Source organism: Colletotrichum orchidophilum (assembly GCF_001831195.1).
Source record: "Colletotrichum orchidophilum strain IMI 309357 chromosome Unknown Scaffold_106.1, whole genome shotgun sequence".
NCBI classification, from domain to species: domain Eukaryota; kingdom Fungi; phylum Ascomycota; class Sordariomycetes; order Glomerellales; family Glomerellaceae; genus Colletotrichum; species Colletotrichum orchidophilum.
This window is the reverse complement of record NW_019173062.1, coordinates 1-133,744: the sequence shown is the minus strand read 5'-3', so window position 1 is coordinate 133,744 and position 133,744 is coordinate 1. Positions and strand designations below refer to the sequence as shown.

At 52.9% G+C, this 133,744-nt stretch overlaps 37 protein-coding genes across 37 annotated transcripts in view, besides 1 other annotated feature; 21 read left to right on the top strand and 16 right to left on the bottom strand.

The window, feature by feature from the left end:
• The window catches only part of CORC01_10588 (uncharacterized protein), a gene marked incomplete at both ends in the record, with an annotated part of 2,150 nt that extends 452 nt beyond the window's left edge, over window positions 1–1,698 (top strand). The window contains 4 exons of the mRNA XM_022622215.1: window positions 219–255; window positions 393–530; window positions 861–925; window positions 1,071–1,698. Of these exons, the coding sequence (XP_022471294.1) occupies window positions 219–255; window positions 393–530; window positions 861–925; window positions 1,071–1,698 (868 nt within the window). The remainder of the gene's footprint in view (window positions 1–218; window positions 256–392; window positions 531–860; window positions 926–1,070) is intronic.
• A 2,100-nt stretch (window positions 1,699–3,798) lies between these two features.
• On the top strand, window positions 3,799–7,349 carry CORC01_10587 (uncharacterized protein; the record flags this gene model as incomplete). Its single annotated transcript, XM_022622214.1, has 4 exons — window positions 3,799–4,209; window positions 4,307–4,473; window positions 4,624–5,037; window positions 5,537–7,349. 4 exons carry the CDS (start codon window positions 3,799–3,801, stop codon window positions 7,347–7,349), a joined length of 2,805 nt encoding a protein of 934 aa, XP_022471293.1.
• Window positions 7,350–9,373: 2,024 nt separating this feature from the next.
• CORC01_10586 (acetyltransferase) lies at window positions 9,374–10,117 on the bottom strand (the record flags this gene model as incomplete). Its single annotated transcript, XM_022622213.1, has 1 exon — window positions 9,374–10,117. One exon carries the CDS (start codon window positions 10,115–10,117, stop codon window positions 9,374–9,376), a length of 744 nt encoding a protein of 247 aa, XP_022471292.1.
• Window positions 10,118–10,619: 502 nt separating this feature from the next.
• On the top strand, window positions 10,620–11,015 carry CORC01_10585 (uncharacterized protein; the record flags this gene model as incomplete). Its single annotated transcript, XM_022622212.1, has 1 exon — window positions 10,620–11,015. One exon carries the CDS (start codon window positions 10,620–10,622, stop codon window positions 11,013–11,015), a length of 396 nt encoding a protein of 131 aa, XP_022471291.1.
• Window positions 11,016–13,152: 2,137 nt separating this feature from the next.
• On the top strand, window positions 13,153–15,080 carry CORC01_10584 (uncharacterized protein; the record flags this gene model as incomplete). The annotated part of the gene is made up of 5 exons (XM_022622211.1): window positions 13,153–13,370; window positions 13,486–14,151; window positions 14,201–14,569; window positions 14,623–14,954; window positions 15,010–15,080. The coding sequence occupies 5 exons, from the start codon at window positions 13,153–13,155 to the stop codon at window positions 15,078–15,080; spliced, it is 1,656 nt and encodes a 551-aa protein (XP_022471290.1).
• Window positions 15,081–17,271: 2,191 nt separating this feature from the next.
• CORC01_10583 (SPX domain-containing protein) lies at window positions 17,272–18,833 on the bottom strand (the record flags this gene model as incomplete). The annotated part of the gene is made up of 4 exons (XM_022622210.1): window positions 17,272–18,186; window positions 18,245–18,438; window positions 18,505–18,705; window positions 18,782–18,833. The coding sequence occupies 4 exons, from the start codon at window positions 18,831–18,833 to the stop codon at window positions 17,272–17,274; spliced, it is 1,362 nt and encodes a 453-aa protein (XP_022471289.1).
• An 8,838-nt stretch (window positions 18,834–27,671) lies between these two features.
• CORC01_10582 (uncharacterized protein) lies at window positions 27,672–29,403 on the top strand (the record flags this gene model as incomplete). Its single annotated transcript, XM_022622209.1, has 3 exons — window positions 27,672–28,166; window positions 28,257–28,997; window positions 29,086–29,403. 3 exons carry the CDS (start codon window positions 27,672–27,674, stop codon window positions 29,401–29,403), a joined length of 1,554 nt encoding a protein of 517 aa, XP_022471288.1.
• Window positions 29,404–31,161: 1,758 nt separating this feature from the next.
• Window positions 31,162–33,290, top strand: CORC01_10581 (pectinesterase; the record flags this gene model as incomplete). Its single annotated transcript, XM_022622208.1, has 3 exons — window positions 31,162–32,548; window positions 32,626–32,826; window positions 32,890–33,290. 3 exons carry the CDS (start codon window positions 31,162–31,164, stop codon window positions 33,288–33,290), a joined length of 1,989 nt encoding a protein of 662 aa, XP_022471287.1.
• Window positions 33,291–35,233: 1,943 nt separating this feature from the next.
• On the bottom strand, window positions 35,234–36,956 carry CORC01_10580 (GMC oxidoreductase; the record flags this gene model as incomplete). Its single annotated transcript, XM_022622207.1, has 2 exons — window positions 35,234–36,642; window positions 36,713–36,956. The coding sequence occupies 2 exons, from the start codon at window positions 36,954–36,956 to the stop codon at window positions 35,234–35,236; spliced, it is 1,653 nt and encodes a 550-aa protein (XP_022471286.1).
• A 3,191-nt stretch (window positions 36,957–40,147) lies between these two features.
• On the top strand, window positions 40,148–41,662 carry CORC01_10579 (aldehyde dehydrogenase; the record flags this gene model as incomplete). Its single annotated transcript, XM_022622206.1, has 1 exon — window positions 40,148–41,662. The coding sequence occupies one exon, from the start codon at window positions 40,148–40,150 to the stop codon at window positions 41,660–41,662; it is 1,515 nt and encodes a 504-aa protein (XP_022471285.1).
• A 3,560-nt stretch (window positions 41,663–45,222) lies between these two features.
• CORC01_10578 (uncharacterized protein) lies at window positions 45,223–45,693 on the top strand (the record flags this gene model as incomplete). The annotated part of the gene is made up of 2 exons (XM_022622205.1): window positions 45,223–45,362; window positions 45,441–45,693. 2 exons carry the CDS (start codon window positions 45,223–45,225, stop codon window positions 45,691–45,693), a joined length of 393 nt encoding a protein of 130 aa, XP_022471284.1.
• A 1,088-nt stretch (window positions 45,694–46,781) lies between these two features.
• CORC01_10577 (cytochrome b5-like Heme/Steroid binding domain-containing protein) lies at window positions 46,782–49,665 on the top strand (the record flags this gene model as incomplete). Its single annotated transcript, XM_022622204.1, has 9 exons — window positions 46,782–46,842; window positions 47,134–47,411; window positions 47,532–47,661; window positions 47,766–48,206; window positions 48,404–48,464; window positions 48,583–48,703; window positions 48,879–49,211; window positions 49,288–49,453; window positions 49,517–49,665. The coding sequence occupies 9 exons, from the start codon at window positions 46,782–46,784 to the stop codon at window positions 49,663–49,665; spliced, it is 1,740 nt and encodes a 579-aa protein (XP_022471283.1).
• Window positions 49,666–51,138: 1,473 nt separating this feature from the next.
• CORC01_10576 (ABC transporter) lies at window positions 51,139–56,003 on the bottom strand (the record flags this gene model as incomplete). The annotated part of the gene is made up of 16 exons (XM_022622203.1): window positions 51,139–51,165; window positions 51,238–52,079; window positions 52,136–52,201; window positions 52,251–52,300; window positions 52,352–52,881; window positions 52,934–53,106; window positions 53,167–53,878; window positions 53,935–54,189; window positions 54,252–54,612; window positions 54,668–54,745; window positions 54,800–54,818; window positions 54,871–55,375; window positions 55,424–55,478; window positions 55,531–55,618; window positions 55,669–55,774; window positions 55,851–56,003. The coding sequence occupies 16 exons, from the start codon at window positions 56,001–56,003 to the stop codon at window positions 51,139–51,141; spliced, it is 4,020 nt and encodes a 1,339-aa protein (XP_022471282.1).
• Window positions 56,004–58,245: 2,242 nt separating this feature from the next.
• CORC01_10575 (uncharacterized protein) lies at window positions 58,246–59,233 on the bottom strand (the record flags this gene model as incomplete). Its single annotated transcript, XM_022622202.1, has 4 exons — window positions 58,246–58,433; window positions 58,499–59,023; window positions 59,116–59,134; window positions 59,189–59,233. The coding sequence occupies 4 exons, from the start codon at window positions 59,231–59,233 to the stop codon at window positions 58,246–58,248; spliced, it is 777 nt and encodes a 258-aa protein (XP_022471281.1).
• Window positions 59,234–61,978: 2,745 nt separating this feature from the next.
• CORC01_10574 (uncharacterized protein) lies at window positions 61,979–62,134 on the bottom strand (the record flags this gene model as incomplete). Its single annotated transcript, XM_022622201.1, has 1 exon — window positions 61,979–62,134. One exon carries the CDS (start codon window positions 62,132–62,134, stop codon window positions 61,979–61,981), a length of 156 nt encoding a protein of 51 aa, XP_022471280.1.
• A 332-nt stretch (window positions 62,135–62,466) lies between these two features.
• CORC01_10573 (beta-ketoacyl synthase domain-containing protein) lies at window positions 62,467–71,009 on the top strand (the record flags this gene model as incomplete). Its single annotated transcript, XM_022622200.1, has 7 exons — window positions 62,467–62,790; window positions 63,155–63,377; window positions 63,859–64,605; window positions 64,661–64,871; window positions 64,941–65,146; window positions 65,202–70,117; window positions 70,170–71,009. The coding sequence occupies 7 exons, from the start codon at window positions 62,467–62,469 to the stop codon at window positions 71,007–71,009; spliced, it is 7,467 nt and encodes a 2,488-aa protein (XP_022471279.1).
• Window positions 71,010–71,639: 630 nt separating this feature from the next.
• On the bottom strand, window positions 71,640–75,075 carry CORC01_10572 (ankyrin repeat protein; the record flags this gene model as incomplete). Its single annotated transcript, XM_022622199.1, has 2 exons — window positions 71,640–73,683; window positions 73,796–75,075. The coding sequence occupies 2 exons, from the start codon at window positions 75,073–75,075 to the stop codon at window positions 71,640–71,642; spliced, it is 3,324 nt and encodes a 1,107-aa protein (XP_022471278.1).
• A 1,806-nt stretch (window positions 75,076–76,881) lies between these two features.
• CORC01_10571 (uncharacterized protein) lies at window positions 76,882–77,316 on the top strand (the record flags this gene model as incomplete). Its single annotated transcript, XM_022622198.1, has 1 exon — window positions 76,882–77,316. One exon carries the CDS (start codon window positions 76,882–76,884, stop codon window positions 77,314–77,316), a length of 435 nt encoding a protein of 144 aa, XP_022471277.1.
• An 836-nt stretch (window positions 77,317–78,152) lies between these two features.
• Window positions 78,153–79,400, bottom strand: CORC01_10570 (uncharacterized protein; the record flags this gene model as incomplete). Its single annotated transcript, XM_022622197.1, has 2 exons — window positions 78,153–78,553; window positions 78,620–79,400. 2 exons carry the CDS (start codon window positions 79,398–79,400, stop codon window positions 78,153–78,155), a joined length of 1,182 nt encoding a protein of 393 aa, XP_022471276.1.
• Window positions 79,401–83,550: 4,150 nt separating this feature from the next.
• On the bottom strand, window positions 83,551–84,504 carry CORC01_10569 (uncharacterized protein; the record flags this gene model as incomplete). Its single annotated transcript, XM_022622196.1, has 2 exons — window positions 83,551–84,158; window positions 84,234–84,504. The coding sequence occupies 2 exons, from the start codon at window positions 84,502–84,504 to the stop codon at window positions 83,551–83,553; spliced, it is 879 nt and encodes a 292-aa protein (XP_022471275.1).
• A 752-nt stretch (window positions 84,505–85,256) lies between these two features.
• CORC01_10568 (uncharacterized protein) lies at window positions 85,257–86,735 on the top strand (the record flags this gene model as incomplete). The annotated part of the gene is made up of 1 exon (XM_022622195.1): window positions 85,257–86,735. The coding sequence occupies one exon, from the start codon at window positions 85,257–85,259 to the stop codon at window positions 86,733–86,735; it is 1,479 nt and encodes a 492-aa protein (XP_022471274.1).
• A 3,465-nt stretch (window positions 86,736–90,200) lies between these two features.
• CORC01_10567 (uncharacterized protein) lies at window positions 90,201–90,595 on the top strand (the record flags this gene model as incomplete). Its single annotated transcript, XM_022622194.1, has 2 exons — window positions 90,201–90,460; window positions 90,517–90,595. 2 exons carry the CDS (start codon window positions 90,201–90,203, stop codon window positions 90,593–90,595), a joined length of 339 nt encoding a protein of 112 aa, XP_022471273.1.
• Window positions 90,596–92,757: 2,162 nt separating this feature from the next.
• CORC01_10566 (uncharacterized protein) lies at window positions 92,758–94,804 on the bottom strand (the record flags this gene model as incomplete). The annotated part of the gene is made up of 12 exons (XM_022622193.1): window positions 92,758–92,955; window positions 93,020–93,171; window positions 93,236–93,360; window positions 93,412–93,518; window positions 93,584–93,844; window positions 93,909–94,014; window positions 94,069–94,129; window positions 94,188–94,206; window positions 94,262–94,360; window positions 94,420–94,494; window positions 94,550–94,598; window positions 94,665–94,804. The coding sequence occupies 12 exons, from the start codon at window positions 94,802–94,804 to the stop codon at window positions 92,758–92,760; spliced, it is 1,392 nt and encodes a 463-aa protein (XP_022471272.1).
• Window positions 94,805–95,642: 838 nt separating this feature from the next.
• CORC01_10565 (uncharacterized protein) lies at window positions 95,643–95,858 on the top strand (the record flags this gene model as incomplete). Its single annotated transcript, XM_022622192.1, has 1 exon — window positions 95,643–95,858. One exon carries the CDS (start codon window positions 95,643–95,645, stop codon window positions 95,856–95,858), a length of 216 nt encoding a protein of 71 aa, XP_022471271.1.
• Window positions 95,859–97,315: 1,457 nt separating this feature from the next.
• On the top strand, window positions 97,316–97,792 carry CORC01_10564 (uncharacterized protein; the record flags this gene model as incomplete). Its single annotated transcript, XM_022622191.1, has 3 exons — window positions 97,316–97,371; window positions 97,432–97,582; window positions 97,643–97,792. The coding sequence occupies 3 exons, from the start codon at window positions 97,316–97,318 to the stop codon at window positions 97,790–97,792; spliced, it is 357 nt and encodes a 118-aa protein (XP_022471270.1).
• Window positions 97,793–100,220: 2,428 nt separating this feature from the next.
• On the top strand, window positions 100,221–101,389 carry CORC01_10563 (DnaJ domain-containing protein; the record flags this gene model as incomplete). Its single annotated transcript, XM_022622190.1, has 2 exons — window positions 100,221–100,265; window positions 100,346–101,389. The coding sequence occupies 2 exons, from the start codon at window positions 100,221–100,223 to the stop codon at window positions 101,387–101,389; spliced, it is 1,089 nt and encodes a 362-aa protein (XP_022471269.1).
• Window positions 101,390–101,904: 515 nt separating this feature from the next.
• Window positions 101,905–102,852, top strand: CORC01_10562 (uncharacterized protein; the record flags this gene model as incomplete). Its single annotated transcript, XM_022622189.1, has 1 exon — window positions 101,905–102,852. The coding sequence occupies one exon, from the start codon at window positions 101,905–101,907 to the stop codon at window positions 102,850–102,852; it is 948 nt and encodes a 315-aa protein (XP_022471268.1).
• Window positions 102,853–103,004: 152 nt separating this feature from the next.
• CORC01_10561 (uncharacterized protein) lies at window positions 103,005–104,379 on the bottom strand (the record flags this gene model as incomplete). The annotated part of the gene is made up of 4 exons (XM_022622188.1): window positions 103,005–103,311; window positions 103,519–103,856; window positions 103,915–104,015; window positions 104,067–104,379. The coding sequence occupies 4 exons, from the start codon at window positions 104,377–104,379 to the stop codon at window positions 103,005–103,007; spliced, it is 1,059 nt and encodes a 352-aa protein (XP_022471267.1).
• A 580-nt stretch (window positions 104,380–104,959) lies between these two features.
• CORC01_10560 (major facilitator superfamily transporter) lies at window positions 104,960–106,949 on the bottom strand (the record flags this gene model as incomplete). The annotated part of the gene is made up of 4 exons (XM_022622187.1): window positions 104,960–106,339; window positions 106,413–106,425; window positions 106,482–106,581; window positions 106,655–106,949. 4 exons carry the CDS (start codon window positions 106,947–106,949, stop codon window positions 104,960–104,962), a joined length of 1,788 nt encoding a protein of 595 aa, XP_022471266.1.
• Window positions 106,950–108,071: 1,122 nt separating this feature from the next.
• Window positions 108,072–110,347, bottom strand: CORC01_10559 (ubiquitin-like modifier-activating enzyme atg-7; the record flags this gene model as incomplete). The annotated part of the gene is made up of 4 exons (XM_022622186.1): window positions 108,072–108,530; window positions 108,581–109,912; window positions 109,974–110,082; window positions 110,151–110,347. The coding sequence occupies 4 exons, from the start codon at window positions 110,345–110,347 to the stop codon at window positions 108,072–108,074; spliced, it is 2,097 nt and encodes a 698-aa protein (XP_022471265.1).
• An 868-nt stretch (window positions 110,348–111,215) lies between these two features.
• CORC01_10558 (cytidine and deoxycytidylate deaminase zinc-binding region) lies at window positions 111,216–112,687 on the top strand (the record flags this gene model as incomplete). The annotated part of the gene is made up of 3 exons (XM_022622185.1): window positions 111,216–111,237; window positions 111,307–112,577; window positions 112,634–112,687. 3 exons carry the CDS (start codon window positions 111,216–111,218, stop codon window positions 112,685–112,687), a joined length of 1,347 nt encoding a protein of 448 aa, XP_022471264.1.
• Window positions 112,688–114,069: 1,382 nt separating this feature from the next.
• Window positions 114,070–114,496, top strand: CORC01_10557 (uncharacterized protein; the record flags this gene model as incomplete). Its single annotated transcript, XM_022622184.1, has 2 exons — window positions 114,070–114,162; window positions 114,263–114,496. 2 exons carry the CDS (start codon window positions 114,070–114,072, stop codon window positions 114,494–114,496), a joined length of 327 nt encoding a protein of 108 aa, XP_022471263.1.
• A 510-nt stretch (window positions 114,497–115,006) lies between these two features.
• Window positions 115,007–115,087: a sequence feature (Short protein (CORC01_10556, OHE94099.1) was converted to a misc_feature.).
• Window positions 115,088–117,271: 2,184 nt separating this feature from the next.
• On the top strand, window positions 117,272–118,172 carry CORC01_10555 (uncharacterized protein; the record flags this gene model as incomplete). The annotated part of the gene is made up of 3 exons (XM_022622183.1): window positions 117,272–117,403; window positions 117,639–117,809; window positions 117,903–118,172. 3 exons carry the CDS (start codon window positions 117,272–117,274, stop codon window positions 118,170–118,172), a joined length of 573 nt encoding a protein of 190 aa, XP_022471262.1.
• Window positions 118,173–120,110: 1,938 nt separating this feature from the next.
• On the bottom strand, window positions 120,111–121,943 carry CORC01_10554 (multicopper oxidase; the record flags this gene model as incomplete). Its single annotated transcript, XM_022622182.1, has 3 exons — window positions 120,111–121,335; window positions 121,398–121,690; window positions 121,743–121,943. 3 exons carry the CDS (start codon window positions 121,941–121,943, stop codon window positions 120,111–120,113), a joined length of 1,719 nt encoding a protein of 572 aa, XP_022471261.1.
• A 1,086-nt stretch (window positions 121,944–123,029) lies between these two features.
• CORC01_10553 (uncharacterized protein) lies at window positions 123,030–123,571 on the bottom strand (the record flags this gene model as incomplete). The annotated part of the gene is made up of 3 exons (XM_022622181.1): window positions 123,030–123,084; window positions 123,148–123,433; window positions 123,523–123,571. 3 exons carry the CDS (start codon window positions 123,569–123,571, stop codon window positions 123,030–123,032), a joined length of 390 nt encoding a protein of 129 aa, XP_022471260.1.
• Window positions 123,572–128,795: 5,224 nt separating this feature from the next.
• On the top strand, window positions 128,796–129,470 carry CORC01_10552 (uncharacterized protein; the record flags this gene model as incomplete). Its single annotated transcript, XM_022622180.1, has 2 exons — window positions 128,796–128,836; window positions 129,056–129,470. The coding sequence occupies 2 exons, from the start codon at window positions 128,796–128,798 to the stop codon at window positions 129,468–129,470; spliced, it is 456 nt and encodes a 151-aa protein (XP_022471259.1).
• A 654-nt stretch (window positions 129,471–130,124) lies between these two features.
• On the bottom strand, window positions 130,125–133,628 carry CORC01_10551 (uncharacterized protein; the record flags this gene model as incomplete). Its single annotated transcript, XM_022622179.1, has 3 exons — window positions 130,125–130,141; window positions 130,275–132,295; window positions 132,349–133,628. 3 exons carry the CDS (start codon window positions 133,626–133,628, stop codon window positions 130,125–130,127), a joined length of 3,318 nt encoding a protein of 1,105 aa, XP_022471258.1.
• Window positions 133,629–133,744: the final 116 nt, after the last annotated feature.

Genomic DNA, 133,744 nt, shown 5'->3' with positions numbered 1-133,744 from the left:
TGTCGTCCCAAGGGGCTTTGAGCTGCCAAAAGACGACGATATCACAGCCACTCAGGGCTATGTTCATAATGAAGACTCCCATGCGATGCTAAAAGAGGGCCTTTGGACAAATGCGCTCTCTCTCTTGGGTACTGATCCTGGACGTTAGCAAAACGAGGCATATGCACATGCGTCTCGATGTGCAACTGTGACGAGAACCAGACATCCATCACCTGCAGTCAACAAGCGGCCGTCCAGGGCAGCAACGTGCCTGTGGTTCGTGCTGGATTGGACGGTGAAGCAAATGGGAGTTGTCCGTCTCCCGCCAGTTCGTACACCTCATCCACCGATGCGATGCGCTAAGATGCATTATCTGTTGTCATGAGCCGGCTCCACGTTCTAAGCCTCAGCAGTGTCAGCAGCGCAGAGCGGACTGGCACTCGGAATGTCTTCAGAGGAAGGACGAGGAGCAAAAAAAAGAGCAAGTGAAGAATTTCCAGAGCTCGAGCATTCGACCAAAGCACACGGACCTCACCACCTCGTGTTCTGAAGTGAGATGGATGGAAGGTCACAGACAGCAGAGACGTTTTCTACGGCGGAAGCTCGGGCTGGTGTCACATCTACTAGCGGCCGTCGAGAAGTTGAGACAGGCCCAAGGGTTGCCATTTGCCAAACAGATTGCCGCAAAGTCGAGCTCAGCCCCGTGGCTCGTTCCCTCCCACTCCTCCACCTCCCAGCCCCCGAATCTCCGTCAGATTAGAGTCGGTCTCTTCTCTCTGTCCCAAGCAACCAAGGCACCGCGTGGCTGCAGCGCCGTTGGATATTGCAACCGCAACACATGCACAAAGCACACAACACAATGGCAACAAAGCAAGCACTAGGCCGTTGACGGGGTCTACCGTCTACCGCCTACCGTCTACCGCCTCTCGCCCCTCCCGGCCGCCCTGTGCGTGGCTCCTTTGAGGCGCCCAGCCATGTGGTTTCTGCTGGCCTCATCTGGTCGCTTGCATCTATCCAACCCGTCTTGACGGTATCACTCAATGGTCACCCTATCGATACATCTCTTTACCAATCAATGGTGTTGATGACAGCCAAAACACGCTTCATGCCGTGGCCACCGAGCGACTTGGGCAAAACAATTGCGCCCCGGCACTCGCTTCGGCTTCTTCCGAGCGACTGAACTTTCACCTGCACATGCCCGAGGTCTGGTGCGTGCTCAGGGAATTCGGCCACACCCCTCTAGCCCGCGGTCAGATACCAATCCGGTCAGAGATGGCATACCTACCTGAGCCCTTGTCCCTATCCACGGTCCACCCCATCACGGATCCCAGTCTCTTCAAACGAAGCACTTCCTTGACAAGTTTCACGCCCAATCCTGGGTCTCAGCTTGCAGATCGATGGGTAATCTGCGCCTCAGGGCCTCCCATTTGCATCAACCGAGCAGCCGCGGCACATCCACCAGAAAGCGACCTGGAGGAAGACAGGCAAGGAGACCATCACTCAACTGCGCTTGTTAACGGCGTCCCTGCCGACCTGGAAGTCTGCCAATGGAACGACGAACTTGAGATAGATCCCGTCCGCTCTGCCATGCCTATATCACATTCATTATACCAGTCGGGTCAACTATTTGGAAATCTAAGCCCTGCCCCAGCGTTTCCCTGCGGAGATCATGGTTCAGACGGAGCATCTGACGCCATGATCTACTACGGTCTAATCTGATGCACAAGCAACAAGCACAAGGCGGCCAAGGGGAGTCGCCCTAGTCACCGGCAACAACCAGCACGCCAAGCTCCTACGGCAACCATTTCCCCCCCTCAAAAAAAAAAAAAAAAAAAGCACGCAAACCACCGCTGAAGGCCGTTCTTACCTGTGCCCTTTGCGGTAGCAGGATGATAGTAGGATGATGGGGCCTGACAACGGACAAGCTGCAGGCAGTGCACCCGCACTAGCACAGCATAGCATAACAGAGCCCCGAGCAGCAAATGTGAAAAAGCTGCCGCTTCTCAAGCCAGTTACACAAATCACCTCAGCCCAAGACGATGGCCCCCCTGTCCCTGGAAGTGGACATGGACCCTCGTCGAGACCAGCGGCCAGTCGGGGGCTTTTCTTCCCACAGGCGCGCCCAAACCTACTGTGGGGAAGTCTAAACAACGACGACATCCCTTCCCTTCGACGCATAATGCCCAGCATCCTTGCATTGCCGCAAGTGGAAACTCTGATCAGATTCACTAGCTCTCCCACTCTTCTCTTGCACAGTGATCATGCTGGCTCCCGTTGCGAGCCTCCTCTCTGTCCCCGTCTTTTTCCTCTGATGCTTGCTCGCGGCTTTCGGGCCTTGCCCCTAGCCTAGTCGTCGGTCGTGGTTGTTGGACTTGGGGGCCCTGACCTGACAGACAGCACCTGGGGTTCGGGTCAGCCATCCGTCGTCGTCTTCGTCGTCGTCTTCTTCTTCCATGTCCCCATCTCAAGCGTATTGGTCCTAGTCATGACATTCGAAGCTGCTGCTACTGCTTCTGTTGTGACCGTCTCTACACCCTCCGCCCGGATTTCTAAACAGCTACCGTCTTCAACCCCTACCGTCCCTTCATGCGTTCTCAGCACAGCCCTACTTCACTTGTGTCCCTGACCCCCGGGCTCGTCCCCGTCTCTCGCTGACCAGTCGTCCTATCTTTTGTTTCTTCTTCTTGGTCTTTTCGAACGCTGGCCTTGAGCTTCCTCTTCTCATTTCATCATCACCCGCATCTGTCTAAAGCCTGCCAGAATCTGTCACAATTGGGTTTATGTTGAGGTTGCCTTGTGCCTCATCCATGGCATGATAGTACCTGCGCTCCCGAAACGAAACTTTGAAAAACTTCGCCGAGCCTCTCGCCGTTGTTGACAAGCAGTCCCCCCCCATCGAGGAAACGAAAGTCGGCTTCACCTTCGGCCTGGAATTTTCTTTTCGCACCTATCGAAGCAAGAAAGCACGACGTTAGGAAAGAGCCCAGCACGTAGAGTACCAGGAGTCAAGAAAACCACACCAGCGTTCGGCAAGCCACTCTCGCGCGCCTGCACGACGTCTCCCTCTTTCGACACTGCCACCCGTCAACCCCTTGATTGTACAGCCTTGGGAACTCAGCTACGGAGAAGGCACTGTTTCCACTGCTCTGTTTCTCTCGGTTCGACGTCGATCCGACATCTGCGAACTGCCAGGGCGTGTTCAAGCTAAGAGGTGTTAAAACCCTTTTGGACGACCCTTCAAGTACACCACTGGGTGACTTGAAGGTGTTTCGGCTGTTTCAATCCGCTTTTGGAACTGTCAGTGCGACTCTGAAACGGCGATCCCAACGATAGGTCTGATATTCTTATCGTTTGCTTCTTAACTTGTCATCGCCTCCTGTACTACCCCTTCCCCTTCCCTCGTTGCCTCCCCGCCTCCCGGGCGCCACACACAAAAGCTTTGGGATCTCCCATCAACCTTATCGCTTCTTTACGCTTCCTCCCATCACTGTCACCTTACCTACCTGTCCCCCTAGTTGTGCGACCTTCGCAACCTGGGTTTAACAGACGACGAGTATCCGATGTATCGGACTGGATCCTAGAGATCGGACATCATCTTCTTCAACAGCTATCATCAACAACAAGAGACAGGCTTCTCGATATCTGGACTGAGGATTACAAGGTCACTATTCATCGACGACGAATTAAATATCACGATACACGGCAGATGGGCAAGACGGCGTAGCCAGGGATATATATTTGACGATATCGCCCCGAGGGACCGTCAAACTGGATTCGTTTCGGCGACAAAACTTCTCCCACGTTGTCCGCGCTTGAGCGATGGACGTGACATCACTACTGAACGTAGCGGCGGGAAAAAAGCCCATTATTCGGGATAATTCACTTGAAACCATCTCCGTACCAATTTTTCAAAGACAAAACACCTCATCGTCCCCGGAGAAGATAGCTTCTTCCAGGCGGACAAGCGACCCCCGAGCACCGCGGAACCGCACGCCATGGGATGCGGGCGGTTATTCTCTTCCTCTAGCTCTTGACACCAAGTTTCCTGCCACACACACGAAGCCTACATACTACAGCGAATCTGACGTGGATCAGTCGGCCTCTGCGAGTTCTTACGACGTCCCTTCATCGAGCTGCCATTCTAGGGCCAGCTCACTCAGTTCCTTGGCGCACGAGATGGCGCACTCCGCCAATATCACTCCGATGACGAGCACACATCCCGGCCGGTATGTATTTTGGCGGTTCTCGTTTTTAGCACAACACCTATGCAATTGTGTATTTATACGATCCCGTAGACTGACTCCCTTGCGAAGCCTGGTCCACCTAGGCGAGCCAGAATCACAACTTCACGTTGAGACTAGCCAAAGGTCAGCCAGCTGAGGGAGTTGTCTACAATGCCATCATGTCGCGGCATATCATCAATCGTATTCGTACTTGGCTAACGTTCCCCAGGCCTAGCATTCCCGGTGATTCGGATGCTCAATTAACGGCACGGTAAGCAATAGAGCAAATACGCTGGCTTGGAGTATTCTTTCAGCATAGACACGACGCCTATCCCAAAGACCCTTCGATGGAGTAGCAAGAGCCTCAATCTAGGAAAATGATGCTCCTCCTTGGGATACGTAGATGCTAATCTTCTACCAGGCCCAATCTTTCCCGCGACGATGATGGTCATCATGCGACGGGAGGATTTCCCAAATCCCCGAAACACAAATTCTCCGACAGCCATAGCAGCTTATCGTCCTATACCTCCTCCAACCAGTCAGGAGGTCACTCAAGGATATCCTCATTATCTACTGTGAGCGGCATTCAGCCGTTCACGTCTCTGTTGAACGATGTACCAGCCTTCGACAGGAAACTCGATCACCAGCAAGCCATGGGCGGCCCAGGCATGATTGATATTCAGCCCCCGTCGCCAAGAACGATGGGTCAACATGATCCTGTGGTCATGGATCCTGCAATGAAGGGAACTGGAAGACCGGGAAGTCCGTCCGATGCGATTCTCATTACCCGAGGGATGGGTGGCAGCAACCGGTCAAGTCCAACCGACGGTTTGAGGTACGTGATATGTGCTTCGTGCTGTACTCCTTGCGAATAATGCCCTCGATTTGCCCAGAGAGGATGTTTGAGAGAGGAGTACTTTGGGACAATCCCGTCTCAAACGCGCTTTCCTCAGCATCTATCTGACCTCACTCGAACTTCCCCCTTCTCCTGGGTTCACATCACTTCTACCGAGCTCACTTCACCTTTCTTGGCTCCACTTCATGCACATGTTTTTCACCTCACGATCACCTCGAAAAATTATTTGAATAACGGCCTTCCACGTGACCCGCCGCCCCTTCCCTTTCATCTGACCGCGAAGCGACTCTGCGGTCTCAAAGAGGCCTCGTGATTCACCTTGAACTTCCTGTCACCCACCGCCTCGGAGAGTCACCATCCCTTTAAACCAACCCATTCAAGAATCGATCCTTCTTCCTATTCTCTCCCGTTCCTCCTCACAAATCACGATCCATCTCTCTCTGAGCAAATCAAACCGAAAACTTCAATTAATCTTGAGCTGGACTCTGCTGATCACATCGAACAATAGCCCTCATTCAAAACAACAGCAAGACAATCTTAATTACCTCTCTTTACCGCAAGATCAATCGTCAAGAACCCACAAACGAGCTGTTTCTGCTCCTGACTTTGCCGCTATCTCTGCGCCGACCTTTCAGCCTTTTCCTTCGGTATCGGAAACTGCGCCCTTTCCACCGCAACAGCAACAGACGTACGGCATGTCTCCTCCCGACTCTCCCCCGGCCGTGTCCGGTAACGATGAGATTAAGTGCATGTACATTGAGAACTGCGACACCGGATCTCAACCCCGCAAGGCCATTTCACACATTTTCGGTCGCAACAAATTGTGCACCCGCATGATTCCCGCTCACGTCTGGGTTCACTTCTGCCGCAAGCACTACCAGCGCAGCCGTTACCGCAATGCTCATGAGTACTCCAAGCTCCAGGTTGACCTCGTGCAGAAGCAGATCGCCAGAGTTCAGCAGTGGAGCGACGAAAATGAGAGAGCCGGCAAGGCAGGTGTGGTGAACAGCTGGTCTCTTGCCATCCGCAAGCGAGAGCAGAAGCGATTGGAAGATAAGAAGGAGTCGAAGAAGCGTGCCTATCAAGATGAGTCCGAGGACGAGCAGCTCGACGGTGCTATGCTCAACGGCACTGCCGTCCCCGAATGGCTCCTCAGCAAGTGCGGTGCTGGATACACCACTGTTGCGATTCAGGAGATTGTGGCTCAGTTGAAGACCGAGATCGATGGTGGCAGCCTGAGCCAGATTCCCGACATCGAGATCCTCCCTACCATCAGCAGCGATGGCCCTGACGAGAAGCCCAAGACCTACCTCAAGCGCAAGACGAGCGGCGGAGCTGCCCACAAGCGTTCGCAGTCAATGGGTGTTGCTCTTAGACCCGAGGCACTTCCTATGGCTAGACGCGTCAGCCAGCCCAATGCCTACTGGGGCCATGAAAGTAAATACTCCTCTTCATTCAAAGATTGGCACCACAATACTGACATTTCTCTAGCCGGCTTCTATGAGGATCGCAACGCAATTCCCGGCATGCCTCGAGTTCCATCAGGCATGCGTCGTATGAACATCCCGCATCGCCCCGCCTTTGGCAACATCCGTGAGAATCACCCCGAGGAGGATTACTACCGCCAGCCCCAGATGGGTTCTGGACCCTTCATCTTTGGTGCCGGTGGCCCTCAAGGTGGACCTCTCCCCGCACCGACTCCCCAGCGTCGCGGCAGCAAGTCCATGGCTTCTCACCTCGAGACGTCGACTCCGATGCCTGCCTACCCTGACCCTCGTCGGGCATACCATCAGCGATCTCAGAGCGAAATTGGTGGGGGCTTCCATCAGGGACAGAATCCCACGTACCGACCCAACTCGTCTTCGGGCTTCGGTCCTTACGGATACGCACCCAACCCGGTTGACCAGCAGCAGCAACAACAACAACAGCAGCAGCCAGATCAGTACGATGGCACCTACCCTCGTCCTCACGACAACCCGTTTGCCCAGGCCGCTCAGCCCAACTACTACGAGGACCCTCAGCGGCAGTACGCTTACGGCGGCTCTCCGTTCCAACCCAATCCTGCGTCTCGCCTTGGTCCTGTAGGCGCCAACAGACACACTCGTCACCAGAGCACTCCGAACGCACCCCGTGCCATGCACCGCGCTCCCTCGGCGCACGGTTTCGCGGTGGCCCCAAACCAGCAAGGCTATGATCGGACTCCCGAGCACTCGCGCCATTCCTCCTACGCCACGCCGCCCATGCAGCCCATGCAAACCATGCAGCCCATGAATGATGGCACTCGTCACTGATTGGGGCAATCCGAGATCGAGACAAGAAACAAGCACTCTTTTGAAACGGCCTTCCTTATACTTGCATTCATGTCACGTCGACACGGCATCAAAATCGGAGTCAACATTGGGGAACGGCAAGCGGTCATTTGGTTTTCCTATACCTCTCTCTTTCTTTAATTACCCCTCTCTTTTTTCTTCTCTCGTTGCACGGCCAATTTTGCATGAGGAATAGCGGAAAACAAAAATTACATTGTACACGGACTTTCTTTTATCTTTCACGGCAAGGGCTCGGCCACTTTCCACCTCCCCTGGCAACGATCGAACGATGGATGACTGGACATCGCACGGATCAACGGCACACGCTTGACATGAGCAACTCGGGGGTTGGTTTGGGATTCTCTTTAGAAAGTCCTAGATGGCAGGGCAACTTTCACTACTTTTTCTACGGGCCTATCTTGCAGTGGCAAGGTCGGGAGCGGGAATCTCAAGGGATGCGCAACGGCCGTCTCGATTGAGAAGGGGCAGCGGACACGGCATTTGTATGAATACGGACGGCGGCGGGCGGCGGTCTGGGGTTTTGGCGGATGGACGGGAGGGACTGGTCTGGGATTCACTATCGGATCTGAAAATGGCGTTGACTTTTCGGTTCTTTGCTTTTTTTCTCAAATTTTTCTTCCGCGATGCGTTTCTCTTCGCTTCTACCCGTCTCCTATCTTTTCCGCACCCTCTGACTTTTCATCCTTTGGTCATTTTTGCGGACAGGTTTCTTCCTCTTACTCCCTCCCCCTCCTTATCGATTGGACTTCATGGTTCTGGCAATCGTCCTTTTCCTCACGGATGGTGTTTGGGCCGAGATATCTAGAGTCGTCTCGAGGAGGGGTGAGACGGTGAATGGAAGCGGACACAGTGGGGGCTGGGAGAGTGGGAGTGGAATGGGCGACGCGACCAAAAAACTTTCCTTGAATCTGTTAATGCTTCTTCTTACAAGGGCTTTGAACGCTTAGATAGCTCGGCCAAATAAAAACGCAGTTAAGTAAAGAAGTATGGAATTCATTTGCCCGTGAATTTGTGATGTGAGGTGCGAAGGCTGATGGATGAATAGTGACTCTAAGCAACTTTTTGGTGTTGGGATTTGATAAAAGGACAATGAATGATGTGTCGAGGTTGTTTCCAAGGCCTGTGAAACTTGACAATCTGTCTATACGGCCTAGAGGAGGGATCTTGGGTAGTAATGTGGACTATTTGTCACTGAAGAAGAAGCACAATCTACATGGTTCTCGTAAGGGACTTTCTATTTTCGCCAATGGGTCTCTATCTCATTCCGACGAGAACCGAATCACTTGCCTTTTTGGAAATAACAGAGTAGCAGAGATGGAGGGAGAGAGCTCCGGGACTTTGCATATTCTTTGCCCATGAGAGAGAACTTGCGCCTTTGTGGGCCAATTCTACTGAGTGAGCGTCTGGATGAATGAGGACTGTAGGACTCTCGCGAAGGACTCAAAGGAGGGTCGGTGGCTTTGAAGGAAGAATAAATGTTGAGGAACGTAGAGTGGCCCCCCCGATTTCTAAGCGTAGCATCGCCGATACAAAGTTGGAAAGCTTCATAGAAAAGTGTATTTAGCTTTGGGGGGCTTGGGGGAGGGGGGAGCTCCTGATCTGATTGATACAGGCAGCTTGGGCTTTTGTCATGGCTCCGTGCAACGTGACAGGGGCAATAAATAGGGTGTTTCCCGCACAAAGTCGGCTTTCTAGTCTCGAGGTGTGCATATAATCTGTTCGTCTTGTTATATCTACTTTTCTTTCTGGCATCTCTTCAATTAGTCAATAAGTGGGAGTATTTCCCTGTCTTGTTCAACATGAGAACCATGACACTGTCCACCACTGTCTACGCAAACCTACCTCTCCGAGACACTCCACCACCTGACGGGAGCCTGGGGGAAGAGGGGGGGGGGGGAGCCAGGAGCGTAGTACTTCAACCGCACCCTCCAACCTCCCGCGTCCTCTCTTTCCTCCCCCATCTCCCAATATCCAGACAAAGTCTTCTACTCCCGAAACATGATCGACCCGCCATCCCACTCAGCAAGCCTCCCCACATTCGCCCGCCCCTTGACAACAAACCCAAGTCTCTCATAAAACGGCTCGACCCCCACAAGCCCAATGAGCCACGCCGGCACGCCCTCCTCGTCCACCTGCCGCAGACCCTCCCCGACAAGCAGGGACCCGAACCCCTTTCCCTGAAACTCGGGCGCCACCGCCAGCGTGGAGAGGTACCACGCCGTCTTGCGCCGCGGGTACGCCGGGTCCTGCGTGAGCACGTCCGAGGCCATGTGCGTGTCGTCAAAGAGGGTGAGCATGGCCGGGTCGAGGGACCTCGGTGGCCAGAGGTAGCCCGCCAGGGCGTTTATGCCGAGGAGGATCGGCTTCAGCCAGCCGCGGAGGGTGAGGGGGCCTTCGGCGGCGGATTTCTCGGCGGGGGTGGGGTACGGACGGCGCCACCAGCTGAATCCGGCGATGCGCTCGCCACCGCTGCCGCCGGAGGAGGGGGATGAGGCGTCCGGGTTGTCTTCCGGGACGGTGAGGACGTGGAAGAGCTGCTGCTCGGGACCCCAGTAGCGCGAGTAAAAGAAGCGGTGGGCGGCGGCGCGCCAGTCGTCGGGGAACTCGCGGCGGCGGGGGTGCATTTTTTCAACGGCCCAATCGTCGCCAAAGGCGGCCATGTAGATGTCGACGATGGCTGCCGTGTCGGCGGAGGTGCCTGGGCGGATGCGGAATTGTGGCTTGGACATTGTGTGTGCGGTGTGGTATTAAAAGTTTTTATTTGATCCAGACTGGATAATTGATTCGTCTGGGAGGTTCTTCACAAGCTTGTTGGAAAAGTGCCTGGTTTCGAGCGGAGGAGAGGGGCTTAAAGGTCCGGTGGTAGGCCGAAGCCGAAGCCGATTGCGAATCAGAGTGGGAACAGGACTTGCTGGTGGTCGCGGTGCTATCCTCGGTTTTTGGTTGCGATTGACCAATGGGGGGTGCTCTGGGTACGATGACGGAATTCGAGAGCCGGATGGGTTGATGAGGGCGAGGAGTAGGTATGGTCTGCAGACAGCTTCATGGGGAAAGTGTCGATTTGAAGGTCTTTGGTGGATCATCACCGCAATGGCGAGAGAGGTTGGTTCATTGACGTTTGTTGGTTGCAAAACCGAATGACTCAACCGGCGAGCACGCGACGCGGGGAAACCGGCTCCAAAAGTTCCCGCATCTGCATGGGGGATTAATCTCTAAGGTTTGATCCCGGCCATGGTCTTTCGGAGAGTTGGTCCGGCGTACCACGCCGGCTCGACTACCAACCAGCATTCGGATGCGGAAGCCGAATCGGTGGTGACATGCGGAGACCGATCGGCCGAGGACACGGCCGAAGCAGACTACATACGCCGCCGGGCGCAGTTCCACCTTGCGAGCTGTCGCCCCGGGCTGAGGACTGCGGAGGTCATCGGCGACAAGTGGGGCCTGTCCTTCGCAACACACCAACTTACTGTGTATCCATACCTTGCGCCATGTTTAGAATTTTTGGCCCCTGAAAAGCTGCACCTCGCCCAAGAGGTTGGGAGGCAGGATCCGAATACCTGGTTGAAGGCTTCCGTCCCGTCCACGTGGAAGCGGCGCGGGCTTGGAAATCTGCGGCCGCGAAGCTGACCGAACCCTAGCCTTGCAGAATCGACGCGGGCGAAGCGGCCCTGCTCCATACGATGGGGGAAATGAAGGAGAGAGAGAAAGTGGAGGAGGCAAGACGTGATGTTTTGAGAGACGTTGATCTGGATTTGAGCGTTTTGTTATCTCCAGCCCGTTCCTGTAAGGCGGGCTCGAGTTCGTCCGTTTGACCAATCGTTGACGTGATGGACTCTAAAAAGGCTGGTCGCACAAAGGGCGGTAACGGTGGAGTGGGTGGTTGACCATAGGGTTTGGCTTTTGAAAGTTCCGCAATACCGGAGGTGTTGTGTAACGTCGGATAGGAGCGATCACTGGTCACTCTGGTCAGGAGGGGGCGTCTAAATGAAGGCATGGCGCACCCCTTTCCTGGGCGCCGTGATTCTTCAGGTCAGCCCTACGTGAGGGGACTGCAGACACATGGGGGCTTGCTGACAACTCCAAGTGTTTTTGCGTCACGTCATTGCCTACCGGTTCCGGACCGGATTCGGGGGATCAAGATGGTCGCGGTCGTGGATGCGGTAGGTTCGATTGATTCCAGCATTTTGGAGTGGTTCTGGAAGGTCGCGAGGTGTTCGTGTGGCCAGACTGCATGGCACCACTTTGCTTATTTTCGTTGTTGGCCTGTCTTACACCGAGACACGGGGCACAAAAGGCATCGGTTCGATCTGGCTGCAATCGGTCGTTGCCCGTATGTTGGGTGTCAAGATGCCCTTGCTGGTTGACGGAGGTGATGTCCGTTGCGGCCCTGCAAGGATGAACGCTAGTACGAACGCAGACGTTTGCTGATTAGGTAAGTACATGTTGCCGAGGGCCCAAGCGCAACAAGTCACTCAAAGCACATTTGTGACCGGGGACGACTGGAGTCTGGAGGGGAGGAGCTGGAGACCAGACTCGGGAAGGAAGCACGACAGGTGCCGAGAAGGAATACGTACCTTGTCTTTCCCAGCTCGTCAAGTCGGTAGTAAGTCGTCAAGTAGAGAATGTTTTGTCCCTTGACCAGAACGTCCATGTCTTTCATTGCAAGTGCCAGTCAAAGTCAAATCTGGCATCTTGCAGCCCTCGCCAGGCCAAGATCGACCAGCGTCAGACATCAGTATCCGACGTAGCCGCCACAAGACAGAGGACTGCCGGCGTGGAAGAAAGAAAATGGAAGCAAGTCGGCACTTGGTCGATTGCAACCGTCCCTCATACGCGGTAAGACCAAGCCAAAAGGAAGCCCAAAAAACCGCTTTACTGCGTACATGGCAAAGAGCGAGGCTGCCAAGCCGCCGCCCCCCGTTCGCCGTTCTCGTGTTACACATGCTTTCATGGGCCGAACAAAGAGAGGACTGACATGGGCGGCAACATGGGCAAGGCGCAACATCAGTCACGATGTGGCCCCTCGAGTGGTAGCCGGGGCCGGGATTAAGACTGTATCGAGCAAGGATCCGCTTGGGTTGACTTGCTCCCCCCTCCATTCGAGTCCCTTCTTGGCCACAAGAGGCCACGCGCGGAGAGTCTGGACCTGTGGAGCATGCGGCACTAGTAGGGAACATCGCACTTGCCAGTAAGAGAGAACGGCTAGCAATTCAACACTACCTACCTTTAGTGTATTCCCCGTACGCGTACGTTAATTAGCTTGTCTGTTGCTCCTACCTCACCTTAATAATCCTCAGCCCAGCTCAATCCAGCAAAACCAAGATCCCCAAAGACCTCGTCTGTCTGGACTTGCCGCTGCCGCTGCCGTTGCCATTGCCGTTGCCGTTGCTGCTGTCGCTGTTGCTGCAGGCTGCTGCCGCTGCTGCTGTCCCTGTTGCCGCTATCGCTGTTGCCGCTGCCGCTGCCGGTCCTGCATGCATTGATCAGCCGTGCCTCCTTCACCCAAGGCGAGCCACCTTAACATCAGTCTACTATTGTGCCCTGCCGACAACCATCCGGAGACGAATTCGTGGTGGGACACATTTCTCGTTTTCTTTTGACCCTCTCGCGCTTGCACCATCGAAACTCTGCTTCCACCATCTCTTGCGTCAATTTATCGCCTCGTGCAGTTTGCCCTTTGGCGGCACCCGCGCTTCTCTGGCTGAGCTGCGTAACCGAATCCAGCACAGCGCAGCGACTGCGAGTCTAGACGCAAGTAAACAACATGGCGAGACAGGTCCAAAGACTTGCCGTGACGCCGCCGTCCGAGGATTCCGACAATGTCAACTCGAGCTCGCGTTACACAAATCGTTTATCGTCGTCGTCGTCAAGTCATCAGTCTGCCGCAGACGCCCCGCCCCGCGCCCACCGCGCCTGCGAAAAATGCACCAGAACCAAGAAGAAGTGCGACAAAGGCCTGCCCGCTTGCTCGAGATGTACCAGGTGAGCCTTGTCTTTTTTTCCCTCCCCGCCCTTTCTCTCTCTCCCCCTCTCTCCCTACCTCTCAATGGACGTTGCTCCCGCCAAAATGTCCACGCCTATTCTGACTAGCATGTAGACTCACCACCAATTGTTGCTACGACTTTGTCGTCAACCCGCCATCCCTCACCATTGTCGATGCGCAGGGCGCCACTGGCAATGCCAACTCTTCTGGCGGCGACGCCCGGCCTGCCTTCGACTGGCTCAATCAGGTCGACTTCACTGCTGATCAGATAATGCAGCTCCTGAACGGAAACGGCATCGACTGGAAAGCTTCCATCAACACCTACTTCAACACCGTCAACACATGGCTCCTCGTAATCCACCCCGAGGTCTGGCAGGCACGATGTGCTGCGGCCCAGCTCGACACCAACCCCAGCGACTCCGACCTGGCCTTGCTTGTCTTGTGCATCCACCTACTGACCATCTGGAATTGTGACGAGTTCTCGTCTACCGCTATGCTTCATCATCCGCTCTATCAGTCAGCCAAGCGGATATGGACTCTGAGGAAAGCGTTCTCAAAGCCCAAGATTGAGCATGTCCAGTGCGGTGTTCTGATATCACTGTACGAGCTGGGCCATGGCGACATCACTCGCTGCTACCGCACTTTCGGCGAGACGGCTTCTATCGGCAAGGTGTTGAATCTCAGACCAGGTAAATACATTGAGGGCGAAGAGGACCTGCCTGCTGAGCCCGAAGAAGAGCAAATACGAGCTCTTTGGTGGGTCCTTGTGATCATGGATAAGTACGAGCTGCTGGATGTCATTTGTGAGCGGCTTTGCTGACTCGCATAGGATCTCCCACGAGCAATCCGCAACACTTTGGACACCGCTCCAGATGGACATGCCTTCTGACGACGACCTTCTCCCGACGGAGCATCTTCTTTGGGATAACGACAGAAACGGCCCAATCAAGATGATCAAGCGGTACCCTAGTAACATCCCGGCGTCGGTGCGCGTTGGCGCCTTTCAAAGGTCCTGCCAAGCCGCCATACTTCTTGGCTACGCCGTCAATTGGGAGGCGGCAAACGCCGAAATCGAAGAACCCCCGACTGTCTACTCGTTTGTTCAGCTAGAATCGGCGACGAGAGACCTCATTGAAGCCCTGATTACTCGATCCGAGACTTGGAGTGAGAATCTAAACACTTATGCTCTTTGTGCTAGGTAGGTTGATGATGCTGGCCAATGTGGTTTGCAGTTTGCTAAGTACGCCCTAGCTTGTTCTGTCTTCTCTTTTACTCTTTCCTGTACACTGCCAATAGGCCAGGAACGCCTGCCCGGGACCCAGAGACCGATATGGAAATGAAGAAGGCAGTTGCCGGCATCAAATTCACCATTGGTCTCGTGATTGATGGCTCGAACGGGATCTTCAACGCCTACTCCAATCGCGATGACGTTTTGGAGCACTGTGCAGCAGTCTGGCCGTATGCTCTCTTCCACACGATGCAGCTTCTCTTCCACTACGACTCCCTCTTAGAAGGTGCAGACGACCTGATGGCGGAGGTCAGACAGAACGTTGAGAGTACAACCAAAAGATGGGCCTGTTCCCGTAAGGCCCCCTAAAGCCGGCAAGACAATGGGTACTTGCTAATCTCATGCTCTAGGGTGGCTTTTGGAAGAGTTCGATAGGGTCCACGAGGCGAGAAGTACCGGCGTCAAAATGTGCAAAAAGTGAGCAAATTGTCGATGGTCTGGAGCGAGTTCGGAGTTGAAAGCTGACTCTACAAGATGTACACTCGGCAATATGACTTGCGGACACTATTCGGCTCCCGAATGAGCAGAAGCTCGGCCCCTCGGCATAAATCATATTGAACTTCGTCTGAGCAGAGTCGCCGGCGGTGGAGACGGCACGTCGTTTTCATCCGAAGTTGTTTCCGCATCTACGATCTGTCCACACATCAACACTCAGACAAAGCTCGTTGTCTACATTGACGGCTGGCGACGGCTGATTTTGGATCAGGCAAAGATACCGTGGGCAATTCCCAAAGGAATTTGGATTGGATTGAGGAAAGGTCCGCGGCTATGCATAGCCACCAAGCGATCTGTGTTGGTCACAAGCAATGTCGCATGATAACACTTCGTCATCCTCCATGCGACCGGTCCAGAGCTCACGGATGGGCCATGCGACGAACCCTATTCTCGTTCCAGTCTGCAAGCAAACATTTGCGAGGCTCGAGTCTCAATTTGCTGCTATTTCGTCAAAACACCGGCAAAAGTTGCTCAGGCCGTGACTGCAGAGCGGGGAAAGAGTGATTGCCTGTGCGCTGGGGAATGCCCGACGAGTTTCGTAAGGCTGCGGCTGCATTGTCTGGAAAGACCATTCGAGGGGAACTTTCCAGCCTTTCGAGACACGATGTTGAGCAATATCCTGCAACAGACAGCCCCATTCTCGTTTGAATGTCTGAATCGGCTGCGGGCGATATGCTTGGCTAGCGGAGACGACAGTTCATTCGCAGTTGCGTCGTGATATGCCGTTGTTCGCCAGTCTGCTAGAGCTAGTCTCTGGGGCTCCGAGTCTGTACGGTTTTCCGTACATCGAAGTCTCCACGAGCGGACAGAGAGACTCAATTTCGAGTCTTCTGGCTTTGTCAGTTGGGCGCCAGCCAGCCATTCGCATCGCATTGTTTTCTGTTACGATGAGCGCCTAGGCTGCTTGCACAAAAAGATTGAACCAAACCACAACTCCCCCTCTCTTGTCCAAAAACGCAGACCGTTATACGGCGCAACGCTGAAAACCCCCTTCTTGCTTAACTCCATGAGGGTTTCCTCCAGTTACCTTTTGAAAGGTCAGGCAGCTCTTGCGATGGGAGCTTTCAAACAGCAAACCCCGCAATCTCCTTCGCACGTGCCTTGTTTTGCGGGTTTGTGACATTCGGGTCAACTTGCCAGTCAAGATGGGCCGTAGTTGAGACGAGGAGAAGCTGCCGCGCTGCGGCGCTGCGACGGCGGCGTCTCCAGTCCTAGAGAGACCTTTGTTATTCCAGCAGCCCTCAGCCGATTGCAACGTGCAGGGTTTCTCTCTCTCTCTCCCTGTGCCTACTGTGCTACCTTAGTCACCGGTGCCTTGGCTCTATCTCTCCATCTGTCTGAGACTTTCGCATCCAAACCTCGCGGAGGGGGCCGACGAGTGGAAAGGGTATGCTCTTGGCCTCATCTTGTCTTAGGTTTATTTCTGGATTTGACTGGACCGGCCTGGTACCGAAAACGGCCATGAAGCACATGCCAATCCGCCCGCCACCTGGACGCCACTTTTGAGGGGGGGGGGTAATGAGACAACTGAGATCTTGTGGCATACCGATCGGTACTCAAAGCATCGTTCTCTATGGCGATGGATCAGGAGGGGAATAAGAAAAAGATGGCATTCATCTGAATCATGAGAAATTCCATCACTGTGATGCCCGCACTATTAAATATCGGTCCGTACGACAGACCGTACCTTATGGAGCCCAGTCATTTCTCGCCGGATTCCAGACAATGGAATAAGCAGAGAGTGCAAATCGTCAAAGGGCGCCACCAACAACAGTCAAGCAATTTTGCCCAATTCTAATAGGTATTGATGTAGTTATGGTATCTGGGGGCAAAAAGAAAAAAGAAAAATTGGCGGCGCAGTGATGCGGCCGCTATTTTAGTTGCAGTACAAGAGGAAAAAAAAACAAAACGCCCCGCGGAATTTTCCCAAAGGTTGTCAAAATTCCTCACCTCGCTTCAGTGACAGAAAAAAACAAGTCCCACAAATTTCAAGTTTCCCCTCCACCATTCTCCCAGTCGCCGATGCAATCAATCAATAGACAAAGGAGAGAGAGAGAGTTCAACCATGGGTCTATGACAACCCAGCTAAACAAAAAAGAAGAAAAAATTAGGGGCCACTATGCCGCGTTCCCCACCACCAGGATCAGCAGCATGCCGTTGAGCACACAGGCTGTGAAGAAGCTGCTATACACAGCTACACGTTGCCAGATGCCCAAGTCGTCGCGCCGATAGAGCGACATGCCCAGGGCGAGGCAGGCGCTGAAGAGACTGGCCACGACGCCGACTATCACGCCTGCGTCAACCTCAGCGCGGAGCTTGTGGCGGCCCGTTGAAATGAGAATGCCAGCCACAAGGAGTAGTAGGAAAGATACACCGAAACAGCCAACGGTGGCCCAGAACAAAACGCGCTCGCGGTATCGTCGCACTTGCTGCTCATTGATGCTGGGTAGCGTAGCATAGTGTGTGGCGTATCCGTTTGTGGGCATGCCATCGGAGCTCGCGTACTCGTCGGTATCCGTGCCAAGTGGTGAAATGCCGCCGTAGCTCTGCAGGAAAGGTTCGCTACCCAACAATCGCTGCCCTTCAGGATTCTGCCGCCGTGAAAACCATGTCTTTGCGTGACGGAAGGGCGCGGCAAGAATCGCACGCATCGAGTCCAAACCAGGAAAGCTCATATCTTCGTCGGGATTGATGTAGATGGCGTATTCTTCTTCTTGTCCACCATTCTCGCTGCCATCGTCATATTCATTCCAGTAGTGCTGTTGCTGTTGAACAGGCTTTCGAGGGATTCGCTCTGCAGGTGGTAATGGCGCGAAGAAACTCTCTGCGGTAGACCCTCGCCGTGTGGGTGTCTGCTCGTCCGAGGAAGGCGAGCTGGGCTCGCTCAATTGGGGTGTGGAGGTGCGGAGAGTGTTGAGCAACTCCTCGTAGCGTGTCTGTAGGTTATTCAGGTCGCGACGGGTGAAGCTCTTGGGATTGGCGAGCACGTTTTCGCGAAAGCGTGCGCCGAGTGTGGATGATCCCGTCCATTTCTTGACCAAACTAATCAGCAAGAGCTCAATTGCACCACACAGTATATTCATCACTTACCTTGTACTTCTTCGTAATCTTTCGGAAAGCCGTTATCTGGGCATTAATGAAGCGAGCGAGCGCGAGAGTTTCTTCTCCGCAGCGAAGCAGGTCCCTCTCGTACTTGGCGAACCGGCGGTGCTGTTTGATCGAAATGCTGTGGCCTTCCTCGGCACATTTGACAATCAACTTTTGAAGCTGGTCGGCGATGTATTCTAGGGGTTGCGTTTAGCCATTGTAATCCCGTGTCCCCAACACTCTTCAACAGGTTGTGAACTTACGCAATCGGCGCGAAAGCTCGTCCGCCTTGCTAGAGACGAAAAGATCGACTCGGTCGTGCTGTTGGCAAAGCTCGTGGTAGAGATTGTCCTCAAACCGCTTGAGAGCGGCATCTTGGTGACCGGGGATGGCGATTGCGGTCGCCTGGTCGCGGCTCGTGTGAACCTTGATCTCATGCTTGAGCGAGTTGTAATCGACGTTATCTGTGGTCAAAAGTTACCGGTTAGCCGGAATCACCTTCACGTGCCAATCATGTCTTGCATGAACGGGGTAACCCACGTAAACTCCATTCTGGAACGGATTCCTGCTCGAGCTGTTCGCCGTATTTCATAGCCTTCAAATCTCCTGCGAAAGGATCTTCACCAATTGCGTGGTAGGAGAAGGAGGAGGAGGTCGGGACGGTGCGGTGCGCTCGGGTAGTGTATGGAAGCGACGGCGCGGATTCTCGTATTTAGTCGATTTCCAGCTTGGGACCTGGGGTTGGTGGCAGAGATAAAGAGTCCGGTTCGGCGGGTTCGGATGACGCAATGACAGTTACTCAGTCGGTCAATTCGTCCAAGTGCGCAAGAATGTACCAGCGCCGACAGATATGTTCTGCAAGCTATCAAATTTATGTGCAGGGCAGACGATTATGGTCAGTTCCGGAGAAGCTGAAGGCGAAAAGATAATGGGAGGAAAGCTGAGCGGTCGACGAATTGCGAAAGTATTTGAGCAACGGTGGGTTGTCTGGGCAAAGACGGGCCAAAGTCTAAATACATGCAGATTGGGAGGAGACTGGCCAGAACCGGGGCGCTTGCCTTGATTAAATGGTGACAGGGATATGATGAGATGGAGAGGGGAGGGGAGTGCCAGAGTGGTGGTGGATGGAGAGATGGGGGATGGTCCGGATGGGGGGGCGAGGCAGTGAAGGGTCTGGTTACATGGATCTATCAGGCCGAGTCCTTGTTCACGGTCCGGGGTGGCTTGCGATAGGTGCGATACGGCAACGGCGTTTGGGCGTGTGCGAAGTCGACTGGACCTCGGTGGTCTAGAGGTTGCGGCCCACGCGGGCAGGCAGGCCCGGTATCTGATTAGGTAGCGATACTTCGGAACAGAATCAGGAACAGGAACAGGTACGGGAACGGGTACATGCCACGCAAGGCAGGTAAAGTAGGTAGTCGCACACGCTGGATGAGGTGAAGGCAGGAGGCGTCGTGCAGCGTATCGGGTCAATTGCAGGCTTTGGTCGCCAGCGCCAGTTCAGCCCAATCTTGACTGCACTCGGCCTCATTCTCGCATCCGAGTGGAGAGGAACTGCACATGGGTGGGAAGTGTATGGACCCTTCCCTTGGTTGGATGCGTTGAATGTGTTGCCCGGGATTCTGGGTTGGGAAGGAACATACCTCACAGATAGCTACCTAAGCAAAGGTAAGTAAGGTAAGTACCTTAGGTAGGTGCGGAATGGGAAGGTTCTTTTCCGCAGGAACGGGACTTGGGATTCGTCTTCAAATGACTTAGATATTACTCACTTTTCTTACCGCCACCTTTCTCCCACCTCCACCTGCAGCGGCACCGCGCTGCGGCTTGCTGCATGCCGGCTCAGAGAATAGGTACCAAGCTGGGCTCGCTCGATGCAAATGCCTTGGACGCTGCCATGTCACGTCTTGGCTCGCAGCAGCAGAATCAATTGGTGCAGCAACCCTCGTGTCTATGACGCCCCTGGGTGCCACACGAGGGACAATCCGCGATTCCTCGGCGCGCGGCAGAGAGAAAGGGACATTCGCCAAACGCGCTGCGCACCCAAAGCACGCCGGGTACGTTTGACTCCTTACATAAGCCAGTACAAGTACAATTTCGGTGACAATGACGGGACTCAAATGTGCAGTACCACCTTACGGATACACAGCAATTGTGGGCAATGGGCATCGTGACTACGTACTTGCTCCCCAGGTCTACCGTCTCCGCTCGCAAGGCCATTGTTAGCACATTGGCACGGTCATCGGCTGCGGGAGGGAGGGGACTCGGAGCAATTGAATCATGGGTGAGCTATAGCCTAAGGTTGCTACCTTGAGGGTCCCCCTCCTCCAACAAATGTCACGACAGTTGAGCAACGGCGATAGATGGGATTCGGGTGAACCGTGATGGCCAGCATGGTGTGGATTGCGCGTAGATTCTCAGATATGGTGAAAATTTCAGTTCGGAAATGGGAAGTCATCACCCTTGAAGTTGCTATTGCAATTGCGACAATGGCAACGACCATGGCGAGCTGCGACAGGAATTGAGGTTGAGATGGCCCGGGAATGACTTCACCTGCCGCCAAGTCTTGTCTCCCTCCTTCCCTCCACCCAATGACGCTCCTGCAGCCCCCGATGCTGTTTCGCTGCCGTTTCTGTATGAGGTGCAGCTGGAGGCAGGCATGGCCCATCTCCGACCCACTTTATCCATCCTCTCCTTCCGCTCCATGCCCTCCTTATCGAGTCGCAGGGGCAAGCTCGCGTTGTCAGGGGAGGCACCCCTGCCGCACTGCGTTCGTGCCCTTGTTCCCCGTTGATGCACCTGCGATACGGGCAGATGGGGCGGGCAGCAACTCGCACTCATCTTAGGCAATTCCTTCTTTTCTCGGCCATTCCTGCCTCCTACGGTCTTCTCCAACTCCATGCACTTTTGAACAAGAGTGGCCGGGGGCCAACTCCAAGTGTGTTCATCTCCAACAAGCTTTCGCCTTCTACCTGTACTTACGGATACGTCCTCCCAAATCTTCACAAAGAAACGCCGCGATGCCGCCTTAGCGCCAAGTCAATCATATTTTTTCCTCAAATATCCCAACCGCTGACTCTACCGAATATTCACTACCGTATTCGTACCTTGCCGACGAAAACCTTGACAGTGGACGGCCGGTGGAAACCCAAAAAGAAATCTCTGCCTCGTTGCATCTGATTCTGCTCTAGCGCACCCAGGGATTGCCTCGACTACATAACGACTACCCTCGGATCGTGGTAGTCTGTGTTGTCCGACCTCTTTGGCCCAATCAGTCCGGGCTAATTGTACCCGGCAAGACTCAGCACCAGACCCGGCGGCGCCCCGCCCCGCCTATACTCGGATTGCTGTGGGAGCCCGCTACCTACTTTATTCTCTTGAGCCATTGGAACCCGGCCGTATCTGACAAAAAGACAGTGCCAAAACTCAGAGTCTTGACTGGGACCGACCGCTTCGGAGACGGAGAAGGAGAGGATAGTTTGCAACTTGCGGACAGTCTCATCTCGTCCGTTAACCAAACGATTGAGTTCGACCCGCTCAGCGCGCGTCCGGGCTCCTCGGTGCTTTCGCCATTGCAGCTGCGACTTTGCCCATTCGCTTGCATGCAACGCACACGACCATGCAGCATTGCGACATGACTGAGTTTGTGCTTTAAAAAGCATACTGCCTCATGATTGGTCTCGCCCGCTGCTATCATCCTCGCCGCCGGGGAGCATCGTTGCTCGGCACAGATAACATACCAGTCGGGGTTCCCCTCCAATTCCCCCTCATCCGTAAGCGGATGAACCTAACTTAGATGATGAGCACATGCTCACTTGCTTTATTTGACAGCTGACCGTCTCACTATCGCGACAAGATAGATTTTGTGTCGCGGCTCTGCACCATTCCTTCTCTCTGACTGGCTCGGTTCCGGCTAGGCCACCTTGTCAGTGACCGCACAGTCCGTACACCGTGCCAAACCGTGCCAGCGAGCGTAATTGTTCGAGACGGGCCCATGAATAGATATACGACTAGTCTTTTTGCCTTTCGACTGGATCTTCTTTTCCTGTACTGATAGTGGGGTATATGAGGTTTTCCAGCATGCTCAATGTAATCTTGTTCATGCCACCGACGGTCTATCCCACACGAATTCAGGATGCACGGAAAGACACAGAAACTCAGCTGCAAGCTTGGAAATGGTGGGGCGTCCTATACCCTTCAGGCAACCCAATTGCAGGTCAATTTTGTCTGTGCCACAAAACCACACACCACGTTGTTCGTTAATATTCGGTGCTGGATGTCTCACGCGCGCCACATTGCAAAAATTTCAACACCCACCGCCAGTTTCAGCACCGCCTTTGGGCCTTTGGCGACTTCATGCCACACCTTTCCCTTGGGTTGGTGTGCCGCCTCATCTTCGGGCCGTCCGTCACATTGCAAAAGCCGGGTAAACTAAGAAGAGAGAAAAGAGTCTCTCGAGGAGGGGGCCTCACATTGGCCCAATCATTGGACGCCATCAGCTGCAAGGACGAGTCTGTAACCTTACTGGCTGACTTGCCTCAGACTAAGTGCTGAGTAACAATATTCCTCTACCTCTTTTCATGACATTGACTAGAAAGATCTGAATCACTGACGAATACGTACTCCAGTAATCACATCTCAACTCATCGCAACTACCTACCCAAGGACCGGTTAATTTCTCTCTCCACCGGAGACGCACTGCAATGGAGCAGGAAGCAGCCAGATGCAAAGCCGCCTTGACCACTTTGTCCTTCCGTCAAGGGTCCCGTTCCGCGGCTTGTGGTCCGCGGCGAGCCGCCTGTTAACTCTCCACTCAGGATTTTAGAGTGGATCGGCAAATGCCTGCTCTAGTATATCCCACGTGCTCGACTGGTGAGATCTATTGGTCTCATCGGCCTTGGACTCCTGGCATTCCCCAACGCAAAGGTCCCGTCAATGTGCATCACTTGGCATGGCGATGGCATTCTGACGCTTTGGCACAGCCGTCGATGTCTGTTGCCAATAAGCTACTTTCATGCCCTGCTGTCGAGACAAGCAAATCGCCAAGCTGCAACTCGATGCAATACCTTCCAGCGCTGGGTGCAATGGCAGTTGACCACATTCAAGCAAACTCACAGGAGGTAGCAGACATGAGCAGAGACACATGTCAAGGCCATCTCTGCATGTGTTGCTTTGTCTTGGGCCATGCGTTCTACAAGGAATCCACCCAAATCCTTCCTCGAACCCGGTGAAGGATTCGAATGCGGATTAGAGCGGCAACATAATGGAAGGTCTCGCCATTTGCCCCTCTTGATCGTCTACAGATGGGCGGTTTTCATGGATCTAGTAAACTGCCCCCTCATCGGTTGCGAAAGACTGGCTAGACCGTATCCTCCACGAAACCATAGCCATGCAACGTCGTCAGAAACGCCAGGGTACCTGCAAAGCCCACAGAACCGACATCAGGATTCGAAGCCCCCAGACCGCGACTATGTGGGCTATTGAATCAAGTAAAAGGATTTTCAACGTGGAGCCGAGAATGGTCGCGGCCATCTGAGGAGTTGTATGTGCACCGACCAAAAACAACCCTGCATCGGATAGTAGCATCGCAGTCTTCAGTGTTCACTACAGATACGCCGAATTCCAGCGGGTATGCAAATGCGGTTGGAGGGGTCGCCGGCCACCGAGTCCCACTCCCGGGGCAGTTTGAAAGCAGTCACGCGAGTCTATGCCGCATCCGTCACCGAAGGTCCTCTGCAAAAAAGGTATGCTCTGAGACGGCAGGCATCCCGCTCCAATAACGCAAGCCCAGAGGGGCAGCTGCCGCTTCATATGGCATATGCTCGCGTGCCTCGCCATCGTTGATGGTCGTACAGCAAGTGGAATAGACCCATCTGCACGGAGGTATTGCAGGGGGGAGAGTTTTCATAATGCCCTTCTCGCCTTGGAAGCTTCAGAACCTCCGAAGCGGGTCGGCGGGTGTCTGTATGTTGGACATTGATGCATTTTGATGATACCCTGCCAAGCCGGATGGGTCTCGATATTACATTTGCGTCTTGTTTCCGAAGTCCCCGCGCTCTATTGAAACGAAAAAGATGCAATTTACTACTAGACCGAAGACGATGGGGTCGATTTCAGTCGAAGCCGGTACAGGGCAGGATCTGCGACCGATTTGCGAGAACTGCAGTCATGCACAAAGCAACAATGAGGGATCCATCTCATCGTATATTTGGCCCGTTGACCTCTCAAGGTTACATATTCAGATCCAGTGGCAAGTGCCCATGTCGACGTCTTTCCCCCGAAAGGCCGGAGCAAGGCTCGGGGGCTGCAATTTTCACTCTCCTGTGACCACACCGAAACCCTCCCGGGCTTTTGCAGGGTATCGGGCGTCGTTCTCAGCCAATAAGTCAACTACGTCGTTAAATGATGGGATGCGCTCATGAATGTTGCTCTTGATTACTCTCGCAACTTCGGATCGAAGGCAAGACCGATATGCAGCCAAGTGGCACTCAACCCAGACCCTGCAATACTAGCATACACTGTTGAACAATGCCTCAAGCGGACCCTTGCGGGGGGGTTGAAGCCGGGTAACCTCGGCACATGATGGGGGTTCATGAAACTCATGCCCTTTCAAGAACCCTGAAGCGGGTCTAGTCGCCGGCCGTGGACAAGACTCAATGAAAGGCGAAAGGCGAAGGAAAGGAAGGAAGACTGAATAACAACAAGCAGAAGTGGATGGAGCTCAAAGAAGCAGGACCCGCCTGCGTCGATAGTTGAGGTGTGGACTGAGAATTTGCTTTGCCCCGCGGCCCTCAAGGACCAATCACAAAACAGTGGTGACAGTGAGGGGGAAGGGGGTGGTATGCTGAGAGAAAACATGCCGGTATGCATCGTTTCCTTTACTGCGCAAGCCCTCTCAAAGATATTTTAAACCACGTTTACCAAGTATCCGACAGCCTGGGCTGCTGTACCTTTCCCGCGCCAAGGACCGATGCCAAGAGCCGGTGTGTGGGAGTCTAGGGCCGTGGTACGGGAGTTGGTGTGGATCCAGCGTACCGGTAATTTCGGCCCGGTTCTGTAGCAGCACGAGACAAGAGAGGCTGAGGAGAGCGGGGCATGAACGGAACGCTGCATTCTCTTCTCAGCCACTGATCCTCCCTCGTGCGCGTAGACTTAGACGCTTGTTGTCTCCTAAGCATTTGCACCGGATGAGTGTTTTCCCTGTGTCCCGTCTTCCCGGTTCTCGAGGCGGCGGGTCCGAAGATGTGAGATTCTGGCGCATGCATATTACATAGGGTGTGTCTGCGAGTGGGGAGGCTTGTAGACAAGGGACGAAAAGGGCCCCCAGAGTGACGTGGAGTGGGAATGCTACTTTTCTGACGAGAACATGACTGATGGCTGGGGTTGGTTAGAGTGTGAAGGGGTCCAGGGAGCTCTTGTGTGCGTTGGCTCCTGGATTTGGCTCAACCTGCGATTCACTATTGCAGATGTTGCAGACGTAGAAGAGACTTCACTGAAGAAAATTTCGTCATCTAGCGCTGTGTCTGACCCGTGTCCCGTGTAGACTTGGTTTCAGGGATGTAGTCCTCTTTAGCTTCTTTCAAGTTTCACCTTACTCAGTAGGTACATACTTGTGACAAAAAGGGTAAGTATACTTAAAAGCTAACTGGCTAGACCATAGAGGCATTATTCCGGCTAGACACTTGACTTACCCTCAAGACAACAGTGACTTTGACGAGTGGGTAGGTAGCTGTTGCTCAGAGGCATACCAGTTGGCGGGCTAGGAAATTTACGGCTGTGACGGTGCATAGTCCAAGGAGCCGGGGAAACTCAAGTTATAGCTCAGCTCTTATACCGGGTACAGCCAACGGTTCAATTTTATGGAGATGAAGCGCAGAGAAGCTTACGCGGTGTGACTTCTTGCGCAAGGTTACGTTGGCAATGCGCCCGTGAGCTTGTAAGCTGGCCATGGACGGAACTGGGCTATTGATTAAACTAGATTCATCTGTCTTCTACTTTTGGTTGTTTTCCACAGGGAGCATATAGTATACGCAGTCTCAAAGCACGGACTGAAGGTAAATTTTTGGGTCTGCATACAATGTGTTGAAGCGCCAAAGAGTTGCGTCGTGTAGGATAATGAATGGTTTAAATAGCCTTGACCCGGTATCGTCACAACATGAAGTATACTAGGTTTCGAAATGGAGAACATTGGCACAAATTCCCGATATTCACATGTGTGAAATTGCAGCGTCCTTCTTCTCTCAGACACAAAGACTCTAAGACCAGTAGAAAGGTTTGTACTGGTACTTACCTTTGAAGTAAAAAGGATAATCTTGCTTTTGGGCGTCTCTTTACGGACGATTGAGACACTTTGATACTTCGTTTCGTTGATTACGGTCCATCACGTCTTTGAGATAGCCGCCCTTCACCAATTCAGATATCCTTGCCTTGGCCTATGAAGAGTGTCCGATGAATTATCCAATGGTTAGAAAAGAATCCTCTGTAACGAGACGCTAGTTTTGATGAAGAGTCGAGACACGTGGTGCGATTGGACGATTGGCTTGTTAAATAGATTTGAGGATCGCAAAGCTACTACTGCCTAATAAGGTGGCTTGCTATTGCATTTACTAGGAGAAACTCAACGTCGGGAAACTCATATTGACCCAATGGGAGATGGCATCAAGCCTTCAAACTGCTTGAGCAGAGGACATGGCATTTAACCAGCCATTTGATGTCCATACATGACCCCCTAGGCCCTTCCCTAGATGCATCTCTTCTGCTTTGCGGCAGATGCCTGATCAAGCCGTGGCGAAAACCCTGTCCCAAGGGTACAGTGGTGGTGTATGGGCTTTAACTAAAGCCGTATTCCAGTCAACTTCAGACACTATCTTGATGAGACATTATAGTACGCACGAAGGATTGAGTTTTCACAAATGTTGTTCCGAGTCATGAGGCAGAAACTTTCAATGGAGACCCAAGAGACCGAGAATAGACTATTGAAAAGAACACCCTACCTAGCAAAAGAGCTTGGAGGGTTCAGAGCCGCCAAATCGGTGTTTTTTTGGGCGTCATTGGCACTTGTTGCCAAGACTCGCGACGCTGTAAAGGACCGATGCCAAGTGTTGATATGGGTACGACAGTGAGCGCCAAGGCCAGAATACCAAGACGCCGAGGGACGTGATAGGCACGTTGAGCGCCAAGATGGAGTTTGCGACATTTTTATCAGATCACGACGCCTGTCAGATGGATCAGATAAGATGCAAAGATAGCAGGAAATAGTGGCGATGTTTGCAAGACGCTCGGCTTTCTCCCCGACGCTTTTGTGAGGCATAAGGGAAGCTCAATCGATACAAAAGTCTGTTGCTGGATCTTTAAATGCAGATGATTCCGTATCTTTGATTCCTCTGAAGATTAGGAGACTTGACTAGTTGACTAGACTGCACCCCTCATCAATATGCAAGACACTCCAAGGGCGCCAGCCCTCGTCTCAGACGCAGAAAAGACGCCCGACATCAACATCCAAACCCTCGGCATTTCGCCGGCCGACCTCCCCATCGACAACGACGACGAGACCCTGCAGAGGATCCCCTGGTCCTACAAATGGATCGCCCTCCTCTGCGTCGTCTCTCTGCCCATCGGACACACCTGGACCGGCTCGGCCCTGGGCCCGCTCAAGAACACGCTGCGCAACGAGCTCGGCGTCAACAACGCGCAGTTTGGCGTCATCAGCAGCGCCGACGCCTTTGTCAACACCGTGTTCCCCATCGCGGGCGGGCTGGTGCTCGACTGGTGGGGGCCCAACCTCGTCACGCTATGCTGCACCGCCGTGATCCTTGTCGGGTCCGTGGTTGCTGCGGCGGGCGTGCAGGTTGGGCTGTGGAGAGTTCTCGTGAGCGGGCATGTGCTCATGGGGTTCGGTATCGCGGTGCTTGATTCGGCTACGCAAAAGGTGAGTTGCGAGCTGTGTATCCGGAGAAAGGAAAAATAGTCATGATACAGTCATATCGGGGTATGTTTGACTGACGGGGGGGTTTCAAAGTTCTTCTACCACTGGTTCGGCGCATCAGGCCTCGCCTTCGCCTTTGGTCTCGAAAGTGCCATTGCCAATACCATAAGTCTCGTCTCGGGCATGGTAGCCATCCCCATCCGTGACGGAACGGGCTGGTACGGCTGGACCTTTTGGATCCCCGTCTTCTTCTGTGGCTTCTCCCTGGCGGTGAACGTGGCCTACGTGACCTTTGAGCGCCTCGCCGTCCCGCCACGCTTCCGACTGACATCAGGTCGGGCCCAAGCCATCGCTGAGCAGCAGAACCTGTCGGACCGGCGCCGTTTCTCCTGGGACGCGCTCTTCGCCCTGCCCTGGGCCTACCTCATGCTCCCCGCGACGCAGCTGCTCCAGAGCGGTGCCGCGGGCGGGTTCAGCACCAGCTCGGCCGACATCATCTTCATGAAGGGGTACACGGAGGCGGTGGCGGGCTATCTTTCCACGGCGCAAAAGATCTTGCCCATCGTGCTGAGCCCCTTTGTCGGCCTCGCCATCGACAAGTACGGACACCGGTTCCACTACGTGGCGGCGGCGCCTGTGCTGTGGATTATCGCTTGCTCCATGTTGGGTTTCACAGACGTCCACCCGCTCGCGGCGCTCGTGTTTTCCAGCTTGGCGGGCGTGATCAACTCGATGCCCTTGCAGATCTGCATCCCGCTCCTGGTGGCCGACCAAGCAAAGATTGGAACGGCGTTTGGGGTGTGGCGGGCTTTTAACAACTCGGGGTCGACTATTGTGAGTTGGAAAACCCTCCTCCCGAGATCTTGCGTGGCCCTTGGACTTGGGCAGCAAGGTGGAAGACGTACTAACGACAAGTTTCTAGATGGATGTCGTCTTTGGCGCGCTCCAAGACGGTACGGAGGGGAACGGGTACTCCCAGGTCCTGACCGTCGCGATTGCCATCAAGGCTTGGGCTTTTGTTTTGGGGCTGTCGTACATCTTTGTCGATTATCGGTTCTTGGGCAAGGGCATGACCTTGACCAGGAAACAGAGACAGGCGAGGGAGGCTGTGATTGTGGACAGACAGGCGGACCCGTTGACGAGACGGACGTCGAAGAAGTGGTTCACTACTTTGACGTTTGGCCTACTGATTGCCATCATTGCTAGTGCTTGGGCCGTGTTTGTGAGATATTTGATTTGAGATGATTTGAGCGACCGAGGCATCGTGTTTCTGCCGAGTACATGTATGCAACATCGGGAGTCACGGTTAGTAGCCACCATTGTATGCTTAGGAAGAAATGAGCATACGTCACTTGTCAGTTTGCAAAACGAGTGAGAGATGTTCTTCTCTCGGATCTCCTGATCGTGGACAAGAGGCTGCCTCTCTTCGTCTCGAGAATTGTTCAAGTTTATGCGTCTTCTTCAAGGCTTATGCCAAACTTATAGATCTATAGAGTACTTGTCGCTCTTATATTCCACTGGGGCGATTCCAGTCACACAACTCATTGGTGCAACATTTAGCCAGCTCTTATCCCTCGACATGTAGCATTAGTCATATCCTCGGTTTCTTTGACTTGAAAGTTCAATAAAGAGGAAACGGGACTATATATGAGCGCCAAGCAACCTCGTTTCACGTAGATAATGTACTCGGATTTGAATCTGGCCGCCGCATCTTCCGAGGTTTTGGTCAAATTCAGAGGAGAGACAACAGAAAAATACAGTAGGGGCGAAAAAAAAGACGATTTTTGTTTTGTTCATTATGGTGCGCAAAAGCTGAGCGGCAAAATACACTCTCATGGCCATCTTTAAGTAGTTGGTTGGAGAATGAAACTCAAGTTTGTAGGAGCTGTAAAGAGTCTATCGGCCGCATATTTGTCAACCGAATTCTGCACAACTAATCACATTCGAATCGGGCGTCACAAGTACCCCGTTCGCCGCTGAGGCTGGCCGTTGACGTAGCATTCGCTTTCAATACGAGGGAAGTGCCCTTTCCCACATGGCTTCTCAGGTCAACCACTCTCAACCAACTGCGTGCGCCATATTCGTATTCTTCCAACTTTAGCTTGCCAAATGCAGGAACCGATATGTTTGCCCACGATCTGCTCTCCTAGTTGGAAACACTCTCCGCTACATCGCAGTACCAAGACCTTGGAGTCGCCTCTAAACGGGTAACAGGCCCACTAACGTGCCTCTGTACTAAGCATAAGCTTGGATTCCAAAAACCCCTGCTTGAGCTCCAAAAGGGGGGGGGGGCACCCGTCAGACGATCTTCTGCCCACTCGGAGTCAGGTCAACCGCCCGAACGACTGATTTTGGACCACGGCGGACCGGCGGCTACGGGCTCGCAGTCTCGGAAACATGCGCAAACACGGCGCAGCTCTGAGCTCCCGCCCCCCTGAAACTCGCCGTTGACGCGCCCAGAAACAGAAGTGCAATTTCCGTGCGGCGGATCCCAAGGACGCTTACATCCCGCAGCATGCAGGTCAACGGTCGCTCTGCTGCAAATATACATACTGGTCGATTCCTGAGTCTCTTGGCGCCATCTCGTTAAAAAAAAAACCTAGACACCCCGACAGTCGCGCGGGCGGGCTTCGCTAGAGCTGGATTGATCTTATTGGATCATCGTGGGCGCGGATTGCCAAGATACATGCATGGGCAGAAACGAGTTGGCGCAATGAACGAATTGAGGGACAGATAGACTTTTGCCAAGGATCGCTTCCTTCAGGAGGAGGCCTTACCAAAGAGTCGACGATCCATTCAGGTTGCTCCGTAGAGTGTCGAGTAGAAAATGGCGAGGTGTTCCCAGTTGAATGTGTATAGTCTTTGTTGCTTCTTGATTGTTGTTGCACTTCTCAAACTTCGTTTCGAAGCCGTTCGTTCTTCCCATTTCCACTCATTTGTCCTTTGGAATCTATTCATTGTCTTCTCCCATATCGATTTCTTCCCCCCTTGAGGAACAATGCTTGCCTCTTCCCTTGTTTTGCTGTCGTCCCTGGTGGCCGGCGCATTCGGCGCGGCCCGGACGTCGCCCCCCTCCGGCGCTCTTGTCGTTGCAAAGTCCGGGGGCAAGTATACCTCCATCCAAAAGGCTGTCGACGCCGCCAGTAGCGGCGCCGTCATCTTTATCCAGCCGGGCACCTACAACGAGCAGGTTCTGATCCCGGCCAAGAAGGGCGCCCTCACTATCTACGGCTACACCGCCAATGACCAGGACTACTCCAAGAACCAGGTCACCATCACCAACAGCCTTGGCGCCGACGAGGCCGGCAACAATGACGCATCCGGCACATTCCGGGCCAAGAACGACAACCTGAAAGTCTACAACATCAACATTGTCAACTCGCGCGGTAAAGGCGTCCAGGCCATCGCCCTGAGCGCCTACGGGAACCAGCAGGGGTACTACGGCATCCAAGCCAAGGGGTACCAGGACACCGTCCTCTCCAACCAGGGCAAGCACTACTTCCACAACTCGTACATCGAGGGCGCCACCGACTTCATCTTTGGCCAAAGAGCCATTGCCTGGTTCGAGGCCTGCACCATCGCCATCAGCGGCAAGGGCTACATCACCGCCAGCGGCCGCGACGCCGAGAGCAACCCGTCCTGGTACGTCATCAACAAGTCCACCGTAAAGGCCCTCTCGGGCGTCGGCGACGGAAACACCTTCCTCGGTCGCCCCTGGCGCACCTTTGCCCGCGTCGTCGTCCAGAACTCCAACCTCGGCTCCGTCGTCAACGCGGCAGGCTGGTCCAAGTGGGGGTCCAACCCGACCGACAACGTCGTCTACCAAGAGTACGCCAACACCGGCAAGGGCGCCAGCGGCACCCGCGCCAGCTTCTCCAAGAAGATCAGTGCCGCCGTCAAGCTCGGTGACATTCTCGGCTCCACCTCCTGGATCGACTCCAAGTACACCAGCGGAAGCACCGCCAGATCCACCTCCGAGTCGGCTGCCGTCGCCGAGCCTGCCGTCGCCGACTCCAAGGCCACGCCCACCACTCTCCAGACCGTCGTCAAGGCCTCCCCCACACCGGCTCCCCAGGCTGCGGCTGCGGATGATGACTGCAGCGGTACCCCCGACGGTTTTGCTTCCCTGAACGGCGGCACCACCGGTGGCAAGGGCGGCGAGGTCGTCACCGTCAAGACCCAGGCCGATCTCGAAAAGTACGCCAGTGCCTCTGGCAAGTACGTCATCAAGGTCTCGGGCAAAATCACCATCACTCCCAAGGGCAAGGAGATCAAGGTGTCGTCCGACAAGACTATTGTCGGCCTCGGTGACACTGCCGAGATTGACCAAGGTGGTTTCAACGTTCAGAACCAGAAGAATATCATCTTCCGCAACATCAAGATTGGTGAGTATATATCGAGGGTCTGATGTCTCGTATGGGGACAAAAAAAGAAAGAAAAAATACTCATATGGATAAACTAGGCAACACCTACGTCGAGGGTGACAAGCAAGGCAAGACCCAAGACTTTGACGGCATCCAGATGGACAACAGCACCAACATTTGGATCGACCACGTCCACCTCGAGAGGGGCGGCGACGGTCTCATCGACAGCCGCAAGGACACCACCTTCCTGACCGTGTCCTGGACCATCCTGCGCAACCACAACAAGGCCTTTGGCATTGGTAAGTTTTCCCCATATCCTACGGTCACCCTCCGTCCAAAAACTCATGACAAACATCTCCCAGGCTGGACCGACAACGTCGACGCGGAAATCACAATCCACCACAACTACTTTGACCAAACCACCCAGCGCAACCCCTCAGTCGACAACGTGAAGCACGCCCACCTCTACAACAACTACCTCGTCGGCCAGACCTCGTACGGCCACTACGCCCGCGGCAAGACGGAGATGCGCATGGAGAACTGCTACTTTGACCAGGTCCAGAACCCCATCCAGCTCGACGCCACCGCCAAGCTCAGCGCCACGGGAAACGTCTTCGAGAGCACCACGGGCAGCACGGCCAGAAACGCCGGTCCCGTCTTTGACCCCCGGACGTTTTACGAGTACACCCTCGACGCCGCCGCTGATGTGCCGAGTGTCGTTGCCAAGGGAGCTGGTCGCCAGGCTAGCATTTGCGCAGCATGAGCGAGCGTTTGTGTGTGGATGGCGATTGTCTGAAGGAGGGGTAGATTGAAGGTGATGCCTTACCACCCTGATGATCGGAGTCCCGAATGGGTAAATCAGAAATCAAAAAAGAATAGAAAGAAGAGAAATGGGGGTTGAAAATTCCTTGTATTTATTATGATGACATGCTGCCATTCATGAAGCATATATATACTCCCTAGACTACATACTCTCTAGATTTGTTTTTATTGACCGCGAGCATACAAAATGGGATTCCCAGCGGCCAAAGTCGCGATTAAATTGTTTACAGTAATATTGCTGACATCAAAAGTTTGCAGCTGGACATACCCGGGACCTGAACAGTCCGACATCATCCTGAAACGGAACTACCATGTTGTTTGCCTCAGCCAGTCAACTAGAAAGAGCAGACCGTTCTTGCATAGTTAGAACAGGATCGAGAGTTTGTCTTTTACACATGCAAACTTCCAAAGGAGCATAGCTCTTGATACTGAAGAAAAAGGTCTTCTTTACACAGTGCTAGTCGATGCTAACCCTCAAAAAGCAAACCACTCCCCCAAAACCGTGCCTAATTGGTCTAACGGTCCCGAGAGGAATATTGGCACTCGTTCCTTCTATATTGAATGAGACAGATGCTATTGAAGAAAACCCAGCTCCTAGGCGTGTAAACGACGGATAGACAGCATTCAAAGATGTTGACTATCAAGGTCACTTCTTTCTTCCCCATTTTCTGCCTCAGTCTTACGCAAAAAGTTTTGCAGTTTATAGTAAAATGCTAAAAACACTTCACACAGACGAAACAGTTGGATTTGTAGACACATTAAAAATTGGGTTTATGTTAATATTGCATTCAATATTCTAGCTCAATGGCTCGCAACACAAACTAAGACGCCCGTGAGTACCCATCCCGAGGACGCAATGAAGTAGACAAAAGAGGGACAACTTATTGCTATACACAACGTTACAAATTACTAATCAAGCGTATGTCCAGTCCCCGCCAAGATCCTCTATCCAAATTTCGCCACCGCAAAACAAGCTCTCGCTCCATTCTGGTCTAGAAAGGGGTTCAAGTCAGTAAGTCATGCCAAAGAGGTCCGGAGTACTTTTGCCTGGAACCAATCATCGAGGTCGACATGTCCGTTGTAAGTAGGCGGTAGCTGCCGCGGAAAAGGTGGCAAGCAATCCACGGCCTTGTTTATGCTGATCGTCGCAACCCTTGCAGATTCGGATGGAGCACTACACCATACCACCGGGATTTTTTGATTAGATACAGAGTAGTACTGGATGACCCCCCAACGAGAGGTACGTTTGGCCACACCTCGATTGGAAAACTTTGCTTGGGCATTCAGACATTCGGACTGTTCATTTGGGTTTAGTGATGTATCATGGTCGTGGAAACTGGAAACCCCATCTGCGGTGCGGCATCTGCGGTTGAATGACATTATTTTCGAGGCCGCCAATGGAAATTCCATGTGGGGGAACATCAATCCAATTCAGTCCGACGACCCAATTGCCGGATAATGCCCGAGGACAACTACGTCGTGGACAGCCCCGATGCATGGAAAGTCCGATCATACAATCAGCATCGGAATCTTATAATTGGATTAAAGGATCGCTCAGTTGCCTGGCCTTCATTGCCTTCCTGCAAGTTCAACAAAAAAAACTTTTCATGCACAATGGTGGATATGTGGGTGTCCTGTCGGAGTTTCTCGGTGCCACCAACCGAAGGCAACACGCGATGTCTTCCGTCTCGCAGAAAACGATCACACTTCAAGTAAGACACGAGGAACATGGAGTGAGAAAAGAATGTTCATAGTCATAATATCATTTGGTATAATGCCTGATAGCTAACTCTCAAAAATAAACAAAGAAATGCTTTTCAAATCATCTCCTTCACATGGTAACGCTTTCTTTGGTAGTTCTGACAAAAGTTTTGGGGTTTTTTTTTACAGACGGGCAGTCTCCTGGGCCTCCTCGATGATCATCTCGGCACACTTCTCGGCGCAACCCAAGACGGTCAACATGGGGTTGATGGTGGGGATAGTGGGGAAGATGCCAGCGTCACAGATACGGACCCGCTTGAGGCCCTTGATGTTGAGGCGCTCGTCGACAACGGCGAGCGGGTCCTTGCGAACGTCACCCATCTTTGTCGTTCCGACAGGATGGTAGACGGTATGGGCGGCGCGGCGGGCGTACAGGCTGAGCTCCTCGTCGGTCTGGAGCTTGGGGCCGGGGGCGACCTCACGGGCGATCCAGTCCTTGAAGGGAGCCTGCTCGGCGACCTTGCGGGCGGCGCGCATGCCGTAGACGAGGGTCGCGGCGTCGTAGCCCTCCTCGTCGGTGAAGTAGCGGAAGTCAAGGGCGGGCTTGACGTTGGGGTCGGCCGAGGTCAGGTAGAGGCGGCCACGGGAGCGGGGGCGGGGGATGTTGGGGGTCATGCAGAAGGCGTAGCCATCTTTGGGCTCGTCGTAGCCCAGGCGGCCTGTGTTGAGGGTGAAGGGGATCTGGTAGCAGTGCATCATGACGTCGGCAATGTCGCCGTCGGGGATGCCGTCGGGGTTGAAGAAGGTCTTCTTGGAACCGGCGTTGGGGGCCTCGCGGCGGAGGAAGATACCAGCGTCGGAGTCCATGGTGGTCTTGTTGGGAGGGACCGGCTTCTTGAGCTCCCACATGATGATGGACTCGGGGTGGTCCTGGAGGTTCTCACCGACACCGGGCAGGTCGTGGATGACCGGGATGCCGAGGTCGCTGAGCTGCTGCTTGGGACCGACACCGGACAGCATCATCAGCCGAGGGGTGTCGACGGCGCCAGCGGCGAGGATGGTCTCCTTCTTGGAGGTGATGGTGCGCTTGGAACCGTCCTGGAGGGTCAGGTTGACGCCGGTGACGGTGTCACCCTTGATGTTGAGCTTGTAGACCCAAGCGTTGGTGAGAACGGTAAGGTTGGGGCGCTTTTCGTCGCCGCGGAGGAAGGGGTGGATGTAGGCGACCGAGGCGCTAGACCGGCGGCCATCATCGGGGTTGTAGGAGATGGAGAAGAAACCGACACCCTGCTTCAGGGCGCCGTCCTGGGCAATATGCTTGTTGAAGTTGTGGAGGACGGGGATGTTGAGGGCGGAGGAGCAGGAGTTGACCCAGTCGAGGCAGAGCTCGTTCTGGTGGCGGGCGTGGACGGGCTGGACGGTGTTGCGAAGCTTGTCCATGAGGCGCATGAAGTCGTGGAAGGTCCATCCCTTGGCACCCAAAGACTGCCAGATCTTCAGGTCGTATTCAAAGGGTCTGAAGGAGATGAGGGTGTTGTGTGATGAGCAACCACCGAGCACCTTGGCGCGAGAGTGGCGGATGTGAGAGTTGCCTGTAAGAAGGGAGTCGCGTCAGTGAGCTGTCTCGAGAGGGAAGAGGTGGCGGAAGCGGAAGAAGCTTACCCATGGGCTGTTCAGTGGTGCCGTAGTCGTAGTCGAGCTCACCGCCGAGGAGGTTCAGCCACTTGCGCAGGTCGAGCACGCGGTCGTCCATGAAGTCGCTGGGGCCAGCCTCAATCAAGAGGATGCGCTTCTGGGGGAGGGACTCGGCCAGGCGAGAGGCGATAACGCAGCCGGCGGTACCACCGCCGACAATGACATAGTCGTAGCGGTCGACGTCGGAGACGGGGAGCTGCGTGGTGGACATTTTTGCGGATAAGGAGGATGAGTGTATTCAAACAGTGAGATGTCGGGGCGCCCGGCCAATAAGCACGATGAGGGGTAGCTCGTTCTCTACTTGCACACACGGGGAATGTATGTACAGAGGGGTAAAACAGCCAAGGAACGCGCGGGCGATCTTGGGGTGAGATTGGAGTAGATGTTGGGATGAGAGAAAGAGAGAAATGTCACACCAAGGGGAATGGAGATGGAAAGAAAGAAGTAGTAATCAAGGAGGTTCTCTAGCTACCGATATAAGTGGAAATTCGGCCGCATTATCAATGATCAATGTTCAATGGCAAGTCGGCATGTCGGAGCAGGATACCGTGGAGACACGACGAGGCAGGCCCCATCCGCATCCTTGGTTGGCCCTTCCTCGGAGACACAGAAGCAGACCAGAAAGAGCTTGCCTCGTTTCCCTCCTCTCGGCCGCCGCTTGAGAAAAATTATTCACGCGTGGAAGGTAGGTACCGACCGACCGACCTCAATCGCACCAGGACCAGCGCCAGCGCCGGCGCCAGCAACGACGACGGCAGGCGGACAAGGCGCAGGGCAGGCCAGTGGAGACGGACCCCGCGAAAGTGGGTGGTGGGGCCCTTGAAAGAAAGCGGGTATCGAGGGCATTGAGAGTCTGAGACTGACTCGCCGGGTCGCTGTACAAGTCTCTGATCACGCTTGTACCTAGCTGCCTGCCACCTGCCCGTGCCTCCGCGCTGTCTTCACCAATTGGCAGGCGGGTCACCGTGGGTGCGGCATCACAGATCAGGACGTAGGACCGCGAGACCGCGCGGGAGGCGACGTCTCATTGGACAATTGGCCGTTTTCTGCCGGCCCTATCTTTTTTCTTTTCTTCTTTCCTTTGTATCCGCACGTACATACCTAACGGATACCTACTTTTCTCACCCAACTCTCTTTCTATTTTTTGCTTCATCACCCCCTGTCCCAGCGCTGCAATCCTTGCTTTCGTCAGCAATCATGGCCGGATTTTCAAAATTCCAGGGTCTGTAACTGGTCCGACAGTCCCAAACCAGGCTAAGCGACCCCGAGCTAACGTCTCCTGGTCCCCTAGCAGCCAACATTGTCAGCAACATGCACGCTGCAGGCCCCAATCAGGGATGTTGGCGAAGACGTGCTCCGGTACCGTCAAAAAGCTGGCAGCCTTTTTCTTTTTTTTTGGTCGCCGCCCGGGAAGGGAAGGCGTAGACCGCGCTTCCCAGGCACGCCAAATCCTTCTCGTCCTTCTCGAATGCCCACTCTAGTGGAAACTGTCCGACGTCGTTGAAAAAGAATTACGAATAATGGCCAGAGGCAGTCAATTACCGCAATGCTCTTGAATAACACGGGCCAATCATGACGACTCGACTCTGCCTGCTTTGCCCGGCCAATATACGGATACCTCGATCCGTTTAATGCGGGATGCCCACCCAGCGTAGCTTCACGCATCTACTAATTTCACTTGCATTTGTTCGACTCCTCTTCGTTGTGCCTCTGAGGCATGTTGGGCCTGAGTCCCGACTGCACACATGAACGACCCGTCACACCTTCAATTTGGTATCCTAGGCAATTGAGACATACCAGTGTGCTGCATATGCAAGAATTGCACCCGACATTCCCCAAACTGTCCCATGCCATATCCTGCGCTAAGCTTCTGATTCTATCCGTCGATAATAGCCCTGTCTCGGTGACACGGCGTTGAGTCCGTCGACGACTCGAGTCTCGCCCAGCCGCCTCTACCCGTCTGACCTATCGCCTCGCCCGCGGCTGAGGTGGCAGAAGGTGAGTGGTTGACTACACACCACCACGAATGAGTGACAACCCCCCTTCATCACCCGTCGGCGTCATCCGGGGTATCCGCCGAGTTGCCGAGTTGTCTAGCCCGGGTTGGGCATGCCAAGGCAACCTTGACCTTGGCCCTGACTCTCTGTCGGCAAACTTCCAGGTCTGCTCCAAGAATTACAATGTACCTTGCGATACCCCGTATGGCACTATCAAAAGGGCCTTGTCTGATGTCAAATGCAAACTCTCCTATCCGTTGCCTCCAAGATGATCTGATGAACTCGTCGCTATCGCCGACGGTCAAAATAGAGCCTAGCCTTCAAAAAGCCGTGGAGGCAGGGTACCTTAGGAGACACACCGAGATAGACAAAGCGGCTCATCGCTCAGTCTAGACTCCTTTGGCGATATCTGTGTATCTGGAAATCTCTCTCTATGTCGCATCGCCCGTATCTAGTCTATCTTTTGCACCGTGCCCGCCGTATCTTTTTCCCGATTGTGGCTCGCCCACCCGGCTGGGTAGCCAATGAGAACCACCTAGTTCGCTGCTGAAGTGCCCCCTGTAGTCGCGGCTGCGCGGGTGATCGTTCGACTTTGACGGCCGGACCCGGGATAAGAACGGATCTGACGGCCCTGCAGAAGCCAGCCACATTTTTTTTTTTTGAGTTGGTCTATTAGAGTTTGGCAGTGTCTGCATGTCCCATTAACAACAAAGACAGGGTGGTGAGAGATGCAGGAAGAAAATTTCCAATCTCCAAGAGGCCCTAAAGGCTGAAACTTCTTGAGTGGAGGCAACTTCCCTCTTTTTTCAATCACCGCACGCACCGTGGTCCGTCAGGTACATAGGCACCACTTCACATCGTGTTGGAGACTGAATTTTATGGGGGTAAAACTGTTGCATCCGGGTGGGGTTGGGGCCAGTGACGTACCTACGGGTCCCGTCCATGACATCACACCGCCGACGGAGTGGGTCTACAGGGGTGTCTCCCGGCAAATCTGCAACACCCCGGCTTGCCAGGCCATTACCCACACTGGTGAACTGAACTTGAGATAAGGTCCCCGGCGTCTCCTCCGTAGTACAATCCCGACCTCCCTCCGATCTGGACGACCGTCGAAAAATTTCCCTCCAAGCCTGCAACTGCACGCCTCCGTCCTCCGTGTCGCCGTACCCCCCGATCGACATCCTAACACCCCCGGCATCGCCCTGTTGAACCTTTGTCTCGCATCCCGTTATACCCCGTTTTCCCATCCCGTTACCTTGCCGAAATTCCTTCCCGTCTGTAGTGTACCATTCGTTTCCTGGCATTAGTCTCTTTGTTTTATTTTATTTTTTTCGCTACCCCTCCCCAGGAAATAGGAACCATCCAACCAGTAACTAAAACCCAAAGTAAAACCTCATTATCAAAAATGGCGCCACAGCAGCAGAAGCAGGAGGAGGATCGTCACACTTTCTATGCGGGGAAGCCCCAACCGGACACGGAATCCCCAGGCACGTTCCAGTCCATCGACCCCGCGACGGCGAAGCCCGTCTGCACCATCCACACCTCCTCCGCCGCCTCCATCAACGCCGCCGTGGACGCCGCGAAGACGGCCTTCCCCTCCTGGTCCGCCACGCCGCCCATCGAGCGCGCCCGCATCCTCCTCCGCGCCGTCGCCCTCCTGCGTGAGCGCAACGACGAGCTGGCCAAGATTGAGACCCTCGACACGGGCAAGGCCTTCTCCGAGACCCAGTACGTCGACGTCGTCACCGGCGCCGACGTCCTCGAGTACTACGCCAACCTCGTCGCCTCGGGCGGCCTCAACGGCGAGTCCTTCCGCCTGAGACCCTCCGCCTGGGCCTACACCACCAAGGAACCCCTCGGCGTCTGCGCCGGCATCGGCGCATGGAACTACCCCATCCAGATCGCCCTGTGGAAATCGGCGCCCTGCCTGGCCGCCGGTAACTGCATGGTCTACAAGCCCAGCGAGTTCACGCCCTTGCACGCAGAGTACCTCGCCTCCGTCTACCGCGATGCCGGCGTGCCGGATGGTGTCTTCAACGTCGTCTACGGCGCCGGCGACGTCGGCGCCCAGCTGACGGCACACCCCGAGATCGCAAAGGTCAGCTTCACGGGCCAGGTGAGCACGGGAAAAAAGGTCGCGGGCGCCGCGGCGGGAGGCATGAAGTACGTGACCATGGAGCTCGGCGGCAAGAGCCCCGTCATCGTCCTGCCCGACTGCGACGTCGAGCAGGCCGTCGACGGCGCCATGCTCGCCAACTTTTACAGCTCTGGCCAGGTCTGCACCAACGGCACGCGCGTCTTCGTCCCCAAGGCCATCAAGGCCGCGTTTGAGAAGCTCGTGCTGGAGAAGATCCAGTACGTCCGCGCCGGCGACCTGTTTGACCCGGCCACCAACTTTGGACCTCTCAACAGCAAGACGCACCTCGAAAAGGTGCAGGCGTACGTCCGGAAGGGCGTCATGGAGGACAAAGCCACGCTGCTGTGCGGCGGCGCGACGCAGCCCAAGGGCCTGCCGGCGGCCTACCAGGCCGGCTTCTGGATCCAGCCGACCGTCTTTACGGACTGCACCGACGACATGACCATTGTCAAGGAGGAGATTTTCGGCCCCGTCATGAGCATCCTCACCTACGATACCGTCGACGAGGCCGTCGAGCGCGCCAACAAGACGGACGTCGGGCTTGCCGCCGGTGTGTTTGGCCGGGACGTTGACCAGTGCCACAGCGTGATTCAGCGACTCGAGGCTGGTATCACGTGGGTGAACACGTGGGGCGAGTCGCCTGCGGAGATGGCGGTGGGCGGGTGGAAGTCGAGTGGCGTGGGCGTGGAGAACGGGCGCAAGGGTCTCGAGGCGTGGGTACGGAATAAGAGCACGCTCGTCGAGATGGGCGGTAGCGTGCCGACTGTGTTCTCCAAGTTGTAAGGTGCAAGACTGTACAAAACGTAGCCGAGAGGAGCTCGCGGTGATGGGGGAAAGGGTGATGTGTACTCTACTCGAGGGTTCGAAAAAAAAAAAGCTTGTCCTTGGACTGAAGGGGGACTTGGGTGGATTTGACAGCGTTTGAATGATATCACGGATTTGATGATGTTTCTCCAACATTGCTACCCCTATTTGAATGTGACGCGGATATCTTCGGAATGGAGCGAAGCGCTCGTGTGATGAGATTGACCGTGTACCTGAGGTAGGTCCAAAAGAGAGTGGACTGCGTAACAAATAATAATTTGTGTTGTTAGTTTGCGTTGCAGTATCGAGATACTATAGATGGTGCTACAAGCTTAGTCTTCCGGATACAACATAGTTGCAGTGGTTGACTAGGACATTGTGCTCAAGAGAACTGGAGTTAGACAATGTAGGAGGAATGTGATGTCCTCAAGCTCGCTAGGCGCCATCGACCCAGTTCACATCAGCCAAAGTCTCCCAAATTGGTCTGAAGAAGCGGTAGACAGGTTCAGATCGCGGAATTTGAACATTATCAGAGGACGATCGGGAAGACCGTTGAATGCCAGGTTGGTGGCTGCTTGGAGGGTATACCACCGCCGGATTCAGAGTGAATGCGAAAGTCCTCAATGCTTTTCATTGCCGGGTGTTTTCCACTGATGAATACCTTACACGCCAGAGAGGGAATATGCCAGTCTAATCTTGACTTGCATGCCCAAGCTTATCAAATTTCGCTTGCACAATGTGACGATGACGTCTACATTCTACAACAACAGTGATTGGGCAACTGAAGGCTAGGTCATCTTGTTCCTGACGACGCTCAATATCGATGCACCCCTGAAAGAGTCTCGCGATAGTATAGCCTCTCAAGATTCCGGATGAGATCTCAGAAAAGTTCCACTTTTATGAGTTCGGCAGCGCGAGCCCGAAATCATAAGTATGCCGGAGCAGCCAGAGCAGTCAATCTTTGCCTCGGCGCAACAATAGGAGAAGGTTGGCCACTAGAAAATATTCCGCCAGTCACTGGCGAGACACAAGGGACGCCCCTCACTCTAAATCGTTTAGGCGTGGTCTGAAGACATATACAATTGTGGACGCAGGAGTACTGGTGAGTTACGGCCAAGCTCGTCCATATTTTGTTTAAATTCTTATGATTTTGCTGTAGAGGTAGCTCGGAGAGAGGTAAGTCAAATACTGCGTGGATATACCACGTATCCATCGCATCTTTATGCTGGTCAAAATCCATATCGTCAATTTGATCCGGGTCAATCATCTGTAAGGAACCGCTGTAGAGGTGACTCTTCCATGTAGAGCCTTGATGATGTGATAGGAAGTTGTTCTACAATGACGCATGCCTTGTCTCTTGCAACCAAAAAGAACGTTCGTATTTATCTTGAGGTCTTGACTCGAATTGGCGGGGAATGAAGTCATGATCCTACATATCAGGCCTGCCAGGACGAGCAAGAACGGTGTAGTATTCCGGCGGCTGGAAGAGATGAATGGTAGAAGAGACGACTTCCGGCGAGTAGCATTTGATGGATCGAAATGCGATGGGCGAGAATACAAAAAGCGATGTGGCTCTCTGCTGCGAAGATGAAGTAATGGAACCTAGGAGTTGTGTGAGTCAGCAGCTGATTCATTAACGTGCGTTTGTACAGCGCGTAGAGCAGTATAACTGTTCAAGCCCCCCGAGACGAAGCCTGGGGCGGTTCACCATAGATGAAGGACTAGATTGCGAGTCTGAGTTTGGATGTCGTGGCTCAGGGGTGGGAGATATGAGTGCCCGGTGACGATAGCTGCTTATCTGCATCCACTCCAGGGTAGCAAGATATCAGTGATGCGAAGGCCCAAATCAGGACTACAAATTTACCTTTTATTAATCCCATTATGACAGTGTTGGAAGTGGCGACTCGGGCTGAGCAGTGAGGGATGTGGAGTGGAGATCCCGTTAACGATTGGGGTGCAAATTACCGAATCTTCTTCGTCATGGTTTCGGAATGCAATTAAGGACCGCTTACTCATCGCCAGTGAAGCAATTTTTAAGATGCTTTCCCCGCAGGAGAGTGAACAAGCATTTTTACTCCCTTGTCAGACGGTAACATACGCCTGGCGCTCGGATCAGGCAATGAGCCTGAGGAGTTGAGGGTGTAATCTACGGAGGTGCCGTTCAAAAGGTTTGACTAGCGTACCAAGAAAAGAGAGGGATATCACGTGGTTAACAATATTAATATAGAGGGTTTATTTTATAGATTAAAATAACCTTACTACATCCCTGAGGGTATTCTTTTAAGAACGTCCACACTTTTATAATTTCTTATTACAAATAACAAAATATTGTTACAAGTGTGAATTCTTGTCTGTGTTGGGATTATTTAAGCAGCCTCAGCTAAGCTTTTGAACGGCACCTCCATATCCGGACTGGAATTGATCTTGCGTGCTTCATTACCTTTCTGATAATACGAACTTCCGCAGCTTGGGCGCGCATGCAGATCTATCCCGAGTTCTGCGTTGTGAGAGTTCAGGGCATACTTGTTAGCTTCAACTTTTACTTCGCGACTAGGGCGATGGTTCCATACCACAAGCCGAAGCAGAGCTAACCATGGGGGATGTCAGGGGCATGGCGTGAAGTGAGAGACGTGTGGAAGGCCAGCCCCACGTAGGTGTGTAGTGTGACGAACGATCAAATCTGCCCTTCTCTACGGATAGTCTGTACGGTTAGTCTGTGCCCTTATTCCTTACATACCCAGCAGGGGTTCTGGTGGGCCCCCTGAGTCAGGCTGGGCACCTGACAGGGGAGATTTCATCATGTAGGGTCAGTTTTGGCAAACTCTTAATTGATCTTCTTGATAAATCAAAAGATTGCGGGGCAATTTTTGATGGTGTTGATCAGTTGCGTGAATAATTTAGGGTGAAGGAGCAGATAAAAGTATTTTGCCCATCTTCCCTTTAACCCGGGGAAGCTATGTCTATGAGTTCTGAGGTTGTTAAGGCTTCGGTGATCAACCGTACGTAGTCTTGTCAAGAGGGGTCTCAGTGAAAGTAATATGTATAGCACCTTTCTGCCGAGAGATATTAACCGGATAATGCAGATATCTTAACCAGGTAGTCAATAGCGTTGAGTTGTACTACTCATTGATTTGTTAAACCTGTTAGGATCCCTGCTGCAATATATCTGTCGGATTGGAAGCCCAATTCGACCTCGAGTCAGCGCAAGCACAGGGGCCATATGAGGGCCTCTATATCAGCTTTCAACTAACGTTCTAATCTACGTTTGGAACCTCTCTTTTCCACCTTACGCAGAGATGAATATACAGTTAATTTACCCTTCGTCACCACGGTTCGACTCGAACAATCACCCCTGTGATATGTAAGCCAACAATATCCCATAAGCCGTTGAAAAACTAGACATCGGCTATTTCCGTGCTCAGTCACTGTTGAATACAGCCAAGATAAAAAGGCATGTATCATCGCCGGATCAGCGCACTTGAACCGGACCATCTTCCGTATCACTTTACCAGAACGCTACTCCAAAACCCACCCTCACCATGAAGCTCAACCTCACTATAACGCTTCTTCTTTCAGCGACACTGTCGGCACTGGCTAATCCATTGTACCGTTGCAAACGTAACGAGGACGGCACTATCGATAAAAGATGTCCTCGCTACGACCACTGTAATTGCAAAATGTACGTCCTCGCTACGGCCGGTTCTCGCCAGCTTTTCAAGCGACCCAATTTCTTCACTTTGCTAACAAGCCTTCTTAGGTGGGTCCCTGGGAAGGATCAAAACTCAAAACATCAGTACCTTGAAGGCGACTTCCCGGTCGGTCCGGGACCAATTGTAGGAGAGATGACGGTAAAGGGAGGAGCAGGACAGGGCAGCATCTGCAATGTAGGCTGGGACCGAAGCGACGACGTATGTGGATACTGGAATCAAACGTCGGGCCCGACTGGAAATGGATGCCAACAGTATAAGAATATTTGGTTCAGCTGCGACCAGATTCTGACAAATGATTAACGAATGTTACAGCCTGTCCACAGGCCTCTGGACAGAACTCAACATATCGTCCCGCTATTCAGTGATAGGAAGATATCTCGCTACAAAACATAATGAATATGACGGACTGTAGTAGAGTCCATTGAAAATCCTGTACAAAAAAAAGTCAAGATAGCTTGGGTATGTCGGGCTACCCTAGCACTTTCATTACGCTGGTTGGTTGTCTCATCTTAAGCAACCTGACCCATGTCAAGCACAGATAAGAGTAAGGCTAGCAGAATAATCCTTGTATAAGGGGATCACACACTCGTTACAAGATATGGGGTCTCTTCCTACACCCGTCCGTTGGAAATACTCGTTAATACAGGTGTTTGCCCAGTCGGCGCCAATGTCAGGCTGCGTCGTATGAAGTGAAGGGGTCAGCCATGCACGAGGGGGTGTGTTGGTGACTGTCACTCGAATCTAACCTTTCTCAATTTACGGCGCCTAGAGTCCCCTTTTAATTCCCTCAATACGGGGATAACGTTAATCTACCCCAGGTCCCCCCCGTCCCCCCCATCCCCCGCCCCAGTTCCTCACCAGTGGCTGTGCACCTGACAGCCAACAAGTCGGGGTGGCAGAGCAGGTCAAGCAGTCTTGTTGGCCCTCGAGGATGTCCGTTCTCGGGGTTCTTCTAACCTGGCGATATTCACGCAGCATTCGACGTAAGCCTTAATCAACCTTTCTCATAAGCTCACACATTCTGACAACATTTCAGATCCATCGAGGACTTACTGTAACGGAGTGGCTCCGAATGAGGTACGCTTAGGTACTGGGACTTGCATCCCACAGCCAACTGACTTGACTTTTGCAGAGAGCGGAAATCCGTCAATCGTATTCTCTATTCCCAATACCCATCAAAACAAGAGATCAAGTCGGTCAAATCACAAGCAGAGTTGGATGCATTCAACTTTAATGAGGCGGACCTGCTGGCTGTTGCTGACTTGTTGGAAAAGCCTCCTTCCAATAAGGGCACGACGCTATCGGGGTTTGCCAAAAAACATGCCATGTACCGCAACAATAAAGGTCTCCTTCACGAGATGACTCGCCTCTAGGAAATCCTCAAGCGCATGCCCAACGCCTTCCATACTATTTCAACAGCGCCCAACGCTGGCGAAAACTACGTGATGGGTCTGCTGGGCCAAGTTCTCCGCCCCTCTCCCAAAGCGGTGCCCTGCTTCCCTAGGCCTGCAGTTTCCACCCTACAGTGGATTGCATGCTTTCTTAGGCATAAAAAAGTAAACCGAGAGTTGTTGTTGCGAATTTGAGAATCACTAGTTGACACTGCTCTCAGTCATAACTCTTTCCTTGGAGCCGAGGGTGTTCATCTGCGTGCTTGATTACCTGCCAACCGGCGCGCTGTTATTACAGCCATCGAGTAACAATACCACATCCAAAAGTTTGGAGACCCACGTCTCACAGGCGCTCTCGATGGCATTGTCGAAGCCTACACCGGCGAACGTGGCTTTTTGGGAGTGCGCCGCTACAAGGTCTTGTTCCCCCTCAAAGTCGCAGCCGAGATTGGCCGGGTGGAAACCAATGGAGCATCGGATGCGGCAGACGGCGAACTCCCTTGGGAGGAAACCCATCGCCAGTTCTCTGAGGCGATGAAGGAGCGCCTCGAGCCCTATCGAGGCACCTTGTCGATTGATCGGCAACAAATACGCGACACATTCGAAGAATGCCGCTGCGTCACCCGCGTATTAACTAGGTTGTTTATGGATTTTGATCTATCACGCTGAATTGCCATTTCACGCTCGATACCCGGAAAACGGGCATTTAATCGCCTGACATTGATGGCCCTGAATTCTTGGAAGAAGAATGCCAAAGTTATCGCCGCCCTAGGCCTGGAAGAGCACATCGATGCCCCCGGTGGAAGTCAGCGGCATCTGGGCTCGCTTCAAGACGCATCTCATGTCTGTGAGGAGAACGACAAGGCCCAAGTGGACAGTAGGTGACATCCTTCGGCGGGGCCACCTTGAACCCATCACCAATGATTTGAGGATCTGTTTCCCTCGAGATCCTACGAACCTACTCTATCGCAAGCTACACAGAACAACTGCTCCTCGAGACCGATGACCTTGCTGTGCCCCGCTCGGAATACAAGCTAAGCTCTACCTTTTCCAGAGGCAAAGAAATTGCCCGCACCGGTGTCTCCAGTGAATTCCTGAACTCGCTCGTAGAGATGGGCGAGATCGACTCAGACGATAAGATCCTCATCGGCGTCTCCCGTCCAGAAGCTTTCCACCGACTCCTTGACCGCGTGGCACCCCGCGCCTTCTTCACCGGCGGGAGCGGTATGGAACTCTTCCACAGCTTCTGGCAAGCTCGTCTCATACAAAGCGGTCTATCTGGTGGCAAAGACTTGCTGTATCTTGGAGTCTGGAACCGTGAGAAATTCTGCTTCGAGGAGGAGCTGCGAGAATATGTCAACGCGGACTTTATGGAAGTCCGCGTCGCAGTCTTCAGGGGCTCTAGAAACCTCGTTTACAACGGTCAAGATCTATGCGAGAAGCACATCCCCCTCGCTACATTGATATACTGATTGTCGAGCAGAGTGTCCAGGTCTGAGATCTAGTCATGTCTAAGAAGTAGGGAGGTCCCGATGGCTACCTCTACGCCTCTAGTTCCATCTCTGTCTTCGATTATGTTATCAAAAGAATCAGAAAGGTAACTTACAGAATAACCATAGAAAAAGAGGCCGATCTGATTATCGAAAAGGTCTTTGCAGAGAGACGCTTCATGCTCGATAGGTTCATGGCACCCAAGCCCCTGCCGTGCAATCTGCCAAAGATTCTCTTGTCATAATTGACAAAGTAAGTACATGGGTTCTCGCATTGGTTCTCGCGTGTGGATCGGGGTTCACGACAGTGTCTACAATATCACTGACTCCTGCCTCATGCACCCCGGCGGAACGCTCATCATCAAGTCCAACGCAAGTGTTGACTGCTCCAAGTCATTCGACGACCACGCTCACACCAACAACCCCGAGGTCTCTAATCTCTTGACAAAATATTTTGTCGGATACTTGACCACTAAGCCGGGATCACGGCAGTGACGAGATCTCTGCTCTACACGATCTCTGGTCGGCTTACCTCCGATCCACCGTCGACACCCTCGTGGCCCATCAATTCGTTTGAGAAGCCGACGCATCGCTTCGTATTCAGGAACGCGGCGTCTTCGACTACGCCGCCCGCAGCGTCGAGCTCGAAATTGCCCTTCTGAAAGGTCTCCACCAGCAAGCCTGCACCAGCATGGACGCCTTCGACAGCATCGTTACCTTCATCAAAGACTCGTCCGACCCGAATGTCCAAAACAACCGCCTCACCGCCCTCTTCACGTCCCTCCTCCAGGTCTTCGAGAGCACGGCCCGCCACCTCAAGTTATTCTACGCCCAGCTCGCCCACTGCTCCGTCTACCAACCCAGGCTCAACCAGAAGCCCGGCCCGAACCCGCCGGGCGCCTCGTCCGCCGCCGCATCCGCAACGGGAGCCTCTTTTGTGCTCGCCACCAAAAGCGGAGGCTCAACCCGAGCATGCTGGAGCAGCCGACCTCGGCGCCTAACCACATGTCAAGAACGAAACCCGAACCAAGAACATTGACTTTGACCGCGTCATGGCGCAGGTGCAGGCCAGCTTACATGCCGGGGGCCGCTCACGATGCCTCGTCCCCCCCTCTTCTTACCATGGACAGCACCCGCAGCTGCAGCCTCTGACCCTCAATGCCGTGCAACAGGCCCGGGGTCGCAGCACAGGCAACATCATCGCGGTTGCGAGAACGCGGGCGCGCTGCGGGCTATGAATAGTTTGCTTCATCAAGAAGAACAGCCGTGCGATCTGCAGGTTGAGCAAGATGCCAGCTGCCGCCATGAACTTTGAAGCCATTCAGAGGCCCGCGCTACTCGAAATGTCTCAGAACAGCGACCCGCTTTCGCCGCCAGAGATGGCGGGTTGACACCACGTTGAGCCTGGGTCTGGGCCCGGAACACGCTATGAGGCCTCGCTGGGACGCATGGCGATAACGGCAACGGGACCAGGGTGCTTCCGACGCCCCCGTCGAGGCAGCGGCTCGAGTCGCTCGCCAACGTGATTCAATCACCTCTACGGTATTAGTCAACAATCAAATGGTAGACCGACGGCAGAGATGGTGCTGTCCAAGCTCAATCAGCCTCGCGGTGCATCTCTCACCCGAGGAGCCGCAATTCTCAGGTCCCAATTCACCCGTCCCTTACCCCATTATCGATGCTCACTCTCCGCTGCCCAATCATCACATGGACGGCGCAAAATGCCTTAAGCTCCATGATGAGGCGCCTTAACACGAAACCTCGCAGCGGCTCCGCTGTCAGGTCTTCAGCCAGCCATCACCACCAAGCCATGGGTGGCGGGCTGATTACGCACGAAATCGGCCATGAGCATAGGCAGCGCGGAAGCCATGGGTGGGGAGGGGCGGTAGCGGTAGGGCAGCGAGCCAGGTGCCGCAGAGATCCACGAGCTTCCTCCGGGTCCCCTCCGGACACTGAAGCTCAGGGGCGTGATGGAGCAAAGCGAGAAAAGGGTCGCGCCCACGTTTCGACGGGGGCTGATGTTTGGGTTCGATGTTGTAGTGACGAGGTACATGTAACGAACCCGCCCCTCCCGCTCCTGTTTTTCCCATCGGTGACCGATGATGGGATGAACGGGCGTTCGGATCTGGTTGAGCGACGACCACGACGACGACGGCTCTGCGGCTTGTGCTTGGCAAACTTGGCGCGCCCCGTGTCTTATCAAAAGCTTTGTATCCTATGGTTATGGTCCTTCAAAGGGCCTCGTGATTGTGTTGTTCTCTTTCAGTGTCCATATTTTGGGTTCGCGTTTCCGGACGTGTTGATGCCTAAGAAACCCAGATTTCCAAGGCCTTCCCTCCCCCTCGGATGCGAAAGATGTAGAAGAAAAGAGCTTCAGTGGAAAAAGTCAGAGTCTTTTCAAGAATATGTAAAATAGAATCCAAGATGTGGAGAGTGTTGAACGTTACTTGCGGGTAGTCCTATTCTGGTGACTTGTCTCCTGGACACTCAATGGATCATGTGGCTGGTTGAGTGAGTCGCATGCAATGACCGTGTTGTAAGAACCTCGGGCAGTCAAGCAAGTGAGGTGTATTAGGTACTCTCAACTTCAGAGGGACCAGTCATCTTGATCAATAGAGAAAGTTTCTCAAAATTTCAATAATGGTAGTCAAGAAAGCTATTTCTAAAATGGAGACGAGATAACATGCAAAGTAGTGACTTTGAGGTTGTAGCAAGCATTGAAAATGCAATGGAGAAAAATTTCAAAAGAAATAAAACCCGTGGTATTGATGTTAGTTGTACACAATCTTTCTTTGACGCCTTTACCACTTTCCTCTTGTTTGTCTAAACCCCAGCCGGATGGAGAGAGAGAACCTCCTCCGACTTTACTTATCCAATGCTTGCGATTGACACTATTGAAAGGTTAGCTGGGGTTCTTGGGAATGGATAGGCAAAATGGCATGGGAGGATGGAGGGGGACTCACCATCTGGAAGTAAATGCCCTTCTCGGCAATCAGACTCGCGTGATCACCCCGCTCAACCACCTTACCGTCCGCCATGACGAAGATGATGTCGGCATTCTGCACGGTCGCCAGCCTATGAGCGACCATGATCATCGTACGGCTGCCCTTGGTGGCATCAAACACGGCCTGGACGCCGCGCTCTGTCTCGCTGTCGAGCGCGCTCGTCGCCTCGTCGAGCAACAACAGCGAAGGCCGACGGATGAGCGCTCTCGCAATGGAGACGCGCTGCTTCTGGCCTCCCGAGAGCGTGACACCCGCGTTGCCGACCTGCGTATTGTAGCCCTCGGGCAACGAGACAATAAAGTCGTGGATCCCGGCGTCGCGCGCCGCGGCGTGAATGGCTTCGTCCGACACGGCGTCCTCATCCTCGATACCGAGCAAGATATTTTCGCGAATAGAACCGGTGAACAGGTTGGGCTCCTGGGAGACGAGCGAGATGTTCTTGCGGTAGTTGACGAGGTCGAGCGTCTTGATGTCGTGGCCGTTGTAGAGGATCTCGCCGCCGGCCTGGAGCGTGTAGAAGCGTTCGAGGAGGGAGATGATTGTCGTCTTTCCAGAACCCGAAGGGCCGACGATGGCGGCGAACTGGCCTCGCTCAATCTTCAGGTCCAGGCCTTTGAGAACGGGGAGTGTTCTCGTGGGGTAGCTGAACCAGACGTCCTTGAACTCGATCTCGACGCCCTTTTCGTAGTGGACCTCGTAGGGGACGATATCGCTGATGCCCTTTTGTGGTAGGTTCTCGTCATCCTCGTTCTCTCGCAGAGCCAGGATGCGGTCCGCTGCCGTCTTTGCCTTGGCAATGTCTGTCGCCCTGTCAGCTGCATTCATGCGTGGAAAGTAGGGGGGGAGGGGGTCTTACTGGGACCAAAGCTGAGCCATTGACCGGCACTCATGCCGCCTTGAACAACCGCAATGTAGACGACCACTGAGAAAATGTCAGTCAAAGTTGATGAAGTTCAATTGTCGTTACTTACTATACTGGAAGGGCGTGTACTCGTGCCCAGAGAGCAGCTTGCCACCGTACCTGCGAAGAGTCAGTGAAAGAAGGTTGCAATTCGTGCGCAGAGCCACTCACCAAAGCACGAAAGCCATGCAGAGCAACGAGATACTGTCGCTAAAAGAGAAGACCATGACGGAGAAGCGGGAGTTGCGGAAAGCATCCTTGATGTGGTTATTCAGCAAAGTATCATAGCGGTCGCAAATTCCGTCCTCCATAGTCAGACTGGAAACGGTGCGAATGGCGCTGATACTCTCCGAGGCGAACTTGGCGCTCTCGGCAAAGACGGCATTATTGGCGGTCTCGAAGGTGGTTTCGTGCCTCACGCGGTAGAACATGGCCGCCACGATGATGGGCATGGACGTGCCGAGCGCGACGAGCGTCAGCTTCCAGCCAAAGACGAGACCGACGACGACGCAGCCGATGACGTTGAAGAGCGAGATGAGGACGAAGGCCATGTTCGTGCCTAGGAGCTGTTGGAGCATGGTGGGGTCGGTAGCGAGGCGGGCCGTCAAAGAACCGGCCGAGTTGCCCTCGGCATCGAAGAATGAGGAAGGCTTGTAAATGATGTTGCGGAAGTACTCCTTGCGATAGACGCGGACGATACCCTGAAGCTTGATTAGAGAGTTTCCTCGACACAAAAACGGAAGAGTGACTTACGAAGCCAATCGTGGTTGTAGCCCAGCCAAGAAGGAAATGACTGACGCCAACACCTGTAGCGAGGTACATGAACATCTCACACCAATGATTGGCAATGACCCTCAGGAAGTTGCCCCAATACGAGAAGAGAGAGACCAAGACCGCAAACAGGTAAGCTTGAACAGGAGTGCTCGCTGCGAAGTGCGTTAGTATTCCCACTCAGACAGGGCCACGGAATGTTGGCGAGTGCTTACCTCCAGCACCAAGTGCCGCGAAGGCAATGATGATATACGTCTTCCAACGCTTCCTCTGCTCGCCAAGCAACTGACCGAAGCTGCCAAACATGTGGAATGCCCTCCATCGACCGAGGCAGCCTCGAGGCTCCTTGATCACTCTCAAGCTACCAGCCTCAATGCGCTCGAGTTCCTCGTCGGAACCATTGATCTCGTGAAGATGCTGGAGCATACCCGTGGAAGTGCCCTCGCTACTGGGCCTCTTCTCAGTGAGGTCTCCAGTACTGCTACCTCCCTGAAGCGACCTGTGAACAGACAGACGCTCGGGCTCGGGCCGTCTCCAGCTGAGGTCACCGAATAGGACGTCCTCCTCCTCTTCAACACCCATGTCCAGCTTCTGTGCCGTAGCCAGCAGGTGGTAGGGTCCGTCGACCTGGGCCATGAGCTCTTCGTGCGTACCCTGCTGGACAACCTGGCCCTTGCGGAGAAGAATAATGTTGTCGGCCTTCTTGATGGTTCCGAGACGATGAGCAATGATGATGGTAGTGCGTCCCTTGCATGCGCGGTCGAGAGCGGCTTGCACAATCTGTTCGCTGCGGACATCGATGGCAGAGGTGGCCTCGTCGAGAATCAAAATCTTGGGCTGCTTGACGATGGCGCGGGCGATTGCGAGACGCTGGCGCTGGCCGCCACTGAGCTTGATGCCGGCATCGCCCACTTCCGTTTGGTATCCCTGGAAAAATGTCAGCATGAAAGGCACTCAGTCGAGGACTATTCGGAAAATTGTACCTCTGGCAGGCGGGAGATGAATTCATCGGCAAAAGCATCCTTGCACGCCTCTTCAATCAATCTTGCCTTGACCGCCTGAGACTTGTGCTCCCATTCAGTGCCGATGAGACCGTACTCGACATTCTGGAAGATGGTCGTGTTGAAGAGGGCGTTGTCTTGTTGAACCAAGCCGATTTGGCTACGCCACCACTTTGGATCAATTTCGCTCAGTAGCCGACCGCCGACACTGATTATACCGTTGCGAAGCCAGAGGACCTAGAAGCTGGTGTCAATTACCGTACTTGCGAACAAACGACTTTGAAAAAAGATTGGCATACCAGCTGGTTGGTTTGCATATCGCCATTGAACTCGTACCATCTCTCCAGGATTCCGACAATCGTACTCTTTCCGGAACCCGAGGGGCCCACGATGGCAGTGACTTTGCCGGCAGGGAACTTTAGACAGAGGTTGTCCAAAATTTTCACGTCCGGGCGCTTGGGGTACACAAAGTTGACAGCCTGGAACACAATATCTTCGGCGGCCGAGACCTCGGGCGCCTTGAGCGTTCCGTACGTGGCCTTCGGGGCATCGATGATGGTGTGGAAGATGGCGTTGGCGTCGGCTGCTTGAGATGCGGATTGCAGAGGCGCGGTAATCTGACCCAGGGAGGATGCCATCATCATGATGCAGAGGAGAACGCTATATTTCGGATGAGCTACTCGAAGCTGGTTCCCAAAGGATGAGGATTACTTACACGATCAAGGATGTGGGAGTTGTCAATGCCATCATGGTGTACATCTGGAAAGCGTACCAGAATGATAGGGCAAAGGTCCTACAAGTGTTAGCCAACAGGTCGACCTGTCCGTAGGTAGGATCGAATTCTTACGCATAAATGGCGAAGAAAACTGTGGAATGTCAGCAAAAAGCAACTCTTTCAATGACGCCGGAAAAATGTACTTAGTCCTTGCTGAATCGCAATGAGCCAAGCCATACCGGCACCCCTTTTTCTCGATTGATCAGCCAAAAGTCCGTATTTTGCAAGCAGCTTAAACTCAGCGCCGCACGCAGCGAGCATTCGGATTGAACTAAACGCCTCGGTGGCGACAGACGCGGCCTGAATATCCATGTCCTGGACATCCTTCAACCTCTTGATGATTGGCGGTGTAGTGATGGCGTAGACGATGGCGATAAAGACCAATCCGGAACTTGTCGTAAGCGTGAGAAGCCAATTATAGGCGAAAGCGATGCTGAAGCCGGCAATGACGACCGATAGACTGGAGAAGAACTGTCCCATCTTCTCGGAGATACCCAGCTGCAAGATGCTGGCCGTGATGGTGATGATGGCGGCTGTCTGACCGGGCGCTAGCATGTCCAGCATTGAGATTGGGAGGTTGAATAGGCATCGCAGATAATGCAGGCGGATCTTGGCTGAGATACGAAGACTCGTCATGCGGAAGCCGAGCTAATGACGCGTCAGTGGTTGCAAAACCCAGGTGTTTTCAGTACTCACGTTGGATAGATACGTCAAGATGAGTCTGGCAATGAATAGATACACAATGTATAATCTAGGCAAGCGTCAGTTGATGCGGCAATTGTTGAATCCGTGTTGCGACTCACACTCCCCGGTTGACTGCCTTCTCAAAGTCTTCTTGCGTCTCTGATGTACCTTGCATGAAGAACCCAGTAAAGGTGCCGACAAGTTGTCCTAAACGTGTTAGTAATCTAGGGTAGTGTTGAGTGGGATGATGGACCCACCAAAGACAATGTTCATCACCGGCATGGTAAGTCCGGCACCAATCGCACCAAAGATGGACCCTACGATGATGAACTTGTCCAGGAGTGTTCCATAGTGGAAGATTTTCTGCGTCGCCAGTCAGCAACGAACATGGACGAGAAAACCACGACGGCGACAAGGTGCTGCAGTCAGCTAAACATACAAAAAAGTTGCGTATCGTCGACAACGTCTTGGCATTAAGTTTGTACCAGGCCTTCTTGGGCTCCGTTGTGGCACCGGGGTCGGTGGGGGCGCCCGCGGCCCCGTTGGCCGCAGCCGGAGCTGCCGCCGTAGCGGCGCCGGCCGGCGTGGCCATGGTGGGTTCGGGTTGGTGGTGGTGGAGTGGGTCTCGTAGACCGGGGTGGGCGATCGGGTACCGGGTCCAGCGGCAGATTGTGTTTCGGTGGCAAGCTATGTGGAGGCCCGGGCCATATGGGAGCAGACCAGGGATCGGCGTGTAGGAGGGGGTTCGATTAAGTGGTAGTAGTAGTAGTAGGTCCGGTATACTTTGACCAAAGGCTCGTGTCCTTATGCGATGTTTGATGCCAATGTCGAGGAAGATCTGTCAAATGCCAAATGTTGCTTCTGAGATTCAAGGTGGCGTCTTTTGTCGTCCCGCGGCAGTTTGCAACAATGGAGAAAGAATAAGGAGGCGACTTCCCAGGATCCAGGGAATGGAGAAGTTGGCAAATCGCAGAAGGAGACTTTGGAGGAAACCACAGCCAAAACTCGATCAGGAAGGGAGGGGAGGGGGAGGGGAAAGGGGAAGGGGAGAACGGGACAAGGGTTTGGAAAGGGGAAATCGGGGGATGGGGGGGTGTATCGCTGTGAAATGGAGGGAACAGCAGATGTAACCACTGAGGTTGTCAATGGGCCATCTGGGTGAGAAAAGGGCTGTGTTGATGCCGCATCGCTGTTCGAAACAGCGAAATCGACCCAGCGCCGAGAGAGTTGTTTGGGGATGAGGATTGTGAGATTGCTTGGTGGAAGAGATGGGACGGATTTGGAGACGGGAGAGAGTAGGTGGGTTCTTGGAGAGCAGGTGGTTGATGCCTTGGGGAGGAGCCTGGACAGCAAAGACAAGCCCAAGTCGATGATTCAACGTAGGAAACGCCCAAGTGGAACTCAATAGGGAAACCTCGAGGGCGAGGGCGGAGCGTGGAGGGGGAGGAAGGGTCATCGAAGGAATGGGGCAAAGATGGCTGAGAGTGTGTGGAGGTTAAGCTCAGATCGGTCTTGCAGGGGGAAAGCGGAAACGAGTAAGGGAACGGACGTGGTTTCTTTCTTTATCCGTGTGATGTAAAGATGAAACGGGGAGCAAGTGTTGTTCTCCTTCTCCTTCTCCTTCTCCCAGCTACAAGGTGCACCAGTTTTGCCGCTCATTTGCGCGGTACCTCTGTAAGTCCTTTCTCGCCCACCACGCACCTTTTCGTGTCAAAGCTTTACACCCAAAGCGCGTGCCAGAGACCGAAATTCTACGTAGTGCATACCATTTTCTCATACCCGCATATGCAGGTTGAGGGGCTATCTGGGATAGCCCGTGCGGGAGGATTGATGACTTTCCGGCTCGTCCCAGAGGGGTCTGGGGCAAAGCCAGGAAACGCATGCTTTGCGATCCAAGACAGGTATTGCACCCAACCCTCCCCCCTACCCATCCCTAACCATCCCTACAATGTACCTACCTTCAACGACCCTCTCGTTCTCTTCGTATGTCGCCAATCTCTGACGATCAATGCCTAGAAAGGAAATTTCATGGAGAGATTTCATCTTTTGTTTTACAAGTCAGGGAAAGAGGTGTTGATGGTTCGCAGATGAACGGCATGGATTGGCCGGCCGGACGGGAGGCGAGCCAGGAGAAACAATCCCGAGGACACACGTGAAGAGGAAAGTTTTTTATTCCTGCCCAACGCGTTTTCTCTGCCCATGTTTGCGTTTAGGAGCAAGTGTCTCCACGGTGTGTATTCGTCGCACATGGAGTATTTGACATCTTGCTTCGAAAGGCTACCTGACAAGTCCATACCTTACCCCATTATAACCAAGAGAGAGAAAAGGCCTCCAGACCATACGGAGGTTGTTTCCGCTGGGTCATGCATTTATGCACTTCTCGCTCTATGTAGTCAATCACATCTGACATGTTGACGGTCCCGCCATGGGAACTCCTGTCAAAATGCTGCGGCAACGCCATCTAGAATTTCTCTAGCTGTAACCCGCCATAGTACTTAACTAATACCTCTCCAAAGCCTCGCCACCAGATTCTCTTTGGTGGCGGAAACATGAGTTGCAAAATAGCAAAGCCAGGAAAACCATAAATCAACGCAAACAAACCCAAATAACCCATACTACCCGACTCCAGCAGGCTCCAGGATATGCGGCATGCCCAACACCCGTTTATCTCTAATGCTGACACGAGAGGAGACCAGTCCCTTTGCTGTTCCTCCCTCCCCCTCGGTCAAAAATCCAAAAACGACAATCGATGCTTCAATCGATGCTTCAATCGATGCTAATTATCCGGGGACAGCCCCTTGGCTGGGGTCATCCTTCCCCCACACGCCCCTTTCCTACGACAGCAGGCCCTCTTCTTGCATGTCAGCCTGGGCCTCGCGAATGATGTCACCAAGCTCCTTGATGGTGTCCTTGTCACGGGGTAGAGTGTGGCCCTTGGCGTGATCGAAGAGATACGCGGTGTCCGGATCGCAAATGTTGTACAGGGCCATAGAACCATCGACATAAGGATCCAAGGATCCGACTAAAAGGAAGAGGATAATCAGCACTCCTCCGGTGAAGCATGATTAATGCAACATTTTGACTTACTGATGTGCAAGGTGCGAGCCTCGATCCTCTCTTCTCTCTCGTCGGAGAGGACCAGGGCGTGGGTCTTGGGGTCGACCGGCGGCCAACCAGCAAAGAAGATGCCGTACTTGAACGCCGGCTTGATGCCGGAGCGCTTGAGGCGGCGCTGCTCGTAAAGCATAAAGGTGGATGCCACCGTAGCGCCCTCGGAGTAGCCGATGATGCCGTCAAACGGGCCGCGCTTTGCGACAATGTCGGATAAGAACTTGATGGCTCTGTCGGTACTGCGATGAGTGGTTGCGATACCCTCTCTCATGAGCTCCCTCATCGTGTCCTCGGGGGTCTCGCAGTCGGGGAAGTCACGAATGCGCATGAGGACGTCGTCGCTGTGGGACTTCTCGACATCCCTATCGGGCTCGATGAAGCGGTAGTAGGGAGGAGCTCCGAAGTAGTCCTCGAAGCCGGGAGGCGGGACGGCCTTGCAAGGTCCATGAATGAAGTGGAATTGCGCCGTGCCATCCTCAGTGAGTTCCTTCAAGATGGGGGCTGGAAATTTGTGAGTATGTGAATTCCGAGAATGAAGCCGCTCACGAAAAGTCCGCTGTGGAAGTGGACTGCATGAGAGTGAGAGAACTCACCAAGTTGAACTTGGAATTTCTAGTGTATGTTAGTGGCATGTCTGAGATGGCATCAACGCGTCTGAGTACTCACGTCCGAGCTGCCGTAGGCACCGGGAAGGCACAAGAAGCGCAACATGGTGAACGTTGGTATGGGTTAGCGTAGGATGTGAGGGCGGAACCGAGCGAGACCGATCGTCCAATGACAAGTGAACTGTCAAAAAGCGGGAAGCTAGAAAGTGGACGCAAGAGTGTTCGTGATGAAGTGGTTTGAGGATATTGATAATTGTGGATGATGAATCAGCGAAGTGTGGAGATGAGGTAGTTCGATGAGGATGGCCTGGCCAACGGGAGCGTTTTAATCAATTCGAAGCTATCTAAAGAAACACTTGTAATGTGATGTGCGGTAATCGGCCCACGACGAAATCATCAGCTCAGACAGGTAATGAGACGGCGCAGCAGTAGAGGCGGGACGACGACAAGACACAGGAGGCGGCTGAGTTGGCCTAGTCCCAGGCTTAGAATGACAACTCAAATCGGCCGTGACCCGGAACGAATAAGGAACTTGTGAAACTCTGCACCTCATCAAGATTGAGGCGATGAGTTATTTTGGTGGTGCCTTGCCGTTGAATGATGGGACCAGCCCGAACAACGGGTTGGTTTGGGCTGTCTGCTGGAGCTGGAGCTGGAGCTGGAGCGGGAGCGGATACTGACTAGAGCCAGCGGCTGATGAGTGGATGAGTATGCTTCACAGTGAAAGGGTTGGAATGATGAGGTGAAGTGAGACCGGGCCTGTGAGCATCGGTCCTGAGACCGGCTTGGCAGGGTGTCACGGTCCTCGGGCGAGGAAAACTGGACGAGGATAGACGGTGTTGGTGAGTGGCAGAGTGGGCGACTCAATACAGGGAGACGAAACAAGCGCGGCGAGGCGCCACGCCACATGGAAGGAGTCAAAGAATGCCTGCCAGTGGGCTTCTCTGCAGAGAGGCAAGACACTTGGCAGATAGTCTGATAAGCGTGGCAGGCTGCCAGTCAGTCTCTGCGCATCCCGAGATCCGAACCCTCGGTCGACGTGCTGATGATGCACTGGTGCAACTGATGGCACATTGGCTGTGAAATGGACTTTGGGCTGGACTTCGGTCCGGCTCTTGTCACCTTGTACGCTTGAAACGGGACAAGGAAGTGCCCGCGCGGGGGCGCAGTGTGGGTGTGACGGTCTCGTCCATCTGACTGGAACGAGCGAGGAGATGAGCGGAGCGAGATGGGTAGGATAGGCAGAAAGTGTGCTGAAGAGGATGGGCTCGAGTGGAGTTGTGAGAGTGTGTTTGTGCGTACATATTGGAGAGTGGGCGTGGATGAAGACGTGTGACAGAGATTGGGCGATTGGGCGGCTGGGGGATGAGTGAGCGGCGTCGACAGTAGGCGCGTGTGTTTGCAGAGAAGGAAACATTGTTTTGCAAAGATGCGTTTTCCTTGGAACACGGCCGTTCGCTGACTTGCAGAACGACTTGACGGGATGTGGTTAGATGGGCTGGGATGGAACAGGACACACTGCGGAATGAGTTCTCGTGTGTGATCCTTGGGTGAGTGAGCACCGCGAAGCGCAGGGCGAGCAGGACTCAGGTACACAAAGACAAAAAGATGCGTAGCGCAGGGCAGGGCGGCAAAATCCGAAGTACCCTGTTGAGATTACTGAGGTACACAAGAGCCACTTGGAGCCAGGGCTACCTACGGTCCTACGCAAATCGAGTGCGGTGCAGGGACAAGGCCGCTAGTGTGGCTGGCGCGTGTCAAATAAGAGCTTTGATGGTGCAACGGCACGGGAAGGAGGTGCGACGGAGGGCGCGCTTGTGATTTGGAAGCTGCCAAAGCTTTCTGACAGAAGCGGTTTTAGAAACACCCTTCATGCCTTGGGCTCTCTGCCAGTGATAACGAGCAGAGCTGGGATAGGGGGTCGAAGATTGAATGCGATACCGAAGCTTCTGGGCTGAAAGGACAAGCGGTTACGATTGTCGTTGTCGAGAAGGATGATGGGTGTAATTAGTTGTGTTTGAGAGACGGGGAAATGGTGAAGGCGAGTTGGGTTAAATGAGGGTGGACGGACTACCAATGGGTGTACCTACGGACGGGTAGAATGTCTTAGACAGTGTAGTACGATAATGAGGGTAGATGCGATAGGCCGATACGGTGGTAAAGTGGATATCGTCCTATGCGGTGCAACCCATTATGACCTTACGTCGACCTCATCTTCTCCATCCTCGTCTCTCGTCCCTCGTCTCTCGTCTCTCGTTTCTCCCATCCCCAGTCGTCAGGTCAGGCGAAAAAAGCCAAGGTAGACCAATTCGGGCGATAGATCCGACCATTCCTTTTTCGGGATCCTGCACCAGCACCTGCATATGGTGCCGTTCGAAAGGCTGCAGCTCCCACCTGCAATCACTGCGAACTCTCTGCAGCTTGGATCTGCGGCCGCATTTTTCTGTACCTCCAACCCCTGCTTTATTCCCCCTTCTCTCCCCAGATGTCTCACCCGCCGGATAATATCGCAGGTGCAGGTACTGCTGCTGCTGCTGCTGCTGCTACTGGGTGTCCACTCCATCCCGTTCGCTGGGCTGTCTTACAGTAAGACAGACGTTGGAACGGTCCTGGTTTTTCTTACTCATCTGTACATGAACCGGCACCGCATATGCTGGCTGGGGGTCTAGGTGTGCGTGATGCGATAGGCCTCTGTACTGTTCCTGACCATGTCATCGGGACGAAAATGGGCGGAGAACAGACGCAGCGCCTCGACACCTTCGCCGCCGCTATCACGACCGTCGGTGCTTTTGACACAAGACACACTCTTTTCCAAACCGAAGAACAAACGAGCGCCGATTACCAGACCAACTCAACATGAGAGCAGATGAAGAAACAAGCTCCGCCACGTTGGATTTCTCCAGCAGGAGAATGTCCTGCAGAAACCACAGAAGCCGCAGATATTCCCAGCAAATAGGACCAGACGGATGCCTGGAGATGGGGGGAAATATGCACTCCGCCCCATCATCTCTTCTACGGGCAGCTTTCAGAGCTGCTCTGCCTCTCTCTGCCTCTGTCTCGTTCAGTGGGATGGTCAGTATGGGCCAGAGGCTGCAGGATTTCATTCCTTGTTGCTCTCCCTTGGGACCGAATTACTGGCTCGCCACTGCAGCGGCAACTTCCAGACATCGGCCGCAAATAGCCCGCCCCCAGAGGAATCCCCACAGAGCCTCCATGAGTCCATACTGTGAGCCTCACAAAGAGCCTCCGGGGGCCAATCACGGTGGCGTAGGGCCCTTACATAATCGGGAACAGAGTTCTCCACTCCGGCCCGCTAGGCCGAGTCGGGACCACGCCGCAATGACCTCGTCTCCCACGTCCACGGAGAACACTGCGTGGCTGCGTGCTGCGTTGCCATGCGGGTGCTTGGCTTTGCTGCTCCTGCCGCTGCTGCTCCACCTCCTGGGCCCAACTCGCCGTTGCTGCTGCTTCACGGTCCAGTACCCCAGTGGGATTGCTCCACCCCCAAGAGAAACCCCCAGCCGTCTGGTGCGGCGTGCCGGTGCAGGCACCATGGCAATCCCCCAACGTCTGGTCAGCCTCGACGACGACTTCACCACCTCACTGCCGAACCACGCCACCGGGCCCCCGTCCAGGAGGTTCGAGTGTTCATTGCGCCGTCATGTCTTTGGTCCGAGTCAAACGTCCGGCTTCTGCACTCTGCAAGCAAACTGCGTAACAAACTGCATACCAACCTGGCAGTGCCGCTCAACTACAAACAAACTAAGGCACCTCTTCACGCCATTCAGCATCGAGCGAATCAAGGGCAAACCGCCTTGAAGTTGATCATGTCTCCGAATCACGGTGACCGATTGGATGTGGAACCACCCCTTTGAACGATGAACCGCCGGGGCTGCTTCTCGCTGCTCAATGGACCGCATATCCCTTCTCCAGTGATGCTCGAATATAGCGAACGGATATACCAATTTGCCTACACATTACGCATAATCAGTTCATGAGGACTTGCTTTTGACCAAATTAACCATAGACATGGTACAAGCTTCTCGCCTCGGCCGCCACCAGGCCACCACCAGGCCACCACCCTCGTGCTGCTATTAACCAGTCCTCCCTGGTGAATCTGGGGGAGGCGACGTCGTGGTTAGCAGGGACTGCCGCTGCTCCGCTCCTCCGGCTCGACATGGGCAACCCGGCATCGGATGTGCCCTGGCAACTCTCCGTGATGGCCCATCTTCGTTCCTGGCCTGCGCCTAGTATGCACGTTCGGGATCTCCCTATGATCTACCTAACCGTCAGGCAAATCTAAATCACACAGGCTAGTCTGTGCGAGGAACTCCGGCCGACTTGGCGATCTGATCACCAACCAGTCCCTTCCATGTCAACCCACTCGCGACGGAGCGAGCACCATCAAGTGTGATATTTCCCCATGGCCGTTGATCAGCTAAAAACCCTACAAAGAATCCCAACCAGGACCAGGAAAGAAGTTTCTTCACACTCACTCATCTCAACGAGGCTTGGTACGTACTCCCATATCAATCCGGCCTGCCCTCTTCCAAGCCCCAAGTTCCTATCTAGAGCATACGCAGTCCGCCTTTCGTTTCTTCCTCCTCTTCATCCGCATTCTTCCCGTCTTCTTTGGTCATTGTAAGGAACGCCTAGAGCGCCGGAACCTTCGCTGTCACTTTTTTCGTTGCTTTCGACGAATGCTTGCCGAATAGAATCGACACACAACAGCGGCTTCCGCAAATCCTCCTCCTCCTCCTCCTCCACCCTTCATCATGGCGCCCGGCGTGCTGTCCTACTCCTCATCGGGGACATCGCCTTCGGCAAGTCCTGTCATGATGACCCCGATCGATCACTCCGATACCACCTCCGATGGCTTCACTAGCCTCTCTGTGGGGCCCCTAGACGGCGTCGGCCTCAACATCCACGGACAATCATCAAATGGCCACCCCAACGGCCACTCGAACGGCAGCGCCAGTGCTCATGCGACGAGCCAGGGTTACACGAACCCGGTCGGCGGCAGCGACGCCGGCTTGAAGCAGATGCCCATCGCCATCGTCGGTATGGCCTGCCGTATGCCCGGCAGCGTCTCCAGCCCCGCCGAGTTCTGGGAGCTGTGCTCCCGCGCCAGAACCGGCTTCACTCCCGTGCCGAAGGAGCGCTTCAACCATGAGGCTTTCTACCACCCGAATCCGGGCAAGACTGGAGCTTACCACGCCGAGGGCGGTAATTTCCTGGACGTCGACCTGGCGTCGTTCGATGCCCCTTTCTTTGGCTTGACAGAGAAGGAGGCCATCTCCATGGACCCCCAGCAGCGTCTTCTGCTCGAGTGCACATTTGAGGCTCTCGAGAATGCCGGTATCCCCAAGCACACGATTGTTGGAAAAGACGTCGGTGTCTTTGTCGGCGGCAGCTTCGCCGAGTACGAGAGTCACTTGTTCAGGGACAGTGACACGATCCCCATGCACCAGGCCACAGGTACGAGGATGACCCCTGTACCCCAAACGTTTAATTGCGCTAACATATGGTTTAGGGTGTGCCCATGCGATGCAGTCCAACAGACTCTCACATTTCTTCGATCTCAGGGGACCGAGTTTCACAGCAGACACCGCTTGCTCAGCGAGTTTGGTCGCCCTCCACTTGGCGTGCCAGAGTTTGCGTGCCGGCGAGTCAACTTCCGCGATTGTTGGTGGTTGCCATCTGAACATGTTGCCCGAGTTTTGGATTTCCTTCTCGTCTTGCAGGTAAGCCCGCGCTGCACGCTTGGATGCTTTTCGTCGCACTTTTCCCCTGTGCTGACACAGTGATTGCAGGTTGCTCGCAGACTCTGGCCGATCTATTGCCTTTGACCAGCGCGGTACCGGCTTCGGCCGTGGCGAAGGTTGCGGTATGATCATTCTGAAGCCTCTTGACCAGGCCATCAGAGACAACGACTCAATCCGTGCCGTCATTAGAGGTACTGGTATCAACCAGGATGGCAAGACGCCTGGTATCACCATGCCTAGTGGCGCAGCACAGGGTATGCGATACCATATTCACTTGACCATGAAGCCATTCGCTGACAACTTGCACAGAGAAGCTCATGAGGCAGATCTACAGAAACGCAGGTCTTGACCCCAATGACTGCGGTTATGTCGAGGCTCACGGCACCGGTACCAAGGTCGGTGACCCGATCGAGGCCACTGCTATTCACAATGTGATTGGTCAGAACAGATCAACAAAAGATCCCTTGTTTATTGGCTCAGTCAAGTCCAATATTGGACATTTGGAAGCGGCGTCTGGTATCGCTGGTATCATCAAGGCAACTATGATGCTGGAGAGAGGTTTCCTCCTCCCCAACCATGACTTCAAGAAGCCCAATGAGAAGATTCCTTGGAAGGAGTGGAACATGAAGGTCCCCGCCACTCAGAGGCCCTTCCCCAAGAACAAGAAGTACATCAGTGTCAACAACTTCGGTTTCGGTGGCACCAACGCACACGTTGTTCTTGAGAAGGCACCGCACACTGGGGCTCCCAAGAAGGACTCCAAGAACCTTCCTCCTCCTGACAACAAGAAGTCCAAGAGCACCAAGAAGATCTACGTCTTGTCTGCCAATGACAAGAACTCTGTCGGTGCTGTCATGAAGAGCCTCGTCGTCTACCTCGAGCAACGACCTGAGATTTTCCAGAATGATCTCATGGACAACATCGCTTACACTCTTGGTTCGCGTCGCTCCATGCTCCCGTGGAGGGTTGCGATCCCTGCCACTGACTCCTTCGAGCTCATCGAGACCCTCAACAGTGGCAAGGTCATTCCCGGCAAGGAAACCGAGCCCTTGAGGATTGGTTTCGTCTTCACGGGTCAGGGTGCTCAGTGGTGGGGCATGGGTCGCGAGTTATACGGCCAGTACCCCATCTACACTGCCGCCATCGACAGAGCCGACGAGTGCCTGAGAAAGTTGGGCGCCGAGTGGTCTCTCCTCGAGGAACTCAGCAAGGACCAAGAATCCTCCAAGGTTTCTGAGGCTCACATCAGTCAGCCGGCCTGCAGTGCTGTCCAGCTTGCATTGACTGACCTGCTTCGCACATGGGGTATCCGCCCCGCAGCTGTCGCTGGTCACTCAAGTGGTGAAATCGGTGCCGCATACGCTGCTGGCATCATTGGCTTCGAGGCCGCCATGGCCATTGCCTACCATAGAGGTCGTCTTATACCTATCCTCAAGCAAAGAAATCCCGATCTTCAGGGCTCCATGATGGCCGTTGGCGGAACCAAGGAGGAAGTTCAGCCCATGATCGACGCTCTCAAGCAGCAGCAGGTCAGAATTGCTTGCTACAACAGTCCGTCCAGCTTGACCATCTCCGGTGATTCAGCAGCGCTCGGCGAGCTCGAGAAGAACCTCGAGGAGAAGCAGATGTTCAACAGACGTCTGCAGGTCGAGACAGCTTACCACTCGCACCACATGAACCTTGTTGCCAAGGAATACCGCGAGTCCATCTCTGATCTTCCTCACCCTCAGACTACCGATGTTCGCTTCCATTCTTCCCTCTACGGACACCAGATCGACGGCTTCGAGTGCCAGGCCCACTACTGGGTCAACAACCTTACCTGCCCTGTGCGGTTCTCTGAGGCTCTTGAGACGATGTTGGAGCCCGTTGGCGAGCACAAGACCGGTGTCAATATGATCATCGAATTGGGTCCCCACTCTGCTCTCCAGGGCCCCATTAAACAGATCCTGAAGCACGTCGGAGAGGCTGCCATGAAGGTGCCTTACGCCTCTCCCCTTGTCCGCAAGAAGGATGCTGTCGAGTCTGCGATGGATCTGGCCTGCAACCTTATCACCAAGGGTGCCATCCTCAACATGGACAATGTTAATTTCCCCAACCTGAGGAAGAAGCCGTCTTTATTGACCGATCTTCCCCGCTATGCCTGGAACTACCAAAACAAGTACTGGCAAGAGTCCCGCATGACTCAGATGCACAAGTACCGCAAATCACCCAGAAATGACTTGATTGGTCTTGAGGCCATCTACTCCAGTGATCTCGAGCCCACGTGGAGAAACATTGTCCACTTGGATGACCTTCCTTGGCTTCGCCACCACGCGATCCAGTCGGTCACAATCTTCCCCATTTCTGCCTTCATCGGCATGGCTTTGGAGGCTTCCGCTCAGTGGGCTCAGCGCAAGGAGATTTCATTCGAGAAGTTCGAGCTGAGAGATGTGTCCGTCGTCAAGCCGTTGGCTCTGCAGGATGCTGATGTTGAGATGACCATCAACCTGCGTCCTCACCAGGAGACCAACCTGACTGCATCCGAGACCTGGAAAGAATTCCGCATCTGCTCTTGGTCACACGGTAGTGGCTGGACAGAGCATTGTGTCGGTCTTATTGCCCTCCATGGCACCGAGACCAACGAGGTGGACGGCAAGGAGCAGAAGCTCGCCGCTCTTCGTGGAGCTGAGGCTACCATCAAGGCTAGCGAGGGGCCTGAGGCTGTTGCTGTTGCCGAGAACGACATGTACGAGCGCCTGACTGAGCTCGGTGTTGGCTATGGCCCCTCGTTCCAGTGCATCAAGGACTGCAAGGCGTCGAACAAGTACTCCACTGGTAGTATCTCGGCCTACGATGTTGCGGCTGACATGCCCAACCACTACCAGACCAGCTCTGTTCTCCACCCAACCTTCTTGGAGTCGGTCATTGAGATGTATTGGCCCATTCTTGGCGCCGGCCGAACTGACATCAACACTGTCTACCTCCCTTCCTCCATCGGTCGCATGTCTATCTCTCGCGACATTACCGCCCTCACCAAGGAGGCCGGCAGTACCCTCAAGGCTTACTGCAAGGCTGACTTCCCTGCTGAGGCCCGCTCTACCAAGGTTTCCGTTTTCGCTACATCGGAAGCCAACGACCTTGTCATTGAGATTGACGAGCTCACCGTTTCTCCCATTATTGATGGAGAGACCGAGCTGGCCAGCAACCCTGCTCGCGAGCTTTGCTACAAGCTTGAATGGGAGGAGATTGGAACTTTGAAGTCGCTATCGGGCAAGTCCAAGACCAAGATCAATGGTGCCTCGGGTGTCAAGGTCGATGCTCCTCTCCCGGATGTCGACGTCGCCATTATTCACGGTGACTCCAACTCTCAGCAGATGTTGGCTAATGGCCTTGCCATCGCTCTCGCTAGCGCTACCTCAAGACTGCCTGAGATGGGTACCATGCACGAAGTCAACACCGAGGGCAAGCTCACCGTCGTTCTCACTGAGATAGAACAACCTTTCCTCGCCAATCCTACCAAGGAGCAGTTCGCTGAGGTCCGTGGCATGCTTGCCGGTGTTCAGGGCTGCCTGTGGGTTGTCCGTGGTGCCTATGACAAGGCTACCTCACCTGAGTCGAACATGATTATCGGTCTCAGCAGAACCGTCCGTTCGGAGACTGTTCTGCCCTTCGCTACCCTTGATCTGGATGACAATAACCAGCTTGACGAGGATGACTCCGCCGCTGTCATCTTCGAGATCTTCAAACTTGCCTTCGGTGCAAGTGCCTCCTCCACTAGTGAGCTTGAGTTCATGGAGCGATCTGGAAAGCTCTCCACTCCTCGCATCGTTCACGATGAGGACATGAACGAGTTCGTCCACCGTGAGACCAACCCCAGCGTTGTTGAGCTCCAGCCCTTTGGCAAGGACAACCGATGCCTCAAGATGGAGTTCTCCACTCCCGGCGCCATCGAGACGGTGCACTTCGTTGACGATGTTGCTGCTACCCAGCCTCTTGGTGACGATGAGATCGAGTTCGACGTCAAGGCTGTCGGCATGAACCTTCGCGACGTCATGATCGCCAAGGGCCAGATTCCCGAGGCTGACAAGCATGCTCTTGGTGTCGAGGCTTCAGGAGTCATCACCAGAGTCGGCTCTGCTGTCAAGGCCCACAAGGCCGGCGACCGCATTGCTGCTCTGACCATTAGCCACGGTGCCTACGCTACTCGCACTCGTACCACCGCTGCCAATGCCATGGTTATGCCCTCGAAAATGTCCTTCGAGGACGCTTCTACCCTTCCCCTGGCTTACTGCACTGCCTACTACAGCTTGGTTGAGCAGGCCCGCCTCCGTGAGGGCCAGCGTATCCTGGTTCATTCTGCTGGTGGAGGCATCGGCCAGGCCTCCGTCTGCCTCGCCAAGATGATTGGTGCTGAGATCTTCGTGACTGTCAGCACTGCCGCCAAGAAGAAGCTTCTCATGCAGCACTATAATGTTCCGGAGGACCACATCTTCTACAGCCGCAACACCACCTGGAGAGCTGCCGTTAGACGCGCAACCAACGACGAGGGTGTCGACGTCGTTCTCAACACTCTTCCCGGCGCTGATGCTCTGAGAGAGAGCTGGGCTTGCCTCAGCCGCTTCGGTTGCCTCGTTGATGTTCGCAGGAAGGATGGCTCTCGCGCTACCCGCCTTGACATGGGCCAGTCTGACAGCAACGCTTCTTTCCTGAGCGTTGATATCTTTGGTCTTGCCGCTGAGAGGCCCAAGATCATGGAGAGACTCGTCGCTGATGTCTCCAAGCTCCTGGCTGACGACCAGCTCCGACCCATCGACCCTGCCACCGTCTTTCCTGTCTCCTGCATGGAGACCGCCTTTAAGACGCTGCAATCCACTCAGGGTCCTGGCAAGTTGGTCGTTGTTCCTCATGCTGAGGATGTTGTAATGGCTACTCCTTCCAAGGCTGCCAAGGCTCTATTGAAACCTGACGCCACCTACCTCCTCATCGGCGGTACTGGTGGTCTCGGCCGCAGCATGTCCAGATGGATGATTGCTCACGGCGCCAGGAACCTCGTGCTCCTGTCCCGAAGCGGATCTGCCACCGGCAAGGTCAAGGAGCTTATCGACGAGGCTGCTAACGATGGTGCTCACATCACCGTCCGCCCGTGCAACGTTGCTGATAAATCTAGCGTTGAGCAATTGTTCAACACTGGTCTCAAGGGTCTTCCTCCCGTCCGTGGTGTCATCCACGGTGCCATGGTCCTTCGCGTATGTCACCAACCTTATCCTACTCATACGCTATATACTAACATCAACTTAGGACGTTCTTTTCGAGCAGATGACCTTCAACGACTACACCTCGGTCACCGAGTCCAAGGTCCAGGGTGCATGGAACTTCCACAACGCCCTCCAGGAGCGCCAGACCGAGCTCGACTTCTTCATTGCCATTTCCTCCGCAGCCGGAGCCGTCGGCAACCGTGGTCAAGCCGCCTACGCCGCTGCCAACTGCTTCCTCAACGCTTTCGTCCAGCACCGTCTCGCTCTGGGTCTGCCCGCCACGTCGCTCGATTTGACCGCTGTCTCTGATGCCGGTTACTTGGCTGACGGTAGCGCCGAGCGTGCCGCTGAGGTCGCCAAGAATTTGGGATCCGATAGCATCTGCGAGGCCGAGGTCCTCGCTCTCATCGGCGCGTCCATTTCGGGCAAGACCTCGGTCTGCAACCAACACGTCATCACCGGTATGCGCATCACGCCCAGCATCCAGCCCTTCTGGACTCCCGATGCCAAGTTCAAGGCCCTGCGCCTGGCGGCCGAGGAGCTCGCTGCCGCCGAGGCCGGTGCCAACGGCGCCATATCACTCAACGCCGCCCTCAAGGCGTCTCGCAGCGAGACGGAGGCCATGGAGGTCGTTTGCCGTGGCCTGGTCGAGAAGATTGCCGCCGTCCTGATGATGGAGATTGAGGATCTTGACGTCACCCGCAGCTTGTCGCACTACCCGCTAGACTCTCTCGTCGCCATTGAGATCCGAAACTTCATCACCCGCGAATTCGAGGCCAACATGCAGGTCCTCGAGTTGTTGAGCAGTGGTAGCATCCAGACTCTCACCAAGGCTGTGTGCAAGAAGAGCAAGCTTTGCGTCGGGTTCGATTGGAGCAACTAGAGACTGTGAAGTGATAGTGAGAGGGTGAGAAAGAGTTATGGGCATCATCATACTACGAAGACATGAAGACGTGTGAGTAGTGTTTATTAGATTGTTTATGTTTTGGAGATGTCGTCAAAGATATCATGGGGGCGCTTTTATGAGGATATGGATTGTACTTTTATGAGTTGAGGGCATGGGAAACAATCTGCTGGGAGGATATAGACAGGGAACATGTCGAGGTCACACGGGACACAAGGGCGATCAGAACCACAATTCTGCCATCTCCTTTTACTACTAGTTGTTATGAGTGAGTTGTAACAAATTTTATCTGTATTTCGTGTGGGAGCGTTATGGGAACTGAAGAGGGATAACATCGGTGGCAATGGAAACCGCACAGGGGATTGGATGGTCCGTGGCTGGCAGGCAGAGAAGGGGACACGGGAGATTGGAAATCATTGGGTTCGGCATTTTGGAGTTTTGATGTCATCTACATCTGTTATTTCCTTGAGCTCTCATCTAGTTTCGAATCGATTGTTATCGTATTTCCTTGGAAATCATCGAATGCTCTGTAACCTCCCTTCCATTGCGTGCCCCTGATAATGCCTGCAGTGGGAGTCCCAGATGATCAGAGAGGAAGAGCATCCAAATTCAACAACTCCTAGGCTTCAGGCCTTGCAACCTATCGTACAATTCCACGAGCGCCGGGGAAATCTCCCGCCTGTGTTGGGCCGGGGTTTCAGCCATCAGATCCATCGGCGAGCGGCCCTTGTCATCACATAAATTCAACCTCCCATCGATGAGACCCGTCTCGACCAGGTATTCAGCCAGTATCGCAACGTTCCAAAAGATGGCTTTCCAAAGCAGCGTTTGCCCAAATCTGTCGCGCAAATTCGGATCAGCTCCCCCTACCCCGATCAACAGCATGTTTGTTTCCATCGCCGCACCGATTTTTTTTGTTGCTTTTGCGCCTCCCACGTTTTCGTCATCAAAGATGGGACACCATATTTGAGCCACAATCGGTCGTCCGAATACATCCCTCGAATTCACGTCAACCTTGCCGGTCCGGAGTAAACAGAGAACAATCTCACTGTCCGACTTGTTCGCTGCGTACGCCAAGGGGGTTAGGCCTCCGTTGTCCCTGGCGTCAACTTCAATGTCATCCAGCTCCAATAGGTATCTTACTATCGTTGCCGAACCGCCGGCACCGCATGCGTACGACAAGGGCGTGCGTCCGTGGACACATTGTGAGTTGGTATCAGCGCCTGCCTTGTGTAGCTCTCTGAGAGCTTCTATATTTGAACGTATGGCTATGAGTCGGTAGATGGAAGACGTCAGCATTGTTTGATGCCCTGGCCAACCTTCTGGTCTGTCCATGCAACCTGTTCTGACGCTGATTATGTCTTCCCTCAGAGAATTCTTGCGGTCGTGAAAGGCGCCATATCCTGCTGCATAAGAAAACGCACTTCGACCGTTGCTATCCTTGACGTTGGCATCAATTATGCCTGTTTCATGAAGGCGCTTGACAGTAGACTCGTGCCCATAAGCTGCGGCAAAGAATAAGGCCGTTCTCCCGTTTTGGTCTTTGAGGTTGGGATTGATTCCATCTACCTCAAGCAAGAAGTTTGCAATTTCCTCGTTGCCATGGTTTAATGCGAGGATTAGAGGGGTTTGGCCTTTTATGTCGGTTTCGTTGATGTCGAAATGGCTTTTACAGCTCTCGATAAGATACTTTACAATCTCAAAGTGTCCCCTTTGGGCGGCAAAAGATAATATTGTTCGCCCATCCTTATCCTTGCAGATGTCTGCAGAATAAGATTCAATAAGATCTCTTATCAAATCGCCAAAGTTCCTTGAGACAGCAATAAACAACGGCGTCTGGCCTGTTTCATCTTGAGCGTTGATGTCGAGTGTCCTGTTGTCGGGATTGTAGTGTGCCTGGCCCTGGAGAGAGTTGCTCTTGTTTGAATAGGTTCCATTCGAAACAACCTTGAAGGCTTCTCTGATTCCAAAGTAAGCAGCTACATGGAGGCCAGAATAGCCCAGAGGCGGAACGTATGGTCGTTCAGGTATACCAAACGAGTTCTCGATTGTGATGAGTACCTGGAACGAGGCGTCCAACTTTTCTCGACTCTCCAGAAAGGCTAGAACATTGCCTCCGAAGAGAGATGATTCTTGAACGTGGTAACCCCAGTTCCGCGCGGCGTAGTCGTAAAGAAGGTGATCCTCGAGACGACGATGAAATTGCTTCCAATTTCCGCAAGGACCCTCGCCGAAAGCCTGGAACATGAGGTAGGTAATACACGTCGTCGTTACCAGACTGTCTGCTTCAGGAAGCCGCCGGGTCTTGTTTCTCTGGAAATACTCCTGCGTAGTGTAATGGACGAGTCGCACTACACGACTGTGTTCGTCGATTGTGAGCAACCCGGCGCAAGCAGAAACTACATCTTCCATCTCGGGGCGGTTTTCCGGATCGAGTTTGGCGGCGCCTCGCTCCACAGCAAGAGCTTCCTGTAGCTCGACCACACTGAGCGGCCTTCTTGAACAGACAATCCAGGACAGTGCATCCTTGGCGAGAATTGCCTGGTCCTCTAGTTGGCCTTCGATCCTTTCAAAGGCTTCATCGTAAGCGGTGTCGTACGCGCTAGAGCCGGTTGCGAGTTTTTGCAAAGCAGCTTTGACGGCTTTTGGCGACCTTTTGCCTGTCAATGACTGGAGATGGAGCTTCGCAAGAAGAAACCTTTCCAAGCTTAGCCTTCTTCTTTTCTTTTTTTTTGGGAAGTCGTCGATAATGAGGTATGACTCACATCCCATGAACGCTCTCAACAATCTTTGTCTTGATTTGTGTTTGTAATTCTGCATTTTTCATCACAAACGCTGGCAGCAGTCCCAGGGCACCATCCAAGTATCTCGCCACGTCTGCATCCGTGGCTCTGATCTCGAGAGTCGGTTCATTTTCGAATCGCTGCGTGATACTCGGGATGAGTCTGGAAGTGGCAAAGAGACTGATGTTTGATGGCTTCTGGAAGCCCGCGATGGTTTCCAACAGGGCATCGCCGGCTTGGTGCTCAATCTCATCCAGAGCGTCAATGAGGATAAAGGTCTTTGTGAGTGAGGCTGCCACGATTCGGATCAATTCGATTAGTTCGAGTGTCGATGGCCGCGCGTTTGTTCTCCTTTGGGCTTCGTAGAGGCTTTGTACTTCAACCGGAAGTGCGGGTAGAGCATGACACAGCTGCTTGAGAAGGCTGGCCAGGATATCCTTCATAGTCTGTTCGTGTTGCCGTCGAAAATTACAAAAGAGGTAGGCCACCCCGATTGTTGGATCATCGGATAGGCTCGTATGTAAATAGTCAATCACGACAGAGGTCAAGATTGTTTTGCCAGCACCTGGCAAGCCGGGGCAAAACAAAATGCTCTTGTCAGTCTGGACCCACGTCCTGAATTCAGCAGAGTCTATGAGCCACTGCCCGGTACCATCGCACCTCCGTTCCAGGTTGTCGCTTTGTTGTGCAGAATAGTCAATCGGGGTGATCCATTCTAAAATCCTGGCCCTGTTCTCGTCTATCCGCTGCGCCCGCATCTCATCCCTCGTGCATTTGACATGTTCCAAGGTGGCTGCTGTCATTGCGACGTTGTCAATAGCCACCATACTGTTGAGCAGTCGACATCGTCGTTGAAGGTCGTCCACAGCAGTGTGGGCTCGTTCACTCTGGAACGCCCCTTTCAGTCTTTGCCAGCCGAGACAATGGCCCTCGCTCTGCTTGTGCAGCTTCTTCAGCAGGTCTCCAAGCTCGTCGCTGCAAGTGGAAAGGAGACCCCGAGCGCTGGGGTTCGATGACGAATTTCCGTCGGCAAGATGCGAAAGTACCGTGGATTGCCGCCCTTCGAAAGCGTCTTTGAAATCCTGGTTTAGGATGATGTTCATGTGAGTCTCGGACAAGACTGTTTTCAGTACCTCGAGTTCACCCATGAAGCTCCGTACGTCGCTCGGCGCTTCTTTCCAATCTACTCCTAGCTTGACTCCGGCATTGACGACTTGGCCTACGACGCCGATAACGCCAATAATCCCAAATGGATCTGCCATTGCGAGCGGTTGATTACGAGTCCAAGCACCACTTTACCATTCGTGAGTAGCGGGGAAGACGTGAACGGGGATATAGAAGAACGTTGGAGTGCAGGCCACTTTCTTTTGACGTTGGCGGGGCTGCTTTCCTTGGACCCCCTCGTTGATGTGTCTGAGAAGAGTTCGCCTCGCGGAATGCCTAGGCAGGTGTGCTGGTTAGGCGTCTTTCGCACCGAAAACCAAAAGGGATTGGCGCGTAATTGCTCCCACGAGGGCTGTGGCGGCGCAGCATGCAGGGGGGCAGAATTTCAGCAACGAGGTTCACTGGCTGGAATTTCCACCGGCAGAGAGCCTGTTGCTCTGGTCTCATAGAGATGAGTGGCATGCAAGCAGGCTACCCGCTGGTGAGCGTGATTTCATTATCACGCTTAACGACTTCAAGTCTTTGAAAACTGCCTTTTTAGAAGGCTCGTATGGGCTGAGCCTTAAATATGAAGCTCGGGACTCGTTGAGGATCTGGCAACAACATCAGTACTATGTCGCTTCACAAACTTCTGCATTTGAAGGCAGGGTGAACGACCATCCCACTGCCGGTCATGTCACAAGCACTCTTAGAGGAAAGTTGATCACTGCACGCGGACACCAGTGAGGAATTTTGAGGCAGGTTATTTCAATGTACCAGCTCTTTTAAACGTCCGTCACAGAGATCCGAGCTTGAGGATTTAGTTAGGTTTTTTAAGGCAAAGGGCAAGGTCTATATGACATACCGACTTTAAGAAGAGATCATGTTTGAGACCAGGTTTCAAACCCCGTTGAGTACAACATAATTTACATTGGAGAATAATACAACGACAAATTCTATCGCTCGCCATTTATCAAGGTACGGAGCGAAGGCATCCTTCCAAAAACCAATGTACGAAGTATGTGCTTAGAACTGAACTTTATATTATTGATGATCGTGGAATTGATGACATAGTTGAGAAAGTCCCCTCCAATCTGTTATACGAGGCCATTTTTCGTTGGGAAGTAATACTTAGGAGTGAAAAGAGGACAGGAATGCCGGTGGAAACGTGACCAAGTGCAATGCTCCTTTGAATTCGTTCATGATCAAAGATTTTCTTCAGCCTATGTGATTTACAATTGGCTGGTAGTATTGAATACATAGCGATGCTCACGACTCGAGAAAGGTCCTCGTCGGCGGACATGGCATGAGAGGCCGCAGATATCTCTACCGGTCAACGGCAGGCTCTACAAAATACGGGTAAAAGTTTTGGCTGTATTTGGTTACCATTCATTTACATACAGCCCCTTACTTATCTCTTCCGGAAATCAATGAAAGTCGGGTAGGTTCACCGTATGCTTAACTGATCACCCGTGAAACCTGGCGCAGCTAGGAAAACATAACCCGGCTGAGGCCCACGTTCGTAAAGCGTCATGCCTTAGAGAAGTTGGACGAGTATGCCTAGCTAGCTGTGTAGATTCATAAAAGGTTTGATGACCAGCGAAGCCAAACCTTTAGTCAAATGGAAGTGCCTCAATGGTTGCCTTTGTGTGTTTTCAGTCTTGACACCGGCCTCGATCACGCACACTGCAACTGTTCAATCGTTCGGAAGCTTCGGTTTCAAGGCGGTGTGCGAGAGTCAAACTTACAAAATGCACGTACTCGAGCCGGCGAGCGATTACGATATCGCGACTTTGAATCCGGATTCGCCGCATGGATCTCCGAGTGGAAGAAGCCCTGCTGTCATTTCCAACTCCGGACTTGGGTCACCTGATAGGCTGTGCCGGTAATGTTGTCGGCCAAGCCCCCCCAGGCGGTCGCATCATATGATCAACATGACGCACATAAGATTCCTCGTGCATTTTTCTTTGGCACTTCACGTACCAGAGCTCGAAGAGCATCTCATCGAACGAGACACCCAGTCAGTTCTCAAATCCGGTGCCGACGCCCCTATCTCATGCGCGATATCCTCGCCCTGTCTGCTCGGCACATGTCGAGCTTCGAGCCAGAACATGCGGCGGAATTTCTCCGCCATACATTTCAGCTACAAACGAGAGCTATTTCATCATTTGAAGCCCCAAAAATCACGAATCAAGGAGCCCAGCTGCGTCCCCCTGGTCCTGTTCTCCGCCCTCCGCGGCCGTCAGCTCTGCATCGACGCACTTGCCTTTCGCAGCCCTGACTTTGACGCCTTTAGCGACTGCTACATCAACTTTGCAAGAATCCATAGAGATCTGAGGGTAGTTTTCAGTCGTGCCTAGGCATTGTTGAAGACGTCGGAGCTCGTTTCTCTGATGTCATTGGGTCTGGGCCCCGAATGTGACGGCATCTTGGGTTTAACATCCGCATCGCCAAACATTCCGCCCGCTGAGAAGAAAATCTACATGTCTACCGTCGAGCTGGTACAAGTCGCGCTTTATGATCTAGATACCCGGGTATTCCTGCGCCAGAAGCATCTGATTCAGATGGTCTTTTCCTGGTCCTTGATGGTCTCTGTAGACTTTACCCGGAAGATGGCTGATGGGAAGCCTGAAGCGATAGCCATACTGGCATACTATGCTGCCATTTTGCCTTCAGGTTTGGGAGATTGATGATTCAGGGGCGCAGGCATTGAATGTCATCTGCCAACATCTAGGAGATGAGTGGGCCGCGAAGGGTTGGCCTGGGCCCAGCAGACGGGTTTCTCAGATACTTCTTACGTTCCGTCATATTCTCTGAGTCCATTAATAATAAGGAAATAGCGCCAGTTCACTTGAGAACTGATCAAACTTCACCATGATCTTTGATTGTTAAAAACCCAACATTTTGATCCCGGTCCCGCGGCACACATTCCACAAAGTACCAGCTCATCCATGGTCGTATGCATATCATTCGAGCAGGTTAACACAGTGGATCAGGATCAGATTTAAAGCAGTGAATACAGAATTTTGTTTTCTAGATAATAATCCAAACGGTGAAGCCAACTAATTGTACAGACGCTGATTTGCTCGCTCGCTCGCTCGCTCCGTGTATGGTTTTTCTTGACAAAGTACTGAACATATTATGTTACAAGAATAGTACACGCCAGTCTGCTAACAATGAAACACGTGTTTTCTGCTTAGTTCTTGGCGTAGTCCTTAATGGCGGGCTCACGCTTAACCTTGTTGGGATAAGCAAGCACATTCGCCCCGGCATCAGCCAAGACAGCCTCCGTGGCCGAGATCTCAAGTTTGTCAAGCTTGCCGGCCGCAGGATCGAGGCAGACCTTTTTGTCGATGCGCTCCAGCTTCCCAGGTCCGTCATTCGTGAGAGCGTCTTTCAGGAGAGCGAATGCCAGTGAGTTGTAGAGCATGCCTTCGTGGGTGACTTCCCCGCCGGCCGGCGTCGCGGGACATGCTTTCTGGACCTCAATGTTGCTGACTTTGGCGCTGTTGCCATCCTTCAGAATGGCTGAGGCGACTGGGCCCGATTGCGGCTGAACAACCTCGTCCGTTGCGCTGAAGAGGGATGTGGTGGGGACTGGATGCATCGAGTTAGAGGCGTGAACTTGAACAGGTTGAGAGCCTGGGGGAGTAATAAACGTACCATAGGCGCTGTCGCCTCCGTTTGCACGAAGAGTCTTTACAAACTGGGATTCATACATTTGCTGATAGACGCTAGGAGTGCAGCTAAGGGCAGCGGCGGGAGTCTTGCAAGCCGCGAATGCCTCTTTGGTTCCATGAAAGTCGGGGCTCATTGACACAAGATCGGTCACGGCCTCTCTCGTGCTGGGCCAGTACTTTAGCGCCCACTGCGCGTTGAGGTTGCCTTGGCTCCAGGCAACGACGGCCGGCTTCTTGCCAGTCATGTCTTGAACGTAGTTGATGGCGTAGGCGACGTATTCCGAGTTCTCTTGCGCATCGTCCAGCGAGGCTTCTGGGATGTTGACCCAGAGGGGGTCGGCAAAGTCGGATTTTGCCAGCAGAGGAGCGAGATTCGCGCGAAATGTCGTACCGGCCATGGCGGCAGTGCCCGGAACCAAAATAACGGGCTGCTTCTTTGATGAAGCTGAAAAAGTCTTTGGAATATAGATGCTAGCCTTCAAATCCCTCTCGGATCTGGCGTACGGCGCATCACGGTCCGATTTCTTGGGGTAAATCTTGGACTTAGGATCGGGATTGTTGTTCTTGATGGAATCCACGTCTTCGCCGCCAAGGAAAATGTTCAAAGATTGGCGGTCGAGCTCCGATGGTCGTGACTCGCCCGCTGCGGGCTGGGCGTTGGTGGCAGCGTCACGAATATCAATATTCGGGTCAGTTACAGGCCTGGCGAGGACTTGGGTCAACCCCAGAATGAGGGAGACTGCGGCGGCTGGACTAGTCTTCATGTTTTCTTTGAGTGTGATAAAATGGTTGTTGGTTTGTTGCAGACTATCATTTAGGTTGAAGAAGCGGGCGAGTCGAAGGTATAAATCCTTTCCTCGAAATGGTGTTTTCTGGTGTTCGCAGTGATCGAAACAGAGAATGGATTACCCCGGTTGTATCGATAGGCTTCTGCCAAGGTTGAATCCTCATCACTTCTTTCATGGCCTGGGTTAGACAAGGCCATCTCGTAGACTTCTTGGGACGAATAAAAGCATTCATACCCGAGCGTTTCCCAACGGCGGGATACTGACGTCGCTTATGGTGATGACGAACTGTCACATCCGGTAAATCGGTCGGCCGGCTGAACCTGGCGAGGGTCCTGTCCAGGCACGACATCCACGGAACGCAAAGTATACTCGAGTGGGTGATCAAGGTTCTCCAATCGGGGTGCAGGAAACCAGGGATGGTGTGCCATACTGAAAGATCCCTCGGTTGCAATAGAGATGACGGAGACAGAGACCGCCTTCAGATGACGGCCGTTTGACTGTTGAAGCTTTATTTCCGTTATGTTTTGTCAATTGGTTTTCCGTGACATCATATTTCTGCTCATGACAGACGGCGATCTCGGTATTTTGTCCGGAATAGGCGATGACGGGTGGCTTGCACACCGATCATCTGAAGATATGACATGAGCCTCAAAAATTCTCCCACCGGAAGGCAAGCCTGTTTCGAATAGTCCGCATTTCAACTGATTGAAGAAAACAACGTAAATGGTAGTGACTTCACGGATTATGGAGATTATGTTCCGGCCTTGCTGAAGAGTTGGGACTTCGATATCTGAAGGTCCAGCCTCACGGAACGCTCATCGGGGCAAACCTCCGCTCTTCCCGCGACAATCTCTGTCGGAGCGATAATTCTAATTATAATCCACCCAATCCAATTGTGAAGCCTTCCGTCGTGCACGTAGTGGATGCAATGAGAACATGTGGTATATCGAACTACATTCATTTGACGATATCTCAATCAAGGCCAGTCTTCCAGTACGTAGCAAGAGGCTTCTGTCAATTTTGTAGTGTGGTTGAACAAAGAGAAAATCTCCACCACACGTGTTTGTCTTTTTATCTGCTGAAGACCTGTTACAGGTTCTAGAATCGTCGGCAGAGTTTCTGCATTTCGTCTGATGTGTTTTATACTGCGGTAAATGCCTCGGTTCTTCACATACTCAAATCGGAGATTGGTCTGAGCGTACTTTCTACGCGCGCAACGGCAACGCTGTTAGCCGGATGTCCGAAACTTTTATGCATCGGCACGATGCTTTTCGTGTGCCGACGTCGTTTCCGTATTGAGATGGATCAATCAAGTCACAGCATCACTGGTAGGTTCGTCGAGGCCCTGCCATACTTTAAAGATGACAACCTCCAGTGCTCCACCCTCCGCTCGCCTTCACCTTGGCGCGATTGTGACTGGATTGAGCTTAGAATTACGTCCCACTGGTTCGTCATAACCGGTAATATCCTTCTCCAGCCGTGAGGAGGAAGGAATCCAGATGTTTGATACGCTCGATTGCGCGTCTGGCTCAATATGAGACCAGGAGTCTGTGATCTCGACAAGTTAAGACGAGTAAGCCTCACCTCAAAGGGAGGCTGTCGCGAGATGGAGCGGCTATTCCGCGCGTCGTTTCCTTAGATGACATTGGTTGATAGGAATGGATACACGAATGAGGAAAGACGTTTCCAATGGCTTGTAATGAAACTGTCGCCACCATGTGTCACGGATAACATGTCACTGCTATGGAACGAGTCGATCTTCGATGCTAGAGCTCTTTTCGCGGTGATCTCATGCTGAACACTGCGGCAGTACTTCAATTTCTCTTCATTCTAGTTCAAGACTAGCGTCTAAGCAATCGAGATTCGACTGTCGTCGGGGAGACCTCCAGGAAAGGATAATGAGTGCAAACAGTGACATGACACGAGCCCCGCAGAGTCACTTCTTGTATTGTGGATAGATGATAATAATTCGCTCGTGCTTCGTCTCTTGCAAGGTACTCAAATATCACTACACGGTACTGCGGACATCAATTCTGACACCTTTTGTAGTTCGAAGACTGATCGAGATTGGTATGTGGTCAAGGTTCAATAATGCGATAGTAGCCTCGAGATCCTTCATGAAGTCTAAAGTTGAGCGTAAAGTTGCCTCTAAAATTGAGCATCAGGGCAACTTTACCGCATAGCCAGAGAGCGGCAGACTTATCAACTTATCAAGTAATAGGTACGAAAGTGTTCAGACGTGAGTGCCGAGTGATGACATCCGACAAATGATTTCTACACTCTCGTGCTATGAATCCATGCTTGTTACTGTGACGTTATTTGTGACGCACATCCGAAGAACCGAACGTGAGACGTAATCTATTTTCGCGAGTCAGGCCATATAGGAGCAATTGAGCGAATAGTACGTAGAAAGATATGCTGGATTCTCAAAAGATAAGGAGAAGAAACAGGACCGTTGCTCACACTTGGTATTCGAGCTAGGTTGATTAGTTTGTAATCGATGAAGTCTGGTACCAAAACAACGTCTTAGAAACACGAAGCTATTGTGATATCTAATGTCGAGTCAATAGAAAGTTGCCAGTCTAAGGCTTGGCGCCCACTCAAGCTTCATCAGAGCAAGCCACACTTTTGAAACTACAATATAGTAGCTGATATCCAGGTAGCAGGCTGTATCAGCCATTCTAATCAAGACCATGTCGATATTCCCAGTCTTGGGTTCTTACGATGGCATTTACAGTACAGGGGAAGATACTTGCCCCCTGGGTAGGTAGGAAGGGAATAATGGCCTGCAAGCATCTTACCCGCTGCCGACTAAATGCGACACTTACGAGAAAGCAACACAAAGCTCACAAAACTCTTATCTACATAGCATCACTTTTGCTTTGAACAAGTCTCACGATCATGAAAGGGAAGAAGTCGAGAAATATGATGTAATAAGGAACCAAGGGGCCAGTCGGCAGCTCCTTTCACAGGGCAGGCTACGTCTGCCTGCTTTTAGCACAATCGCCTTTGTACCTGCATCTAAGCCGCCACCCCGCCATCCCGTTTCCTCCCCGTCCCTCATTGTTGAAGGAAGCATGTAGTGATACAGCATCCATTGGGGTTTGAATAAAGTTATCAGTAGCATGTTCTTGCTAAGATGACGCATACTGTCTGTTCTTCTACCTACTTTGGTACGGATACACTGGTAAAGTAGTAAGTGACTCTACAGAAAGTGGGGGGGTCGTCGCACTTCTGTTGTCTACCTTTTTGTCTCCAGACTCCTGAGGCCTCCATGCTTCTTCCTGACTTTCTGATTCGGCCAAAATTTTTGCAGTCTCGGCGTCTTCACTGTGGATTAGTGGAACGCTCGATGGCAGGACCGATCCCCCTGTCTCAAATGCAACTCGGGTGGCTGGAGAAGTCGTGGGCGAATTAAGTCAATAAGTATCCGTACTGCGGTGAGAGAACAGCCAACTATCCCTGTTGGATCCACTCTTTCTGCCCCTCCCTTTCCTACCTTATCCATCTACGGGTTGCCTAGATCATAGACGTTAGGCACCGAATGGTGTGAGTGTCTTGAAAGAAAAGGTCATCTATAGTCCGTAGTATGCTCATACATTGTAAGGCACGTACATTTACTGAGATGGCAGGTCAATCAGTATCTGCCTGATTCCCAGGCTTCCTGGCCGATACACTCCCTCCGCCACCAGACATACTTGACCTTGTGATACATTAATCTCCCTTCTTCTTTTTGAGACATCATCACTTATTGTGATAGGCCAACTCCACAACATTGCGCCTCCGAATTTCGCCCGAGTCCCGCGCTAGTACAATCAGAATGCCACCCCTGGTATCCGTAAGCTGACTGCAGACGCGCTTACCGTGACCCACGCGGTGTGAAAAAATACTTCGCCCCTTTTAGATTTCCGCTTTAAGAATGATAAAGTACCATAACGAACCACTAGCAATTTTAATGATCAAAAAAGTCCGATATAGAATTCCAAACTTATTAATTACATAGTCGTCTTTTTTCCTAAAGAAAAAAAAGAATCATTTGGGTATAATACCTTGGGAGTTAAGGACAGTACGCGATTTCCTAAGGGGTGCTATTTTCGTCACACCGCGTGCCGTATCGTCTTTGCTATTATCGCATCTCCCGCACCTCCGATCCCATGAGTTCTTGTGGGCTATCATCAGCCGATGCCATCTCGTGCATCTCGTACCTCCTGTCCTGACCCCGGTTCCGGAAATCTGCATCTTGCCCGTATTGATACGTGCTGTTCTTGGCGGCATAATCCTCTTGCGCATCGTGATAGAAATTTGTGACGGGGGCGACCGATCCCGGAACCTCGCGCTTATTGCGTCTCTTTGCACGGAGGAAAATCCAGGTTGCCACGGCTGCTACGATGGCAGCGAGCGGGATGCCGACTCCGAGTCCGACTTTGAGTGCGAGAGATTCGCCGTCGCTGGAGTTTGAGCCGTTGGCAGGGCTGGTGGTTGAGGTTGGGCTATTGGACGTCGTCTCTGCGCTGGTTGCTGATGTAGTTGTCGCCGTCGCTGTACTGCTCGAAGTGGTCGAGGTCGGAGGGGCGGAGACCCGGTTGCCATTGTCATCGAGGTAGGTAATGCGCGAGGCGTTGTCGCAACACCCGGTTTCGCCATCTCGGCAGCAATATTTGCCTATGCTCTCATCGCAAATTTCTACCCTTGGATAAACGCCATTCTGCAAGCCCGTGTTTGAGGCCGTTTCCTCTGTTGATAAAAACCATCATGAGTAGATGTAATTTGCTAATTACAGCATAGACCACGCAGGAACAGCCTACTTACCAAAAACACAGATCTCTGCGCAATTGCTGGACCAAGGGTTCTTCAGACAAGGTCCGCGAATCAATATGTTTGGGGCGTTTTTAGCACTAGAACAGAGTCGGTTCGGTAGGCATGTGTCACTTGATCCGCAACACGCATCGGATCCGCTGCATTGTTGCTGATCGGTCGCTTTTTGTCCCCTATAGTTGTAACAATCGATGCCGTTGGAAAGCGAGGCAAAAAGCGCCAGCAGGCAGAAAAGGCTCAAGATGATCCCAGCCGGTCTCGACATCGTGGTGACAAGGTGAAGGCTTGGGATCCGGGGACAAGGGCGAGCGAGGAGCGCTGAAAAGAGGGGATGGGAACTGGACAGAAGACAGACACTGGAATAAGATGAAAAGAATGAGTGGGAGTGTCAGGAAATAAGAGGTAGGTTGCAGAATCAGGCTGTGGGTGGATTCCAACCAGCCACAACTCGATGGACTCCATGGCTTCCAGATTTGGAAGCACCCGGTAACATAATGCTGCAGGAGTGGCAGGGAAGGAGGGAAGGATTCTCGCCTCCGCTGAAAGTCTCGTTTACGTGTGACTGCCAAGTGCTGTGCCGCCCCGTCGCATCTGTGTACATTGCAGTGGAACGGCTGGAAGGTTTTGTTGGTGAGCATTTATGTGTAAAAAGGAACAGCCGTCAAGGCCCAGCCTGGTGTCTTTGAGACATGCTTTGCTGGTAGCTGTCGATCCAACTTGCTGGACCAAGTTACCAATCTAGGATGTACGTACCTGCCATGTGTACGCGCCTTGTTCGTTGCACACCACCGGCACGACAGCGGCGGCTTGCGTACGTAATCCACCTTTGGCGCCAACTTGGTAGGATAAGCTAAGTATGACGGGCACCCTCACCCACACACCTCACCCTCACCTTTCCTCCAACTTCTGGAATTGCTTCATTCATTCTCACGCGACAACTACGCCGCCAAAAGAATCCTTCTTTTTCACGTCTCAGTCGCGCCTTGCGACTTGTCGGCTGGCATGGTCGTCATAGCTATGCCATCCTCGCGGGTGGCAACAGCTATTCTTTTCGCCTGTCTTTTATTTATGTTCTTGTATTCCACCTACATCTTTGCTCCCTCCTATCATCCGACGTCGCCAAACAAGCCTCCATTGGCGCAATCGCCGACGCATCCACCGCAACATACCGAGAAGCCCAAAGTACACGACGGCCCGACGGCATGGCAGAAAGAAGCCGAGTCCATCATCAGTCAAGCCAAATTCTTAATTGGCGATCCCATCCAGCCTCCGTACAAATTCAAATTCTACGAGCTGGGTCAGCGTACCAAGACGGCCCGGGAATGGGTCAAATTCCTAGACAACGCACCAAAGACAGAGAACACCGAGCTTCTTCTCGAGGCCGTAGAGGGCGCCATCGCATCCTTCTTCCCTTTCATCCAGCACTCCCCGAAGCATCCTGATAGCAAGACACCTTTTTCAGATTTGCGTTCCTCCCTTGTCCCCGGGTCACGTGGCCTTGTCATTCCGACAGGCAAGGGAACCATGCGATATGCGACGCACCTCATTGGCGCTCTCCAGGACATCCTGTACTGCAACATGACGATCCAAATCGTCTATGCCGGGGACGAGGACTTGCCACCTGAAGACCGCGAGAAGCTGCAGTCCCGATTCAAGGAAGTTCAATTCTTGGACGTCCTCAGCGTCGTTGACGATACGACCCTGCAGCTTGCCAAGGGCGGTTGGGCTATCAAAGCCTTTGCGGCTTTATACGCGCCATTTGAAGAGGTCATCCTCTCAGATGCTGACTCCGTCTTTGTTCAAGTTCCAGAGTCGCTCTTCTTGGATCCCTTGTATGAGCAGACTGGTGCCCTCCTCTTTCACGACCGTTTGCTTTGGCAACACGCCTTTGCCGAGCGTCACCAATGGTGGAGGTCGCAGATTCACGAGCCTAGCGCTACCCTCAACAAGTCACTCGTTTGGACCGAGGACTATGCCGAAGAGGGCGATTCGGGCGTGGTTATCATGGACAAGTCGCGCCTAGACGTGCTCATGGGTCTCCTCCACGTGGCGTGGCAAAATACGTACGACGTGCGCGAGGAGGTCAGCTACAAGATTACATATGGCGACAAGGAGACTTGGTGGTTTGGTCTCGAGCTCACCGGGGCGAGCTATGCGTTTGAAAAGCACTATGGCTCCATGGTTGGTTGGTTCAAGGACAAGGTCAACGACGCAGTCGAGAGGATCTGCAGCTTCGTGATTGGACACGTCGACGAGCGGGACAATCTCATTTGGTACAATGGAGGCCTTTTGAAGAACAAAAAGGTCGACCCGAACGAGTTTGGGCTTCCGACGCATACCGTCGTCGATGGGACGTGGGAGAAGGGCGGGGACCGTACTCAGATGAGCTGCATGGTCGGGAACAACGTCAAGCCCCTGAATAAGGATATGCAGTGGGTTTTGAATCGTTCCATCACTCTGGCGCAAGAGCTGGATACGCATTTTGGTTTCGTTTAGATGTTTGGGATGTGGGCTGGAGAAGAATAGGCTTTGGCATAAACCTCATTGTCAAACGAGTCAAACGAGGCCAGGTTTGGTCTTTCATGTATCACGAGAGAATGCTAATGGTGCTGGGGTTCGTTTACCAGAGCTCTAGCCATTTCACAAAAGCAAGACTTGATGTCACTGGTCCCAGTGTGTTGGGTCATCAGTCACACACACACACACAACGGTTCCGGATGAACCGGCCACACATCACAACTTTGTAGCTCTGCTGACCACGGTCCGCAGGTGATGGCACCAAGGTGTACGGATACCTGTACAGCATATAAATCGGTGGGCGGGTCGGTACCGACGCCAATGCTAGTTCCTACGCTTATCTCTCTACCTAGTGCTGCCAGAACTCTAACCCTAAAATTTCCGGCTACATTGACCATTTGTGGGGATGCTGGGCCTACCCGAGCACGGAATCCGGCACCACCGGGCCGGCCAGCGGAGATGGCACCGACCATCTCAACAACACCGCATCTCCGTTGCCGACGTCGATGCTTTATAACGCCGAATACCCTGCCTTGAACTCCGAAATTCATCCACCCGTGATGCGGAGGTGACTATCACTTTGGACGCAGAGAAGAATCTTTATTATCGGTTACAAAACTAAATCTTGGCGGCTTCGGGATCATGCTCGACAGGGAGAAAATTCAAAACTCCCAGTTCCCCATGATCAACTACATATTACGTTGGTGCCTGAACGGAAGCAATGTTGCAGCAAGACTCTCTCAGGGCCGAAATTCAGCAACATTATTAGGGTTGTTATTACTCCTCCGTCAGATGGGTCGGATGTAGAGCGTGTGGCACACAAATGAGGAAGTCAGCAGAGGGTCACTCAACGAAGGCATCTCGAGGCAAGGTACGGGTAGTTGGCATCGTTTGAATCTGGCCGGGCCTTTAGAAATGGCTCTAATAGGGGAGTTTTAACTTCGTTATATGACTAGTAGGGGCCCACTAGAGGATCCCTAATCAGGCACCTGACATCGAACATGTTGATAAATTTGCGTGGCAGTACAGGTATGCATCTTCTTAGGTCATTGCCACTTGCCACGACGTATGCAGAATTAAAGGTTATGGGAGATGTGTCAAGTAATCCCCCATGGGTAGCAGCATGCAACTTTTATCTTGCCAAGCTGCTCCAGGTTCATGACCAAAGATATTGGTAGTCGCGGGGTGAAGACAGGGCGAGCGCGGGGCCAGCCTGAAAAGGCGGAGCGGCCCGAGGCTAAGTAAACTACCTTATGTGTGTCATGCCAACGGAAGATTTCTGTCTGCATAAAGCATGCAACTTGTGAGTTGTGATTTATATGCTCGCACAACTTGGATCTCAAGAATTCTGATCATAGAAATTTCTCCATAATACAGTGTTGCACGTAGGCTTTTACTCTTGATTACGATGAGTTGTGTCCGAGGTCACTCTTGTGTGAACCACTTCATCAAGTCGTACACTATTTCTACGTAATTTCGGTCCCTTGAGGAACTGGCTCAGAAAGAACAGTGAGAGACGGCGGCATCATATGGTGCTGCTTGCTACAGCCCCAGCCACCGTCCACAACAAACGCCCTTCCAGGTCTCCGTAGTAGGTAATTTGATATTTGTAAGCACGTGGCGGACCTTGAAACCTAGAGTAAAGATGGGCACGTCATCCTCGTGCACCGCATAACGGGACTGAAGCTTACTCGTCGGGATTTGCACCGTATCGCAGATGCAGAATCGTTTGACGCTTGGAAAAGCCTTGTGCAGTCTCTGCAGAAAGCTCTCACACACTTCTTTCGCGGCCCGAAGTCATGTCCCGTCAAGGACGACGTCAAGAGAGTGGCCATACGAGACGAGAGAAACAAGGCGCTGCTTTATACCCATGCCGAAGCTGGGGGAATGCTATAACAACAGCCTGATAATTATCCTCTGATAAACTACACCAAGATTCTTTTTCTGGGAAGAATCGTCAGCTGCACGGTTACAATGTTTCCCTGAATACCCTGGTTCGAGGCAAGTGGAGTGAATCCGAGAATGCGTGCGAGAGAATTGAAAGCCACAGAACCCATGAAGCTGATGCTGCCCGACATCTGCGGCATGGTCTTTCTTTACGGGCTCTCTAGATGATAAACTTGAGCTTCCATCTACTTCCGTCTACAAATATGATATATTTCGATAAAGAAGGCGGAACATGAGGCCTCCGACGGCCCAAGATTGAAATTTACTCTCCATACGCCGAAGCTAGAATGCATCTTCCGATATTTCAGGCTGCATTGAGCTCTTCACCATGTCGAAATCAACATGTGATAACTCTAGACTACACAGGGCCCATTGTGTTAGCACCCCCGACTAAGATGTCTACCCGATGGATGCTATCACAGCCTGTCCCGCCAAGATCATCCTCAACTCATTTTCGTCTTTGCAGATGCAATCGCTTTGAGGGAAGAAGTCTCCGGATGACCATATTGCAGCCTCGAAATTATACTGTTCCCAGAAACGGGTTGCTTTTTGTCGCAAACCGGGGCATTATATAAGTCGCGATGAAACAAAGTTTTCTCCATACATGGTTGCACCTTGGCTGCATCATTTAGCCTTGAGTCTGGCATCATGGCAATAACAAGAAGGATTCACACAAATCTCAAAACATCATTCAACATCAACTTTGCTCCAACATGTCACATCTCGCAGCCCCAGCTAAACTCGGCACTTCGGTCGATGGAATTGCTCCTTTAATGCCAGCTCACCAGGTTATCCATGGCTGTCGTGATTGGCATTGGAAATATAAATCATCCCCGGATGAGGGCTAGATAGTCACTGATTCTCCTGTATCCACTTATTCGGGTGGTTGACTGTTCCTTCATGACGACGCAACTCCCAACGAGGTCCACGATTTTGCCCGCTCGGGGAGCGCCAAACTCGCTGTGTCTTCCCGATCTCAGGTCGCCTGTTTCAAAGGCGAGCCCAGGTTTCCTCCCGAAGACTCGCGCGCTCCTTCTTTCTTGGAGCGCATCATTTGTGATAATGCCACCGTTATCTCAGAGTTTTGGGGGACCAGAGGGGTCCTCAACACAGACCAAGATATCATTGACAAACACGTTAGGACCTACTGTCGGATTGGAAGCCCAATTCGACCTCGAGTCAGCGCCAGCGCAGGGGCCATCTGAGGGTCTCTATATCAGCGTTCGACCGGCGATCCAACCTACGGTTGGAACCTCTCTTTTCCACTTCACGCAGAGATCAATACAAGAGTAATTGACCCTTCGTCACCACGGTTCGATCGAACAAATCACCCTGTGATTACGTAAACCAACACCTACTGCTCACACTCGACGCACTTAGTCGTTATCTGAGCTGCTCCGGTACTCCGGTACAGACCCCCAAGAAATTCTTAATCTCCTTGAAGAAAGAATTGATGATAGCGGATGAGGCCTTAGCGAATTCTGTGTTCGTTACGTAATGGCTGCCGTCCTTAACGGACTCACCATTCACACGAAGCCAGAACTTATGGAGTGGACTCGTTTGGTTCTCCAGGATTTCGGCTGCGTCGCTTCCATCTTTGCGAAAGCAACTGCCCAGCTAGGCATCGGCCCGGCGGTAGCCGTCTCCAGCCAGTATGGCTTTTCATCAACAAGGATGGCATTGACTGCGCCGCAATCGAAGCCCGTCATCATGGCTCTGCCACGGAAACTCCTATCCCGTGTCTTGATCTTCGGAGTGTAGAGGCTGGTCTCGCCCAAGATGAGCCAGAGTCAGCTCTGGATACCAAACGTAGGGCCGGCTCAACCGACGCCGAGCATCTTGTCGACTCCCTCGCCGCTTCCCCAGATGAAGTCTTCATCCCCAGTGATTAGCGCTTTATTCTTCAACCGAAGGCTCTTCCTACATTAACTGATAAGCCCTTCGCTGAAGTATACATCGGCGCCAGGCACCGGCTCAAGAGCCATCGAATGACGACCTCTCAACTTCCCCCAACGGTCTGGACTCTATAGCTGGCTCAACCCGCCAGCTCCATCATTGCGCTGCCATCATGTCCGATACCAAACTTATGAAGCTTTTTCATGGGCGCATTGTGGGTTTCAGTTCACTTCGGACTTTAACTGTCAACACGGGCTCTGCTGCCGACGGTGGAGATAATGGATTGATGCAAGCCTTGGGCATTCTTTTTGACACTAAGGGTATTGTTATCTTTGTTGAAGGATTGAACCCTAATTCGGTCTTCTACAAGCTGATGGTGCGTCATGATGGAGCTTACAGTTTACGTTCACCATGTTACATTGAAAGTCGAAGATATTGACGCCGTCTTTGCCGAGGGAAGGGCCAAAGGTTAGACTACTACGGCACACGATTTTAGCTAAAATATGGTCCAACGGGGGTTTTTCAGTTCTTTTTGAAGGATGAAGAAACCGGTTGCATTTTGAAACTGATCGGGCGTGTCAGCAAGGACAGCAAGCCCGAGAATCAGAAAAGGTCATCTTCTGACTCTGTAGACGATGGAGACGTTGTCAGAGGTGCTGAAGCAAATGTTGCTGGCACTTATGCCAACGGACAGGTGGCGTTTCGCACGGCAAATATTGTTTGCTTTAGCTGGGTCTTTGGTTCGATCCGGCTAGCTAGGTCTATGTTGTGGTCCACCACCTAGATATGTCCAAATAAGAAAGCCTTTGTCTCGAGTCTTGTTACATTTCTTTCCCGGAATCTGATCAAAGAAGGTAGTCTGTAATTAGCAGCCGACCTAGTGTGAACTAATCATGCAGAATTGCTGGTTTCAGTCGGCGGATCTTCAACTCGGAGACGTCATCTGAGCAGGCGGCCGATAATTACAACAGCCATCTTATAGCCCATATTTCAACAACTTCACCTTCTATTTTCTTTTGGCTTTAGCTTTCTCCCTAATTTTCATATTTCGGTATGTAGGTCTCTTTAGTAAGATAAGAGGCATGCAAATGACTAAATCATGCCTTATTATTGCGCTGTGAGTGCGCCTTGAGTTGATCTTCTGGCCACAAATTGAAATGACAGTGAAAACGTCGAGCTTGATCAAATCGACCCCGAAGTCCTAGAAGAATGCTGAACGGCCTCTGATTAGGGCTCGGTCTCACTTTGTTGCGGAGAACGATTGCCAAAGTACGCCAACGTTTTGAATTGTTTCGAGAACATAACGGGTTTCTTGCGGGCGAGGCCCACCTCCCAGGCCCGAATACTTGAATGCAGTCAAGTGACAACTCGGGGACTTGTAATCAGGTACGTTTTTTGAATCAACATTAGTTTAGGCGAATAGCCCAGTTGTTAGGTGTGCTGGCTGCCACTTTGCCTGTATCAACGGGACAGCCCTTCCCAGGGTGTATGGATTGTTGCCGTGTGATTATGCTATTTGTCAGATGAAGCCTCTGTGCCTAAGTAAGTGCCTAGGAACAAGGAAGTTATCTTGACGTTTCTAATGTATATAGTCCTGAAGGCTACTTATGTGAATAGTGCGCAACACGCCAGCCCGAGAAAAGCAAACAAAAATGAAGTGAGTACAGTCGTGATATTTTTCCATGCGTACCTTGATTGTTGATCAGCTCTATCAAGCCGCATTCCGTTCTTCTGTCTATGAGTTGAATAGTGACTGTCAGCATGGAAGTGATTTTTGATCAATTACGCTACTCGTGACTGGAGCACAGCAGCTGACGAGCGACTTTCTCTAAGTCGCTAAACAAATGAGTGGGAATGTGGTCCTAGACCCTTCCTGAATATCTCTTGCACTACGCGAGACCCTCGTCACTTTCACCACAACACTAAAGAATGTGATGGGGTAATTTAACAATTAAATTTATTGACTCTTCTCGGCCGTTCCCAGCATTTCACAGTTTTCTCAATGCACACAGGTTTTCCGGGGAAACCCTTTGAAATGATGACTTCCTAGGGAAACCCACACAAACTAATTTACTTCAACCGTTCTTCACACCATAGTGCACACCGCCCATCTGTCGGTCCGTTCGTCAGTGTCATGGCTCATAGATAGGTTTGGTTTTTAACAATTTCTGCACGAAGCACGTACCAAATAGGGGCCAAGATACGTGAGAGGAACTCCAGCATCGGTACTCCAGTAGGGAGGCGTGCCGTAGCCATCCTGATTAGGGCAGTTTTTGAACTCCGGTGGGTTGGAGCGGTCAATCATCAACTGGAACGGATTATAGTCGAAGTTGAACTCGCAGACGGGGAGGTTCGACTAATTGCATGTTGCGGTCAGTGAAAAGATTTGGGAGGAGCGAGAATTAAGAATGGGGACTTACGACGCAACTCAGTGTCAGATCCTTCACATCAAATGCCTCTGAGCCGTTCTTGCCTTGGCATGATTGAGCGTCAATATAGAGCTCATGAGGGGTAGTCCAGTTCTTGGCGAATGCTGCATCCAGGATCGTCTTCATTTGGTCCATGCCAATGTCTTTGTTTGATCTTAGTCTCGGTTCGAGGTGCATCAGTTACATCGCTTGGAAAATGGTACATACCATTTGCTCTCGCAAGGCCATAGGAGTCCTTGCCATCGTACCAGATCGGGCCGCAACAGTTGGATTTATCGAGTTTGGAGCAGTCATACGGGTCAATGGGAATCTTCCGAGGATCAATCCCAGGGCTATAGAATGGTTAGCAATTGTTGATATTTCGAGAATAAGCTTGAACACACTTCTTGACAGCAAAGTAGTCTGCTTGCTGCAGCGCCTGATTGAAAGTCCACTTGAGGAGATCGTGATACATGAAATCGGTGCTCTGAGGCAGACTGGTGCTCATTTTCTATCGTGAAATGGTCAGTCTTAGCGGCCCAGGCGAAGATTCTGCTATGAAATTCATCTTCTCACCTGACTGAAACCGCCGTTGGAAACCATTGAATAGAATGTATCGAAATCGGTTTGAATCTTGGTCAATGCCTCGCCTACGTTCTTTTGGTATTCGTTGACGTTTTCTGAGAGAGCAGCTGAAAGACCCTCCCACGGAACTTCCTGTACCTCCTTGGATGGGAAGAGAATGTTGAAAAGACCAGTTCCACCACCCAAGGTTCCGGCAATAGAGGTAAATACCATGCTAGCACCGACAGAGCTGCCAAGCAGAGGGCCGAGAGCCTTTTACCCCGGACTTTGTCAGAACCATCTTTTTTTCTTTATAGTTAATTTGATTTAGACTCACAGCAAACTGTCCCAGTGCCACAGCATAGATCGGTCCGAACTTGGGCGTATTGGGGTTCCTGGCTCTAGGTGGCGAAACCGTCTTCACGATTTCGGCGACCGCTCCACTGTTGATGGAGAATTAGCAAGCCGGCGAAATAAATTCATCAACATCAACTTACATAGCAGTAGCTTGGCCACCTATCAGAGCTTGGTGGTAGTTGGTAAAGAAAAGGTTAATCGCTTATGTCGCAGTGGCGTCAGTGAGGTGTTCCAAGCAGTCAAGGGCACAAAGTCTCACAGTAAATATTCCAAAAGACCTATCAAGGTATCGTTAGTAAAATTGGAGTTGCTCTGGCTAAAGGCAGAACCTACATAGAATTCCTGGTAGGAAGCATAGGCGGCGGTGCGGCCACTCGGAGGCGGAGTGCATCCATTGAGGGCAATGAAGTCACAACTCCAGGTTATGTAACCCTATTTTCAGGTTAGCCGGGCGCAACTTGGTTCAAGTATCATGGTTTAGTGTGCCATACAGCCGTGTCGAGATAACATGCACCGAATCCCTTGTTTGCCGCCTTACATCTGGCAGAGTTCTTGGACCACCAGTCCTGGTTGTTTTGTAAGCATGAGATGGCATAGATGCGAGCATATCTTTTAGCTTACGTTGAGGTGTTTGTTCATTTCAAGAGTCTCCCAACATCCGGGCTGAATGCTATTTTAACCGAATTAGTATCTAATACATTGTTTTAGCCAATATGTCGAATATCGGATGTCATACCCATCTTCGGAATAGAAGGAACAACTGGCAACGGTGGTATTACGTTTCCAGAGCACCTCGGTCGCATCCCGGGAGACTGAGGCGACCGGTGACGCGCTCACGGCGAGAGAAAAGAGAGCGACAAGGTTCAAGAGAACCATTATGATTGTATGTTGCGAGCTGCAACACAAACGAATGAGAGAATGACAGGCGATAGTGCTGGGCGCTGGGTTTGGGAAAACAACAAGAATCCAGGGCATAGTAAATAAAAGGCAAATCCGTCCACTTCAGCGGCTTGCTGCTGCTGCTCGATGCCTCTTCGGGGACGTGCTCGCGTGATTTCGGGTTCCCCGCAAACTGCGCTAAAGCCACGACTGAGTCCCCAGGAACAAGGTTTGATGAAGGGTGGCTTTTCAAGTATCATCCTGACATGAATCAGGTACACATAAGACTTCGTCCAACTCTGTTAGATTAAAGATAACGCGGCGTATCCAAGTAGATTAGGAGCCAAGTGAGTTAAAGTAGTTAAATTGGCCAACAAGAATTCACGACTCAACGTTCCTCGTTTTCCCTCGGATCCGGTCAAAGCTGCGAATTACCTGGCAACTCATTTAGAGGCTTTCGACTTATATGCTGCCCAGATATACCCTGACTCAATCTCCTACTATCAGCTTTCCCGAGCTCCCGTTCCCACATTTTCCGTCGTTCGTCCGACATTCTTCCTCCGTCTAAGCGCCATTAGGCTGATAAGAGGATCTCAGCACCCAGCACTCGTAGACAAAGCCATCCTCTGCCGTCGAAACTATCACCAACTCCCAGAAGATTCGCTTCAACATTGGCTCCTCTGTTGCCCATCATGCGATCCACTTTCATTCTTCAACTTTTTGCTACTTCAACATACGTCACTGTCGCAGCAGCTGGCAGTTGCTGCTGGGGCGATAACTGGTCCGACACCAGCTGGTTATGGCTCAAATGGGACGAACCCGCACAAGTCGTTAGATGCGGCTTGAGTGGAACATTCCCCGCCGGCACGAAATGCAGCGTCGAAAACTCCAAAGACTCAAATGGCAACCTCCAAGCGTTGACAAACGTCACATTTGGCGGTTATCCCGCCCCTTTCAAATTTCGCATCGGCATCGACCCAAACAGCTGCGACACCTTGCCCAAAGAGAAGGTCACTACTGGGTGGGAGGGATGGGGAGCATATCTTTTTGATGGCCATCACCTCACGTCCCAAAGACTAGAGTCGTGCACCCAAGCTGGCTCGGCATAGCCCAGAGACTAAAGGTAAGAAGTCTGATTACTCTACAAGATCGGGAAACAATCTAACAACATTCAGAACCCATTTCAAGGAGTGCGAAAATTGTTGGGGAGCCAGCGACAGTCGTTGAGCTGGAGGATAGGTCGTTGAACTCGTTATTGGAGAACTTTAGAAGCGGCGTCGAAGTGACCGTGTTGCTTTTTTCACGTATAAGAATACTCGCAGAATGTCCCAAATTTCTAATGATAGATCATGTCTCAGTGCTGCATGTTTCTCATTCCACTATCTCATAGACTGGAATAATTGGCACTGTCCGTAATGACCAGAGTTGCTCTGTGGAAGTCAATCCTGTATGCACTCTTGATCGAACCGTTGATCCATCTACTTTCTTCTGCCATTGCTCGACACTCGAGTCTGCTTCTTTCTGCCCATATCGTCACGCGACTTCTTCTTCTCAGCATGCACGGGCGTCAACTCTGCGTCCCCCTTTTCATCGCCTTGGTTGATAAGGAGGCACAGGCACACACGTGTAAGGTTTCCCATACAAGTGACGTTAATATATGTCATTCAATATAGCCGCGTGAGTTGATAGAGGGGACCAAGGAGTCACGCGTCGCCAGGGAATGGATCCAGGAACCTGCCTGTTTTCGCGAGTATTCTTTGCGGAGTGTGGTTCAAGAGATAAGCGGTCTCGCTCAGGTGCCGTGATCCGTTGATCAATGCTGCCCATACTGGTTGTCTAAGTAATTTATTTTACCTTTCTATATCAAACGCTCGGCCGTTGTCTGAGCCGCTACTAAGCCTCTGCCCAAGTATCCGCTGGGACTGACTCGCGGAACGGCCGTTCTATCTTTAACTTTCTCAGCTCGCCCATCACCCCGCGAAACGAGGAATTCGGGAAACGGAGCTGAAATAGCAACGGCCGGAGGCGGTCTCGTTCATCATGAATTGATTAATGATAATTGAGGTAATAGATAAAGTCGACTTGCAGTAGCCTTCTGGCGTCATTGAACGGCGGCATCATCGGATACCGCGGACAAACGATTCAGGTCGGATTATTCCCTATCGCAGTGGAGAAACCCCCAGAGCAATGGCCAAGCTGCTGCCATTATCCCGGCATTTCCTTAGTTTATTAACTTGAATTGGTTCACGCGTCAGGGACCATCCTTATCTGGCACGGGCATCGAGCTACTCAAACGGCAATTGAACTCTCCCGCGTTTCCTAAATTACGCCTGCTCCCATTCCAGAAACAGATGCAGGTACATAAGTTTGTTCTAGACCACAGAGGATCCCAGCCCTACTGTACTTGACACCCTCACATCACTCCCGCAACCATAAATGCATCGCACACACAGCTCTCGCCCTTACTTTCCTCACTCCTCTCCCGTGTTAAATCTGAAATCCAACAAAATGTTTGCAAAACTTCTCTTCTTTTGCCTCTCATTGGCTCTCCTCAACTTCCCAGTGTAAGTCATTCTCACAGACAAGCCAAACTCAGGTAGCTGGGCCGTTTCTAACAGAACCAGAGCGCTTGCAAACCAACACTCGATGTGCTACTGTGTCGTAAACGATTATTCTCACAAGTGTCTCACTATTAAGGCATGTGAGGTGTACAAGTCATCGAAACAGATCTTTGAGGACAACCCGTCAATCGTCAACACCACAATGCTGTGGCATGTAAGTTTATCCCAAGCTCCCTGGCGGGCCTTGAAGATGGTGCTGACGTGTGCGATGTAGGTCTGTGCATCCTTGGCTCCGGACAGTGGCGGTCGTACACAGTACGTGAGTGGATTTGGCGGTAACGAGTTCAAAGACGCTTGCATACAGGCTCAGAACTCCGGTGTATGTGCCGACTCTGGCGGTGGCATTGGATCACTTTGCCATTAAGTTTGGATCTCACCATGATACCAAGTGAAGGGGGGACGTGCAGGCACAAAAGAGAGAAATGATACCATTAGCATCGACCGAAATATTGGGATGATTTTCGCCAGCGGGAGCCTATTGAAGGATTGATTGACTCAGGACGGGACATGATTGAGAAATAAGCGTCTTGGACTTGATATTCACAGCCTGAGATTAGCAGGCGTTATTACAAAAGTCTTTGAAAGGCTTTTTTTAATGCTAAATGTATTAAAAACACTGAATTCCTGGTTTCTCATGCTTCAGGGATAGTAAGGTCTGATGAACCTCAAGATTCAAAGACTCGTAAATGCTGTTAGGTCGCAAAGGGTTTCCTAGCTTCACATTTCGAGTTGTCAACCGAGTATGTTTCCGTGGAACAACTCTGCCCTCAGAATCCCACCACCGAATACATAAATGTAACAGACCACCCAGAGGCCTCTCCCGCTTCGTCGAATTTTCAAGTGACACGCTTTCTCCCAAGCGTTCCATCCAAAATTCTCGAGACCTTATCCTTAGCAAGCTCCGTGCCACAATGTTAAGATCTTCTTGTCATCTTTCAGATATCCAGCCTGGTAGACAGGACCGGGTGACACAAAGCAGAATACATGTTTCAAAACTTCCAAATTTGAGATTTTAATTGTCCAAGAGAGCTCTAGGTAGTATCATGTAAAATTGCAGCTGGATATTTAACACCAATGCCGTCTTCTTTGAACCATCATACCTAGATGTCAGGTGCCTGGCATGACAGTCTGACTAAGGGGGTCCACTGGGCCCCTACTAGTATAAAAGGGGTCAGGGGCGCAGACTAGAAAGGGCTCTCTTTATCGATCGTCAATATACACACCTATCTTTAAGTGGTCCTCTATTCGTCTTTCACGTCTCGCCGATGACCCTGCGCTAGACGCCAAAAACGCGCTGTTTTGACAGACCAGATGTATCATAGCCCTCAGCCCAATCCTGAAGACTCCATCTGCCTCCTTGCTGACAAGGAGAACGCCTAAAGGCTTGCCATAGGCAGACTTTCCAAAACCAAGCCACTTCCTGTGTTGATTGTTGGTCTTCACAGGGTTGTATTCAATTTATTATCAGTAATGCAACCTACTAAAGGTGTTCAATTCGTGGTCTTGGCTTGTGGGACCTGTTAAAACCAGTGCGAACAACTTCTTGCAACTTGTGGTTTTGACATCCGCGTAGGGGATTCGTAGAGTAGCAATCGGCTCGTATACTCTGCACCGTCTGAGATCTAGGCATTGCAGGTAATTTTGAGCTACTTTTCAAGATAATCAACATCGTGATTCAATTGTAGATGTTGGAATAACGCCACAAACATTCCGACGAGGGAAATCATGCCATTAACCACGAAATGGGATACACAGACCAAGGCTAAGCTTTTACCCGAAGTTTGATCATTCCGTTAGACTCCAGAAGACTATCGTCCGCTGACTGACATGGGCTCCCTTTCCAAATTCCTGATTACATAACGAGGTAGTCAGGAAACTCTCCGCTAATCTGACACAGAGCACAGATAGGTTTGAGGGGTGGCCCGGGTGGGCAGAAGGTTCAGCGCATTCACTTCTTGTAGGCGGGCAACTGAATTCGGCCGATATTTCCACCGTGGATTGGCGTAAAAGGGGAACCGCCAAGAGATAACCAAATCCTATGACCAAGTCCTGTGACCGATCAAAGCTGTCTCTTTTTCTTGCATTTCGCTATCAACTTCTATCGTGGGCATGACATGAACTTGATCGACCACCATAGCTTCAAATAATCTAGTCTCACACTCAAATTGGTGATCAAGAATTGTTGGAGAAGAGTGATTTCTGATTCCTCCTTCATAAAACTCTCAGTATCTATCCTACAGACCGTGATGTTCGGCACGGCATCAAGGAAAAGAAAACAGGCTATTAGAATCGCAATCACACAGGGAGAACGTCCGAGTTCCCGAGCCCCATTCGCTTTGACCAACGTTGACACGCTCCAGGGATTCGATGGGCCAGTAAGCTGCAAGATGAAATGGACTGTTTCATAGAAGAAAAAGAGGAAGACGAGGGTCTCTGCAGTGCACAGGCATGCCAAACGGCCACATAACGGCCTCCGAGTTGCGAAATTGAAGATTCATGCAGATGTTAGATGAGATGGCGAGTTCGGATGACATAAGCAAGATGCTGGCTGGCCCGCTCCCCAGATTGGCAGGGATCAGGCCTCAGCTCCAGGACCCATAAATAATGAGGTCAGCTTTTGGCAGTTGGCAATGACCGAAAACGCCAGCAAGTCAGTAAGCTCTATCGCGAATTGACATCACAACCATCAACCGTTGACCAAGCGTCCTGCAACAACTTTCCGCATACCCCTCCCACTTTCAGCCTCGCGCAAGAACCCCGAATCGCCCTTGAGTGATGCGCACATCATCATAATGTCAAATGTTCTCTCCCTCCTAGGCTGGGCATTCTTGCCCAACGTACGTAATCCCGCCACGAGAAACCCCCCCATCCTTCCTCTCTACGACATTGAATTTCGCAACGACTAACCTCTTCACAGCTAGTCACCGGCTGGGTACAAGCAATCTACTACGGCCTGGCCATCCGCGCAGGCGATCCCAAGCCGCAGCCCGGCACCGCAAAATACGCAACCCACCGCCGCCGAATTCACATTCTCGTGGTCTCCTTCTACCTCCTCTACACCCTGATCGAGGCCGACCGCACCCTCCGCCTACAAGGCACCTTCTACACCGACCTCGATGTCGCCGCCAGCGCCCCCGTCCGCATCATCAAATCCCGCTTCCGCCGGCTCGCGGCCGTCTACCACCCGGACAAGGTGGGCAGCAGCGGCGCCGACACGGGCGCCGCCGCCGCGCGCTTCATGCACCTCAAGACCGCCTCCGAGACCCTCTCCGACCCGGCGCGCCGCTTCGCCTACGAGCGCTTCGGTCCCGAGGTCGGCGCCTGGCAGGGCTGCAAGACGATTCACGACTTTGTCGCACGCGGCATCATGCAGGGAACGATTCCCTACTACGGCCTCGCTGCGGCTGCGACCTACGGCTTGAGTCTGCTGGGGTACCTCGACTGGGGACGATACTGGCGATGGATCATTCTCCTCACCTTCCTCGTCGCGGAGCTCATCGTCGTCACGCGGCCCGAGATGCCACCCTTCCTAGCCATCGTCAACACGGTGCTGAGTACCGCCTTGCGCCGCCCACCATATCTCCAGTTCCAGCTAGTCTCGCTCGCGCGTCAGGCGGCGGTAACGATCTACATCGCCTTTGGCCAGCTCGGTCCCCTGTTGAATCCCCAGGGCCAGGCGGCGCAGAAAGCGGCCGAGAGCTCAGCGGCCGCGGTCGACGAGGGCCTGCAGCGGCTCGAGATGATTGCCCGCGGTCTGGACGGCGAGACGAGCAGGTTGTTGGAGATGGAGATGACGCCCTTTATCGGCGACAAGGAGGCCCTCAGCAGCGTGCGTGCCAAGGTCAAAGATTGGCTGGTTCAGAACACCATCAGAGCGGACCCGATGGTCAGGGACGCGATCGGCAAGCAGTTCCAGAAACGCAGGGTCGACGCTCCGGCTCGTGCGAAGGGTAACAGATAGAGCAACCAAACAACAGACGCATATCAATTTCTAGAGAATCACCAATCGGGAGTTTTCATCCCATTTGCATACCATCCAAGATGACACAAAAGGTTCCGTCCCTGATGTGAGATGCTACTTGTTCTATTCAAATGATTGTTTGGTGTAACCACCATGGTTGACAGTTGGAGACAGCCAGGTGCTGCCTCGATCGTACCTATAACCCAGCAATCTCGATAGCGTATATGTATTTTTCCGCTATCTTGAAGGTCACTGGGCCGTCAATCGATCAGATAGCCCATAGAAACACCCAGCATCGTGAGAACAACTAAAGTGTGGCGCATGTGGCTGGGATATGTGGCTCAAATGAGGTTTGAAAATCTCTCAATTCAGACGCATTCACCACCAAGTCATGGCAGTCTGACCGCGCGTCACGAGGCATTCATTAGGACGAAAAGAAAAGAAAAAGGGGAAAAAACTACAATTGACAACCAAGGCTTCAAGGTGTTAATAAGCGAGGGACAAATACAGTCACAATGGCAGCCGCGGCAACATCATGGCACCTCCTACCACCCGACCTGATCGAACACCAAATCGGCCAAATCGATCTCCTCACAGCAATGTACCCCACCAAAGACGAGGTCTTCATCGACAAGGACTCTGAAGAAGCGCTGCAACGCCTCAAGGCGCATGTCGAAGAGGACTCATCGACGACACCGTTCAGCCGCACACCAACAGTGACGCTACTACTCACCCTGACCATCCCGGAACCAGAAGAGGATCCTTCACCACCACCATCATTATCATCCCCCAAAACCCTGCAACTGGACATCAGCGTACCCTTCTCATACAAAATAGAAAACAACGCACCACCGCCAGAAGAAGCACCCAGGATAAAAGTCAGAATACGCCAGCCATCGTGGCTCAACCGCGCAGCCACCACACATCTCAACTCACAAATCCCAGACGGTGACGAGGACCTCTTCAGCATCATAGAGTCAATCAACGAAGAAGCAGTCACCTATCTCAAAGAAGCAAAAACAGCAGAAGCCGACTCGGTAGTCTCGGCGGCTGGCAGCGAGGCAGGTCCCCTGGTACGGGTATGGTTCTACTTCCCCTCCATCTCGACCCGCTCCAAGCGCGACGACTTCATCATCAATGCCCCCGGATACCACCTTACAGGCTTCCTTTATGCCGGAAAACCTGGACTCTTGTGCCTGGAGGGTGGATCACAGAGCATCGACGACTACATGAAGTTTATCAAGACGGAGAGCTGGGGCGATATCCCCGCGCACCACAAAAAGGTCACCGAGAGGCACCGTGAAAAGGACATTAAGACGAGAGTGTTTGCGGACATGCAAGAAATTACAGACTCTGTAGGCGAGAGGAGAGGACAGAGGGCTAACAGGGGCGACATGAAGGCTGTGGAGGGGTGGCTGTTGGAACGTGGACTTGGAGATGCTTTTGCAAAGGTGTTGATGTAGACGGTGGTCGGTCAAGCCAGCTATCGATTACTTTTTCGGAAACCATGTATTGTCAAGGGATCTAGACGTCTTCCTTTTCTAACGCAACGAATCATCGCCATCATTGTAGAGATGCAGCTGACGACAGTGTCATCGCACCTCAACTTTATTGATCAACGCAGATCGACCTTGGCAAATTTGTCATTCTCCATCCTCGCCGCCAGTTGGGTCATGGAGGCATCATACCCCATGGCCATGGTCGTCAAGGCGACTTGATACAAATCCCGCTCAAGCCTGGTGTCCGGTGCCTTCGACACCAAAGCCATCATGTCTTTATGACTAGTCCCACAGTTGATCTCCATGTTGTGGCGTATGGTCTCCTGCATCTGCTGGATTCTTGTAAGCTTGTCCTCCTCGGCGTCAGTTGCGGGTCTTGGCGAGCGGTATGGTGTACCCGCGATGTACGCTGCATGCGATATGCTGTAGTAAGAGCAGAGGGCAGGTTTGGAAAGAACGCCAAGACGGCATGATTCGAGAAGCGATTCCAAGTCCTTTGACTAGTTAGGACCGAAAAGCAGCTGCATGTTCCCAGGTGTGTCTTTGCCTGTCAGCGTCAAGCGTAGAAGAGGCGCTCTGTGGCTCGTTAGATGCCGATTTCCTAGAGGTTGTTTTCAATCGAAAGCTTACAACAGCCCATTATCCGGGCTAGCCTTCGCATTGGGGATAGCAATGTTGAGAGAAAGCATCAGCACTTGAGCCTCGGGTGACGTCCGCGCGACAGTGTTATAATAGCGAAGTGCATTTAATCTGGAGTCTTTGACATGAGCAGGTGGTGCTCCAGAGCTGTCGTCTTTTCGGCCTTGAACAAGACAGACGGGCATGTGAGTCCCCCAATGCTGGAACTGGCATTCTTCCGAGTGGTACCAGGCTTTGAGGCATCCGGTGCACTTTCTCAGATCCGGAAGGAATTCCTTGGAGTAGCCACAGCCGTGACATCTCGAACGATCGCCAGGTAATATGGCCAGCTTTGAGCCCGAGCGTCAGCAGGTTGAAATGTAGTTTCGTGGATGTTTGAGAAAATACCTGAGCGACTGCTGGCTTGATGCAAGAAAACATCTTGTCTATGGCATCACTCTCCTCAGATGAGCATGTGCCACCGATGTGACAGCGTTCCTCATCGACGCCTAACTCGCTGAGTCTGTGTCCAAGAGCAGCGGCCAGCTATGAATCAGTACAAGTCCAAGTCCATGGTGCCAACGGCTCAACATCATCTGAATAGGAGTATGAAGGGTAACTGCTGCCGTTGATGAATGCGTCGATGAGCCGCGGGGCCAGGCACTTGGCTTTCTCGGATCGGGTCATCGATGGCCAGTCGACCAAAGGCCCAATCACCATGCCGCAAACGGTTTGCGGCATAACGAAGATTACCACATCGGTGGGCGGTAGGACGTCGATACGACGAGACCCGATGACCCAGTGGTTGGGTGCGCCGCAATCTAGTGTTTGTGGCCGAGGGAGAGTGTTGAATTGTTGCACGTCGATATCCATGCTTGGCAAGGGACAGATGTTGTTCGTCGAAGTAAGGAGAATGCAGTCTAAGCAAGATGATTGAAACCGAATGATGAAATGCCTTTGTGCCTTTTCTGCTTGTTGTTGACGGCCCAGGATGTTAACGGGAAACCCATATTGAAGACTGACCCATCGAGATCAACAACACGGAGCAAACCAGCTCTAATCAGGCCCATGGCAAGAGTAATACTGGCTCATGGTTAGCATGAGAGAGCACTAGGAAGGTGAATGGTACCAAGTGGAAGTTTCTCAGCTAGGCAAGTGGACAATGTTAAAGGTGCCTTCCGCCGCAAAAGCGGAACGATTCAAACAGCAGGCTCGAGAGAGCACCTCAAGTCCAGGAGAAACGCAGGTCCACTTGATGCGTCGGCAGGCTCATAGGGCTGCCATCTTACCCCATCTCGGCACAAAGTCTTCACCAGGGCCAACCGCTTGTCAATAATCGTCCGCAGGAAGATAGTAAAAAATAGATGAAAAAGATATCACAGAGTCTGAGCAAATAAATCAGTTTTATGTACCAGAGAACTCGCACCAGCCCTATAATCAGACAGTCCAACAATCACAACCTCTGCCGACCTCTCGTCTCGATGGGAATCAGACACATCCCAACAAACGCTGCCAAGATCAACGCCCCAGACAGAAAAATCGGCGTCGTGACCCCGTCGCCCGGTATGTTCGCTGCCAGCAGCGGCGCCAAAAGCCCCATCGCCCTGTTCAAGAAGCTCGCCACGCCCGTCCCGGCCCCGCGCACCGGCGCCGGGAAAATCTCCGGCGTGAAGGCGTAGAGCACGCCGTACATGATGTTCTGGGAGAAGGCCTCGACGCAGGAGAAGAAGAGCTGCGAGGCGGGCGAGGTGCCAAACTTGACGAACAGGAAGAGGAAGACGGCCGACACAAAGGACGAGCACGCGAGCGTGCCGCGGCGCCCTAGCCAGGGAGATTTCTGGTCGACAAGGTAGGCTGCCAGCAGGCTGCCTGGCACACCGACGGCGGAGGTGATTGCGTAGGTCCGATATGTGTCTGGCGTGATTGGTGTAGCTCCTGCGTCTGGGGAGCCCTCGGGCGGAGGGGCGGCACCACCGTGGGAGAGATATTGCGGGAGGAAGGCGTTGAAGAGGGGGTAGCCCATGCCGATGGTCGCCCAGACGAACCAGACGATTACGGTAGCGAGGCCGAGCGTCCGAGTTTTGAAGAGGGGTCGAAGGCGATCTGCAGAAAAGGCCTTCATCCTCTCGCGCAGAGCGTTTGTGGCGAGACCCGAGCCGCGGAGCACTCCCGAGCGGCCACTTCTTGAATGCTCCTCATCCTCGTCGGCCACCCCATCGACCACAGCATCCAGGATCTCTTCGGTCAACCAAGTCTTTGCGCCGTTGCGAAAGGCGATTCCATGAACGACGCCAATAGCTTCAGACTGACGTCCCTTTGAGAGCAAGAACTTTGGAGACTCAAATAGGCGGAAGACGAAAAACCGCACAACAAACATGGCGAATGTGATTAACCCAATCGTCAGCACGAACCTCCGCCATCCTTGTTCAGGCGGCCAGTTTGCAATGAAATACCACGCCGCCAGCGACGAAGACAGCTGACCGACCGGCCACCACACCGAAAGAAGGGTTAGCAGACTGCTCGATGCGTCGGGCAAGAACTCAAGGAACAGCGCGCCATCCACGGGCAGATTTCCGCCGACACCGAAACCGAGGGCCGCGAAGAGAACATTCACCCAGCCCCACGTCGGTGCGAAAGCCAGGAGGATACCGAAGACGCCGGTGATGAGCAGGGTGAGATTGAAGGCGATGCGACGGCCGAGGACGTCGGAACCGATACCCCAAATAAAAGAGCCGAAGCAGAGTCCGAGGAAGATGGACGACGTCGTGTAGCGGACGCGCTGTTCTGAGATGCCAAACTCGGCGGACAGAGATGGTAATGTGAGTGCAACACCCTGCGGTTGAAATTAGTACCGCTTGAAGATACCGGGGTAGCTACTCTGGAACCGAAACTGATGCTGAACTTACGTGCATCCACAGACTAGGAAATTTTGGTCAATGCCATTCTCATCATAGCCATCAGACAGCGAGACTCACTTATCTGCAAACCATCCAAATCCACAGAGGACGAAGAGTTGCCAGTTATACCTCCCCATGCCAATATCCTGGATCGCCTTGTTGATGAGCTTCGACTTTACTATCCCCCACGTTAGCGCCCATCCGACCAATGCATCGGCACTTCTTTAATGCCTCAAAGATTACAAACTCACACTCGTACTCAGTCCATCGACCCTGCCCACCTCTTCTGACTTCCTTTCTCAAACCCTCGATGGTATACTCAGCAGCGTTCATCTCCAGCATCCCCGCGGTCTCACCCTGGTCCTTGCCATCATCCTCGGCGTTGTCGTCGTGCTCCTCGCTCGGCCGTTCCTCGAATTCGCACTTGCCCGTCCGGGCTGAGTGACTATGCAGATGGGCTTCTTCGAGGGGGACCACGACGCCTAGGTAATCATTGACGGACTCAGGCTGATCCGACGCCAGGCGCCTGATGATGGAGCGCAGCATATCTGTGGATTCTGAGCGTAACTTTGCTAAGAATGCAAAGTCACAGAGTTGGGTTTTGCGCGCTCGTATCGATTTGGATATTGAATCGAAAGCAAGTGACGCACGCGATTACGATGAGTCTCAAACTCAGAGTCGAGGTTTCCGATGGATCCGCCGCCTGTTGCCGTCCTCTCGCCTCCAACCTTAAATCGCCGGAATCGTCCCACACCCCCCTAAACGGTCTCCAGACATTCGATACGTGAGTACGTCCTGGATTTTGGCTTCTCTTCTATATTTTCCGATGGATGAGCGTAGATGAAAAGACCCAAGACATAAAGATGATGGTACACAATATGAAGAGATGAATAGGTTGGAACACAAGTGTCTCCTCGCCTCAGTCGCCAAATGGAGTCGGCTGCTCTGTCTTACGTTGGCACTTGGCCCCGGCACACCTGACTAAAAAGAAATGCAAGCTGTGCCTTAGCGCACTTAGGTAATCCTCCGCCACGCCCAGGTAGCGTCCATGGCGCCGTCAGGAACCTGGGGCGTGCCGCAGGGGAGGCTCCTCTCCAAGAATAGGAGGTACTTTTTGAGATTTGGACTCCCTAACAGAGCTACGTGTATCCGCCATGCAAAAAGTCTTAGGTGGACCGGTATTTTTGGGGATCCGAGAGGTCGCGGAATGGCTGCATCCCTCGCGGTCACGGGCGGGAAGCAGAGGGTCAAGCTAGTGTGGGGAACCCTGTCATCTGCACATCTCTCGCCTTATGGCCCAAAGCTGCATGGTGTGCGATTGTGCACAATTTAGCCAACACTGAGCTCGTACCTCATATCAACATCGAGAAATGAAGAACCGTGAAATGGGCGGGTGGATGTGTCGCCTATCAGCTGATTGGAACCCATTCATTCAAGAGCTGCAAATGGTGTTCCGCCTATCTCGCTAAACCGGCGAAACACGGATAGGTAGGTTCGCCATACCCAGGTAGTTCCAACCCTCGGAAAGGAAAATCCCAAAGAGACTCTATGAATGCCAAGACGCCAACAATCTCCTTTGCCAGATTCAAACGCCTCGTCTATCCCGCCGTGACACCTCATTGCAAAAAAGTCGTCCATAATTCGTCTATTGCTTGAGGACCCGAGAAGTCAGATCAACTCTCCGTCCCCGTCATCCGCCCCGTCCTCCTCCTCTTCCCAATCCATATACGCCGCCCGCTTCTCAGCCTCCCGCTGCACCTCCGCGAGCCCAGATAACTCGGCAACAAAATCCTTCTCCAAAAGCGCCTTCTTGACGAAGCCCCAGCCATCGTTTCGGTAGGCCTCCAGGATGGGAGGACCACACGCACTGCAGCACGGGTACGACTCTCCGCGAATCACCTTATTATTGAAACTATGCAGGTAGCCGCGGACCGTATGAGGCACCAGTCCTAGAGCATGGTCCACGGGATCCTTCTCGTCTGCCGAGGTCTGGGGCGCTGGCGCGTGTTGCTTGAGGGGGTGCTGGAGTAGACTGGCAAACAGCTCTACGAGCAGTGCCGACGCGATCGCCGCGACACCGGGTCTAGTTACCGTGCATTGCTGATCCAGGGTCTGGTCTTTTTGCGACTGCGAAATGTTAGCTGGAGCATTCGACCTCGAAGGGCAGGTCTACTCACATCGGCTGGTGTAACCACGTCGTTGCAAAAGTAACAACCCAGTGTCTTGCGCTCTTTATCCTCTGACTGGACATCATTCGGTTCCGCACCGTGCCGCATCACCACAAAAGAGTCGAAACCAAGCGCGGCGTTTAGGACAATCTTACCGGTGGCTTTGCCCAGAACACTCGGAAGCCACCTCGACTCTCGGCTGTCCATCAGGAGGAAGATGGCGTCGTGCTCATCAATCAGCTGCTTCAACTTGTCGTAGTCCGCCTTACTCCTGGCCTCATCTGTGAAAGGGTGGCCCAACATGGGAACCGACAGGACGTGACCCTCACTCTCAACACCGGGATAAATCCTCTTCAAGGCATCTGCAGCCCGCGTTGCCTTGAATTTGCCGCCTTCCAGGCAGTCCTCGAACTCGAACAAGGGCTGCCGTACGGGGTTCGAGTACGATACGCGTCCGTAGTCTACAAACGTGATCTTCCGGACGCCCCAGCCCATCAGGTTTCTAGAAACGTAGCTTCCTAACGTACCGGCACCTAGCAACAGGCACTTGGTGGATTTGATGGTGTCCAGGTCCAGATTCGGTGAAATCCTCCATTTCATGAGTTTGAGGTTCAGATCCACGGACTGGTCGGCAAGTCGTGTCGGATCCATATACTCCCCGAGATTGGCGATCCTGGCTCGCAATTTGCCCTCTCCATCTCGCTCCCAGCCTGTGACCTTGGGCATCTCAGCCACCGCAAGTGGCTCTACCGGATCCATCTCCAAGGGCAGGATGATGCTTCTAGCCGCATGCCTACTGGACCTGATATCGCGGTAACACAAGATTTGTACCTTTGTCTGGCGGAACCGCTGCCGAACAAGCCAAAGGAGGTTCCTCAGTGGCCATGACGGGTTCTCGGGGTATGTCGACGGGTCGACGAACGAAACGTATCGGTCTTCCTCGGCAACGTCATCGAAAAATCCGTTTTCGAAATCTCCGAGGTTGGCAACCTCCCACACGTAGCCAAAAGAATCGTTGAGGTCGTGGAGATCGCTATTCGCGTCCTTATCTAAATCGCTAACATCCACACCTCTCGCCTTCTTGGCGAGGAAGAAGCCGTTCTGCCTCTTGTCGCGGTTGGCTTGCCACGTGCCCACTCGATCGACCAGCGCCGTGCTCTCCTTAGGATCAAGGCGACCGATCGGCCCTGTCCGCTTCCACTGGGGATCCGAGTGCAGCGCCGGGAACGCGAACCAGTATGTGAACTTGTACTTCTTCAAGTCGGCGTAGGAGAGGATGGTGAAGGAGGAGAGGAGGGAGGGTACGGAGTAGATGGTGCCGTCGTTGATGGCGTCCCATACCTGAACAGAGGACAGTTAGAACTCGCACAGGTGTCTGTCGGTAATTATGATCTAAGCTTACATGTCTCGCTGCTAATTTCAGCATAGCTTGTTTATCCGTATTCTTGAAGTCCTCGATCGTGTTGACGTTCTTGATCCAGCCCTCAGCGCGGACATGCTCGTCGTTGGGCCTACTCTCCTCGTCAGTCCCGAACTGATCCTCGCGAAGCAGACTTCAAGCTCTGCAATAGCACCTTACTGGTCGCTGGTGAGGGCATTCCCAAGGATGGACATCTTGCAGCTCTGGCCTGGTTCAACAGGTAGAGCAGTGTACTGGCCCAGCACGCGGCGCGCCGAGTCGTCTAGCTTATCATGTTCGAGCTTTGAGGAGAAGAGGGCGGCGTAAAACGGCAGCTCGATCTCGGAGGAGAAAGGCGCGTATTGGATTGCTGCCATGGTGGGCGAGCTGTGGTGGGCGCGCACTCTTTTTGCGCTCGGTTGGAAATGTGGGCGGTCTTCGCTATGGGGTGCGCCGCAACTCGGTATCCGGGCTGTGCTACGATATTGACACCGGGAGAATATCCTAGATGTCGGGTTTACTTTGGAACTTTGGGGATGTAGGAGTGCAGACCGAAAGCAGGTCTTAATTTGGGTCGAAATGACTCAAAAGTGTCGACTGCTCACAATATGACGGAACAGGCAGGTCGCACTTCCGACCGGCCTCCGGACAAAGCGGAGGGATCCGGGTGGTATCGCTGGGCCTGAGGGATGCTTGGAAATGTCAAGTTGGAAAGAGTCACAAGGACGGACAGTCAAGCGGCGACTTGTTGCAGTCAGCGAGTCACAAGAACAAGACTGGTGAGAGCTTCCTTGGGAATGAGATGGTTGTCTGACGGAGGAGACACGATAGGGCAACCACCTTGGGCAGGTGCCAGGTCGGGTAGCTTCTCTCTCTCCCCCGCCAGGCTGCCCGCCTCAGCTGGACTGCAAAGGTGGGGGGGAGCTCGGTGCCACGGGATGATTGTGTCATGCTCTCTGCAGGTCCCGCCGGCTAAACGTCGGAGCAGCTCAACCCGATGAGCGCGGGGGACACCCAATTCATCGGGCCCGAGCCGCAAAACGGCTTTACGCGTGGAGACGCGTTCATGCACAGAATTCGGATCGCGACTTTTCAATTGGACATTTGTTGCCGGGTTGACTTGAAGAGCTTGCACATCCGGCAGAGCTGCACATTGTATGTCACCGATCTGAGTGTGCAGATTCGGACAGCTTTACCCGTCCACTCACTCTCCCAAATAAAACCGGTCCACTTAGGGTAGCCAAGATGCTCATTGGAATTTGCGGTGGTAAGTCGGCTTCTTGGTCACTCTCAATCCACTTCAGCAACTGCAGACATCGTTTTGACAAATCCCAAGGTATCTGCGCCGGTAAGAAGAGCGTTGCTCAATACTTAGTTGAGCATCATGGGTTTAGATTGCTTCGCTTGACGGACCCTTCCGCAACTCCACCCCGAGATGAGCCTCCGGCCTCCATCACACCCCCGGCGCCGGGACCGCGGCCAGAGCCGGAGCAAGCTGTCGCTCCATCTACCAACGGTCACGATGACTCGGGCTCCCAGCAGCAGTCCTCTTCCAAGAACAAGAAGAAGAAGAGCAAGGGACCGCAAAAATGCTTTAACTGCAACGAGATGGGTCATACCAAGCCTGAATGCCCTCACTTTCTCGGCGCCCCTCTCGAGAACGCAGGTACCACCGTAATTATCAGCGGCGACGCCGCCAAAGAGACAAAAACACCACAGAAACCCGCACTCTCCTTCCGCCCTCTTACCGTTGTGAGCGGACAACCGCGTACCAACGGCCTTCACTCTCACTACCCCAACGAGCTCATCTTCTCGTCAGCCGACTCCCTGCTGGAATACGTCACCACCCGCTGGCAATCACGCTTCGTCACCACAGACGTCCACAACGAAGCCATCCTCGACATCCTCTCCAGACGCCCCTTCTTCATGCTTATCTCCGTCGACGCCCCCGTGACAGTCCGCCACGCCCGCTTCCGCGCCCTGCACAACCCCCACTGCACCCTCGAATCCTTCGCCCTCGCCTCGGACAGCCACCTCTACGACCCAAAACAGGGCCTGCAACCGCTCATCTCGCGCGCAACCGTCCGCCTCCTCAACACCTCCTCCTCCATCGCGCACCTCTACGCCACCCTCGGCAAGCTGGACCTCGCCAACCCCGTCCGCCTCCGGCCCACCTGGGACGCTTACTTCATGTCCCTCGCGGAGCTGGCCTCGCTACGCTCAAACTGCATGAAGCGCCGCGTCGGGGCGGTCCTCGTCGGGCGCGAGAAACGCGTCATATCCACGGGCTACAACGGCACGCCCCGCGGCCTGCAAAACTGTTCCGACGGCGGCTGCTCCCGCTGCAACTCGGGCAACTCCTCTGGCGTCGGCCTGGCTACGTGCCTGTGCATCCACGCCGAGGAGAACGCGCTGCTCGAGGCCGGCCGCGAGCGCATCCGCGAGGGCGCCGTGCTGTACTGCGACACGTGCCCGTGTCTGACGTGCAGTATCAAGATTTGCCAGGTCGGCATTGACGAGGTGGTGTATGCTCACGGCTACAGCATGGACACGGAGACGGCGGCGGTGTTCCGGCAGGCGGGGGTCAAGCTGAGGCAGTACATTCCGGTGCGTTTTCTCGAACGATGCTGGATCCTGACAAGGCAATGCTAACAGATTCTCAGGCTCCCAACGGATTGATTCATCTTGAAAATTTAGAAAAGATGGAGTTATACTAGAACCATTGTTTTATTCAGGCGCAGAGAGAACCTTGATGGCTCAGACGGGCTCAGAGTACCTAGCGACGTCATCCCGCCCATTTGCTGAGCGCTGGGTACTAGATTTTGATATCAAAAATGACTGATACGAACAGGACTTTACACTCGGGGCTCGTTTTCGTTTTCGCACTTTGCCGTGACATGCCGCCAGACCAGTGTATGCAAACATCTGCGTTGCCTTGATCATAATCGACTCGAATTGCTTGAAGGTGAATTGTTATTGGAATATTCAAGGCCCCTGTCCCTCAGTTCATTAGAGAAGCTTCAGTTACCGACTTGTCGATTCCGTTTGACGCGTTTTGAGCATGCCGGTATGCCGAGGATCAATCGGCAAGCGGCACCTGTCACCGGATTGCCTCACTTGATCTGACGATTGCGGATACGGCGAGGGCGAAAGTGGACCCCTGGAGAGTCGCGCAATTGGAACTCTGGCACCCCTCATACAGACGTCGCACCGCGAGAGTTGCGTCAGAAACCTGTCTTGTTTCACTACAGCGCCCGTGGAAGCGACCCCGACACCAATCTCTAGTCTTGTCCCGCCTCTTCTTTCGGTACATTAGGGACGGTTAACAGGGCCCGCGTAACTTCATTGACCCCGTCTGAACAGCGATTTCAAGGGTGTCAGCGTTTTGGGAGTGCTGTAAAAGGCGCTCAGCCTCATGAGACGAAGATCTGACAGGTCGAGAGCATCGCGACGCCGGCAGTCCGAGTGTGGCCGCGTTGCCCGTCCTGTGCAGCGTGCACTAGCACGCGGTTGTCAGAAAAGAGCGGCACATATGCAAGCAACTATCAACTTCAACATTGAACAACAAAGGAGGAAGTAGATTATTCAAATCTATTTCAAGTAACAAAAAATAAAACTAGTTTTCACAAAACATGTGCCCTTTGGACTCAAGATTTGTGAATTCATAATTAGATTTCATAGCGGTTGATAAAGTAGAAGAAGACCTAGATATAGATAGCCGCTTCAGTGTGCCTTTTCTTTTTGTCAACCCCATGACTAGGTCGTTGTCCCTCTCTCGCCGCGCGCGCACAAGCGGCAAGCCTTGACCTTTTCCAGGGCTGCAGGGCCTGTCCTTGGGGGGTTGGTCCAAGATGTGAAACGTAATCTTGCGGTTACACTTTTGACACTGATGCTGGTCGAGGAGTTCAGATGTCGCTTGAACGGCATGCGGGCGACGCACCACTCCAAAACCTGCCGGACCTACGCGGTCGTGAATGGTATATAGTTCGGAGGCTGGTCAACTGAAGCCCACGGCTGACCCGGCTCGCACTCGCCTCTCACTCAACCCAGGTTATACATCTCATCAACTTATTTTTCATCGTCATCATTTCAATTCAACATGCAGCTGCAGTCATTTCTCGCTATCGGCCTGGTCGCCGTCACTGGTGTGAACTCCCTCAAAGTCGGCGTCAGAGACGCAGTCGTGGCAGGTGTAAGTCTCACTCCTTCCCGTAATGCACTCTGCGCGTGGTCCTCTTCGCAATAGACCCGACCACCTGAGCCGTACGGCTAACACCAAGTCTTCAACACAGTCTCCCGCTTCCCCCGAACCCCGGGCGGCGGTAGCCGACTTGCCCGACATCATCATTAAGCGGGACGAGCTTTCAAACTCGGAACTCGTGGCGGCCGATCTGGAAGAGGCCGGCGACCTCGAGAGGCGCACCTTGGCCGAGACCGACGATGATGTCAAAGAGGTCAAGGTGAAAAGAGGCGACCAGGCCGCGGAGGAGTTCTTCGCCGAGGACTTGCCAGGTTCGGATGAGTAATAGAATTGTTATTAGAACTCGGTGGGGTAGGGATGAATATGAAGTCTATCACCCCGTTCACAGCGTCGAGCAATGGAGATATCAATGAGGAAACTAACTGTGCAATACGTCCGTTGGACATGCGCTTTCCATGCGTCCAGCTTTTACGCAAGAAGACTCCTGACAATGGTGAGAAACAAGCGGGGAAACGTGGTCGAGTTGCCAGACACAACCACCGCGACAAGCGGACGAGCCCACCCCATCACTCGTCTCGAATCAAGTCTGAATGCTTCTCCTAATTTAGTTAGTTGACAAAGCTGCGATACGAAAGTTGGGACCCAAGCAGGTAGCTCACTTACGTGTCAGCTGCGTCGGCTGAAACTTTCTTGGGCCTGCCTTTCCGGGGTGCTGCCTGAAAGGTCTGGTGTTTCCTGTATCGTCGAAGTGTGGAGGCGACCGCACCAACTGAGCAGTTGAAAATCGATGCGACGTTTCGATAGCTTCGGCCAGCCAGAACAAGGGCAATAATGGCTACTCGTTCCTGCTCCTTGAGTTCGTGGCCGGGAGTTCGATCCCCCGAGAGGCGGGATGCGAAAGCGCGCAAATCGCCATCGGTGTCCATTTGCCGGAAGAATACTCGGGTTATCGGAGGGGGAAAGAGTTGACGTATCCTGAGGGAAGTCAGGCGGAGACGCGTAACAAGAAATTGGTGGGGTGTTCTCAGACTTTGTGGCACTCCACTGTAGAAATAGGGCGTTCACACCGTCGGGAGGAACGGACTCTCTTGATTCTTAGCACTCCAAAACCTCCTTGTATTCTTGACAAATTCACGAAGGTAGTAAGAGACCTCGCCTTGGTTCAGACGATTTTAACCGCCAAGTCATAGAAGTCCGTCAATGTTAAGCCTTTAATCAATAGATGCCTATTTGTAGCGTAGTCCATGAGAAAACAATGGTAGATGACTCAAACTTCGCACAGTACGCCACCGGCCAAAAGGTCTGCTCAAGTTTGCGCCTTAAGCATGTCTTTGGAGATAGCATCCTCCGTCATTCCAGGCTTGCACATTTATCAAACCCCTATGCATGAACACTTTCCGTTGCCCAGACATAAGCATGCGCCGATATTGCGGACTCCTTGACTCTGGCATCAACCGTTTTCCTTGGGGCCCGCAGCGACACACGAGCCAGGGTTGGAGAGCTGCCAGAAAAGTGACGCGCATACCTACGGCGAAAGGTAGCGGTTAAAGCTGGCTGTTGATGTTTGAGAGAAGAACTAGTCCAAGGATCTCTTTGGGCTGCTCTTGGATACTGGAGTTTTTGAAACCGGTGAAAACTTGGATAAACAATATCGACACCTGCTTCGTTGGCAACCACATTTGGCCTGACACCTATATGTTTGACGTTTTATTGTATTTAGGGCTTTGACTAGAACCAATTTCTTTCTTAGATGGTGAGACTAGCCGGCTTCAACACTCTCTCGTGGAGTCTCGTCATCACCAGTGCCAAGTCCCAACCGGTATAGCTTGCGCTCGTTTTGTGAAATTCGGGATGTAGCGTATGCAAGAGAGATAATCATCAAGCCAACATGGTCTCGCACTCATCCCTAATCTCGTGAGTGAATCAAACAAATAACCATGGGACGCCAAGTCAATCCAGTCCCGCGCGATCCATGCATGTCCATTTAGTCTTGTGGATCAAGCCCCGTAGTTGCAACGCGGCCCGTCACTGCGGCCCGTCCAAATTATTTTCCGACCGGCATGAGATCTACTTAGCCCTTCCACGTCCGACCCGGCATCCGCAGCCAACATGATGGTGCCCGCGGGGCCCGTCATCGATGGAAATGGAGTCTGCGGCGGCCGTCTCGGCTTCCCTGAATACGGCTGCAGAAGCCTCTCTTCCCTATCATCTATGTGAAGGAAGTCAATTGAACTTTCCCTTTCTGGTCCTCTAGAACCCAAGTCAAAAGTCTCACAGCCATCTTGATCCAAACGTCATATGGTCTTTTGCCCTAGTCGGGGGTGGAGGTTCTGACGACTAGTGATGAGATTTAAGGGCTGGGCGACATGCCATTTAGCCTGCCCGAGACCGAATCCCTCTTTGAGCCTATAGATTATGAATGCGCTCCTTGTCTATTGGAACCTTTTTGTTGATGGATCCCGAATGAACTTGCCAAGTTCGTTGACTTCCAGGCATAGATTCTTGGTGAATCTAGCATTGCAGACTGCCTAACGTCTTGTACCTACTTCTGATGACGGGGTTTCCGGATCAGCGGGAAGGTCTCTGCCTGGACCAACATAGCATCAGAAAGCATCGTTCTGTACGTATAGAATACCATGATTTGTGACTAAGGTTCGAGATATTACTGTATAACCATCGCAACTTTGCAAAAGACATCGTCAAATGTTATTTTCCCCTTCACCCGACAACTTGGAGCCAAGAAAGGAATCCGCAGCAACTTAGTATGTATCTGACGGTGTTGTCCTATCTTGGGTAAGGTAGGTGTCCATACAGAAGCAAGTTCATGCTCACAAAAAGCTTCTCCTCTCTGATATCGGGGCCGCGGAGGTTGCAAAGATCCAGTCTCCTCCATGGTGTAATATGGCCGCAGCAGAATACGTTGTCAATTCTCGATAATATGGGAGACGAGCGGACTCTACGGCTATCGCAATATCATGGCGAGCGGTATATGAACACTCAGGGGAGTCTTGATATCACGACAGCAGCGCCCTCATACAAACCGAATCCTCAATCACCCAAACCTCATCACGACCACCGCCAACACACACACATTCACACTATGGACCTCAAAATCATCATCGGGAGAGGCAGCGTAGCCGGCATCACCCCGGCAAACATGCCAGAAAAGTTCGACAGATGGACTACACCCTCCTCGAAGCTTCCCTCTCGATCGCTGCCCAGGTCGGCACCAGTATCAGCCTCCCCACAAACGACCCGCGCATCTTGCCGACCAACTCGGCTGCTAACCCCCGCATCCGCGAGCTGGCCGGGGATTGCAACCTACCGGATGGACTTTAGGGGGGTCGACGGCGGCAAACGGCTCCTTTATTTACCACACTAAATCCGTCCCCATCTCTGCCTTCTCCCGAGGCCGCGGCTCGGTCACCGTATCTGCGCCCAGTAGCCGGGTCTCCGCAGTATGGTAGGGACGGGCCGCGATGGCGGAGGAGTCCATGGACGAATTCGTCACTGATAAACCGACGTTCGGGCACCCCTACGAAAGTGAAAACACGTCTGCGCTGGGGGCGCTCGAGGAGCACGCGTTTTCGCAGTGGCATTTTGAGAGGATTGTTCGCATCAGGGACTCATCTCACAAGGTAAAAACACCACCACAACCCCCATTACTTCTCCCGCAACACTGAGGTACATTTCCACAAAACAGCAATCTCATACCAAGACGCCCAATCTAGACCCATTCCATCACAGCCCAAGACGTCAACAATGCAATCGAATCAGCAGCACACCTCCTCAACGCCCCGCCCAAAATCACGCTCCCCACACAGTCCGTCGCCTCCCCCTCTAGCAAAAGAAACAATCAAAGCAGCGCTATCCAACCTCTACACCGCCCAATCCGCGCCCGCAGAGCGCAACACTGCTCCCCGGGCCGCCGCGCCGGCTCGCTCTTCTGCCTCAGCTTCCCCCCTTTATCAAAGGACCTCTTCCGACGAATCATACCCTAGCTCGGAGATGACTTCTTCCCGAAGGACATGCTGGGGGTATTCCGTCCCCGGGTCTCCCGTGGAGGGATTACCCGTCTCGGAGAGGCCGCTCGCGACGCTGTTTGATGATGATGAGATGTAGTCTCGGGCCGGGAGTTCACCGGGGGCCGACGATGAAGTGGGCAGGGGGGGGGGGCGCCTCTCGGGTGGTTGGTGGTGCTGTTGGGGTTTTGGTAGCAGGGGTTGGCAGTGTACTCTGCAAGAGATGCTGGACACGATTGCGTTCTTTGTCGTGAAATGAGTGACCCCTTGGTTGTGCGGTACACATGGGTCGGATATGCCGGGGCGATTCGTCTAGGGTTTCGACGCTGTGGGAACGACACTGAACCAAAAGCATACCTCACTTCGCGAAAGAGACGGAGAACAGGTCACGTCGACGTCGACAGAATGATGACACGTAGAACAACCCACACTCTTCCAAGGTTATCAGCCAGACTCCAATTTCATGCTCTTTGCAGCGCTCCACGCAGCACTCATCGAGACTCGCAGACCATCCGTCAATGATCGCTGTCCAATCTCGGACCCAGCGGTTCTCCGATCCCCGAGAAAACGGGTCCGCGAAATCCCCAAGACGATACCGGTCCAACCCATACGGTCGGTGGTCGGCCGCGGCATGTCCACCGACCACCGATAGGTCCCACCTTAACCCCGCCAAGCTCCGTGATCAGCATTGGCAGATCTTGGCGGCCACCCTCAAGCCCGTCCCAATCCCGTCCCCCTCCGTACCCGTCCCCGTCCAGCCCGGGTGTCCTCACAGATGCCGTCGTCCTCCACTACTAGCAGCCGCAGTAGAAAGTTCTCTCCATCCAAACACAGCTCACTCCCTTTCCGTGCAGCCGCCCTCCGCCGTCAAAATGCAATCAGCTTCGCCAAGCAGGCTTGCATCTGCACACCTTGCAACACACCACACCACACCATCCAAAAACTGAGGACCGAAGCTGACATACGTCCCAAAACCCCGAGCCTGGGGATTGGGGGCGATGCGAGCCGAGGTCACACACCACAACCCTCGCATCATCCGCCCCCCCTCTACCGCAGTCCTCGGCATTTAGGATTTTGGGTGTGCCTACTTTCGTCGCCGCGGAGTGGTCGCGTGCTGCTGGTCTTCGCCGTGGTATCCCGAGAGCGCGACCGGATTCCGCTTATCTGTACTCGACTGCTGCTGCTGCTGCTACTGCTGCTGCTGCTGTATTCTCCCACTTTCCGCTGCTGCGAGCCCGCTCGATGTATGCCCGAACTCACCGCGCAGGAGAAATGTTGCTTACCGCATTGCATGTACATATGACATAGGGCTGAAACGTATGCGCGGGAAATCCCATTAATTACTTGAAAACTTGATGAAATAAGAGTAAGGCATATTTGGTAGAAAAGTCCGAGCAAATGAAATTGCGACACTGCTCACCCATTCTATACATGTTTTAAACCCGTGTGCAAGAAAAGAGACCAATCGATAGAGTGGAGCGGACAAAATAGGTATCAGGAACCGGACAACTCCAACCCATGCAGAAAGAAAAACACCGAAGAAATGCCCGCGCCTGCAAAATAGTAGTTATTTCCCTCCCAAATCCTCGCTTCGTAGGTCGATTATCAATTAGGGAGCGAAAGATGCGTGTGAGGCCCGGAAGTCCGCTGCGACAAGGTGGTGTGGCTGTCATGCGCGCCGGTGGCCCTTGACGGGACCAGAGAGGCCCAAATCTCGCACGCCAGCGAATCCTGGCAATAAGGAAGGGTTACGTCGCCACACTGACATCGAGTCAAAACCCGCGAAAAGGCCAATAAAAGTAGTATGACGTTGGAGGCTGAGGCACCAGGCTGGCTTGGTGCTGTCGTCGGTCCACACAGCAATTGGACGCCACTAATGCTACCTGTGCTCTCAGCCAGCCCGAGACGATGGACTTTTTACAATCCGGAATCATGCTTGGGCCATACCGCCGTCGGCTCGTACTTTCTCCAAGCATCGCAATTTGGGGTGATTGATGCCAGATCGAGCGTCGAAGCGATTTCGCTCTTGCGCTCAAGGAACTGAACACTGAGACCCATGCTCACATGCCAGGCGATGTGGCAATGCATGAGCCAGGCGCCCGGGTTGTCCGTCTTGAATGCGATCACCATCCACCCAGAGCCGGGGAGTTGTGCGACGTCTCTGCGAGTTGGATTCTCGAAGGTGAGACCTTCTGAACCGCTGAAAGTGCCGCTGCCAGTGCCGAGAATCAAGAAGTCGTGACCATGGAGGTGGATGGGATGCGGCAGAGTGCCCGTGTTCTCAATCACCCACCATGTCCATTCGCTGGCCTCAGGGATCTCAATGATGTTGGCACGTACCGGCCAGGAGTTGTTGCCTTTGGCGACGTACTCTAGAGTTGGCTTGTCCCACTGGATGTCAATGTCATTGCCATTGACCTTCCAGCGATAGACCGCTGCGCCGTTGATCGTCGGTGTCGCCAGAGAAATATCCAGCGTTTTGCTCGGATCAAACTTGTCCGAGGGAGCCGTCCTAGAGAGCACAGGGGTAAATCCGGTGGTATCGGCGCAACCCAGGTTGGCAGGAGGTGTGCCTTGGTTGACGGGCAGTCTGTCTGGGGATCCATCGTAGAAGAAGATAGAAGCAGGATAAGGATTATTCGATGCGCCGCAAAAACCACCACCACCGACGGTCGCGTTGAACCAGTAGTTCTCAATTTCCTTGTTGGCTTCGATGATCACATCGTAGCGTTGGCCGACGGCCATGAAGAGGCTGTCCTTGGCGACAGGCTTGACGGGAACAAGATCGGTGGCAATGACGGTGAAGTTGTGGCCCACAAGGGAGACAGTAAACGTATTGTCAACGGAAGTATTGATGAGCCTAAGACGGTGCTTCTTGCCCGGGGTCAGCCTCGTCTTCTGGTACTGACCGCCAGCGCCGAGCGGGTTGATGTTTTTGCCGTTGAAGAGAATGTTGTCGCTAGGCGGTGGAGGAGCTGGCGCAAGCTCGGCTTGACGTAGGAGGTTGTCTGCCGTTCCATAGTACCAATCACTGATAACAAATGGGCCGAGATCAATATCGTAGTCAGCAGACGCCGGGCCGTTAATCTGGATGGCGCCAGCAACGCCGTTGCCGTACTGGGCGGAAAAGTGGCTGTGATACCTGAAGCGGACGCATTAGTCGGTGGGTCCAAGTTAGAAGGTCACATAAAGAAGGTTACATACCAAGATGTACCGTACTGAGTCAATTGGAAGGAGTACGTCTTGCTTTGTCCAGGAGGGATGGGGCATTCCGTGACACCGTTGGTGCCGTCTTGATCATTGTGGCCGCGCAAATGCATGCCGTGCCAATGGAATGAGGTGCCGTTGTTCTGGAGTTGGTTGTGAACGTTGATCTGAATGGTATCTCCCCAGTCCGCTTCGATTGTCGGACCCGGAAACTGATTGTTGATCAACATGGCCGGCTTGTGAACGCCGTCTGGTGCGACATCGGTCAAGTTGCTCAGGGTGAAGTCGAACTACTCAAGGTTTCAGCATTTGTGAGATATATCGAGCAGAGACAATACTCACTGTCCTCAGCTTTCCCTGAGGCGGTGTCAAGGTCTCGAAATCGGATTCGATATTGAAGTCTCCAGTCCAGCATTCTCTGTTACCAATACCATTGGTACCGCAACCTGTCTGCCTTTGCTCAACCGAACGAATGGGGTTGGCGTGGGCGAGAGAAGCAAGGACAAAAGCCCCAAGGCTGGAGCTCATTAAATTGGAAAGCATGATGAACGTGAAAGCACAAGACTAGTAGGAGATGAGCGACTGAATTGGTGATCTACCATTCCGTCGAGGTATCAGAAGGGAGGGTTGGAATTATATACATCTTGTGTATCAATGTAAAGTCTTGCCTGGAGCGGCCTTCCAAGGCCTTAGCCTCTTTTGGGGAGGCGACATCAATAGTCTCAGTGCGCTTGCATGCCCAAGTACTCGGGGTGGCGTCTACTCGGACCGGCAGCTTTCCAGGCATATCTTGATGCGAGTAAGAACGTGAGGTGTGAGTAGAAGTGAGGGTGCATCCAACCCCTGTCACTTGGGCAGTTACCATGCCTCCTTCTGACATGGAGGGAACAATAAGCCAAGTCCCCTCTATGGTGGATACGATCGTGCGTTGTGGAGAAAGAAGGTATGTTTGTTGTGCCATATGGAGGTAGATGGAACATGCTTCAGGTCGTTCATGTCGAGCTAGCGATACGGGGCAGAGGAAATTCGTACTAAGAAAGGATGAAAAAGCCAAGCAGGGACAAATCTGGGATGAGGCTGAGCTCCGGCTTGTCATGGGTGGCAGTAACCAGGCAGACGGAAAGCGACAGAGCCGGCTGTGTGGTGCGGATCATGTCAGATCCCCAAATTGGACCCAAGATCTATCTGCCTTGGAGGTGCGAATTTCTTGCCCTACGCCTATGAGCTGCCACGACGGCTTTGACGGGTTCGTGTGACACTGGCTGAGAATAGGTGTAGGATGAGGCTGGTGGGCCACTTGGAGGACAGCCACATCTCATGGCTCGGTACTCACGGATGACCTGGACGTGCGCCGATAGGTTTGCAGTACTTCGTGAGGCGCTTGATTCGGTATTTTGACATGCAGCATGTCAGCACAATGTCCACCATCAAATGGCAGCTTGCAATGACACATTGAAGGTTCTGATGTGATATCAATGGTGTGTATTCGGTCTACCTTAGCAGGCAGAGGTCTGACCGCAATCAGGCACATGCAACCTGACTGGAGGACACCCGGGAGAGACCTGAAAATCGGACCAGATCGTGGTGTAGAAAGATGGAATGACAGAAGTCAAGGTGGACCGTTTGAGCTCAGCTGAAAGCCTCGTACGGTTCGGGCATCACACTGCTTGGCACGGGAGGCATTACGGCGGGCCAGGAACAAAATGATTTGTCGCGATCCCAGGGCATGGCTCGGTCGCCAACGTATCTAAGCGAGAAGGTAGATCGGTATGCAGGATAAGAACCCGGCTTCCTGCCAAGGTGCTGCTGTTGAGCAGTCTTATAGTCGGCGGTGAGGCTCATCTGGCCGGGCAGCCGCCAGAGAAGGTCGGGGTAAGTGGAGTTTTCGCGGATACGAATGCAGAACGTTGCAAAAAGCAAAGAGAAGAAAAAAAGGCGTTTTTTGGGTTGCGTCGACTGGCGAGCTTCAGGGTCGATCAGGACGAAGCAGTACAGAGACGGAGCGTCTGATTCGCCAAGACGAAGGCAAGAGACGAACGAGGTAACAAAAAGCGCGGCACCGTTGAGTGACTAAGCTGCGCGGTTGATGGGCGAATCAGTCGGAGACTAATCAATGTAGCACATAGAAGAGGTATACAATAACCAGAGCCGGTCGGTCCTTTGTTGGTCATGGGCTCAACGACATCATCGGGCGCCTCGTATCGACGTGCGCCGTGTTCTGCCGTCTCTATAGCAAGAGTCACCAGCTTGCTTAGAGAATTGCCCGGGCGCGGCGCCTGGGAGTTGGGGGCTATTTTTAGGATCAGCGGCGCAGAAGATGAAGAAGGGAAGAAGCTCAAGGGATCCACGAGGTTGTTGGGGACTTGTGAGATGCCGTGCAGCAAGTCGCCCGCGGCCACTACCTAGGGACGAACGGATGGATTCGGGCCAGGTGATGGTCTGATGGGAGGAGGAGTCAGCGGTATCTCGGCCGGGGTACCTTGGGGATGATGGCCTGGGAGAATTCCAGGGACATGGAAGATGGATGATGGGCTGCAGGACGCTGTATCGTCAGTCGGCGAATGAGAGCAGAGAGATGCGATGGAAAAGGGTAAGCCAAGTCGACAAATAGCCGTGCTACGAGGTCGGGATTGGGTTATTGAGGACCTTTGAGGGGGTGGAAAGCGACGGGGGAGGCGGGATGGGATGCTGCCGTCGGGGGAAATCTTACATGAAGGAGCCAGGGGCTTACCTGCAGCGCGTACATGCACAGTCGCACCTGCCGCGTGCACTGTGCTCAAACCTGCCCAAGTCAGGTGATGACAGTTTCCCCTGTGGGATTTTCGTACTGTGCATGCGCCTTCCACGGACAATTTTTAGGTAGGTAAACTGTGGCTTCCACCCCTCCTTCCCCGGGTTAAAAATACAGGAATTGCCTAGCGCCTGCCCGTGCGCCACAGACAACACATACTCACACACTCACACACTCCCTCACTCCCGTCGGCACCCAGCGAATCTCACCGCTCGAGAGCTGGGCGCTGGCTCGAGCAAGAACCGGGAACTTCTCTCTCTTTGGCTGCCGGTGCGGTACCTATCGACCTGCCCAGACCTCTCGAATTCAGCTCCTTCTAGACTTCCTCCTAGCGCTTTTCCAAACGTGCTCTGGCAGCGGCACAGGCGCGGCGTCTGCCTGTCGGGCGACGCCTCCAACTTGGTACCACCAGCGAGCATCTAGCATTAATCACACGACACACCGAATCCGATGACGCTCGTCAACATCATGCCATCGCCTCTCCAAGCCCTGTAATAATGTCTCATGCTGCTTGTAGTAGTCCTCATGTTGCCTCTATCCCCCTCAACCAACCCACCGCTCTTTTTCCGCTTCTCATTCGCGTTGGCATGGCATATGCATGTCTCAGCGTCACCACCGTTAGCAACGCCAGAGATTCCAGGCGTCAATCTCTTTTCCGCTGACAACGCATCGCAAACTTCATGAGATCGAGCATTCCCGCAGTCTTCACCTGCGAAGCCCGGCCGAATCTTACAGACTACAGATATGCTTCCAACAGAGCATGATGGGCCACGGCTAGACTCGATTTGATGACAGCCACAGTTCCGCGCCGTTTTTCAACCCGCCCACATCACGGCCGTGCCGATCGTCCATTTCCCTTCTGGCAAAGCCGCCGTTCGCAGCTGACATTCTGCCTTTTTGGCGCCGAACGACTTTCTCTCGCTCTCACCTAAGCATGCCAGCCGACCTACCCGTCCTGTAATCTTTACTTCCATCAGGTCCACCGTCCACCGTCCACCAATTATCGGTCCCCCCGTTGGAGTTCCGAGGCGAAGTCCGAGCGGTCGCTCACATCACATCATTGCCCTTTCAGATCCAACATGTGGATATGGCCTGTTTGGCCTCGTTGACGGCGCGTTTTGAAGACATGTTCGGCCCGCCTCGTACGGACTGTCCATATCTGCTTACGAAGAGGCATTCATCCTGTGTTCCATGACGGCTTAAAGATTTGCCCTTCTGTCCGTTCTTGCAAATATTACCGCCACAAACGTTGCCCAGCATTTGGCCTTGACCCACCGGAGTGCCGCCTCTGCTAGGTTGATCCACTTCGTCCCGTCGTTGATACAACTAGATACGGCTTGAGTGGGCGCCGGCACACTTCCATCTTCTCTTTGCACGCCCATGCCAATTTTAGTCGCTATAAGCTGAAGCCAAAAAACTCAACGCGTCGTGGATTGGCCCGCCAAACGAGACACGCTGCAATTCAAGCTGTCCCGCAAGCCTTTCCAGGCTGAGTGAAGGCCGCCAGCTCCGCCGTTGAAGGTGTGCCGGGTCCAGTTTTTCTCCAGGTCTCGTACGCTGTGTGCGCTCTTGGCTTTGTTGCCTCTCTGTGGGTTTGACATTGGTCCTCGCTATTTTCCTGCCTAATCTGCAATACGAAGGCCGCCAGAGACTCCCGAAACAGCTTCGCCCTTTCATTCGCGAGTTATTACGTCCAGTGTTGGACACAAGGCTCTCTTAGGCTTAGCGCAGGCGTATGTCATTCGGGCTCCAGCGCTGCCAGTCTGGTAGGGCTACACCTCCGGGATGCAACCTAAACGCTAAGGGATCATCCCAGCGCTTCTTGTTCCTGTCATAATTGACAGGCTCTACTACGCAAAAACCACTACTGCGCGCACCAATGCTTCAGGTGAGGTGGGCACCTCGACGGTGAGGCACACTCCGGGAACTGAGCCGCGCTACCGTTTTGGTGGCATGACGTTGAAGGACAAAGTCAGCTTGAGAGTGTTTCCAAGGAGCTATTTATACTAGCGTCGCTTTCGTTTCCAAAGAGTCTATGACAAAGACACATCAAGGTAGGCACGGTAGGTTTCTCGCACGCAAGGCCTAAAGATTCGGCACCTAGGGTTGCAGAGTCGGCCGTTGTAAGTCTAAGATAAACTTTGAACATGTTCCTGAGAGACCCGCTAAGCTTTAGGCTTGAACCGTCGGCATGGCGTGGCCGCCGTCAAGCAACTATGAAAGTGTTATTTCGTGCCACCAACTATGTGTGCTCGGTTCGCGCCCGCGACGTTGTTCTGGATCATCCTTGTTATTTGCGAACCGGTGTGCCCCTCGTGTCAGCAGTGCTCTCGTATTAACATTTCGGTAATCGCATCACAAAGGGACTTCGCTGAATGATGTCGTGCTTTGGCCCGCCGCGGCCGCCTGAGACCGTCATTGAAATGGTATGCTTCCGGTCCGGCAGCTATGCCGACAATCCGGCCCGGTGCGCGTCGGCCCCGCTTTCTCTGGGGCCAGTACGACCTTCCGTTTTTGGTATACTCGTAAGGTTGATCCAACGACTTCAATGCAACACGTCAGCCCGACAGGTGAAGACAATAGGCAATGAGATTTTTTTACAGTGATGTTTGCGGGTTGCGCGCAATGGCGCATAGGCTACTTTCTCAGCGCACTCAGCAGTGTAGATTTGTCACAAATTGGTCGGAGTTGTATTTGTAGAGGGAGCATCATGAACACGCTGCACGTGAGGGAGAATGAGGGACATCTTTCTTGTCTTAATAGAATTTTATTAACTAAGGTGCTCGGTAAGTATGTCTTATGGAGTAACTTTACCCGTCAAGGGCGACTGTGGCTGACTATCCTGCTATCCCTCCATGAGCAAGTATGATTCCCTATCTCGTCCGTCGCTTATTTGCTGGGGGGAAGGGGCTTGGGCTGGGGATCAGGTGGGGGGTGAGGTGGAGGACATCTCGGTATAGGCCAGCACGGAGCCATTTTTGCCGATTGATGGTTTGTATGGTTTTTTATGTGTGATTGTGTGACTTGATTGAGTTCCTTGCGGAAGAAGGTAGTTTTATTGCTTGGTAAAGTCGTAGTTGGTGTTTGGTTGTGTTTGGTTTTGTTTGTTTCTGGTGGAGTATTTGTTGTGTTTGGCTTTGCTTGATCGATGTCTGCGATGTATTGATGATGTAGAAGAAGAGGGATTGCTCCAAGTGCGGTGGAAACCTCTTCTTTTATAGTCATGGTGGAAAGGGCCATGATGAAGCACCGAAGCACTGAATCACTGTCGACAGCGCGAGAGATGGTGACTGCAGTTGAAAAGTGGCAGGAAATCGATCTCTGTCCGGCTTCTACAACAATGACTCTTTGGAAATGATTCTGATTCACCACAGAGGAGAAGGAGAAGGAGAAGGAGAATCCAAGTCACTGAGCTGTTCAAAATCCAGTATTCTGCCGATCATGGCTCTATACTCTATCCGCGTGCCTCGTGCCTCGTGAACAAGGTTTCTGTTTTTACTCGAAAACTTGTTCGCGACTGCAATCTTTTCGGTGTTTCTTTGATGATTTTGGAACCGGTTGCACGGCGATAGCAAACGACGGCTGCGCCAGTGTCTATTCCCAGTCGAGAGCTTCTTGAGGTTGGCCTGACCGACCTTCGCTCCGCATTTCTCGATAAATACTGGTTGTGCCTAGGCTTCTTGGCTTTGATACTCACCATGATCTGTTCTGTTTGCCTTCCTGTAGTGTCGTGTCGTATTTTTCAACAGGGTCCTAGCGTATTCCTAGAGGGTTCACCCCTCGAGCGAGGTCCCAATGAGAGAGGGTCTATGTCGGCCATGTTCATCGGTATATAGTGCTCATATAGGCAAAAACATCCTGACGTATCGTCAAAGTATTGCACGCATGGACCTCGCGATGATGCGTCTAGATTTTGGGCGTCCTCTGCTGTCCATGTTTGAGGCATCAGACACACACCGCGGCACGAACCAGACAATCTCAGATGGGAAAACCCCGTGGCTGATTGCATGATGTGGCTATGAGATCTACCATAATGTCAATAGACGTTTGCTTCTATGTTATGTTCTCGGTCTACCCCTCATGCTGGTACTCTTCTGTGGTCTGACATAGCCTGCGAACTCCTCGTACGAGAGACAGCTGGTTATCTACAAGGTCATGATGTTAATTTCACCTTGAATCCATCAATTACACTATTATATCCCACGTTGCTACTTATATATTACATCAATTCAGAATCAGGACCTCCGCAAGATATGTGCTCATACAAACAATCGAGCGGTGGCACGGTAACAGGTACTTCATCATACACCCGCTTGGCCAGGAACTCTCCCTGTTCATTACCAAAGACCGGATCCCAGGTCTCGCACGGAAGCTCGCGCCCCGAGAAGCCGCGGGTTTTCTACCCTTGATGCGACTACATATATCAAGGCAAGATTCCCACAAGCAATCAACTTGACTGCTGTCATTGACTTGGTAAACTTCTTTTCAGGCAGTGATCAAAGTTTGAAATCCGGCTTAATTTGCTAGTGCTTACTTTTGCTGGGTCGTCATCCCTTGCCGCCAAAGGGATGACGTTCCATCTCACGAACGGGGCACGTCAACGAATGCGAGCGGCCTTGCAATCTGGGCAGCCTGATATGAAGTCGTAAGCTGTAGATCAATAGGAGTTGCAGTGACGACTACAACGACTCGAAATCCCCGCCTAGCTCGGGTTCTGGACAGCAATCAAAGGTGTTGTCCGCACGTATCTCATCATCACACGCTTCTTCCGCACTCAACCCCGGAACGCACTAGACCAGGTTTTCCCAATCATCGGCACATTTCACAAACCATGCTCCGACCAAACAAACCTCAACCACCTCAGCACAGGCAAAGCCTCTTGCCAGCCGCACGTCTCTCGTGACGGCAGGCCACACGGCAGACGGCACATCCATCTTCACATCCGACGCGCTCATCCCGCCATTCCACCCTCTCGGGCCCCAAGCCAGCGGCTTCACCTCTATTCACACCGCATCAACCCTACCCGCCTCCAACGCGCCCAACGCGCCTCCGCAAGCGTTTACCGCATTCTCTTCCGCGCACGCCCGCAGCGGGGACCTACTTTTTGCTTCTCGGATGTCCCGCAGCGGCACAAGGCTCCCATGCGCCGGACGCTCAGCGTCGACTACACGCGCGTTCTCGCCGGCGAGATCATGCTCCAGCTCGACGGCGGGGAGGAAAAGGTCATCAGGGCGGGGGAATTTATCGTCCAGGGGGGAATGAAATCACGAGTGGGTTAATGCTTCGGATGGGTACACGAGGATCTTGTCCATCATGTTTGGGGCTGAGCCGGTGGTGCTTGATGATGGGCAACGGATAGAAGAAACATTCTTTAAGAAATGAAAAGAGTGTTTGCATTTCTACAATCCTTGGCGCTTCTGAATTTTCTGTGCCGTGCTTATTAGCATCTGTCAACCTTTTCTGGAGGCATGTTGAGTCTTGCCGTTTGCAAGTTTTGCCAAAGGAGTCCATTCCAAACTAAGTTATAACAAGATTCGCTGATTACCTGTCTAAAGACGGAGAATGATTATTATCAAGTTAAAATTACTAAATTAATAGCAAGAATGCGCAAAATAGCCAAATGTAGCCCCATTTTCCATTTCTATTTGCAGTAAGTCGTTTACTGCCTCCTAGCAAAAGCTATCTATCACAGTATCTGTAGCTCTCGAAGAGTCTGTGCGTTTTCATCCAGTTCGAAGAGCTGCCTTTATCCAAGCTAATAGCTAATTCTAAGTCCCTCGAGAATAATAAAGATCTAAATGCATTCTCATCAGCTAAATATGCCGGTATAAATGACGTGTAGTAGCTATTGATTAGTTTAATAATTTCAATGTGGCCGCCCTCTTTTGCAGCCGAAAGCGCTGACTGTCTTCTCCAGCCCCGGATTTCCGCAATTACCTCAGGCTCTCTTCTAAGAATCATTTCAACAATACTCCAATGACCACCTAGTAAGGCTGAGGTGAGAGGATCTAGGAGTTTTGGGTCTATGGGATTGAGCATTATGTGCCAGGGGTTTCGATGATCGTTCGAGGATTCTTCTGTACTGAAGCCATCTTCTGCGGGCTCGTCGTCTCCCACCTCGAGAGATGCGCCTCTATCCAGCAACATTTCCACAATTTTGATGTATCCACCCATGCATGCTGCAGACAGTGCAGTCTGGAATCTTTCTCCCCTGTACCGAGCGTTGATGTCCACCCCTGAGTCCAGAAGAGCTTGAACGGTCTCCTCACTGCCCACTAGTGATGCTGCATACAGTTCTGGCATCTCCATCTGGTCCGAAGGGTTGCCGACGTCAAGAAGCAGCCTCACTGTCTCTTGATGTCCTGCAGCCAATGCTCTCTGCAGTGCGGATCCAAAAGCCGTGCCCTGGCCACCCCGGCCAAGCAACTTTATATCAGCTTTGTGGAGTAAGAGGAGCTCGATGATATCATTGTGTCCTTTCGCTGAAGCTTCTTCCAGCGCAGTCCCCATCGAATTCCTGACTGAGCCATCCATTTTCAGTACTCGGCCAAGGTCGTTCACATTAGCCCCGGATTGGATGAGCAAATGAACAATTTGTAGGTGCCCAAAGGCCGATGCCATTTGAAGTGACTTTCCAAACGGAAAGCCAGGTTTTCCGCACAAGATCCACTTGTCCAGGAACTTTTGGACAAGCTCCTTATTCCCGTCTTCCGCAGCTACTTCCAAGTATGATTCAAAGATCTGAGAACTTGTTGTGACCCTAGTGCCGTCGAAATTCTGTAGAAGCATTTTTTTAATCCGTCGGGACTGTTCAGACAATTGAACATGACTTGCCATCAACGCGGATCCGTCTAAGAATATGGGGTGGACGTCATCAAGGGCTCCGTGCTTTAGAAGCACCTTCACAGCTTCTTCGTGACCCTCGCTTGATGCCGCGGCTAGGGCAGTTGCAATAGTTGTTGTTCTTCTGATTTCATCCGTGGACATTGTCCACATGGCATTGACAGCTGCACCATGCTTGAGAAGTAACTCGATAATTTTTGTCTGGCCATGAGCTGACGCTGTCATCAAAGGAGTGCCCTCTGCAATCAAAGTTTGCGCGACATTCATGTTTGGGTCCGCGCCTTTATTGAGCCAAAACTGCACCACGTCGATGTGGCCCATAGCTGCCGCTGCCTGTAATGCTGTCCCATGGCTGCCAGGCCCATCCATAACATCGATACGTGTTTTCGTTGGACCGTCGAGGTAGCATCGTTTTTCCCAGTCCTCGTAAAGGCTTTCCACCAGGAAAAGAGCGCCGACATGGGAAGCATAGTATAGTGGAGATGGATCCATGCTTTGGTCTGTCCAGCCAAGAACGGCATCGATGTCCCAGATTTGGATCCAGTTCCTCATTGCTCCGTTCGTATTTCTGAATAGCAGTACCATCTGTTCCTGAAGTCGTAGAACAAGATTACTGTGGGATGTTTCAGGGGGACAACAACTAAAGTCATCACGTGACGCTAATCTGGCGTCAATCTCATTGCTCTTCCGCCAGTGGTCTGGCCATTCCTCTGCAGCGTATTCCGTAAAAGGATATTTTTGATAAATCTCGCTACGCTGGAGCGTCGGTAATTCAGGAACGAGTAGTAACGTGAGACACATTGATGCCAGCATCAGATTCCCACAGCGTTTTCGCAAACTGAACGAAGCGCAGCCTTCTGGTTGTAGAATTCGGTCGGATTCGAGATATTCCTGGACAGAGAAGTGTGCAATACGAATGACACTCATGTTTGATTCGGAGTCTACGAATACTTCGGTGAAGCCTGGGCAGATTTCCTGAAGGGCGTCTGCGTCTTGAAGTTGCCGATCTGGATTGAAGAAGGAGGTGATGCCGATCTCGATTGCCATGGCGTTGACCAGCTCCGGCACAGTCAATGGCCTCGTGGCACAACAGAGAATCGTTAGCATCTGCTTGGCGTAGTCCTTATCGGAAACGTTCTCTAACATTCTCTTATAGGTTTCATCCAATGTGGGAGGCAACGATTGAAGTTGTCGATCGAGAGCTTGCTTGCTCCTTGGACACGTCTCGAGTGCTTTGAACTGACACTCGACCCACCGAAAACTGATGATCGTTAGCTTTGTCAACTTTGGAACGGTATCTTCCCGGGCACTCACACGCCATGTGCCTTTTCGGTCAAGATCTTCTCAATCTGAGAATGGTGCTTGCTCCATCGTTTAAGACGGCGCCGGAGATGTTGTGAGACAAATTCGGCAATATCGTCATTTATTCCGTCGTTTTGCATCAGAATGGTGTGTTGTGGTGCGGCTTCCAATTCAGCACGGATGTCGACCTCGTCTCGACTTGTCACTAAAAGATGTAATCTGGGCTCTGACCAAGCCCTGATTTCCTTCAGTACCTCCAGCAAAGCATATCGGTTTGTTTCTCGAGGACTCTCGTCTAGAGCATCCAAAACAACATGGACATGCTGGAAAAGTTCCACCAGTTGATGAAAACATCGAAGTAGGTCTGCAGATGTCGGTGAGACATTGTGTTTCTTGCTCATATCGTAAATCCTTTGCAGTGCAGTAGGAGTCTGGGCAAGTTGATCTGATAGCTGCAGGATGAGCGCTCGGAGCATTGCAGATACATCCTGCTTTGACTTGTCATTAAATGAGAAGAAGAAGAAACAAAGCCCGATGCGAGGGTTGGATCTGCGGTGGCGGAGTGTATGTTGTATGACTGTCGAACTCAGAACAGTCTTGCCGCAGCCGGCAAAGCCCTTCAACCAAAGGAATGAACTTGGATCCTCAAGCCAGTGCATGAACTCTGGCCCTTTGACGAACCAATTCCCAGTTCCTGGGTGTTTCTTCGCACATGCTTCGGTAAAGTTAAACGTAGCGTCAGGAGCCTGAACCCAAGCTCGAATCTCAGAGGATACTTGTGAAGTTCGAATCAGAGCGAGGATGGCATTGGCACTCTCGATTTCATCCTGAACGCGGTCGATGGTCTGCTGCTGTAATAACGACAAAGCTAGAGACAGCTGGCTGATGAGGTCATCGATATCTTCGTTCAGCTTCAGGAGCGTGCTCTCTCGGAACGGGTACTGCAACCAACGGACGGTACCTCCGACAGCAGCTCTAACACTGTCGATTGGTCTCTTCTCGAACTCCTTCGACTCTCGTTCCAGGTCCCTGATGCACTCTTCACAGCGTTTGATCGTGGAGTGGATGTTCTGAAGCAGAGCCTCCTCGCTGGGTTGAAACTTCCGATCCTGGAGATGAGCTTGCAACCTCTCAAGCGAGACTTGCAAGTCTTCGAGCTTCCGCAGTGTGCGAGCAATGTCGGAATGCTGGTCTTTTGCGGCACTGTAGTACTGATAGATTGACTGCACGACCTGAATGCCGAGGGAGATGATTCCCACGGCACTAGCTGCTATAGACAACGGATCCGCCATTGATGACAAAACTGAGGAGAACCGCGAGCCTGGTCGATGTGTGCTGAATGAGGGAGGGAGAGAAAGAGCCTCAGAGGTTTTGAAGGGTTTGGGGAACATGGAGCGATAGGACGGGG